The sequence below is a fragment of the Polypterus senegalus genome, chromosome 1 (assembly GCF_016835505.1).
Source record: "Polypterus senegalus isolate Bchr_013 chromosome 1, ASM1683550v1, whole genome shotgun sequence".
Taxonomy (NCBI): Eukaryota; Metazoa; Chordata; class Cladistia; order Polypteriformes; family Polypteridae; genus Polypterus; species Polypterus senegalus.
Genome location: NC_053154.1, coordinates 262713250 through 262857428, shown reverse-complemented (window position 1 = coordinate 262857428; position 144179 = coordinate 262713250). Strand labels below are relative to the sequence as shown.

Genomic DNA, 144179 nt, shown 5'->3' with positions numbered 1-144179 from the left:
CCACTGACCTCCCCTTCATTTACACACATGTATTCTGTCTTGTTCCTACTGACTTTCATTCCTCTCCTCTCTAGAGCATATCTCCACCTCTCTAGGGTCTCCTAGACCTGCTCCCTACTCTCGCTACAGATCACAAAGTCATCAGCAAACACCATAGTCCACGGGGACTCCTGCCTAATCTCGTCTGTCAACCTGTCCATCACCTTTGCAATTAAGAAAGGGCTCAGCACTGATCCCTTATATAACCCCACCTCCACATTGAATGCATATGTCACTCCTACCACAGACCTCACCACTGTCACACTTTGATTTTACATATCCTGTACCACGCTTACATACTTCTCTGCCACTCCTGAGTTCCTCATACAATACCACAACTCCTCTTGAGGCACCCTGTCGTTTGTTTTCTCCAGGTCCACAAAGACGCAATGCAACTCATTCTGTCATTCTCTGTATTTTTCCATCAACACTCTCAGAACAAACATTGCATCTATTGTGCTCTTTCTTGGCATGAAACCATACTGCTGCTCACTAATCATCACCTCCCTCCTTAACTCAGCTTCCACTACTTTTTCCTATAAGTTCATGCTGTGGCTCAGCAATTTTATCAATTTTATCCCCCTGTAGTTACTACCGCATCAAGAGGAGTCAGATGAGGTGGCTCGGGCATCTGATCAGGATGCCTCCTGGACGCCTCCCTGGTGAGGTGTTCCGGGCACGTCTAACCGGGAGGAGGCCCCGGGGAAGACCCAGGACACGCTGGAGGGACTATGTCTCCCGGCTGGCCTGGGAACGCCTTGAGATTCTCCCGGAAGAGCTGGAAGAAGTGGCTGGGGAGAGGGAAGTCTGGGCCTCTCTGCTTAAGCTGCTGCCCCCGCGACCCGACCTCGGATAAGCAGAAGAGGATGGATGGATGGATGGATAGTTACTACAGCTCTGCACATCCTCTTTATTCTTAAAAATCAGTACCAGTACAGTACACTTCTCCAGTCCTCGGGTATCCTCTCACTTTCCAAGATAACATTAAATCTGGTTAAAAACTACACTGCCATCTCTCCTAAACACCTTCATCCTTCCACAGGTATGTCATCTGGTCCAACTGCCTTTCCTTTCTTCATTGCTGCCCTTACTTCCTCCTTGCTAATCCACTGCACTTCCTGATTCACTATCGCCACATCATCCAATCTTCTCTTTCTCTCTCACTCTCATTCTCTTCATTCATCAGCTTCTCAAAGTACTCTTACTATCTTCTAAACACATCCTTCTCACTTGTGAGTACGCTTCCATCTTTATCCTTTATCACCCTAACCTGCTGCACATCTTTCCCAGCTCGGTCCCTCTGTCAAGCTAATCGGTACTGGTCCTTTTCTCCCTCCTTAGTGTCCAACCTCTCATACAACTCATCATATGCCTTTTCTTTAGCCTTCGCTTCCTCTTTCTTCACTTTACTCCTTATGTCCTTGTACTCTTGTCTGCTTTCAGCATCTCCCCGACTATCCCACTTCTTCTTCGCCAACCTCTTCCTCTATATACTCTCCTGCACTTCCTCATTCCAATATCAGGTTTCCTTTTCTTAGTGTCATTATGAACAATGCTGCACATCCTCTCTCTGACACACTAACAAAGAGGAGTTTCAGCCAATGAATTATTCAGCAGAAATGTATCAAGAAACACAACTGGCCTTTATGCCTCACTGGGACTGTGATAGCCAAGTCAGAACTTTTCCTTCTTTTTAATTTTCTTGCTTTATAGTCATTCCACTGTGTTTTCAAAACAAAGTTTGTATGTACTTTTATTAATTTGCTTACTTTCTAAAAGACTGATTCAGAATATTCAGCTTGTATCACAGGGTATTTAAGAGAAACAAGTATTGATGCCATTTTTTATTTAGAAGGAATAATGCATTTCGTTCTGGATTGTCCAGAAAATATATTAGCATTAATACTAACATTTTTAAACATACATTTAGAGTAAGAGACACTAAAGCAACCTGATTTGCCTATTTAGATCTTTCCTAAAAGAAATAGCATCTAAAGAGTGTGGCTTCTGTATTGTGTTGAGTGGCAAACATAATTAACAGTGTTACAAAGAGACAAGTCAATACATAAGCAGGTTTGTTAGATGAATAAAGATTTAAAGACGTTGTACTCAGTAAACAATTAGAAACTGAATTGTAATTAATTCCTAAAGAAAAGTAGCTTTCTTTCTTTCAGCCTTAATTTACCATGCAAATAAAGCTCAGACGGTGAGAGAACATGCAACTTGGTTAATAGGATGTCACAATAATGACCAAAATCCAAGATCACTAAACAACTTTATCATAATTGATAATAACAATTTCCAGTGCTGGTTGGTAAATGCTGGTATGTTTTGTCTGCTGCTGCCCACTTTGTTTTTCCTTCATGTCCCTGATTGTGACTTTTTGAGTTTTTCCTTTTTTCCTCCTGAACTTTTTGGAGGCCGACGATCGTTTGGAGATCTACCTGCAGTTGTTCCGTTGCCTTCATTAAGATCTCACTGTCCATCTTAGGGTTTACACAAGCCCTCGCTTGCTCATGACACTTTGTTCTGACCTGGCATACCGTGAGTAAATCTCAACTTACTTTCAGGTTTTGGCTAACATGTTTTTGAACCTTTGTGTCAGGGTGGCATGTTGAGGAGCAGGTGGCCATGTGAGGAGTGACGATTTTTTTTATTTTGATCCCCTGTTTTTCAGCTTATGGGCTGAGCATATGCATTTTCCTACAATGTATTCTGCTTCTGGATTTTCTCTCGGTGGATCAAGTGCAAGGGGAGGAGTAATTGACTTTGATAACCTTTGCTCACTTCAGTACTCACATATGATAAAGACCAAAGGCTGTGCATTGAAATGGTTTGAGTCCTACCTTAAAGGTAGATCTATGTCTGTTAACTGAGATAGGAACTTCTCTCAGCCAGTTCCTCTCACACAAGCCGTCCCACAAGGTTCTGTTATGGCTCCCCTTTTATTTTCTATTTTGCATCTTTCACAATCTTGATGTCGCGTATAATTGTTATGGTGATGATACGCAGCTATACCTCAAATTTAGTCGTGATATCACTTCATCTATAAAAAAGCTGTATATACACTTTGAGAATGTTTAATACTGAATGGCACAAAATTTCTTACAATTAAACGAAAATAAAACAGAGGTCATTATTTTTGATCCTACCACATCTGCAGTTGAAATCGGCACTCATTTAGGCTCCTTGGCAGCAATGATTCATAATGATGTCAGAAATCTTCGAGTCATCACAAAGTTTTGAAAATCAAATCTCCACGGTAGTAAAGTCCAGTTTTTACCAACAGAAGCAAACTTCTAAACTAAAATCCTTTCTTTCACAGAAGGACTTGGAAACAGTCATTCATGCCTTTATTACAACTCGACTAGATTAATGTAACTCCTTATATGTGGGACTTCCCGAATCCGCTCTGTCACACCTTCTGCTGGTTCAAAACACTGCAGCTCGATTTTTAATTGGGTCTAGAAAAAAGGATCATATGTCCCCCATTTTAGCCTCTCTCCACTGACTACCGGTGAGGTGTTGCATTGCTTTTAAAATCTTGTTTGTTTTTAAAGTCTTGCACGGTCTTGCTCCAAAACACATTTGTGACGTCCTTCACCCCTATGTGGCACCAAGAGCATTGAGGTTATTGGGACAACCACTCTTGTAGTTCCAAGATCTTGGCTAAAGTCAAGGGGAGACGGAGCTTTCTCGGTTGTTGTTCAGGTCTGCATCCTCTATCGAGGTTTTTAAAAGACTGCTTAAGACCTACTTGTTTTCTTCTGCCTTTCACTGTGTATGATGGCATTATGGTAGATGTTATAATTGGTTGTTTTATTAACCAGCTTTTTAATGATTGTTTGCATTGAGTTTATTTTAATACTTCTTTGTACAACGTAACCTATGTTGTTTAAAATGTGTTTTTATAAATAATCTAATCTAATAGTCATCATCATTTTGTGACATTCAAACACCACAAATTAACCAAGAAAAATAAATTTCAAATAAAAAAAACTTTACTATTTCCATTAAAATCATGAAAACACAATAAAAAACAGAAAATGAGCACAGTATGAAAGAAATAAGTAAAAGGATTATAAAAAGGTGAACATTTTTATTTTATTTGTGTAAGTTCTTTAAAAACCACAGTAGGATGTCTGAGCTTCTCTAGTCAGTGTCTTTGCCCAGGACCCCCTTATATAATGAACAAAGCTCTCTTATTCTGACATTATAATTTCATCACATAATGAACATTATCAAAGTAATGTGGTAAACAATTCCTCTAGAATTTGGAAGGCAGCTTGGTATCAGGTGCTAAATGAAATGTGGTGAGTTCCTAATAAATACATTTTAACAAAACAATTGATTCTTTGCATCTGCTTAACAGAAATTGGTTCTTGTCACCTAATCAACTGCTTAGGTCCATCATTAGAGCAGCTTGGAGTACCTTATGGCACCATGATAACGCTTGTCACAGAGGACATGAGTTGGCTGGCACCCTGGCCAGGATGGATGTTACCTTGCCCAGTCAGCAAGCCCTTATAATGGATAGATGGAGGGACACAGCTTTCCAGAGCCATGAGCCCCACCAGAGCATTAGTTGTCAGCATCCATCTGGTCGATCTCCCATGTGCACACCTGCTGGGCTGCAAAGGAGTTGTAGTCCTAAAGGGCATCCTGCTGGATTTCCTGGGAGCTGCAGGAAGGAGAATTACTTTTTGGAGGGGTTTTGCTTGACCCAGAAGCAGTGGCGTAGCCACTCGGGGTGGTGCTTCAGTTTGCAACCCTCCAAAATATGTTAACCTATTTAAATAAAAAATTAAAATGATGTATAGAGAAAAATTAAGATTCATTTGCATAGATTTATTCATATATAGAGAAACACTAATAATTTTTCACACATAATTATTTATAAGCATCAACTAGACAAGAATATAGTATAGACGCACTGATAAGCGGTGTTCTAATTATTAGTTTAATATAATTATGCTGCGAAAACCAGAACCAGTGTAGTGTGCAAGTGATAGGTGAGGGTGTTTTCTGAGTAGAGTAAGAACGCATTCGAATTGATAACGAAACAAAATTATAAATTGTAAATTAGTTGTTTATCTTCCTAGAAATTATTATCGGTGTAATGTTTGCTTATTTTTGTTATTGCCTCATAAATTTCGACTGCTGTGTCTGATGCCATCACAGAAGGACAGTCTGAAAATTATTTTTGAAGCATTTGTGGGTAAAAATCAGAGAATTTTACTTTTTTCATTCATGAATGATATTTTTCCGAATCCTGCTGCTTACACATGAATTGTACTGAGCCTTTTAGCTAATAATGCCGCCATGTCCACCCGCCCCTAGCTACACCACTGCCCAGAAGTGTTGTAGCACGGGAATAACTGCTGGGTCTGGCATAAAGGAAGCTACTCCGCTTCAGCCAGGAGAGTTGAATGCGGGTAGGAAGAGGACAAATCTCACCTGGGAGAAGAAAAAAGGAGTGCAATTGTGTTATACATGAAGCCTGTTGAAGGTATTTGCTTCATTTGAACTTGGACTTCTTTCTGCAGTTTAACTCTCTGTGGCACCCCCTACAGGTCACATGCTCTTATTCCTCCAGTTTAGCAAATAGATCATTGTTCTTGTGCATAACAACACTCTGATATGTGTAATTTGATCTTTCCTGTTTGTAGACAAAATTAACGTATCATTAATATAAATCAAATAGAGATCATGAAAATGCTGATTTCTTTCTTAAGTGAACACATAAAAATGATTCATGACTAAAAGGAAAATAAGCCAAAAGTTATACCTGTATTTCTGGCTATAGCTGTAGTCCAGACTCACAATTTAGACTTGCATATCGTAGTTAAGCAGGGTTAAAAACCACACAAGCTTTTTTACATATGTAACAATGTATGTATGTGTGTATGTGTGTATGTATGCATGTTCCAGCATCACTTCCGAACGGCTGGAGCAATTTTCATGAAACTTTGTACACGTTTCTCATTGGTCGACTAAAAATACTAGTAGGGTGAAATCAACCCTAACCCACCCTCTTCTGTGTAGGGTGGGGGGTGATCTTGCGGTCTTCAATGTATGTTATCATCCAGTTGACACTCAGAACGACCACCAGAGGGCGAACTGGAGGTGACTGCCAGCATTCTAATGTGTTTGTGCACCACGCGCGCCTGTTGCTTTTCAAATTAAATAGAGTTGGCCGGTTCCGAGCGCCAACTGGATGAAAACATACATACATACAAGACTGCAAAATAAGCACATTAGTGAGTCTTCATTGTTTGTTCATTTATTTTTATTTTTATAAAGTTGTGGTTTTTTATTATATTTTTCTCAAACAATTAAAAAAAAAAAAACACTTTATTTTACTCCCTGTCAACGCCGGGTATTTCGGCAAGTACTATATAAAAACATAACAAAAATTGTGATGACTTTTTTTTGGAGAAAAATGGCACGTACAAAATACAATTTATATTTTAGAAATAGATAATATTAATTGTAAAGGGAAGTTCTAAAGAGTAGTCAGTTAATATTCAAGAGATCCAAGTTAAAGAAAAATTCAAAGTTTGAGAAGTCTGTTGAAGTCATAAGCAGAAACCTGCACTAAAAGTATTTATTGTGGCAGTGCCGTTTAGCTTCCGCTACACTAGGTTTTTCCTTAAATAGATCGATAGATCTTTATTTGTCTCCAGGGAAATCTGTTTTTTTACAGAAGCTCTTCATAATGTTCATAATGGTGCTCAGTTTTGTTTTAATTCTCTCCTTTGCTAAGACATCTCACGTCATGTAATTAGCAATGTGTATTTTTGTTGTAAACAATATAATGGCACCCTAGGGAAAAAACACAAAATAATGTCACCAATTGAACAAAAGAAGTGGCACAAAAGCATCACTAATGATAAAAATGATCATTATTAAAAAGTAATACTGTAAATACACCACCAAATTACAGATCAAGCCAGTTCCTTACTTAAATGAAGAGTATCTTTGTACTTTAGGGAAAACAAAGACAAATGTATAGAGAAAGCTGGAACAAAGAAGATTATCTGAAACACAGCACTAAAAGGCTGAAGTACTCCAACTAACACACAGACAGGTAGAACAAGCCATTATCGAACTCATTAATCCGGCTATTGCAGCATTGAATGTTAATGGGGGTCAATTTGTATATTAACAGAGTAACATGTTTTAGTTTAATTTGAACATAAATCTAATTGCCATTCTGTTATTGTCAATTTTTGACACACACACTCTGTCTAATGCATTTTGGAGGGCAACTCTTCCTAAAATCTAAATAAATGAATTAACCTAATTTGTCTTATACAGCTAAAAGATAACCCGCTCAAAACCTTCTTCAGAGTAAGTCCTGCATTAGCAGTGATGAACCAATCATTCCAACAAAATGAAATCAACAGTGAAACTTTGCTCCACTGACACAGGAAGGAAGGTCACACACATTTTTTTGTTGACTTCAATTTATAAGCTTATTTACACTAAAATAGGTATGCTGATTCTGTAAAGTGCAGTTAGTTTTCTTCTATCACATCAGGTTTTTTCTCTAGCGCTTATTAGTGTGATTACTGTAGCGTGGATTTGTAAAGCTTATTCATTTACACACAAGACAATGTGGTCAGAGGTTGTGCTCTGCTCTACGTAGTGAATAAGCACAATCTATTTTTCTACTTACACACGTATTTCCTTTCTTTCAGATTATGTCCGACTCTGCTGTCTCTCGTTGTAAGTGCCTAAACAACCCTGATTCATTTTGTTATATCTGTGGCAGTTTCACCATTCCCAGTCAAAGGGCGAACATCAGCACATTTGTAGAGCAAGCCTATTTGGTATATTTCAAAGTTAAACTTGGAGATCAAGATAAGTCTTGGGCCCCTCATAAGGTCTGCAAATGGTGTGTTGAGGGTTTATGGATGTGGACAAAGGGAACACGTGATAAGATGCCATTTGGTATACCTATGGTTTGGCAAGAGCCAGGAGATCATTTCAGTGACTGTTACTTTTGTACAGTGAAAACTTCAGGATAGTCTACCTATACGCCCAGTGGCTCATTCAGATGAAATCCCAGTGCCGGTTTTCGTTACACTACCCTCTCTTGAAGAACATGATTATGGTGATGAACTAGGTGACAACAATGATGAAGAGTTTGAAATTGAAGAGGACTCTGTTCATAAGGGATTTGATCAGCAGGAGTTGAGTTATTTGGGACTATCGAAGAAGGCTTCAGAACTCCTAGCATCAAGACTGCATGAGAGAAACTTACTTGAAAAAGAAATGAAAGTATCGTATTTTTGAACCAGAGAAATTGCATTTCTGCTGTACTTTAGAACTGACTGTGGCTTTGTGTATTGAGATAACATACCCGGTTTAATGGAGGAATTGGGAATTCCAATCTATAACTCATCGATAGCTCAAAGCGGAGCATAAAGTGTGTCCTCCTTCACAATGGCAATACAGTCCCAATTGGCCATTCAGTTTCTCTTTGTGAAGAATATGCAGACATAAAAAGAGTCATTGAGTTGTTGCAACATCACCAACACAATTGGGTCATCTGTGTTGACCTTAAAATGGTATGCTTCCTTCTTGGTCAGCAACGTGGATACACCAAGTATCTGTTATCTGTGCATGTGGGACAGCAGAGCTCGTCAGAGGCATTGGGTGGAAAGGAATTGGCCTCCATGATCTGCCCTAAAACCAGGTGATCCAAACCTTTTACATGAGCCACTTGTTGATAGAAAGAATTTTATATTCCCACCTCTGCACATGAAACTGGGTCTGATGAAGCAGTTCGTTAAAGCTTTGCCTACAGAAGCAGACTGTTTCAGGTACCTCATTTTGGCATTTCCCAGCCCGTCATTTGAAAAAATAAAGGCCTGTGTGTTTGATGGCCCACAGATTCAGCAGCTCATCAAAGATGAATATTTCATCAGGACAATGTCAGAAGTCATAAAGAAGGATTGGTTATCATTCAAAACCATTGTCAAGGACTTTCTTGGAAACACACAAGCAAATAATTACACAGACATTGTCCAGAAACTCTTGGACAGCTACAAAATGCTTGGTTGCAATATGAGCATCAAGGTGCATTTTCTGCATAGCTATCTTTCTAACTTCTCGGAAAACCTCGTTGCTGTCAGTGATGAGCATGGTGAACGATTCCACCAAGATCCGAAGTTATGGAAGGACGGTATCAGGGTAGATGGGATGTACATATGATGGTGATTATTGTTGGAGCATCTGGCGGGATTGTCTTAACACTGAACACTCCAGGAAAAGCTATTAGCATACATTTTTACCTTAACAGCCTACCCGACTAATTTTCAAATGTTTTACTGTAAAAAAAAGTCATAGAGTAACAATAAATCCTTTGTATAAACAAAAGAAATTTAAATAAACAGTACATTCAAGTTATTTCATTATTTTTTCATTGTATGTAAAATTTTTATGTTTTTTAACAAAAATGGAGGGTAACCCGTGTCGTTAAAAACTAGATGTTATAGCAAAAAACTGGGGTCATTTCTGGATTCACCACCCAAAAATTAGTAAAAAAACAAGTGTAAGATCCAACTCAACAAAAAATGCGTTCCCCAGTGAATCCATCCCATCACACCATTCATATAGTTAGCAATTATTAATAAAGTGTTATTAAGGGATACCCCACTTGCACCACCACCTGTAGTACAGGCCAGTTGAGCAGTAGTGTAAACTAGATGTCAACGGTTAAGATTACACAACACAGTGACAGGCAACATTAGTGGAAAAAGTGGTGCTGGCAGGAAGTGCTGTCAAATGCTCACTTTCTATGCAAAATGGAGTAGCAAGTGCACTAAACCAAAAATGAAGTGCAATGTGACTTGGAAAACTAATGCTCAATGAAGCAGAGCATATAGTCAGATATCAAAGAATTACAATGCAATACATTTGTATTTAATGCTGAATTCACATAATCCAAAATATTCAAGAATAGCCTTTTGAATTTGTGATGAAACGTTTGGGCAAAAGTTGGCAGCATCATGCAGATTACCGTCAGTACACCCACTCATCTGATACATTTGTACTTAAAAAAAAAAACAACTCAAAACTTTATAGACATGGTGGACTTATGGAAATTCTCACCTCTAATGATGTTGCTATCAGTGCAGCTGACTAATTGACTCTTAGAAAGTAGCAGAAAGCGATAAAAAGATAATTGGAATTGACAGAAAAGACCGCCTTGTTGCCTCCAGCTTAACAAAATGGGGTATCAGTTGTGCTTCAGTAGTGGTGTGGTAGCCAGTCATACAGGAAATATTGTGCCTTTATAAATAAGAGTACATTCAACAAGATATAAAAGTTACTGTCTGTGTCTGTAGGGATTCCAGACCATTAGACTGCCCAGTCCCCTTTTATTTTTCATTATGTAAAGCACTTTGAGCTACTTTTTGTATGAAAATGTGCTATATAAATAAATGTTGTTGTTGTTGTTGTTGTAACAGAACTTCCTTATATAATTTTGGGTGTTTTCTTTTTGTAGTTTCGCACTGTTAACTTTAATTTTCCATATTTGTTTTACCCATTTCTCTGTCAAATCATTGCATTGCCATTATTTGTCGTTACTTTAATGGCCCTCTGTTAGATCTCTTATTTATGCTACTTTTGTTAATTAGCTGCTGTTTTCTCTTTGGCTGTTCCAAGTGTTTTGTGGGTAGTCCTCCAAGAGGTGGGGCCACCTGTCAATCACTGCCCTCTGCCCTATATACTGTATCCAGAGGGTCTCTCACAGTTCCTGGAGGTTCGTTTTGAATGTGCTTAGGGGATTTGGTGAGTTACTGTGGTTTCTTCAGATAATTTGAACCTGTGCTTTGTTTTTTTATGTGGACACTGTATTGGGACTTTACTCTATTGCTGGCAACTCCTTTATAACTTTGTGCTCTTCAGATCTTTATATGGTTACAGAGAATTTTGTGAAAATAAACTACATTCTATGTACATTGGGTATTTCCCCTTATATGAGGTAGAATCAAAAATTAAAGTCAAATTGCCCTTGAACTCCAGTAACTGTGAGCAGAAGAAAATAACAGTTTTATTATTTCTCCACATTGTCTCCCTACAGGTCAAGGCACTTCTTGTATTGTTCCACTAACTTCTTCATTTCCTGGGAAAAGAAACCATTTGACTGCTCCTGAATCCAGATCCGCACAGCTTCCTTAACCTCATCATCAAAGGTGAACCTTCAACCTGATTGAGCCTCTTTAAGTTGACCAAAGATGTGATAGTCGAATGTTGCAACAGTTGCATGGCCTCCACCATTGTGGCCGTTGCATGGGGACGTGCATTGTCATGGAGGAGCAAGTTTGTTTTTGACAACATTCATCTTCTTTAGCTGCAGATTGCATGTTTCAGTTCTTGCATTGGTTACTGATTGTCCATATTCCTGAAAATGTCCCAAAATAGAAGGTGATCATGATTTTCTTGGAGGAGGCCTGTTGTTTGAATTTCTTCTTTACTGGAGAAAATGGGTGTTTCCACTGCATGCTTTATCTCTTTGCTTTCTGACTTACAGTGATGGACCCATGTATCTCATGTCCAGTGACAATCTGCTCCAGAACACAACGTAATTCGTCAATCTTCTCTGATGAAAGCATTCGCCATGTCATTGTGGGTTTGTCTGCGCGATTTTGATATTGATTTGTTGATGTTGATTTCAGTACATTTCACTTCCTCTGCCCAAAGAAATCTCACCATGGCCTGTTGTTCTACAGTGGTTCACTCCTGTAGTGAAGCATACATATTCGTTTGAACTTGGTTTCAACTAGACAAATAGCAGAGTGGTGCAGTTTGCATGTTCATACTACCCATAAACCATAGTGAATATATTGTATTGCATTAGCTTTTCTCTGTTGCAGTTACCACATATTTTTAAATTTCCTTTACTTTTTAATTTATCCTCTGTGACAATTAAGAGTCCAAGACATTATGAAGGTTTGGGGCAGCCATCTGTATATTGTTTTTCCCAGCACACTCTCCATTTGGTAAGTTATAAGTGTTGTATTTGAGGAGCGGAGCCTGTACTGAGTCCTTCCTGACCCCCAAACGCACTCGCCCCCCACCCAAAACTTGGCCCCGGTACTTTCCTACCTGGTTATTTTCATGTCCGAGTCCCGGTTTCTTCTGGGACTTCATCCTGCCGACTACGCAACTGTGACAACTAAGAGTCCAAGACATCATAAAGGTTTGGGGCAGCCACCTGTATATTGCTTTTCCCAGCTGCAAAAGGGTTTTAAATCAGAAGCATGATGTGCATATCACAGAGTCCAAAACAGAACTGACTATAGAAACCCAAGATGGAGCTTTAAAGGTCTGGAGAGGAACTGACATCATCCAAATGGACGGAACCAGAAGTGACGTCATCAAAGGGGCCGGCTATAGGAGCAACGTCATCAAAGGGGCCGGCTCCGGAAGTGACGTCATCAAAGGGGCCGGCTTCAGAAGTGACATCTTCTGAGGCGCAGGAACCTTGCTGGATTTCCTGGGAAAGGTCTGTAGGGAACTGAGAAAGACAGTCAGCGCACTCCGCCTCCCCCTGGTCAGATGTTTTATTACACTTACTCAGACCCTTTAGCTGCCTTCTACTCGCACGTGTGTGACACCTCATATCTAGACATGGGTTTGACAGTAAATCCCTGCTTTGGGACTTCTTGTTCATAATAGATGCCATCACTTTGAAATGGAATTTTGCCAGGCATGCACTTGTACACTTTGCACTGTGCATGACATCAGCACATTTGCATTATAAATGACTATATAGCGTTTGAGTGTTGATTTAGTCATAGGAAGGACCCTAGAGAGATTAATGTGTAATCAAATTATTAAATTACTGTAGAGAAAGAATCCGGTTCAATGGCGTCTTAATGTATGGGCACTGGCTGCAGGCCCCAGGAGCACAGGGGTCCACAATGTTTCTGATGCCTTTGTATGTTTCTATCTTCAGGGGTCCCAGCGCACTACTTTTTCCCAGGGGCCTATGATGCTGATACGACGGCCCTGCTTCAGTTTGGAACTTTGCTAAGTTTTGACTTTAATTTTGCTTTTCTATGTAAAATTCAGAAGATATTATGATTACATTACTGAGTGTTTTACCTCTCACTGTTATGACAACCATTTTGTTTTGTCATCAGTGAAAGGGCTTCTTTTGATCTCTGCAAAGTGCTATACATGAGTTTGACAGGAATTGCATTCCGTCCAATTAGTTACAACTGACCAAGAGTTGGTAAAGAAATTGATGTGAAAAAGCAGGGGGGGATATTTCAGTGATCCAATTAACCGTAGAGTACTTCTAAAAACTAAGTTTGAACTAAGGCTGGGATCCCATGATGGAAAGATGGATTAAAGGGGGCAATAACCACTGGGATGCCTTATGATTCCCATCCTGATTGGGGTGCCCAAAGGTAACAGGAACCGACAAGAAAAGACGGCAGGAAGCAGTTCATCCACTACTGTAATAGGAAGCAGCATCTCTTATATAGAATCCCAGTTTGGACACCCGCGGGGCTGCATGGGAATTGGAGTCCACACATGCAACCCTGTATGGATCCCTGGCATTTTTATGACCCAAAAGTACTTCCAACTAGCCACATCATGTCACTGGAAGTACTCTTGGGTTCAGCATAAAAGTAATCCGCTTCCATAGCTCAAGGAATCAGACTTGGGCGGAAGGAAGGCAACACTCATCTTGGAGAAGCAATAGTGTGGGGAGTAAAGGGGGACGAGTAGAGTAGATAAGACAAGAGGCAACCTGTTTATTGTTATACGAGGTATTTGTGTAATAAAACCATGGACTGTTTTGTGTGTTGGTGTTTGGGGTGTGAGGCTCTGTGGTGTCCCCTAACCTTCACACCTGATAAATCTAACATATTTAACCATTTGGCTGCCTTTCGGGCTTGGAGATGGATCGGGAGTGTTCTATTCCAGGACGCAATACATGAAGCTCTAAATGTGACCAAGTTAAGCTGGCCATTGCTTCCTGTGGCCATTTGCCTAAAATAACGGATGCCGTTAAAAATCGTGAATGGAGCTGTGGGGAATTTAAGGAAACAATTAAGCATTTAGAATCAGGTGACTGAATAAAAATGAAGCCCCAAACAGTGGATTGCATCAGCAACATTAATTGGCTGCTAAGAGACAAAAGCTTGCAGCCATTGTGGCTGTCCATGTCCACGAGTGAGGACCCCAATATATCTATGTGGTGTTTGTCCACTTCTACTATAAAAGGCAACATCCTTTGTTGTGATTTATATATTATTATCAAAAATGCATTAAAAGAACTGTGGTAAGTCACAGACTTACAGAGTGGAAGATTTGATTCTGTCTTTAGTACATTTATCCTTTCTGATGTTCATAGTAAAAGATACAATTTGACTCGTACATTTCCTGCAAACCCTACAATTTTTGTTCCAGTTTGAATCTGATAATGCATGTGCCAGCCGTTCCTTTCACTATCAACATAATAAATGTGCTTCACCAGCTCCAATCTGAATGATTTCCAGTTGATATTTTTTACCTTTGAAATAATCAAATTGCTTATGCCTGAAAGTGTCCGTTAGCACAATGTTTAGAATCCTGCCAACTGCCATTATTTTGAATCTTTTTAAATATAAAAAAGAGGGTTTTGAGCTGGGATGTCTGATTTCTGTTATGTGCAATATTTCCTCCTCTGATATTTTTAGAATGGCAGTAAAGCCCCAGGAGCGACTATTGTGAAAGATAATACCTTCTTGTCAGTACTGTGGAGATTTTGCTTTGAAGTCAAATCCTCTTGTGAAATTCTATCATAAACTTTGATCTGCACTTTCGTCTTAAATTAGCAGCCAAAGAACTAATCACACTGGCAGAATGCTCAGCTATATATAAACTACTTTTCTTTCAAGTTAAATTGGTACTGAGCTTATATCTGAATCTTTGCCAGTATTATCTTTAAGGAGAATTTATTTCATAGATTTAAACCACACAAATCACTGATTTGTGCTTAGGCTGTCAAAATGCCCTCTTGTAATTAAAGAGCCATTAAATCCGTCCATCCATCCTTTCAAATATTTTATAAGCTGCTTGGCCCAGTTTGGGGTTTTGGGGAGCCGCTGCCTAGCCCAACGGCAAGGACACCAGGCAGACAAAAGTTGGCTTCTCATTCACACTGGGGCAATCCTGGCGCAGCAGAACTATTTACTCAGGGTCTATGGACTCTAGCCTGGAACTGATTGATGCCTCATATTGTAAATTAATTGTGGTTGACAAAAAGGCTTTTTAACACACCTGCTTGGAAATACGGAGGCAAAGTGTCAAGATGGTGATCAGGAAAGCAGCCCAGACTCAGCCTATCAGGTCCACATCCCATGCTTAGTTGCCATCTATGCGATTTTGCAGGTTCTCGCAGCATCTTTGTGGGTATTCCCACCACATACCTCAAGGCATGCCCTGCGGTGTGCTGGTGCCATGCCCAGGACTTGTTTCCTTCCTTGCGCCCTGTGGTGGCTGGGATTGGCTCCAACAGACCCCCGTGACCCTGTGTTAGGATATAGCGGTTTGGACAATGACTGACTGACTGACCTCAAGGCATGCTGTAGGTTGATTCATTTCCCTAAACGATCTCTGAGAGAATGCAAACCTGAATTGGATTACCGTATACACTCATGTTTAAGTTCACCCGGGGATAAGTCAGGGCTTGATTTTTAACTTATAATTTCCAGTATTTTATAATGTCGGTCATAGAAGTCGAATGTGGAAAACTCACACTATTGGTCCAAGAGATTATGATATGGTAACGCCCACCTGAGAGAGTAACCATGGAGCACACGGCCTTTTTATTTCTATGTATCGTGCCTACGTGACCACACGGTAATGCCCGAACTATTCTGAAACGACGTTTGCACTGTTCTGTGTTTTTTGTATCTCACACCCTCATACACCTTTATTGTAAGAGTATTTCTTATCTACGATGGAGCGTTCAATCAGAAGAAAATATGAAAGTGGTTTTAAATAAAAAATCGTTGAAGTAGCGAAAGAAATTGGTAACTGCACTGCTGTGACAAAATTCAATGTGTCTGAGAAAAAAAAAATAAAGTGTCACATTTTTTAACGGGCGTATAAGTCGGGGTATGATTTTATGACCGATTTTTCGCATTTCAAGACCCGACTTATACGCGAGTATATACGGTATTTGATATACATTATGTGTGTATATTGTAAAGATATAAGAAACAACTGGCATGGAGGTTTGGGGCAGGATTTGCTTTGCTAGGATGAGAGGCTGTTTAGATGGACAGATGCTGGTTGTTCCCGGGAATTATGTCTCTCCCCCCTCCAAACACACAATGGCAGCATCCCACTGGTGGTACTCCAATATGGATACCCACAGGGCAGGCTGGGAATTATAGTCCCATGGAACAGCCTTGTCAGAGGTCTTGGGTGCCTCCAGGGGGAACTGCAGGGAATCGTTATACCCTCCCTGAAGGGACAAGGAGGTGCTTCCAGTGTGCAATGCTGTGGCATCAGGACTACTCCCAGGTCTAGCATAAAAGAAGGCAAGCTTCTGCATGAGTAGTCAGAGGCGGGAGGAGAGTGGATGAGACTACGTGGGAGGTGAAGAAGGAGACAAGAGTATAAAGCGTAATATATGCATTAACAGTATTGTCTCTTTTCCCAGTAGCATTGAAAGATGTTGAAAGAGGATGCTAAGCTTAATGCAGCTTTAGGGTCCAATCTTGACACCACTGCCTGAAGAACCAACTCTGGACTGGGTGCAAGGTAACACATGGTCACAGAACAGGCCATTGCACAATCACCAACTAACTTAAAATGTACGGCTTTGGGATTTGGCTGGAAAAAAACAAATGACCAAATGGGAAACAACCATAATGTGAATTCCAGCTAGGCAGAGACTGAGTGCGGGATACAAAGTCCAAATTTGTGAGCTCTGAGGTCAAAGCGCTCTAAATGCCACACTTTGGATTAGTTAACTGCAAATCTGTACCATGACACGGAGAACAACATGGACTGAGAATTCCACACATCCAGACATCATATTTAATTTGTGAGGCACTGACTGCTCGCCTGACAAGATATAGAAAATGGGGAGATACAGTCAGACGAGTCTTCTTTCATTTTGCTCTTGGCAGTTGTGACACAAATTTAAGTGATGGTTTGGGTGCACACATTTCAAACAAATCAAAGCACACTGGTACTTAAAAGAGCTGACTGATTGAGCTTCTTCGTTGAACACCCACTGTTTTAATGCTCTCCACATTTCATTGGCCTCTCAGCCTCCAGATCTGAACTCCACTGCTACTTCTGAAAGAATAGAACAAAAACTGAGAGAACGGGCAAGGTGATTGACTTTCTTGTGGCACTGTATCAAACAATTCCAGATGTTGGCCAGTTTTAGGTGCCACTGCATACTGGTTGGTGTTGTAATCCCCCCCACCTTTAATAAATTAAAGGTGAATTGTGTGGTACAGCAGGGCAGGCAGCACAGAATAATAGGAAACCCAGTTTCAGTGATAACAAGGCAGAGCTGCAGGAAGCAGCTGTGAGATGAAGAGCGGCCACCTCCATGTCACGGCTGACTTCCATATGAGCTCATCTCCAGTGTTCATTCCCTTCCAATAACCATAAACAGCCATCACTTTACCACTTGATTAGTGGAGTGGTGGCACAGAGTGGCCAGTCGAGTAAGAGCACCACGCGTTAGCACTAAACAGAGTGGCTCTTATCCTTCATTTCAATATCACTTTATTCAAATATACTCCTGTGTACGGGGGAGCGCATCGCTATTAACTAGCCGGTGGTTAGCATTATGCAATCCACTTTTACAGCCATTCCTGAATTCATCAGAGTTGATGAACACAACAAACCTTTTAGCACAATGTTTTAACAACTTGGCATTAATAGCGTTTCAGACCTATTGAGAAGAAGATGCGTCAAGAATGAGCACCCATTCTTCTATGCAAGATTTCACAAAGTAGTTTGTGTTGTTTGGATTGTCCTAAGTGGACTTTTATAGTTTGATTTACACCACATATAATGTGATCAGTAAAATAAAAATCATTCATTGTAACAATACTGTTCTGTATAAAACCACTCCAAATCTGCAGATAATTGACAAATGAGTGTAGTCTGCAGAAGATTACAAGGGTGGCACAAATGAAGTTAGATTATTATCATATTTGTGTTAAATCTACACTTAAAAACACTACATTAAGGAATTGTTATTAGCACAAATAAATTCACATGGGATGGGTGAGCCAAATTTCCATTCATTCAGCAATAGACTGCAGCTCAACACAAGGGGCTCAGGGGCCCATAAACCACTGGGGGTTCAAGTCTGCCTTAGGGTTCTTGATATTCACACAGAAATCGGTGGGCAGATGCAGTGAACAAACCAAAAAGGAAACATTGAGGTCAGTGCCGCAGTCACAGCCCCAAACCGTTGATATTCCTTTTATATTTTTATACACAACACCATTTTGGGATGCCACCTGAATACAGTGGTGTGAAAAACTATTTGCCCCCTTCCTGATTTCTTATTCTTTTGCATGTTTGTCACACAAAATGTTTCTGATCATCAAACACATTTAACCATTAGTCAAATATAACACAAGTAAACACAAAATGCAGTTTTTAAAAGATGGTTTTTATTATTTAGGGAGAAAAAAAATCCAAACCTACATGGCCCTGTGTGAAAAAGTAATTGCCCCCTGATAACTGGTTGGACCACCCTTAGCAGCAATAACTGCAATCAAGCGTTTGCGATAACTTGCAATGAGTCTTTTACAGCGCTCTGGAGGAATTTTGGCCCACTCATCTTTGCAGAATTGTTGTAATTCAGCTTTATTTGAGGGTTTTCTAGCATGAACCGCCTTTTTAAGGTCATGCCATAGCATCTCAATTGGATTCAGGTCAGGACTTTGACTAGGCCACTCCAAAGTCTTCATTTTGTTTTTCTTCAGCCATTCAGAGGTGGATTTGCTGGTGTGTTTTGGGTCATTGTCCTGTTGCAGCACCCAAGATCGCTTCAGCTTGAGTTGACGAACAGATGGCTGGACATTCTCCTTCAGGATTTTTTGGTAGACAGTAGAATTCATGGTTCCATCTATCACAGCAAGCCTTCCAGGTCCTGAAGCAGCAAAACAACCCCAGACCATCACACTACCACCACCATATTTTACTGTTGGTATGATGTTCTTTTTCTGAAATGCTGTGTTCCTTTTCGCCAGATGTAACGGACATTTGCCTTCCAAAAGTTCAACTTTTGTCTCATCAGTCCACAAGGTATTTTCCCAAAAGTCTTGGCAATCATTGAGATGTTTCTTAGCAAAATTGAGACGAGCCCTAATGTTCTTTTTGCTTAACAGTGGTTTGCGTCTTTGAAATCTGCCATGCAGGCCGTTTTTGCCCAGTCTCTTTCTTATGGTGGAGTCGTGAACACTGACCTTAATTGAGGCAAGTGAGGCCTGCAGTTCTTTAGACGTTGTCCTGGGGTCTTTTGTGACCTCTCGGATGAGTCATCTCTGCGCTCTTGGGGTAATTTTGGTCGGCCGGCCACTCCTAGGGAAGGTTCACCACTGTTCCATGTTTTTGCCATTTGTGGATAATGGCTCTCACTGTGGTTCGCTGGAGTCCCAAAGCTTTAGAAATGGCTTTATAACCTTTACCAGACTGATAGATCTCAATTACTTCTGTTCTCATTTGTTCCTGAATTTCTTTGGATCTTGGCATGATGTCTAGCTTTTGAGGTGCTTTTGGTCTACTTCTCTGTGTCAGGCAGCTCCTATTTAAGTGATTTCTTGATTGAAACAGGTGTGGCAGTAATCAGGCCTGGGGGTGGCTACGGAAATTGAACTCAGGTGTGATACACCACAGTTAGGTTATTTTTTAACAAGGGGCAATTACTTTTCACACAGGGCCATGTAGGTTTGGATTTTTTTTCTCCCTAAATAATAAAAACCATCATTTAAAAACTGCATTTTGTGTTTACTTGTGTTATATTTGACTAATGGTTAAATTTGTTTGATGATCAGAAACATTTTGTGTGACAAACATGCAAAAGAATAAGAAATCAGGAAGGGGGCAAATAGTTTTTCACACCACTGTATATGGATTTCAAATGCATATTGCACTTTGAGTAGTTACTGAACCAAAACTTTCACTATGTAACATCATATGATTTTTTAAATCACTTTTCAAAAACAGTAAATTTGCATTTTCATGTTGGCTAATCATCCATTTTCGTACAGAAACAAGACAGGTTTTTGTTCGCTTTTGCCTTTTCAGCTACGAACGAGCACCATTTCTGTTTAGGGCCATTCTCTGTAAGAAGCTGGAAAGCCTACTGAACATATGGAAGAGACACGTGAAAATCCAGAATGTGCAGTGCTGCCGTCTTCCTGAAGCTGCTAACCGTTCCAATGTTACGATTCACTCGCTCAATTTGTGACATAAGGGCAGCGTGACACTGGAGAAACAGAACTGGAAGCTACCTACAGTGCTGTGAAAAAGCATTTGCCCAATTCCTGATCGACTGTATGAAAAGGTAACTACCCTGTTAGCTACTCACTCAAACCGATTATCAGACTCAATAGACTGAACACAACAAGACCTGCATGCAGCCAGCCTTGATGAATCGAAAGCTCACAGTATATGGACCCTTACCACATGAGGGAAGCAAGCACCACAAGATTTCTAGAAGGACGCTATGATTTGATCAGAGGAAATTCTAGAAGAGAAGAGGAAAAGGGTCATTGAAAATTACTAGTCAGTAAAGGGTTACAAAGTTATTTTTAAGGCTCTGGGACTCCAAAGCACCACAGCCACCTCTAAATGGAAGACTCGCTCAAGAAGCCACAGAGGATTCCAGAAGAACATGCAATAAAATGCAGGCCTTTTTAGCCTCAGCTATGGTCTATGTTCATGGATGCATGGGAGAGCTATAAGGTAGAATCTTCTGTTATCCAAAAGTAACATCGGGCCTTGTCTGTCATTGGCAAATAAACCCCTTGATTCTCCTCAAGTTGTATGGTATAATGTTCTATGGACAGAAAGACTCCAGAGTTGAACTCTTTGGACAACACAAATCCCACTTATGTCTGGTGTTTGACAACACGATCAACCCTACAATAAAACAGTGGCATGGTAGTGTAAGGGTATGGGAATGCTTTCCTGCCTCAGGACCTGGAAAACTTGCCATTACAGACAGAACCATGAATTCTGTACTTTACCGAATATTCTTAAGAAGACTGTCCAGTCATCTGTCTGTGACCTGTAGCTGAAGCATAATCGGGTTATGCAGCTGGACAAGGACTCAAAGCACAAAAACAAGTCAAAAATCTAATAGTTCAGAAGAAATAAAATGAAAGGTTTGGAGTACCCTAAAGGCATTTTCACACCTAATTCATTTGGAGCATTTTATTTTCAAAATCTGGAGTGATTGCCCCAATTGTTCAATTTGTTTAGGTAGATATGAACACTTCACTCAGCCGTACCAAGATTCTTTTTAGAAAGACTGGTCTCAGAGCAAGTGCCAAGTGAACCCTGGAGTGGTTTGTGTGGTCAAACATGGGACCAGTCTGCTGTATATACTCACATACTGTATAAGTTGGCTCTTGAAACCCGAAAAATTGATCATAAACTCAGACCCCAACTTATACACCCATTCAAAAATGCGAAACGTAATTTTTTTTTTGTTTCCTCCAATCCAGTTTGTCAGACGCATCGAATTTTGTTGCAGCAGTGCAGTTATCAATTTCTTTCACTACTTCAACGACGTTTAATTTAAAACCAGCTTCATATTCTCTTCTGATGGAACGCTCAATCGTGGAATAAGGGATGCTCTTACGATAAACGTGTATGAGGCTGGGAGATATAATAAAACACCAAACAGTGCAAACGTCACTTCGGAATAGTTTGGGTATTACCGTGTGGCCACGTAGGCACAAAAAAAAGACAGTGTGCTCCATGGTTCTTTCTCAGGTGGGTGTTAGCATATAATAATCTCTTGGACCAATAGCGTGAGTTTTCCGCATTTGACTTCTATGACCGACATAATAAAATACCGGAACTGATACGGTAAAATCAAGCCCCGACTTATCCGCGAGTATATACGGTAACTTTGGGAAATGCTGTGCATTGTGGAAAAAATTTGGGGTTGCCATGCTACACTACTCCTCCCAGTAATTAAGCAAGTACAGCAAAAAATAAATACTTAAATACATATAAAGAGCTTCTATAAAAAGCCAGATGTCCCCCGGGGACAAATAAAGTCCTATCTGTCTAATACAGCTTGCACAAGTACCAGCCAATCAGATTAATCCTAGCTTCAACTCAATTGTGATTGGGTCAATCAAAGCCATATACCAAGGTGGCAAGAGACAAATACCCTGTGTGACTGAAGATCAAATCTTATGCCAGAGTGATACATGCAAGTGGGGCGCCCTCCTCCTCAATATGGCACAATGTGAACACTGGAGGCATAGTAATTTGAATACTATGTAATACATTTTAACCGAAGATACCAAAGTGAACGTTATTAACAAATCTTTACAGGTCTAAAGACACTAAAGATGTTACTTGAGATAAACGCGACAGAAGTGACATTCATATAGTAGGCTAATCGAAAATAAATAAGCAACATCATTGAATGAAATGAAATTCGTCGGATACTCAAGTGGTTACACTACTGTTTGCCCCCACCACAGCTTGCCATCTTTTGTACAGCAGTCCAGATGAAACATCTTCTTTCTATAGCATCGAACTTGCTACTTCTAATTATCAAATAGACATTTGGTTCTTGCTAAACAAACTGCACAATTATTGTAGATGCAGCATTACGCAAGTACAACTTTTGCTGACAGTTAATGATTGTGTTTTCAGGAAAAATGTATTTCTATCCAAAAAAAGGAGTCTCTAACTTGCCAACAGGGTTTTAATTGTTTCTTCTGGTTCGCGTGAAAGGTTGTGATGTGAAACTACATGGATGATTGAGACAAAGTAATGAATCATCTTCTCAATTAGCACAAAGCAAACAAACGATGAGTGTGAAAACAGTCAAAGTCCTGACTTGAATCCAACGGAGATGCACCGGGACGACCTGAAATGAGAAGTTTGCACTTGCAAACCTAAAAATCTGTCGGGATTAAAGCAGTTCTATGAAGAAGGGTGGGCTAAAATTCCTCAACAGCGAAAAGACTAGAAGACGGACATCAAATAACAGAAGTGTTTAGTTGTGTTTATTGCAGGTAAGTATTGGGGGAAATTAAGGGACAGGGGGTTACTTTCTCATATGAATAAGAGGGGAGTTGGATACATTTCCTCCTTGAATAAAAAAAAAAGTAAAGATTTATTAACTTTCAATTTATTAAGTTCATTTCCGAAAATACTACAGATCATGTGCCTAATATTTGTTTCTGGATTTCTAACAAAAACGTTTAATTGGCTGTGAGAAAATAACCATTTCTCTTTGCTTTGCATGTTTAACACCCCAGCCTTGCAAATTTATGAAAATTTAATAAATAGAATGAAAACTTTGCACAGACGGTCTCTTTGTTAGTGCTCTGCGGCTTTTACGGAAATATACCTGTATCACCTCACATTCAAATAATTAGTAAAGAAAACATATTTAATACGAAATATTTAAAACTGAATTATTAGTTCTGAAGTCAGCTCTTCCTCCACTTTACAGACTTGAACCCCTTCTTCCTAAAAACTGTGCCAAGTATCAGATTTGCATTTCTTTTAGGGAGCTCCTAAACTTCACCTTACCTGATCTAACTCAATTGATTTCCTCCTTCAGTTTCCCAGCATTGCAGCTCATCCTAAAATCTTCATCTCTCAAGTCTTCAGTTCGGGGTTCATCTCTAGTGCCCCTCCAGCGGCTTCTCTTGACACGGAGTAACAATGTCTCTGTTTGAAAGGCCAAGTTCAAACCTAGAATAGAAACACTACAAACTATGACACCCGCACTTGTACTCAACTCAAGCATTTGTGAGGTAAACTTTGCACTTCGCCTAAAAGTCCTGTAGAAATACCACTTGCATCGCTTGCTTACAATGCAATTATTCTGTCCCACATTCTTAAGTGACTTTAGGATTTGTGCAAACTGCTAAGTTTGACATTTTAAAATGACATTTCTAAACTAAAACGATCTTTGTCCATGAAAGCATTTTCACATCATTTACAAAAGTATCTCTGTCCACATTTAAACACATATAAAAGTAACCATTCCACTACATTGGGTACGCATGCATTGGCGGAAAAAATCCTTGAAGGGAAGGGAACACTGCCGGTCATGGGATTTAGTGCAAAAGTGTAGCGTTTAAATTATTTGCCTCTTGCACATGTTTACAGCATTAAAACTGTAGAAAATGAGATTTAGATACATACAGTGCAGGAAAGCAACACAACAAGCACCATGGAAAGTAACTCTTCTCTGTCCACTAAGTTTGGAATGTGCATTTCTTCTGTGAAGGGTGTCCAATCAGTGATGAGATGTGATAAGCTGGATCCAATCAGGGAAGAGCTGCATAATAAGCACAAACCAATCAAGAGTGCAAGTCTGCATTTTCAAAAATTCATTTTCAGAGGCTGCATTTTCAGAGTGTACACTTCTGTAAAGTATTTTTAAAAGTCTCCCTTTTCGCTGGTTGAGGATGCCGGGGTAGTGTAAGTGAAAGGCAAAAACAGAGACTAGCATCTGCATTTCTAAGTGGAAATGTATTAGTGTGGATGGGGACTCAGTTGTATCCAATAATTCCCATCCTACTGAACAAACAAATCACATAAGGGGTGATGGCTCCAAGCTTGGATTACACTGCTTTCTTACTTCCCAAGGACTCTCCAGTGCATTCTGGGGAAACTTTGGGAACAAAGTTTATCTCAAAAAAAAAAAACCTGCCCATACTTGAGGTGATAGATAAGGCCAAAAGCACATCATGATCTACAAACAGCCGCACGTTTACACCCACCATTGTTTCCCTGTCCAGATATCCCACTTTAATGTTCCATGCCTATTCACAATAAATTCGATTGTGTGTGAAGAATTTGGACACAAGACTCAAACACATGTATAGCTGTCCTGGAACCCACACCGACACAAGATCAGGCTACGCCAGTGGTACAATATTTAGAATCTATAAAATGACTGATTAGTATACCGTACATCTCATAAACAAACTTCAGTACAATCAAAATCTTATTTTACAAGAATACACAACAATAAACTAAAAACATTTGGGTGAAAACAAAATGCAAAAGCAAACAGAAGTAAGAATCCTTGTGCAAATTAATAAAAGATTCAGTGTAAGCTCGGCAGGTAGGTGGTCTCAAGACATAAGCTAGCCTGCAGTGCTGAGGCGAGGGGCAGTGGACGGGTTCTCTTTACAAGCCTGATGGTAGAACAGCCTTGTTGTTCTCGCTGCTGTGCTCTTGTAGCATCTCCTTGATGGTAGCAGAATGAACAGTTCATGTTGTGGGTGGATTGTGTTCTGAGAACTCTGGTGTTATGGATGTACACTAACTAGTGCAGGGAGTGCTGTTCCAATGATAGTTTGCACTGATTTTACCACCTGCTGTAGACCCTTGCAGTCTTGTGCCATACAGTCCAAACCAGACTGTGATGGAGTAGGTGAGGATACCCTCAACTGTGCATCTGTAGAAGTTGCTGAGGATAGTCCTTGGCATACCAAACTTTCTTAGCCTTCTCAAAAAATACAAAAAATAGGTCTGTGACTTGGTAGGTCCAAATGAGATCCTCAGAGATGTTAATGCCAAGAAATTTGAATGTGGCCACTCTCTCCACCTCAGTCACTCCAATGTACAGTGGTGGCTGCTGGGCTCTCTTCTTCCGTTTGTCAATAATCATCTCTGTTGTTTTGCTGGCATTAAAGAGATTACTGTCATGACACTACTTCACAAGGCCAGCCACCTCTGTCCTGTATGCGGACTCGTCACCCCTAGAAATCAGACCAGTGACAGTGGTATCATCTGCAAATTGAATAATACTTGAGTTATGCTGGGAAGCAACACAGTCATGGGTAAAGAGTGGACTGGGAAGTGTCTGCGCTCTGCAGCTCACAAATGCCGGGATGGGGCAGACAGCTTTGAACAGCAACTTGAAATTGCAATGCGTCAGTCTGTTGCACCCGCATTATCTGTGCCAAGAAACTTGCCATCACAGAATGATGACAAGAAACTGGATGCATTAAAGCTGAAATGATGGCGTTTCACAGCAACGGCAAGCGCGGGCGTTGTTTAGAACAAGTGTATCTGATGACTGTGCTGCCTACTTCAGTGGAGGCAGAGCGTGCTTTCTCAGCAGCTGGCGTACTCTGCACGAAGTGCGCTCTCACCTGGACGACTGCACGCTGGACACGTTGTGCTTTGTACGCTCTTATTACAACAACTAACTACATCAGGGGTGCCATATACATATACACATATATATATATATACATATACATATACACACATATACATATACACATATATATACACATATACATATATATATATTGTCACACACGTGCAAGTAGGAGGCAGCTAAAGTGCTCGAGCGATTGTAATAAAACATCCGACCAGGGGGTGGCAGAGTGCGCGGACTGTCTTTCTCAGTTCCCTACAGACCTTTTTCCAGGAAATCCTGCAAGGTTCCGGTTCTCTGAAGACGACACTTCTGGTTCCGGCACCTTTGATGACATCAGTTCCTCTCAAGACCTTTAAAGTCTCCATCTTCGGCTACTATAGTCAGTTCTGTTTTGGACTCTGTGATATGCACATCGTGTATTTGATTCAAGAAAACCCTTTTGCAGCTGGGAAAAAACAATAGAAGGGTTGCTGCCCCAAACCTTTATAATGTCTTGGACTCATTTTATGACTATATATATATATATATATATATATATATATATATATATACACACACACACACACACACACACTATATATATATTATATTATTATATATATATATATATATATATATATATATACACACTAGCAGAATACCAGCTTGGAGAAGTAGTGTGTTAAAGAAGTTATGAAAAGAAAAGCAAACATTTTAAAAATAACGTAAGATGATTGTTAATGTAATTGTTTTGTCATTGATATGAGTGTTGTTGTCATATCTATCTATTTATATTATATATATATAGCAAAATACCTGCGATTGGGAGAAGTAAAAAGAAAAGGAAACATTTTAATAATAACGTAACATGATTGACAATGTAATTGTTTTGTCATTGTCATGAGGGCTATATATATATATATATATATATATATATATACACACACACACACAGACACATATAAACATATATATAAATATATATATATATATATACACACACATCTATACACATATATATAGTTATATATATATACAGTTATATATATATATATATATATATACATATACACACATACATATATATACATATACATATATATACACATACTGTATATATACACACACACATATATACATACTGTATATACATATATACATACTGTATATACACATATACATATCTACATATATACTGTATATACACATATATATAAAAATCTACATATATATATATATATTAGGGGTGGGACTCGATTAAAAAAATTAATCCAATTAATTAGAGGCTGTGTAAGAATGAATCTTGATTAATCGTATGTAATCGCACGTAAATTTGCCCCAAATCGCAAATGTTTTTTTTTTTATTTAAAAGCGGTTTTAGTGGGCGACAGAATCAAATAATAGACATGGACATGAATATTGTAAACTGAAGCTGTTTTAATTTCTGAAAAAAAAGCTTTTAAACTGCATTTGAATTCAAAACAGAAACAAAAATATCATCCCTGGTTAAAATTGGACAGACTTAAAAATAAAGTGGTAGTTTAAGTACTTTAAGTACATTTTCAGAATAGTATTGTCTTTAAATAATAATAACCAAAATTTCACCATAAAGTGCAGTTTTTCTTTTTAAAAAAATAAGTCAGAAACATAAAAGGTAATTTGACCAGCTTACTCTTTAAACTCTGAGTAACATTAGCCAAAATTATTTTGTACATTAGGCTAAAACAGTGTGATCATTGAACATTTTGTAATTAGATGTATTTAGAATTACTAACGGTCACGGAAGTCCAATGATCCCCAGTAAGAGCCACAAAGTCCGCTTTCTGTAATGCATCTAATTTTGCTTGCTTTTCAGTGTGCACAAAACCATGCTTTTATCAAGGCTTCTCGGAAGTCGAAATGATCAGTCGTAGGAACGCTTTATTCCGACACTAACATTTTTGTAGCTGTGATGTGTGCATCAGTGTAATGGATGTACCAGGAAATCATGCATTGACAAAAGTTCCCGTTTGCTTGGAATTGAAAGTGTAATTAAATGCGTTATTTTTTAGCGCGTTATGGAGTACATGCATCGAAGCTTCTCAACTGTGCTTGTGCTAAGAAAGGGAAAATTTTAAAAATAACGTAACATGATTCTGCGTTAACCTAATATTTTTCATACGTCCCAAACCAAGGAGATCGAAGGTAAAATGAATCGGGTAGCGCATACATAGTCAGTACATCCCTCTCGGAATCAACCTCGAATGTCGGCGTTAGAGCGAAGACTCTACAATTGCCCACAGCGTGTGGCTTGTCTATGCTAAAGTATGTATTGTAGATCGGGGTATATATATAGATTTATATATATATACCCGTGTACCGCAGTGGAGAAGTAGAAGTTATGAAAAAGAAAAGGGAATATTTTAAAAATAACGTAACATGATTGTCAATATACAGTAATTGTTTTGTGAGTGTTATTGAATGTTGCTGTCATCAAGGATTTGATAAGACGCGTCATATTTTTCTGCTGCCTTCTCAATTGTGTAATTCGGTTTTTGTTCAGCACTCTTTGGAACTGTTGCTTTTTGTCTGCGCATTGCGTCCAGTTCACGTGAGCAGCTTGGTGTTCTTGCATCGAAGGTTCCCAGCTGTACTGGTGCCATCTCGTGTAATGTCAGCTAAGACCCGGCACTTAAAAGTTTCTCGCAGTTTCAATGAGTTTGTGCCAAACACCACCCTGACCATCTCATCTTCCTCTGCATAAGCGCAGTCCTTCACCCGTGAATATTTACCGGCAGTGTTTGAATTGGATTGCTGCTGATGGACGGCCTTATACGGGCAGGCACTAAATTACAAACGCTAGTGGCAGCCTGTCTATGAACTTAATTTAATATAAACTTACGGTTCACGCCGTGCTTTGTTTCGGAGTAGCTGTACTTATGAATATGCTTGTATGCATCATTTGCTTCATAATGTTTTCTGCCTTCTCAATTGTGAAATGGCGTTTTGTGCTCATCGCTGTTTGGAGTTCTTCCTTGTTCTCTACGTACTTACGTAGGAGGCGTGATGATGTCACACGAAACTCCGCCCCCCGCGGCCATCTCCAACTCAAGACTCCATTACATTATATGGGGAAAAATAGCTTCCAGTTATGACCCTTATGCGTAGAATTTCGAAATGAAACCTGCCCAACTTTTGTAAGTAAGCTGTAAGGAATAAGCCTGCCAAATTTCAGCCTTCTACCTACGGGAAGTTGGAGAATTAGTGATGAGTCAGTGAGTGGCGAGTGAGTGAGGGCTTTGCCTTTTATTAGTATAGATATACACATATATATATATATATATATATATATATATATATATATACACACACACCATACATACATACATATACTGTATATATATATATATATATTATATATAGTATATATACACATTGCATCTGTGATTTCTCAGTTTTTTTTTATTTTTAATAAATTTGCAAAAACCTCAAGTAAACTTTTTTCACGTTGTCATTATGGGGTGTTGTGTGTAGAATTCTGAGGAAAAAAATGAATTTAATCCATTTTGGAATAAGGCTGTAACATAACAAAATGAGGAAAAAGTGATGCGCTGTGAATACTTTCCGGATGCACTGTAATTAAAACAAACCATGAAACTCAAACCGATTATGACAGCAGCAATCCAAGCTGTGAGATTTGAAACAAGATTACTGTTCACATGGCCAACTGTACGTTGCATGCTCAAGAGTAAGCTCAGCGCACAGCTTGGTCATATTACAACCGGAGGGCCGAACTCACAATGTGGTATACAAAGAGATCCTTAACAAATAATTATTGGTATATTTTCCCTTAGTTTAAAAAGGTTTTGTATGAAAAATTGGAAAAATCTGTGGGACAAATATGTTCGCCTTTGGAGGAAAATGTGATGCAAGACGAGCAATGAACCTGGAGGGCAAAAACTGTCTGCATGTTAATGGATCATTCGCTTTTCTTGTATGCTACAAAAGGCACCAACTAGAGTTCAGGTTTGTGCGAGCAGCTTGCTGCAACGTGAAAGTATAAACTGCTTTCGACGGCATTGACTTAATACAGAAGTACTGTATATATCAGCCTTTAAATGATACTAGACCTCTCAGCCTTCATAGATCTTTACACTGATAATGTATTTGCACCCTCTGATCAACTCTGCAATAAAATATGGAATTCTTTCAACGATTTCTCCTTTCTGCTACTTTTAATTTTTTAGGAACAAGTTAGGAACTTAGACATTATTTTTTCCTTTTACAAAATTTCCCTAATCCACAACCAATGCTCACCTAGTAAGGAGAAGAACATTGATAGCATTTCCAAACTTTATCAACTATTGCCACAGTGCCCACTGCTAGCCCATCTTTGGCAATTCCGGAAAACAGACCTCTCTATCAATATCTCAGGCAAGATTTTGAATTAAATAATTCACAACATAATAAGAGATACTATCTTAAACTAAAATATTGTATTTTTCCTTGCATGGAAATGTACAGATCATCTTTTATAAATATTATTCTAAAATACTCCTGCTGGGCTCCTGTCTGTGTCTCTGGTAAAATGGCTTTAATCAGTAAGAGGTTACAACACAACTACCAATTAACTGACTATTTTGGCAGAGGATGCGGGTTTTACTGTGATTACAAATATTGTTTTGGGAAAAAAATCGAACTGATTGCATTTCTGATTGAAAAGATCTCTACATTTTCTTTCACTAGAACATTTGTTTGACTGTTATAACATAATGTACATGTTTTTGAACAAAAAATGTTCATTTAATAAATATTTAAAAAGACAAAAGTAAGTACTTTATAAAATGTACACATTTGCAATACTGTATTGTGGAATGATTTCAAAGTGTGAATGGTTGGTCGCCATAAAAATTAAAAAGGAAAAAAAAAGGTTATGGTAAATATATACTTTATTTCAGAAGCAAGACTATTACAAATATTCCATTGAAAATATGTTCTGGTTGATAGGTTACATTTGGCAATCCATGGAGTATATCAAAACGCTTGGTAGAAATAACTGATTGCTTCCACACTACATACAGTGCAATACAGAAAGAGTACTAAGCAAGTCTAGAAAGACAGGAAAAAGACCTTGTAATGTCACAAACACAGCTTAGTGTGTCAAGATTTGTGTCATTAAAACAAAAAAACATGCAACTGTATTAACGACATATGTGCAGAGCGGCCAGCCAGGAAGGCTAAAAAGTTAGCATTTCCCCATTCAGTCTGCCGTGATTTACTTCTTCTAATCATTTCCACCGCATAGCTTCAGTAAGATCTTCCTGTAATCGCCAGAAGTGTCACCCTAAGCAAGGAAAAAAAAAAAGTTTTTTTTTTTTTATATTGAATTTATTAAACAAATGCACTCATCCAAAATATATAAACGTTTATGTATAAGCTACTCAATAGAAATATCAAGAGTTTGATGGCTTTAAGAAAAAACTTATTTTGCTAACATTTTGCAGAATGCTTGAATAGAATCTTAAAATTGACAAGGCTGTATTATATTCTTTGTAAGTTCATTGCCAGACTGAAGTTCATTTTTCCGCAGTGTGTTCTTTTTTTATTATTAGAAGTATTTCAACACCACCTTCACAGTCTAGGCAGTCACAGCACTGGGCACTCCCTTAACAATGCCTGTAAATTTCAATGCTTAGAAATCACTTTGCTTTTTCTAGCAGAGACAGTGACAGACATTTTAGGGATTGGGGTTTATGCAGCATGGGCTGAAAGACAAAGCTTGGAAATTAAGTAATCAAAACTCATTCAGTGAGTGAAGTGAAAGCTAAATGATGCCTGCAAAGAGGGCATGGTGACACAAATTGATCTCTGGATTATGGTCGACAAAATGTTAAAATTTAATTATAGTTTTTGTAACGATAACCTCAATGGCCTAAGAAGGTTTATAATGCTTTTACACTGCACATCACCTCCCTTTCAGTTTCTAAAGTGCTTTGCAGTTTTACAATGGCGAGATACACGGGCCATTCTAATCAAGAAAGGCTTAGAAGCTGAACAGTTTAACTTGTTTGTTTAAAACCTCTTCAATACTAAAGCTTTCTTTTCCGAGGTTTACATTCAGCACTGAGGCTGCAATAATAGTTAGCTCCTGGAATGATGAAAAAATGAATGGGAACTCTATACAAGTTTGTAAAGACAGACATTATAAAATCTCAAATGCACAAACTCAAACATGCTAAGACACTATAAATGGAATAAGGCTGTTGCTCACTCCACAAGTCTGGAGTGTCATCAAAAATTTCCATGATAATGAAACAAAATATGTTTTGCAATTGTGATGGCCATGTTTACAGTACTACCTACATTTAATTCATAGCTGACTAGAGTTTGTGATGTAACAGTGGATAAATGATAACTTAAGAACAGGTAATTCTCTGCTTTTTAAAATAAAAACAGTTGTATTTTACTCTCAGCCTCAATGACAAACTTGGGAATTCCTTCAGTTCATCCAGATTTACGCAGTGTGTAGTGGCGAAGGCAGAGGGCTTGAAATCCCAAGGGTGTTGGTTCAATCCTCCCTTTGCCTTACTGCACAGCTCTGAGCAAGTCACGTAACCTGCCTGTTCTTTAACCGTAAAAAACATTTGTAAATAGTTGTTGTGTGCCCTTTTCTTGTAAGTTGCTTTGAATAAACATACAGCCAAATATTTAACAAATGTAAGCATATCATTCATTTGTGCTCTGGGAGTTAGTTAAGTGATTTGAAAGAGTCAGTTAACATTTTCATTGATTAAATGATTTTCAAACATTCAGTAATATAAAGTAACTGTGATAATAGAATGCAGTTCTTTGAATTAGAAGATTCTATTAAATATATGATTTTTAACAGTAGTAGTTAAAAGCACAGCCCAAATGTGTCTGTAGTGTCTCAGTAGCTTTCAGACAGTAGAATCCACTTCAAGTGATGTAAAACTGGCATTGATTGATGCCCCATTAACCTAAGGGATGCACAAACCAGTGTTTCTTCATCCCTGTATCAAGCCAGATAAATGGGGAAGGTTTTATCAGGAAGGGCATCTGGTGTAAAATTTTGCCAGATCAATATACAGACAACAATACAGATTTCCATACTGGATTGGTCGAGGCTGGGTTTAACAATGGTAGCCACCAGTACTGTTAATTAACAGGTTGCTGGGGGAAACTGGGCTATTTCTGGCTGGAGGAGAAGAAAAGGGGGCAGGTTAGGAGAGTGTTGGCAGTATGACTAGTTCATCAAAGGCAGAGAGTTAGCCGATATGATGGAGAGAAGGAAGGTTGACATATTGTGCATGCAAAGAGACCAAATATAAGGGGAGTAAGGTCAGGTATTATTTGGTGGCAGGTTCAAATTGTTCTACCATGGTGTGGATGGGAGTAGAAATGTTAGGGGCTATCCTGAAGACCAGTATGTCAAGAGTGTTTTGGATATGAAAAGAATGTCAGACAGATTGCGGATTATGAAACTGGAAATTGAAGGTGTGATAATGCTATTGACGAATATGCCGCGCAAGTTTGGTGTGCGATGGATGAGAAAGAGAATTTCTAGAGTAAGTTGGACACCGTGGTGGAGAGAGTGTACCCAGAGGCGAGAGTGGTGATTGGAGCAGATTTCAATGGACATGCTGGTGAAGGGAACAGAGGGGATGAGAAGGTGATGGGTAGGTACGGTGTCAAGGAGAAGAATGAAGAAGGTCAGATGATAGTGGATTTTACAAAAAGGATGGGCATGGCTTTAATGAATACATATTTTAAGAAGAGGAAGGAATAGATTGATGTACAAGAGTGGAGGTAGATACACACGGGTGGATTATGTACTATGCAGAATGGTCAAAAATGAAGGAGATATACAGTTCACTCTACTTGAGATACTGTAACAAAAAACTGAGGTATAAGTGCGCCAACCCCCAACAAAATTGGTTTACTAGGAGCCAAATTGTTTCATGCAGATGGAAAGACAGACTGACAGATATGGCGACCACAGTAGGTGCTTTTTCATTATATGTGAACAAAACTAATAAAAATAAATATCTTTGAGCAAAAAAATAAATAAATAAAAAGCTGAAGCACAGGGGCTTCTTACAATTGGCCACAGTGGCTTTAACTATAAAATTCCTTCTGAATATTATGAAGAAAGTATTTTTATTTTACAAAAGAAATTTATGGAGGCATCATTTTCTTTCATGTATGCTTATGTCTGCCCTCAAATTAAACTGAGCTAACCAACAAATATATTGTATATAATAAATAAATATATATATATAAATTTTGCCCAGTAAGACAGAATTTTAAACATCATAGACACAGTTTTGTTTCCTCCATATGGACCTGCTGCTGAATGTATTAGCTGTGCACTCTATAAGGGGTACTGAACTGGCCTTCATCCTTAGCCATGCCTACAGTGCAAAAGCTGTGTAACTTAAAACTTTTAAAGAGATTTTAATAGAATGTTCCAGCCAAAAGTTAGAGTATGGGAGTAATTTCATATATGCAAAAGAGTGTAAGCAAACAGATTCTAATACCAACACCTAAATACTGTTTCTTTGGCACAGCTGGCAGGAATGGGCACAACCCAGGCTTGTAACAATAGCTTCCACTCAGTATGATATAATTATATCACTTGTCACGTGCCATACCATTTTCTAAGTGTGCTTAATCCTGAGCAGGATCACATGGGGACTATAGCCTAGCCCAGCATGCATAGGTCACAAGGCAGAAATCATCCCTAAAGAGGGTGCCAGTCCATTGCAGGGTGAACACATGCACACACATTCTAGGGCCAGTTTATCATTGCCAGTCCAGCGAACCTTCATGTCTTTGGTCTATGGAAAGAAACCAGAGCTCCTGGAGGAAACCCATGCAGACATAATGAGAACAAGCAAACTCCACACAGAGAGGACCTGGGACAAGGTCCCTGGTTTCCTTACATCAAGACAGTAGCGCTACCACTGCACCACCATGCCGCTCTTACTTATCAAGCCTAGAATGTAAATCATGGAATGTAAACCTCCAAAATGTGAATTATACAAGAAATTTACCTACGTTTAAGACTGCAATTTTAAAAATACAACTTACCGTAATGTCAGTGTACAAGGATTTTCCATACATTCTTTTGTATTCTTGTCTGATATCCAGCATGTCAACTTCAGAGCGAGAAACCATAATGCGAATCAGAGTTTTATCATCAGTTCCCAGTCCCTGGAAAACACATAACAACACTATTTTCAGTATTTACAGGATTATTAAAGCAACCTGAGACTGTTAGGAAGTGTCAAACACAGTCAAGAGGTGCAACCAGAGCAGGGCTTTGGGGACAGGTGGTGGTGGTGAGGTAATGTGCAAGGAGACAGCCGTAGGATCAAACATGTAATCTTCCTTCAGGACACAAAGGGATACAGATGATGAACTATGTGCCTAATGTGAAAAAATGTAATTGGAGGAATGGCTAGCTAACTAGAGAAGTTTGAGCCAAATAAACAATTACTGGGTGAGCTCAGGGAAGGCTGAAACCAGGCAAGGACTCTTTTAAACAAGCATTAAAGTGCAGGACAAGGCCCATGGTGTAGAAATGTGGGACAGTGTTGTGAATGAAAAAGCAGCCCTTAAACTCTAAGGAGTCTTGAGTAGGGATGGGAGATTAGACAAGGGCTTACTAGTGGTAGGAAACATGCCAGAGTCATGAGGTGAGTGGAGAGTGGTGTAGTGCTTGGGTATTTTAGGGATGGAGAAGTGTGGGCTTTAAAGGGAGGGAGAGATATTATACATATGAAGAAATCTAAGCAAACCTTTCCTTTTAACAAAAAATCTATGCCAATTAAATGAAATGACTTTAACCCATCAGCTAGTTGATTCTGCACTGTTAGATATTCAGACATGGTTGCTGCTTTTAGTGTGTAAAATGAAAGGAAAAAATATTTGTCACAGGTCGAGAATCTATATTAGATATACTAAACCTTTGTAATGACAAAAATCAAATATATAGTTCATGTCTCACAACTATGCTCTGTTTAAATATTTTTTTATAATCTATACTAATAAAAGGCAAAGCCCTCACTGACTGACTGACTCACTGACTGACTCATCACTAATTCTCCAACTTCCCGTGTAGGTAGAAGGCTGAAATTTGGCAGGCTCATTCCTTACAGCTTACTTACAAAAGTTAGACAGGTTTCATTTCGAAAATTCTATGCGTAACTGTCATAACTGGAACCTACTTACGTACATATTTATGGCCATTGCCTGCAGCTCGGTCGCCATGTGAGGCGGAGTTGCGTCCTTCATCGTCATAACCCCCCCACCACATAATTAAATGCCTGCCCATATAAGGGTGTCTGTCAGCAGCTATCCAATTGACACGCTGCCACAAAATATTTGCGAGTGAAGGACTGTGCTTATGCAAATGAAGGTGAGATGGTCAGGGATAGACAAGTGTTTGGCACAAACTCTGCAAAAGTGCGAGAGAAACTTTTAAGTGCCGGGTCTGAGCGAACATTAAATAAAGCCGTGGACATCGCGAGATCGCACGAGATAGCACAAGCACAGCTGAGACCCTTCGATGCATGTACTCCGAGCGGCTCATGTGAACTGCCTTTGCAGGACTGGGAAAGGTAAACCCGTGTATGCAGTGTGTGATGTCTCAGATAAAGAGGAAGACGAGCTGTTTACTAATGCAGTAGGAAAGGAACAACCTTCTGAATCTGAACAAACCTTTGTAGACATATCAATAGGAAAGCAAGGTGTAAAACTTAAGTTTAAATTAAGTTCATAGACACGCTACCGCTAAATTTTCGCAGGCAAATCCACAACTTAATACCGGGAATGCCAGTTACACATCTTAGATTTACGAGTGCCGATTTGGGTAGTGAACACTTCGATGAATGAAACCTGTTATCTTTACAATGGTTGACAAACACAGAATGTAACTTGAAAACAACACATCCTCCAAATACGAACCTGATTGAAAGAAATAATGATAATCAAATCCTTGATGACAGCAACACTCATAACAGTGACAAAACAATTATATTGACAATCATGTTACGTTATTTTTAAAATGTTTCCTTTTCTTTTTCATAACTTCTTTAACACACTACTTCTCCGCTGCGAAGCACGGGTATTTTGTTAGTATAATATATACTGGATTTATCCTGGGAGATTCTTTCCTTGGCTACTCCTGTTTCCTTGCACATCCCAAACACTTTCACATTAGGACCTCTAAACTGACCCCATATGAGTAAGTGTGAATGTGCTCAGTCTAATTCTGGCTTCTGAAAACACTGGGTTAGTCTTTAGCAACCATGTACTACAATAGACCAGTTGTAAATATTACTGAAAATGCATTACAACACATTATACTAGTGCATACAGTAGTAAGTGAAGATAAATGTTGTATGGACCTTGAGTAAACAAACTAAATGACCGGCATGCAAATACGTGTGTGTCTTTGTGTGTACCCACCTGTTTAACCCCATACCCTAAACATCTCACAGGTGCATCTCTACAGGGCAATGCTGGTTAAATGGCGGTGAATAAGGATAAAAATAAAAGCATGTCAAATGGTATAAGAACTAGCAAAAAATATAAACATGCATACATTGTCAATTTTCTATTTATATAAGGCTGCAATGTACATGGCAAGTACAAAATATCAGCATCTTTATAGAAGAATACATGCATATTTATTTATACTCATTACTAGGACGCCTGTGAACTTAAGATTGGCTAGCTGTTTATTTTTGCAAATTTCTTAAATTTCAATATATCTAAGATGTTTGTAAATAAATGGAATAATTTGCAAACTAGTTATAGAACAAGAGAAATCAAAGACTACCAGCAATATTTTGTTCCTTCTTTCCAACCACGTTTCACATCAATTGTAAGAATTTTATCTTCACTTCGAGTGGTCCTGCCATCCGGGTTGAGCCTCTTATGGGAGATTTTCATTTTTTTTGTACAACCACTGAAGATCTCCTCTAGTGTTACTTTAAGGTCGTGCACCACTGGTGGGTCCTGCTTCTTGGTGATGCTGTCCCAGCTGAGCCTTGGCCAAAGCCATGAGAAAAGCCTCCCATGCCCCCCATTCCAAAACTGGCAAAGGGGTCACTTGTGTCCATGTCATCGTCACCTGCACTGTGCCGGAAGAAACCATCAAGAGGGTTCTGGCCACCAAAAAACTCTGCAAACACTGCATGGGGGTCCCCGTGGAATGTGTAATTGAAGTTGGTGCCATTGGGACCTCCTCCTCCCATGCCACCCTTTAGCCCTTCTTCGCAGAACTTGTCATGCACCTCTCGCTTCTTCGGGTCGCTGAGGACATCGTACGCCTCTGCCACCTCTTTGAATTTCATCTTAATTTCTCTCAGTCTATTAACACTATTGTCTTTATTATTCAGATTATGGTTCAAGGTACATTTTTTAGGCATCCAAGAAAGGGGAGCTAAAAAAGTGCCAAGAAACTGCATGTTTTACCTGAGCTGGAAACTCATAACATCTGACCTTAGAAAGAACTTGATTCTGCATTATTAAATTGGCTATCTGTATTAGTATACATTGTTTATTGTAGATACGTACCTTCATGGACTTGTACAGTCTTTCAGCAAAGAAAGCCGGAGTGTTTTTTATACATTTCACTAGGAAAACATAAGGGAAAGTTTAGAATTGTATATTTTTTCATGGTTGTACGTGCATCAATTGGGGGAAAAAAAAAAAAAAAAGACAACAGATAATGAAATGCATTGAAATGAACTAACATTAATAAATATTTTGGTTTTACATAAGTAGTTTCTGTTAGCACAAAAAAAGAAAAAAAACCAACACTGTTCCAACATCGAAAACTTTAAATAAAAATAAATGTCAGAAAGAAAAAATACAATATTGTCTGTGAAAAGCACTCTGAAAGTATACTGTTACTCAAAGGTTTACCAGAATAGGACATCGATCTTAGTAGGTATATTGGTTTTATTTGAAACGAAACGGCAGATTTCAGATAAGACAAATGTGGTTTCTTCACAATTTGCTAATAAATAAATCATGCACACATCAAACAGAATGAATACAAATGATAATATACAAAACTGATTTTGAGTAAGGCTTCTGATTTTCAGAGACTTGTGTTCTAATTAAAATGCATACAAGTATGTGTAATTGCAAATTCAGTCCTGTTAGGAAATGTCCCTAATAAATGACACCAAAATAGTAAAAGTTAGAATCTGAATTAAGTAAGAGTATGGATATCTAAAGTCCCTATTGAAAAATATTTGTTTGCTTTCTCCATGCACCTGAAAAAATGGGAACTGACACAAATTTTACGTAAAGCAGGTGACTTCACAGACTTGCAGCCTGTGTCATATATGCAAATAACATTTGTGTGCAAAAAGTATGCAAACATCATTTTGTCAAGGTTAGAAATCCAATTTACAAATACTGAGTGACTTTGAAGAAGGACTAATTCACATATTTCACAACACATCCCTATACTTGAATAAACTGCGAATGACAGTTCACCAACCCTGACCTAGAGCATTCGTGAACTAGTAATAAGGGTCCTGAATACCAATTTTTAAGGAACTTGCAAAAATTGCATTATACATCAGAATTATTTATGTTAGGCTATGGAAATGTGTATTGTGGTCTTTGGCTGGCTTGTCATCCCGACCAATGCCCACAGGCTGCCAGATGGAGCCCTCCCTGCAGTATGGAGGGGCCCCGAAGACCAGCAGGGAGTCCTGTACAATGTAGTTTTTATACACGACCCTGCTGGATACCACAGGGGCCGCAAGAGGGAGCTGCAGGGAGGACCGAAGAATCATTCGTGCCCTATAACCCGGAAGTATGTCATAGGAAGAGCAACGTGCTTCCGGGGTTAGAAGAAGGACTTGTGCCTTATAAAAATACTGTGGGAGCTCCCAGAGAGTGAGCTGAGCTGGGTGGTAGGAGGGCAACACGTCTGGGAGTGGAGGATTGTATTTGTGATTGAGTATTATGATTTATATGAGTATTGTGGAGGAGAGGGATCTTTCATAGTGAGCACAATCATTTGTACAGGAAAATACTAAAATATTCCATTCTCATTAACAATTTTTAACAAAAAGAAAGATGACAGACAGATGGAGTTTTGCTGGTAGAGGGACATACTTGTGCTGGATAAAACTGTAAATAAGATAACAGGCCAGGTCACAAAAATGGAGGAAAACAAATGTTTGAAAGTAATGACGACAAAATCAATGGGCACTTAATAGGCAATTTATCAAATGAGTATTGAGATCTAGCTTCGTGCCTTGAGCATGGGAAAAGCACTAGTTTATAAATTAGTTAATCTTAAGCCATTTATATATAGTTATATATACAGTTGCAGAATACAAGCCAAACTGTCATATTGTATCTTAATATGTAATGCTTTTGTGTATTTCAAATACTATATCTGATGATCAGAAGCCCTATCTGTAAACAACACAACACACAGTGGGTCTGGGTGGTTCTGCACCCTATACATTTTGTGATTCAAATAAACAATACACACAACTGAAAAAGAATGCTTGCACTACAAGCAACTATTACCATAGACAGTAAAGTGGAATGCAATTGGAAAGAAAGAAAACACAGTAAAAATGACTTGTTAAATTATAACAAACATAAGATTCATAGCAATTCACTTATATAGAATAAAGAAAACCATACATTTCATTGTGTGTATTTAAAACCAACAAGTTCTTAATTATAACATTAGAAATGCTTTTTCTTTTAGCCCAAATAGAAATTCAGTACTGTTCTGTAAATTTAGATATTCAGAAATAAATCCTAACCACACAAATTATTTTTTAGAACTTTTAGCATTCGTACACACACCAACATATTAATACTGTGACATTTTCACATTTCCATTCATATTACATATACCACTATAATTATCTGTAAAGAAATTTCTTCCGGTATGAATGAATGTCAAATCAGTTTGTACTTTCTGGATCTCAGACAGCAGACATGTTTTGAATATAAGCACACGTCTGTACTGTTTTCATGTGTAGTTAATTCCTGCATCCTACCAGTCTAGTGTTCCATGTGCTTCCCCCAACCTCTCACTGAGTGTTTCAGAAAAACACTGTAGTGAAGTTAAAGATTCTAAGTGAGTGGCACTGTAATGAAACCTTCACCAAAGCTGTAATAAACTCATCTACAGGTAAAGTAAACAGGTATTTTGCATAGTTAACGTAGGTATTTTGCATCTTGGCTTAAATGCTATTTATTGATGGTTAAATTGACAAAAAATATGTCCCTGAAAATTATTTTATTCCTAACAAAATTAATATACGGTAGGTTGGATAGATCACTGCTTCAAATCACTCTTTATGTCAGTATTATGGACACACAAAAATCTCTCATGAGCATTAAGTGTTTTAAGAATGCTGTTGTTTTTGGTCCAAATTAGTTTGTGTCTTTGTAGCATCATCAGCAACAGTGATCATTGTGGCACTATTTATAGTATGGTAGTCTAATGGAAATCCAACCTTTTGTACATCATTTTATTACATTTGCTCCTGACATCTTCCAATAAATTTTATTTGTTTAGAAAAGAGACGAGGGAAGCATGTATAGAGGACAATAATCTAATCTAAAGAAGTGCAAACATACCATAAGTATAATCAAGTGTCTGAGAGACTTGTCAGCCTATATTTTGGTTCTTAAAGAGTCACACATATAAACTTGAAAGCAAACATATTTTTGAATAATGAACAAGGATATCAGATACATTTACAAGCTTTGGTTGTGGTATACATGTATTGAAACACACAAACATACACTATTTAAATCATGTTGAAATTACAGCAGAAAAATATTACATTTTTATCGTGTACATGATAGTGAATAGTTCACTTTATGTTTATTACATAACAGAAACTACAAAAATCTAAAATATCTTTCACTTTAGTATAACTGGTAAGAATAAAAAGGTATTCTTACCAATGGCAAGCATTCCTTTCTCCAGATTTCCAGACATTTCTCTGCAAATGCTTTTCTCTATGTCTCTTCCACACATTTGCTGATACTCATGAAAAACTTGACACATACAAAAAATATTAACAATTTAGTAATCTCCATTCCCTGTACATCTAAGTGACTAAATAACTTGATGTAAATTTCAGTCTACAAATGCACATTTAAGGAACACATTGAAATCAATTTTTGATCTCTTGACCAAAACATATCTACTTATTAACTAAACTTAAGTTTCTGTCAAATTGTGTGCTTATATTTGTTTTTTTCGAAAAATACTAATGTTAATCAAATAATTTTGAATTCTAATACGGACTTTTTGTTAAATGTTTTGAGATTGCTTATGTTATGAAATAGGAATATTCAATATTACATGTACAGCAACTAGAAAAATTAAAATGCACTTAAAGCATCTATTGTTTCAGTTAGTAAACTGCAATTCCAGAATCTACCTGCTCTCAAATGGGCTTTGCTCCTGGCACAGAGTATAGCATTAAATTTGGACTCGTCTGTTCCCACTTTGTTCTCTCCAGCAGCATACAGACCCTAAGGACACAAAATTTAAAAGCGTTTGAATCTTACATGTTAAACAGAAGATTATTCATTTGACCGCCATTAAAGTTTAAGTTAGCACAGTGAAGCTGATGTTCTTGTAATTCTTGCAAAAGACATCTTCCAACTTAACTTCATTAACATAACACTTTTGTGAGCACTGCCTGAGTAATCATGTAAAAATATTATTTTCAGAACATAACCATATAAACCAGCATTTGTTATACAGAGAAGCACAAAACAAATCTGTTTAAAGTATTTGTATTCATAAAGGGTTTCAATCTGAAGAGTGTGAAATGAAAAGTAGCAGAAGATAAATACCTTAAAGAAAATTAAAATGAAAAGAAAAACTATCATAATGGCTATAAAAAAATGCTTAAAAAACATAACTGGAGCTTTTTCTTATTTTAACATACATTGTTACCTTGACTTCAAATAAGTAAAACTTTAAAAAGGGAAATGTAGCTAAAGATATTAAAGATATTAAAAAACATTTCTGACCTGAGCATCTTGCTTGGCCAAACTTATATCCACATTCTGGCTTTCATCACGGTTACCCTGTTTTGTTTAAAAAAAAAAAAACAGAAAAAATGCAGTTTTAATATCTTGGCTGATATAAAATAAAAGAGCCTTGCAATGGGTATGCAGCAAAATCTCAAAAAATCTGCAAGCATTTTTTACTGCACTAAGATACACAGTCATTTATTTACAGGTTAGTGATTTACAGTATAACCCAAGCTTGGCAATGTATAAGTTGTGCATGGTAAAATCATTTAGTGGACTTATGTACAGGACAGTGAGAAGGCTGAGCACAGCCTCGCATGGGTTAGCTTATCTGCAGGTGTTCCCACCTCAAGTCATCACTATCTGGTGGAATCAGTTATTTCTCTGTACAGTTGAGACAACTTTTTAAATTAATGTATTGAGCTTAACAGTGGCACCCAACGCAACAATTGTAGTGTAACATGCCTTGACAATACCGCACATTTATCTATTAACAAAAAAAATTAACTTCATTAAAATAACATGTTTATATGTTAGGTATTCAACAAATTATCGATTGTGTGTCTATAAATTTGTCTGTATGGGACAGTCATTTTATTTTTCTTAGCACTGGATGTCATGATCCATAAATACAACATTAAATATTTACCTATACTGTAAAACAACTACACATTCATTTTCAAGTTTACTAGAGCATTTAAACAAGAATGTCACAACTCAATCTCTCTGGTTCATGAACTAGAATATGTAAATCTAAACTGCTGGGAAAATGTTATCACATATAAATTCCCATTACTTCAAACTACATAGCTTCAGCAGTACTCAAAATAATATAGATCATATCATTCATGCAGCAAACACTATACAAGTAAAAGGATAAGTGCTCTACACAGACTCTCACTCTAAACAAGCTTTATCAATATAATTAGCTTAAAATAATACAAAATACACCACATATTTAACAGAATAAAGAAGTAATTAAAAAGCAGTATTTTTAATTCTGGGCAGCTAGTTGATCTAGCTGCGGTGGGCTGGCGCCTTGCCCGGGGTTTGATTTCTGCCTTGAGCCCTGTGTTGGCTGGGATTGGCTCCAGCAGACCCCCCGTGACCCTGTAGTTAGGATATAGCGGGTTGGATAATGGATGGATGGATAGTTGATCTAGTTGGCATTATTGGCCAGTACCAATAATGTGCATGTTAGGTTAATATGATTGTAATTTTACCATATATTGTGATTATAATGTTATTTTTTGAAGTTGCAGAAATAAAGATGCTACAATTGTTGCTGGGAGTAACAAGGGTAGAGTGGATTGGGAATGAGTTTATTAGAGGGACAACACAGGTACATAAGTTTGGTGACCAAGTAAGAGAGGCTACATTGAGATGGTTTGGGCACGTGCAGAAGAGAGACGAGGGGTACATCAATAAAAGAATGCCGAGGATGGAACTGCCCGGCAAACGGAAAAGAGGAAGGCCAAAGAGGAGGTTTGTGGATGTGATGAGGCAGGACATGAAGGCAGTCGGAGTGGCAGAAAATGATGTAAAAGACAGGCATAGATGGAGATGGATGATCTGCTGAGGCGACCCCCAAATTGGTGCAGCCTAAAGAAGAAGCAATTTTAATGCCATTTAGATTTTCAGTTGATTGCTATTGAGGGAAAACAACTCTTGATTTGTTTTTGTTTTCTTCATACTTCAATGTTGGAATGGTATTGTGTAAGATTATACAACACACTGTTGTGACAGGTGGCAAATAACTCTACTTTTGCTTAAAATTTTATATTGTAATAATGCCAACATTTCAATGTAAACCAGTTCAATAGGTTTCTCAGTTTTAAAATTTAAATTACTAGATTAGCATGTTATTTACAATACAGAATGCTTTAGTGGAAAATTACATTTCTATATACAGTATATTACACATGTGCATATTTTAATGGAATCAAGTTAAAAAATAGTTTATATCAGAGCAGCCAGAGTCAAAAAAGGGAGGAAATCCTGCTTATCTCTCAGCATTCTGAAAAGAGCAAATAATCATCTTATGAAAAAGCAGTACTTAAAACAATTTGATAGTAAATAATGGCACAATAAAGCTTTCAGCAGGTCTACAAATGAAAGGTGCTATACAAAATTCAAATTGCCAGCTAAATGTCTGCATCATGATTTTGTTTTACTTTGCTTATTGCCTGTAAGAATAACAATTCATTGATAGAGGATATATACTAAACCCAAACTGACTGAAAAGTGGTCAGTGTTTTAAGACCAAAAAAAAAAAATCGAAACACTACCTGAGACAAAGAAACCAGTAGTCTTTCAAAATGCCCAGATGTGTCACTTCTAATTGCATCTTCCAGAGACTTTTTGTATTCTGAAAAAGACAAATATAAAAATACTGTCAGTTAAGAAAACCATTATAAAATTACAAAGTGGTGTCATTAACAGATAAATGTGCAATAATGTTTACTACTATTTTAGGTCAGTTACACAATTTGTCATGTCATGTCATTATCTAACCTGCTTAATCTAGACAAGGGTTGCTAGCATAGGGCATTAGGCAGAAACAAACCCTGGACACTGAGCCAGTCCATCACACTACAGAATGTATAATTAATAAGAAGAAATGAAAAATGGTGACAAAGGATTCCTTTTATAAATACAGATACACACACCCATTTCTTACTCACACTAAACCAATTTAAACTTGACAATCAACCTAACAGGCGAATTTCTGGGACATGGATGAACACCAGAGTACTACAACACCAAAAGGAAACATGCCAAATCCACATAAATTACAATCATACCTGAGATTTGATCCAAGCCTCCTGTAGATATGAGGCAAGCACTAGCCACTATTATTAAACAAGCACTTTCAAAACTCTTTTTAATGATCATGGCAGAAAATACAACACACACAGACACACTGAAACATATTGCCCTCTCCTTTCGTTTACATTTAATAACTGACACCGTACAAAAAATGACACATAAATTGTTGCGGAGAATTGGGGAAGCTTAAACCTGCCACTCAAAAAAAAAATATATGTACATATTATTAAATTATTTTATGATAGTTATTACATTTTTTCGCAAAGTGACGGCCTTCTGCGGTCAGTAATAACATTGTCTACACATGTGCTCTAACCACGTTGTGACACTATTGAGGGAGAGGGTTAAGCATATGCATAGCCTACAATCAAGTGTCAAGAACTGAACAAAAGTTTTAGACATACTGCATACTGTACATTTGATGCTGCATGTGCTGAGGAGTGAATTTCCATGCGGGCAGTTTAGGGAGCGTGAGATTATCACACCAGCACTGGTTATAAAATAAGAAATCATATATGGTGGATAATATCTGTCCTTTGCAGAGCATAGCACAATTGCACAGCTAATTAGAAAACAGTGACTTGTGTGCAATCCAGTAACTGAAAGCCCATTAATAAAACAGCACTTTAGTTTTCAGTTATTTGCTATTGATGTGTTGAAACAACAGCACTCCAGACAAAATTTCACCTCAAGGAGCCAGTGGCTCCTAAAAGAAAAAAAATTACAAGCCAATAGCTTCGATTTAGGTGCCAAATAATAAAATGCATAAAATATTAATCTTTCAATCTCTTTCCTTTCTAACCTCCATGTATGTTTGCCTAATTCTCTTCCTTCTCCTTTGCAATGCATCCTTCCCTCATGCATTTATGCACATCTTGATTTGGTTAAGTGAATATCATTATGTTTTTCAAACTATGTACAATCATTAAAAACCATGTATTTTACTGTGGCATGAAGTCTGTGTCACTGACCATCAGAGGGCAACCCAGTGTAATTTGGTGTTCTGTTACTCTTGTTTGAAATGAGCCAGCATTTGACCTAGGGCTCGCGATCAAACTGCTCAAGTAATGGGCCTTCTATGCTGATCCTGACTAAATCCTTCAAGGCTGAGAGATTGAGTGAGTATAGCACTTTCGATTTTATTCTGCTATGTGCGGAAAAGCTACATTCACATTGAGCTGCTGAAATAGGCACAACAAGCATGATCTCAATAAGATGTAGAATATTATGGAAAACTGACAATATTGCACATAAAGACTTCCCACAAATTGTTAAATCGTGTCTGAGAACTTGCCTTTAATCAGATTTTTTGACAACCTACATTCCGTTTGTACAGCCCTGACACCACATGCGTTCTCAAGAGGATTTCTCGATACCAGTTACTTAAAAAGTGTCAGTCTCATTTGCTCCAAAAGTGGTTAAATCATCTGGCCATGAATCATGACAGAAGACTGAGAAATAAATGATTGCAGACCCATTTGAGCTATCTTGCTGTATATTTATTACCTCTCATACCAGCTTTCCAGTTCCTTGACTGTAACCGCCACAGTTTTCCCAACATGCAAGTGAAGGTCATCTCCAAGGTTGGTGAGACTTGTGCCTCCGAGTTGGATATTCTGCTAGTATCAGTATTACTCACTGACTTTCCCCGCTTTTTAATTTTCAGTCTGTCTGAGACCTGTGTGTTATCCTGGGACACAACATTTTTTGTGCTAAGCAAGCGATTCTAGCTTAGTGTGCTGCAGAAACTCCTGCAACTCTCCACTCCTTAATGGTCTGTCTGACAAGCCCTTAATCATGAGAACACAACTGTTAATAGCTGATACAGCTTGAGGCAAAATTCTTCTTAAGTGTAACACTTAACTTTTAGATTTCCCCAAACAAGTCATGGAGAAAGTGACAAAATGCCACAAAAGGCAATCTCTCCAATGTGTAATCCTGAGAGCTCCCTTTAATGTCAGTGGTTTTTGAGCTTGCAGCCAGGTATTCCACTTGGTGATGCACAGCTGTACTGTGTGATCCGAGTGTGGAAAAACAGAAAGTGTCTAGTAAATGTGCGGCAACCAAACATCAATGAAGAATAAAACAGTTGGGCAGGGCAATATGGGCAAAAATATTTATCACGATATATATTTGAACATTTGCGATAACGATATAACTGGCGATATGATTGACGCGAGACAAAATACTTTACAACTCCACAACCTTATTAGTGCAAAAAAAAAAAACCCTTCAATTTTTTTTCACTTAAACAAACAGCGCTTTTTATGTGCATTAAAGCTATATAAAAATGTAACAGTGCAAATGAAAATTCCTTGCTGACAGTTTAAACAAAAGACATTTCCAGTGGAAATGGGCTGACATATCCTGAGCATAACCATGTATAATATCCACAAAACTTAAAGAGAGTTGCTTTGCAACATAAAACATAACATAAAATTCAAGCCTAGAGTGTCCATAGTCTCACTCAGTGTGTTGGTTATAGTCTCCACTATGCAGTCAATCATATTGCGGGTTGATACAAAACTAACTCTGACCTCTTTAGTGACCTGGCAAACATTTAATGTAAATAATTAATTGTTTTACATCTGAGATATCTGTGGCTTCATCACACAGAATACTTAAAAACTTTTCTGTGTGTATATTTTTCAGTATGTTAGATTTTATTTCTGATGCTATGACATCCAGCAGCTCTTGCATTATTCTTTCAGAGGTGTAATGTGCATTTTTACCAACATTAAGACTTTTGAGTGGGAAAGGGAGAGCCTGTTGGATATTCAATTCACACTTGCACTACAGCAGGTATGCATTCTCGACATTTCCACTTTATTCTCGCCGTTTATCTCGAGATTAAATTCGACATGTTGACTTTATTCTCGTAGTTTGTCATTAAAGTAGAACATCATAAACTAAACTTCATCTTAAAATGAATGTTTAATTTACTAGATTTTCTCAAACTCCCATCATAAATTATGTAGCAACATGTCGACTTTATTCTCATCATAAGTGTCAAGATTAAAGTGGAAATGTCGAGAATAAAGTCAACATCTCAACTTTATTCTCGACATATATTTTTTTTTCTTCACTTTGTCCGTATTTTTTTTCTTCACTGTGGCCCTAATACGCTTTCGTACAAAACCCTCAGCAATTCAGTGACAAAACTTTTGCTCAGGACGCAGTGTGTGATGCAAGGTTTCTGCACACTTTTTGCAATATGGATGCAGGTCCAAATATGAGCAAATATAAGAACGGCAGATGGGGTCACGTTAAACAGGAACCACAGTGAGTGCTACAAGGATTTTTGCACACAGAACACACCTAATGGTTAGACAACTGTATGTGTATATATTGGTTTGCTATATACTTTACAAGAAGAGAGCTGCCGTATGCTCAGCCGCACTATACAGACTGCGCTGACGCTGAGAACAGAGATATCACTTCCTGATGCCTTTTTTTCTGATATCTGACAGGCTGGTTTCACTAGACTTTTTTTTTATTGTATCAGACCTCCTCTTGCCCGCCCATCTCCACATCCTCTTTGCTTGTAAACTTCCGCTTAGCTCCCGTTATTAGCATGTACAGCCCCCTTTCGCCCGCCCTCCTCTCCATACTCCTTGCAACTGTATTAAGCGGCTACACCCCCGCTATTACCATGTACAGCCCGCTCTCGAAACCCCACCTCTCTATAGTCTTTGCTTGTGAACTCTGCTCTGCCTCGACACTAGTGATGTGCGATACTACAAGATTTAGTATCGATCCGATACCAAGTAAATACAGGGCCAGTATCTCCGATACCAATACCATTATCGATACTTTTTAATAATTAAGGTGGACGCATCATCAAATTGCTAAAGCTGAATTAATTTTTATTAACTTTTAAGTGTTTTGTGATTTTTTTATTAATTAGTTAAAACCCAGGACAGAATTTAGGCAAAGTAAATAAATACTTTATTATAAAACACAAGTAACACAAAATGTATTTTCTTAAATAAAGTGCACAAAATTAGAGAACCGCCTTTGAAAAAAATGAAAAATAAAACATAATTAGTGGGAATACAATAAAGTACAATAAAAAATACAATAAAGTGTAAACATGCTCAAAGAAATATCCCCCCACTCCCCTGTGCAGAACAGATTAAAGATTTTTGTTCAGGAACAGTATCATATTCACACTTTTTGATTTTATTGCACTTCGCCTGGTACTTATTAACTGTCCTGCCTTTGAAAAAATCCTCTCTGCTGGCACTGAGGTTGCAACCACTCCCAGGTGCTTCTTGGCAAGTTTGCTCAAAGAGGGGAATGTTGATGAATTTTTTTTCCACCAACATAGTGGATCCTGATCCCGAGGAATTGGCCTCTCTTCTGAGTACCTGCGCATTTCAATTAGGACTTCAGTGCCAGTTGTCCGATGCTGCTGAGATGCAAGGACTTCAGCGTTGAATTCTGTCCATATTCCACCTTTTGCTGCAGGTGGGGATGCAGCAGCCCCTGCAGATGAGCTTGAAGTAGTTGCAGGAGCTGGGGCAGAGCTGCTGGCAAAGCTTGAGCCTGGTGCAGATGAAGGTGCTGAGGTCTGACTCACTGACTGCATTTCGGTGACAAGTCGAGCTTTTACTGGTTCAACATTTGCAGAATCACGGAATCCCAGGTTTTTAAATCTAATGTCCAGGTAGGTGCTGACAGCAAGACCATAAAATGTTTCAATGGACTTGAAGCGACGGTGACACTGCACTGACAGCTCAGCAACTAGCTTGCTACCTTTGCACTCTGAAGTTGCAGTGGTTTTGTAAAGCAGTGACACCAGTGGAATCACCTTTGAAAGTGAAACATGTTTTTCAGTTGATATCTCCCTGGTTGCTTCCTCAAATGGTCTCAGTGCATTGATGGAGAGACGGATGACAGACCATTCTTGCTCACTTAAGCAAAGTGAGTTCTTTCCAAGGAGACAGAGAACAGTAGTCACTGCCTCCTTTTGCTCAGACAATCTCTCCCACATGTAGAATACAGAGTTCCACCTTGTCTCAACTGCTTGAATTAGTTTGTGTTCAGGGAACTTCTGCAGCTTCTGAATTTCTTTGAGCTTGTCTGCAGCTTTAGTGCTGTGGTGAAAGAAAGCAACAATAGCACTGGCTTTTTGCTGAATCTCAAACAAGCCAGGGTGAGCCTTGAAAGAGTCTTTCACCACAAAATTCAAAGTGTGTGCAAAACATGGGTAGTGTGCCCAACCTGCTTTGCGCACAGCAGCAACCATGTTGGCACAATTATCGGTTACAACAGCCAGAATCTTGTCTGTTATGCCCCATTCTTCCACGATTCTGGTTAACTGTGAACAAATATTGTCTGCAGTGTGTTGTCCAGGAACACAACACGTTTCTAACACATATGCCAGCATTTGCCAGTTTTCATCTATGATGTGGCATGAGACTGTTAAATATGCCTCTGTGGCTCTTGATGTCCACATGTCAGTTGTAAGCACAACGTTGTCCACACCACTTAATTCCTTTCTGACCTTAGAGCAGCATTCTTCATAAAGAGCTTTTAGTTCCCCCTCCATTAAAGATTTTCTACTTGGAATATTGTATCGCGGGTCAAGTGTCCTCACAAAATTTCTAAAGCCGTCATCTTCCACTATGGAAAGAGGTTGCAGGTCCTTCACTATCATTTCTGCAAGGCCCCTCGTAATATCCATTGCTCTTGGGGAATCAGCTAAGTGAAATAATAAAATAATTAAGTGTGTAGCACATCTTGTAGTTTAAGTATAGTACTCGTCACAGTTAGCACAAAAGGGTAATTATATTCAATCAAATCTGAGCTGTATTATATTCAGTATATTTGTTTCAATTCCAGTAAATGTATTCACTTTTATAACATGTGGCAATTGACATATGACTCAGGCACCGACACGAGTAGCAGCCTTTCCAGCAGCTCCGTGTATGACTTTATCTTTCTACCTTTTTTCTCTATTTTTCTCTATTTCACTGTTTACTGCTACCACTTTCTTTTATGTGGACTCATTCTCTGGACACTTTTTACTACTTTTGTGAATTTCCCCTTGGGATTAATAAAGTATCTCTCTATCTATGGGATAATACAAAAAACACATTAATTTTGATTCAGTAATCACAGAAAATATAATGAATTAAAACCGTGGTTCTGTTCACGGTGACTTTGAAAAATGGTCATTTAAACCCAAACTATTTACCTATTTGACCATGATGCTAGCACTAGCATCCATAATATAAAGGTCTTAGCATAATTTATACTTTGAGTTTTAGCCACTTGCACTTTGAAAATTTAAAATTAACTAATGCTGACGATGACTAAAATATTACTTTCACCACTATAATCTACCTGGATATTCTCTGCCAAATTGAAAGGCCTCTGCCAATGTCCGCTGCCTCGGGGTTGGGGGTTTGCTTCTGTCGGGACCAGTTTGTGTTGGATTTATCACCTCCTCTCTCCGTTTCTGTAGCTCTGCATTTTCTTTTGAATGATTTCTCATATGCTTGTATAAATTAGTTGTATTACCACTGTATTTGACAGACTTTTTACAAATAATACAACTTGCCGTTGATTGGTCTTCGCCTTGAAAATAAAGCCACACACCACTTCTCTTTCTCTCTGCCATAATTTCTTACGCTCTGTATTGTGTGTGTGCGTGCACGTGAGCCTGTTTGCTTGCCTGGCGCTGCTGAGTCACGTGACGGTACATCATCAAAACACAAGACAAAGGAGGAGCAAAGCCTGCTCCGCGCTGTGATAGACGTGAGAGCAGCAACGCTTACCTAGACAGCCGCAGTGCATTCAGGAGAGAAATTGAAATTAAACTAAACTATCGATGCCATTCAATGGTATTGATCAATATCAATACCAACATTATTATCGATATTATCGATACTTGGATCGATCCGCCCACCACTACTCGACACCCGCTATTAGTTGTAGCAGTATTTGCCTACCCGCCCGCTCGTCCCTTGCCATCTCTGCAGATCAGCGGTGCTGAACTAAATTAGCCGGGCGGAGTGCCCGGCTAAAAGACGCTAGGGAGAACACTGAACACTAATTAACTTACCTACTGCAATGTGCAGGCGATGTCCGAAGCATGAAAGTCTGGTCCAGTTGTTGAGTGCAACAGCTTTCACAACGTTGGCCCCGTTGTCGGTCGTCACACACACTTGTTTTTTTTACACGTAGTGTATTGTGAGGCTCATATAGGGGTCTGATGTTCGGCTTGACTACATGTCCGTGGTGGACGCAAAAAACTCCACCGAAGATAATGCATTTGACACCTCAGTACGGACCTCTTCATATAAAGCAGGCAAGGCGATTAGGTGACTTTAGAGAAGTATTTCTTGGTGGGCAGCTTGTAGCGTGGATCGAACTTTTTAAGCATCTTTGTGAAACCTTCTCTTTCCATGCTCTGAATGGGCATCATATCCCTGGCTAAACAATGCGTCACTGCATTAGTTAGTTCCCCCCAGCGTTTGCTACTTTTGTCACAAGGCGTGCAGCTATTAAAGCTACGCCGATTGTTAGTTGAGTCAGCTTCTTTGTTCTCACCACCACGCTAGCTGAAGCGGACGCCTCTTCACGTGCTTTAACAGCTTTGTTGTACTCCAACAAGTGCTTCTGCTTCAAATTATAAAAATAGGTTTGTGGTGTTTCCTCCCTTCGCCACGACGGCCCGCTTGCATGTTCTACAAAAAATTATGCTTTGTTGGGTATCTGACAGGCGAAAACCAAACTAGTTCCACACCACTGAAGTTGCACCATTTTTACAAACCAATTCTGGTTCATCTGTTTCATTCAACAATCCGCCGCCATGCTTTTTCCGCCATGTGCGTATGAAAACAAAGGCATTACGCATGTGCGTTTTACCCATATTCTATCGTGATATTTCATTTTCTTATCATTGCCTAACATTGTACCCGTATTACCGTGAAAGGTATAATATGGCCCAGCCCTATAAAACAGGACAAACTTTTATGCTATGGTAGTGTCAAAGGCTGGTCAGTGACCCAACGCAAATGTGCCACAATCTTAAAACACTGGTTTTAATGGCATTTTATTATTTTTTAATGGGTTGTGGGGTTATTTCTAGAACTATTGCTTGACAAAGCACCATTTCATTTTGGGACAGGTTCTTTGCATATGAAGCTGATTATTTGTACATCGAAAAACTTCCTAATGTGTAGAAAAAAAAAATCTTTAATGTATGATTGGCTAAATAGCAGGACACTAACATATGAAGAAATATGGCAACAGGTCCATTAAAAATCATAAGCCATTGGCATTTCACAAATCTGTTACCATCTATTCGTGGTTATTTACTGTATGCCTGCTACAGATCTAAATAAATAAATTCCTCTATAGCATCACGAAGAAAAGCCACGCAAAAAGTGCACTGGGATATATTCTGTGAAGATTACATTTTCACTCTCACACACGGAGCAGATGCATAGTCAAAACACATGCACTTACATCAATTGACAAGTCTAAATTAATGTACTGGCATCAAAACAGGACTGCCTTCTGCTGGACACCAGAGGCTACTGGGAGGGAGGGACTTTAGCTCCACACAAATATTTTGGAGCACAGCCACTTCAGAAAATGAAGCTAAAAAAAGAAGTTAGAATTCTATAACCAAATACTTCAAAAAATATTATGGTTATTTCATATATGTTTGACAGATGAAAATGTATGCAGCTAGAAAGGGTACATTTAACTGCAACAATGTACTGTACTTACTCCAGTCTTCAATAAAGTAGTCCATTCTTTCCTTCAAAATTAAACACTTCAGGAAATGTATGATTAAAATTGTGTTTTAAAGTGTATATATTGTAAATGTCATTTCATCATTAAAGGAGTATTAGAGCAGAAACCTTTAAGGTCTGATGAACTGTATATTATAAACTACAACAAGCAAATGCAATCAAAGTGTATTAGTCTAAACAAGTATTTTCTGGAAACATCATAAATTAATGGTCAGAAAGTTCTCAGTTCTGCGATTTCAAAACATCACAGTCCTGTGCTATATGATGAGTGATATATGTACATTCTTCCTGTAAATGCACAGCTTTTCTCCAAGTAAACCTGGTTCCAGCCACGTCCTTTAGAACATCCAGGCAACGTTGACTTGAAACATTAAATTGAGCCCACATGAATGAACATGCTTACTGGACAGAATCATTCCTTGTCTGTGTTGGCTTCTTTTTGAGATTAATACTGTCCTAACCCATTTAAGACAAAAAGGTTTGAAGAGACGATTGAATGAATATAGTAAACCTGACCTGCTTTGTAGGTCTTACTGATTTCATGGATTTCTTCATTGCTTCGAGAAGACAGAATTTCAATCAAGCACTCTTCATCTGTGCCAGCACCCTATAATGCAAAAGGTCCATTAAATGAAATTATAGGCATTCTAAAAGCAAACATATCCCAGGACTGGGCAACAAGCCTGGATGGGACATTAAAAATAGGCAGTTTTAATATCGTCTACCACTGACTGTCAGAGTTCTGTCACTGATAATTGCTGAACAGGGGAAAGTACAAATCTATATCTCTTTGAGTTTCTCTTAGTCTGGAGACTGTCAGAACAAAAATGTAATGTTACTTTAAAGTTGTGTATACTCAGTAATACATACAACACAGCTAACTATAGAACATAAATACACTGTGTTACATTATTCACTTCCACTACATGTATTTCTATTCACTACTGAGTTTAACCATCATGTTGCATAGGCAACATGTACAATTAAGGGGCTGTACAGGAAATTAACTTGATGGAAGAATGGGGGGGTGTGGGGGTGGTGAGTAAGATACCAGAAGTGTTTTATTGCTACTGTGTAATCTTATGCAAGACTCTTAAACACCTTCTTTTTTAATTTGCTTGAATAAATATTTTGTATATATTTGGAACATGGCACAAAACTAGAAAGAACAGAAAAAAGATACAGAGGTGTGGAGTTGTTTTGATTTGGGAAAATGGTTCAAGGGGTTCTTTAGAATAAGTGGGCAAAAATCAGAGAGAAGAGGTCCGATACTTCAATAAAATGTACTTATTCAATTATAACATTTAAATACATATAATGCAGTATAATGCAGTAGCGATAGATTATAGAAACAAGTATATGCTTTTAGTAATATCAAAAGACACAAACTTATGCTTACAGCAATATCAAAAGACACAAACTTGTGCTTATCAAAAGACCCAGAGCCATCATCTCTAGACCAGTAGATTGAGGGAGCCAGCATGTCAGTCTCGTCAGAGGATCAACTCGTTAGCCTAGTCAAAGGTACTGGGCGGTGTGCGCATTCCCCACGGTTCAGCTTGCAAAGAAACTGAGGGCGGAACCTTCCCTTATATACTAATTGAGTGTCCTTGCCCCAAAAGCGGCTTACGCGCAAGCAATGTATACAGAAGTTCAGTTTCAGTACACACCCTTCCACGGGACACGGTATTGTTTTTCTTCTACTTGGCCCTGACTGAAGCAAGTGCACGGTACTAGAAGACACAGTAATATGCTTACATGTGAAAAAAGCCTCTTGAAGTGAAAAATAACTCCTTACATAGCCTTGGCTGTATCTTTAGAACATTCCCGGCTGTTTTTTCCAAAACATTAGTCTTTGCAGCTGGCTTTGCGCTGGAGCGACCAACACCCATCTGCACTCCTGATTCCCTTCCTCTCTTTATTTCACCTTTGCTTTTTACAGAGAAAAATCCTTCCATTACAGGAGTGTCACCAATGAACGTGGAATTAAGAGAACAACTTGGTGTGCTGAAGGGAAACAGACAATTGTGACTTGGGCATGTGCTGCAAAGGGCAGGGACTGACTGGATAAAGAGTTACATTTGGATGGAGGTGGAGGGAATGAGTCACATTGAGAAGCCAAAGAGGATGTGGTTGGAGGTAGTGTTAGATGATGTGAAAGCAATAGATCTCATCCCAAGTATACCCAGGACCGTGGAGAGTGGCAGGAAAAATATGTTTGAACTAAGTAACTTAGGTAAATCTAGAAAATCGCCATTAAAACAATGGTGATTATAAATACAGCCAGGAAATAGCACCTGTTTAACAGGTCAGCAATAATATTGCTACAAAGGCCATTTTTTAAATTTTAGTCACATTTAAGTAATATTTTAAAATTAAAGCCTTAACAGTTAAGGAATCATTTATTAATTAAAAGAATCAATTAAACACGACAACACATATATTCTAGACATGTAAGGAGAACAAAAAAAGACACAGACATACTAGGAGCAAATAACAATATGCATACCTTAATAGCATCCTTGATTTCATGTACATCAAACATTATTGGAGTTTTCAACATAGCCAGGACAACTTTTTCGAAGTTCCCTGAAAGTTCAGATTTTAGGTCCTTGATTAAATCCTGGGGAAGAAAATTATAATTAATATCTATTTGCCAAGTACATCTCTGAAAGAGATGCAAATTGCATATTGGGTGTAGAAATGAGAAAAATTTTTCTAAGATTTCTAAACTGAAACAATATATCCTAGGCACTTCACAGGGGAATTAAACAACTCGTCTTTTTAACATTTTGTTCCCCTTTTAACTCCTGCAGACTCATACTTTAGAAAGATCTTTTTTTTTTTTATAAACAATTTACATAATTTTAAAAGAGATTTTTTCTCATGCCTTGATTCTCTCCCTGTATCTTTTTCCATCTGACAAATTTTCACCTGTTCCCAGTACTGTCACTTTAAATTCACTCTCCTAAAACCGGGGTCCTCAGTCCTGGAGGGCCGCAGTGGCTGCAAGTTTTTGTTCTAACCCGGTTGCTTAATTAGAAAGCAATTCTTGCCAATAATTTGATTTTATGGCATGTTAGTGCTTTAACTCTGCCATGTCAGGTAATTCTCATAGCCTAGATTTTCTTCCCCTTTCTAAGGACATCATCCAAATGATTTGAAGGCTAAAATGGATGAGTAATTCTCAGTCCTTCACTTTATTCTCTTCACTTTCCTTCCAAGTATTTAATTAAACCCAATAGTGCATGATAAATACACACTGGTGTAAATGAAAACAAGGTAAATGGAGAAATGCTGGTCTCTTTTGTCATTTGCATGTTACTGCTAATTAGGAGCAATTAAAAACCAAGAGTACAGCTGTTTAAGACTAAAATAAGCAATAAGGGTTCAAAATCTTAATGAGCGAGACAACTAAAGCGAAGCAGAAGTGTTACTTGGGCAATAAGTGCTTCTTATTAAGCAACTGGGTTGGGGAAAAAACCTGCAGCCACTGCGGCCCTCGAGGACCACGATTGAGGACCCCTGGCTAAAACTCTCAAAATTGTGAGATACTTCACTTCTACTTTCAGGCCCTTTTCTTTACAGTGCACTGTAAGCAAGGTATTGTCTCCTCTCAATCACATGAACCCATCCTCCTGTCACATGACTCCAGATAAGCAAGACTGAAATATAAAACTTGCATAGGAAATAAATTTGAATTTGATCCTGCACTGGCTTTCATATGTGCCTTCAAAATATTGCCATATTAATAAATATTTTTAGTACTCTGTTAAATGTAAGAGAAAAGACCTTCACAATAGTAACTTACAGATAAAAAGACTTTTTATAATTACATTTTTAAAATGTACTTTTCTGGACAGTAAACTGGAAGTGCAAAGTATATACAACAGTTGGCTGAAGGACCCATCTAACCCTATACTCTATTAAAGCATCCTCAATACTTTGTACTGTGTTGTGCAAAGATAAACAATATTTAATATACAGTAAGTACCATTATAATCTTTATAACTCATACTTTTATTACCTTCCTTCTACTGAAACGTGCCACTAAAAATTAATTTCTAAAACATACATGGCAGCTTCTATGCTAAATGAGGCATTGATTTCTCAAAAATAATGCACTTTTGGTTAAGAGAGAGAAAATCTGGAAAGGGCAACACCTACCAAAACCTCATAATGTTTCTTACTCAGAAGGCAGTTATAGCTATTTTGATCTCACCCACTAAACACGTGTTTACAGGGCAACAGACTTTCAGCACCCATTTTGGTAACATTGTTACTTTTAGATATAGTCTTTTCAACTATTAATTCCATTTTACCTTCCCATATGCTGTCTTGTAGGATAAAACTACTGGCACTCGTTGCTTGTTAGATCGACTGGAAAGAAGATCAATAATGGCTTGTTCATCAGTGCCTATAACACAGAATATTAAACAATACATCAAAATTATCCTTTAATAATGTCATGAAATATGAAATCAAAACAAGAGATTAATATTAATATGACATTACTCATACAGCAGTACAAAATTATTCAAAGAATACCGAGAAAATACACAAAAACATAACTTACCAAAACCCTTCATGGCTTTTCTAAGGACTTCAGCGTCTTTAAGGGGATCAGCTCCTGGAAAATCATGTATAGTTCCACGATTTACAGGCTATAAAGAAAAAAAGGAAACTTGATCAGCTGTTACACAAAAAGAATGATTTTTTTTATCCCACTTAATCCCACTTCAGTTCATTCCCATCACGTTCTCCTACTCCCACAACAGTTCTACACTGTTTCTGACTATATTCCCTTCTAAAAGGCACATGACTCGGGTACATAGCCCAAGTGAATTTTTAAAACAGAAGATTCTACAAGGGCTAATAAAAAGAAAACAATACTTCTACAGGTATTCACTGTTGTGCCTGTGTCTTTACAAGCTGCTATGTATATGCAACACAATGCCTGTAATAATTTGTTCATTCAACTCAGTTTTAAAAAATAAGATGCCACTACATCATTGACATGCACAGACTCTCTTTGTCTACTTAACAGACTACATATACTGTATTTTTCCATGAAACAGTACCGATTAGAATATTGATGATTGTTTCTTGAAAAGAAAATAAACTGTTTCCATCTATACTGACTGCTAACTTCTAACCATATTAATAAAGCTGCTCTGCAAAAAACCTGAATCACATCCTACAGGATTGCCGCAGGAATGCAGACCTCTACTTTACAGCAGCACCAAATTTAAAACATTATATATACAGTATCACCTGTTTCACCTATTGATCTGAAATTTGGTACACATATACTACGTGATGTCTACTATCCGCTTTCGGGGTGATGATTGACCTACAAGGTTATTCCTCTTTTTATTTTTATTTTATTGTAGAATCAACTCTCGGCAAGCAGCCACCTTCGCTGTCACTTCCCCTACCTCTTCATATCTTAAATCATTCTTGAGGCAGATTGAAGACTTCAGTGCCAGCTTAAGTGAAAAATTTTAAAAAGTGTATTAATTAATTGTAACACAAACGCTGACTTAATCAGTTTTAATGCGAAAAGATGCCGACGAAAGAAGAGAAGAAGCGGGCTGCTAGGGTAGAGAAACGAAGCACATAAACCACTCAGCAAACAAATGCTAAACTACAGAGAAAAAGAATGAAAAATATTTTTTTTCAAGACTGCACACAGTCCTACCAAAGAAGAAGAATGTGGAGGAAAATAAACATGGTTGCAATGGCGAATCGGATAGAGGAGGGGGAATGAGATGGAGAAAACCGAGACAGAAATTTTCTAAAGTATAGGAGCACTTCACTGAAAAAGAAATTGTTGCATGCAGATTATGCAAAGCGGAGCTTTGTTTTCAAAACAGCTTTGTTTCTGAAACAAGCATCTTGGAGCAGCCGCCCTCTCAAGAGGTAAGTTTTAGCGAGCATCTTTTAATGTTGAAGTTTGTACTATAATGCGTATATCAAGGTTTAGACAATGATAGTTAACCCTTAAACCGACACATACTTGGGGGTTAATGCACCCCTGGACACCAAATATTTTTTGGCTGAAAATTTGAAGTAAACGTCACAATTCACAAAGAATATGTGAAATTTTAATGGAACACATTTTTTTTTCCATGCAAAGAGCATCACAATTACTGCAACACTGATCATTTTACATACTGCAAATGAACTGTAAAAACTATTAAAAAAAAAACTACTGCAACAATCTATTATTATATGTTCAAGGTGCAACTGAAGTTATTGATGAAATTCAGTAAATCACCGAGCCAACTGTGATTGAACTGTCTGCACACAAACACACAGAGGTAAACCCTGATGATTGCAGGTTCATCTAGTGCAGCGACTCAATACCAGAGACAGTGCTGCTGCAGTTCTGCCGGGGCTGGCAGTGCTCCTCAGCTGGCGGCTCAATGAATGTACAGCACTGACTGATCAGCTCCAGTGTGCTGCCAAACTGCTCTGTGAAGCAAATATAGACAGTTGAGGGGTTTAATGAATGTACGTCGTTACTCCATTATTTTTTTATTTTGGCATAATATAGTACGTGATGTGATAAACTACAACACTTTTTCTTCAGAGTGTGAGGATGAGTAAAACATCTTTCTCTGTCTGCAAAATCATTCTTGTGTATCCCTGCTACCTCTACTCCCTCTGAGCATCTCTTCTCAGCAGCTAGGAACACTGTCTCAGAGAGCCAGCCTCACATCAGAGCATATCGAAATGCTCACATTCCTGCACTGCAATCAGGAATATATGCACTGAATTTTTAATAAACTGTACATTATTGTTTTATTTTATTTGTATTTAAGCTTTATTTAAACTTTTGGACTTTAAGACACACCAAAGTTAAATGCACTTTTTTTGTTTAAAGACTATGTGCACTTTAGTTTGTAATGTTTAATGTATTTCTTTTTTATTGTGATGGTCACACTAATATAAAACATGATTATTTTCAATGCATATGTTTCATTGGTTATTTTAATTTGATTGTTATTAATTTTAATTGTGTTAATGCAGAGACATCAGGGTGACATTCACAGGCGGACAGACATGAGCAGATGAGGTAAGACCTGCACTGGAGCCCAGAACAGGATGTGCAACCACAAGTAGCAGGGATTAAAATAGTCAGGCATGAAATAATCGTGACTAAATTGGGAAAAGAATTAAAGGAACACTTTTTAATCAGAGTATACCATAAAGTCAATGAAACTTATGGGATATTAATCTGGTCAGTTAAGTAGCAGAGGGGGTTGTTAATCAGTTTCAGCTGCTGTGGTGTTAATGAAATTAACAACAGATGCACTAGAGGGGCAACAATGAGATGACCCCCAAAACAGGAATGGTTTAACAGGTGGAGGCCACTGACATTTTTCCCTCCTCATCTTTTCTGACTGTTTCTTCACTAGTTTTGCATTTGGCTACAGTCAGTGTCACTACTGGTAGCACGAGGTGATACCTGGACCCTACAGAGGTTGCACAGGTAGTCCAACTTCTCCAGGATGGCACATCAATACGTGTCATTGCCAGAAGGTTTGCTGTGTCTCCCTGCACAGTCTCAAGGGCATGGAGGAGATTCTAGGAGACAAGCAGTTACTCTAGGAGAGCTGGAGAGGGCCATAGAAGGTCCATAACCCATCAGCAGGACCAGTATCTGCTCCTTTGGGCAAGGAGGAACAGGATGAGCACTGCCAGAGCTCTACAAAATGACCTCCAGCAGGCCACTGGTGTGAATGTCTCTGACCAAACAATCAGAAACAGACTTCATGAGGGTTGCCTGAGGGCCCAAATGTCTACTGCCCTGTGCTCACTGCACAGCACCGGGAGCTCAATTGGCATTTGCCATAGAATACCAGAATTGGCAGGTCCACCACTGGCGTCCTGTGCTTTTCACAGATGAGAGCAGGTTCACCCTGAGTATATGTGAAAGACGTGAAAGGGTCAGGAGAAGCTGTGGAGAATATTATGCTGCCTGTAACATCGTTTAGCATGACTGGTTTGGTGGTGGGTCAGTGATGATCTTGGAGGCATATCCATGGAGCGACTCACAGACCTCTACAGGCTAGACAACGGCATCTTGACTGCCATTAGGTATCAGGATGAAATCCTTGGACCCATTGTCAGACCCTACGCTGGTGCAGTAGGTCCTGGTTTCCTCCTAATGCACGACAATGCCCGGCCTCATGTGGCAAGAGTATGCAGGCAGTACCTGGAGGATGAAGGAATTGAAACAATTGAATGGCCTTCACGATCCCCTGACTTAAACCCAATAGAACATCTGTGGGACATTATGTTTCGGTCCATTAGGCGCCAGGTTGCTCCTCAGACTGTACAACAGCTCAGGGATGCCCTCATACAGATCTGGGAGGAAATGTCACAAGACACCATCCGTCGTCTCATTAGGAGCATGCCCGATGTTGTCAAGCATGCATACAAGCTCGTGGGGCCACACAAGATACTGAAAAGCATTTTGAGTAGCAGAAATTAAGTTTTGAAAAAATGGACTAGCCTGCCACATCTTCATTTCACTCTGATTTTAGGGTGTCTACACAATTGAGCCCTCTGTAGGCAGAAAACTTTTATTTCCATTAAAAGACTTGGCATCCTTTTGTTCCTAAGACATTGCCCTGTCGTTATTTGTATAGATATCCAACTTCATATTGAGATCTGATGTATCTAATGTGTTTCTTTAAAGTGTTCCTTTAATTTTTGTGAGCAGTGTATATGTATATATATATATATATATATATATATATATATATATATATATATATATATATATATATATATATATATATATATATATATATATATATATATATATATATATATATATATATACACACATATATATATATATATATATATATATATATGTATATGTATGTGTATATATATGTATATGTATGTGTATATATATGTATATGTATATATATGTATGTGTATATATATGTATGTGTACATTTTCAGAATGGTATTGTCTTTAAATAATAACCACCAAAATGTCAACGTAAAGTGCAGTTTTTCTTCTTAAAAAAATAAGGCAGAAACATAAAAGGTAATTTGACCAACTTAATCTTTAAACTCTGAGTAACCTTAGCCAAAATTATTTTGTACATTAGGCTAAAACAGTGTGATCATTGAACATTTTGTAATTACATGTAATTAGAATTACTAACGGTCACGGAAGTCCAATGATCCCCAGTAAGAGCCACAAAGTCCGCTTTCTGTAATTCATCTAATTTTGCTTGCTTTTCAGTGTGCACAAAACCATGCTTTTATCAAGGCTTCGCACAGGTAGTCGTTTGAAATGAAATTTTCCTCCGATCAGTCGTAGGAGGAACGTACTTTTATTCCAACTCTAACATTTTTGTAGCTGTGATGTGTGCATCAGTGTAATCGATGTACCAGGAAATCATGCATTGACAAAAGTTCCCCTTTGCTTGGAATTGAAAGTGTGATTAAATGCGTTATTTTTTTTAACGCGTTATGGAGTACATGCATCGAAGCTTCTCAGCTGTGCTTGTGCTAAGAAAAGGAAACATTTTAAAATAACGTAACATGATTCTGCGTTAACCGCATATTTTTTCATACGTCCCAAATCAAGGAGATGCGAGGGTAAAATGAATCGGGAAGTGCGCATACATACTCAAGTCATCCCATCTTGGGAATCGAACCTCGGATGTCGGCGCTAGAGGCGAAGCCTCTACAATTGTGCCACGCGGTGTGGCTTGTCTATTTGAGGGTATGTAGATCGGGATATATATATATATAGATATATATATAGAGATATATATATATATATATATATATATATATATATATATATATAGAGATATATATATATATATAGATATATATATATATATATATATATATATATATATATATATATATATATATAGAGATATATATATATATATATATATAGAGATATATATATATATATATATATTCGATTTCTGACTGCATTAATAAACAGCTCGTCTTCCTCTTTATCTGAGATGTGACACACTGCATGCACGGGTTTTTTTTTTTTTCACTGTCTTCCATTAGCAGGACATTGACTTTTTCCACCGTGTGCTTTGTTTCCGCAGTAGGTGCACTTATGAATATGCTTGTATGTATCAGACGCTTCATATTTTTTTGCTGCCTTCTAAATTGTGTAATTCGTTTTTTGTTCAGCACTCTTTGGAACTGTTGCTTTTTGTCTGTGCACTGCGTCAGTTCACGTGAGCTGCTTGGTGTTCTTGTATCGAAGGTTCCCAGCTGTGCTGGTGCCATCTCGTGTGATGTCCACGGCTGTATGTAATGTTAGCTAAGACCCGGTGCTTAAAAGTTTCTCTCGCAGTTTCGCTGAGTTTGTGCCAAACACCACCCTGACCATCTCATCTTCCTCTGCATAAGCAGAGTCCTTCACCCGTGAATATTTAGCGGCAGTGTTTCTATTGGATTGCCGCTGACGGACGGCCTTATATGGGCAGGCAATAAATTACAAACGCCAGCAGCAGCCTGTCTATGAACTTAAAGTTTAGGTTTTCACCGTGCTTTGTTTCCGAAGTAGCAGCACTCATGAATATGGTTGTATATGTCAGTCGCTCGCTTCTTATTGTTTCGCTGCCTTCTCAATTATATAATGCATGTTTTCTTCAGCGCTTTTTTGAGGTCTTCCTGGTTTTCTACGCACTGCGTTGCTAGTCAGGTCACGTGATTATGTGGGCGGCGTGATGATGTCACATGAAACTCCGCCCCCCACGGCTTTCGAGCTCAACTCCATTACAGAAAATGGAGAAACTTACCTTCCAGTTATGACCATTACGCGTAGAATTCCGAAATGAAACCTGCCCAACTTTTGTAAGTAAGCTGTAAGGAATGAGCCTGCCAAATTTGAGCCTTCTACCCACACGGGAACTTGGAGAATTATTGATGAGTATGTGAGTCAGTCAGTCAGTGAAGGCTTTGCCTTTTATTAGTATAGATAAACTATAAAAGACATTAAACATCAACTTCTAAAACACATAGATAGTAGCTGCTGATTAATTTTGTCAAACGCACAAATATCATCTTCATCGTGTAGCTTTATTGATAGCTGGATAAAACTATATTTGTCCTCAGGCTGAAATTGTTTTTTTTTTTTTATAGAACCACAATAAATAAATAACCAACATGTAATGCTTAAGAGGCTGCAAGGTCACAGTCTGAACAAACTTGATGCAACCAGGTTTTTGACAATTTCCATCTCCAGGCTGGCACCACACTTTAGTAAATGGCATCTCTCACATCATAGGCCAACCTACACACAGGGCAATCCTAATTGGGATGTTGTCTAGGTGAAATGAAACATGACAAAAAGAGATAATCAACGCTGTTGTCTGAAGGACTCCACACTGGGCAAGATTATCCTATTATAAATATCAACACTGGTGACAAAATCCAACCATTTGTTATCCAAGTTCCTTGGCTGACAGTGTGACTCCAGGCAATACAAGTCATGTTTTACCAATGTAAGTGTCTCAACCACATACAAAAGAACTGACAAAACGCAGTCTGAATATATTCTAAATTTAGTGCTGTGGCTCAGATATCTCTATTGTCAAAACCTATTAGTACATGCCATTACAAATGAAGCCAGACCCATATGGCACATCACTTCATCATAAGGAATTAGAAGTTACAGTGGATATGAGGTAGATAAAAGACTCTAAAGCAATACAAATTGAAATGGGTGTCAGTGATCTAGCCCAAGTTCTGTATTTTCATCTTTATCCAAGTGACATGAAGACTCACCACAAAGCATGGTCTTAAAACAGAAAAAAAAAAAAAATCATAGAACTGTAAACAGGTATTTTGGATAAATATAAAATCAAAGTAATAAGTGGATTTGGATACAAAACTATATTATTCTCAAAACATTTATTTTCATATGTGAAAATGTGATTATTATTGAGCTAAAACAAATTTACACAAAAAAGAGGGTCAATAATAGTACCTGTCACAAGTTATTTTACAGAGTCTGAAATCCAAAAACTATGAGTTAGCAGTATTGTCAAAAATCCACCACCTTTCTTGAGCCATTTAAAAAAAAAAAAAAATCTGCTTCTTTTTTATTCACTACCAAAATCCATGGAGCAGGACATGTCTTCTTGCTACCCTATCTTCTTGTTTTTTATGAAATCACCAATCACTCTGGCAAATATTTTTAAAGAGGTAGACCATATTATTGAACACACTTTATATACAGGTTCATACACAAAAGGTAACACCTAGGTTAATCCATAGAGCAAAAAAAAAAAAAAAAATCTAGTAAACTGGATCACTTGGTATACTGCCCGAGCCTACCAAGAACACTGATATAAAAAACTAGTGTTGACTGGCAAAATTCTTTCAGTAATTTCATTTGAGGTATACATGAGATGACCATAATGAGAACTCATACCAGATATATAACACTGATCCATGTGTGCGGCAACCAGCACCACATGGCTAATTTGCATGGATAATCCTCAAAGCATCCAGCTATGATCTCAAAGCAAGTCTTTAAGAAGCCTTCCCTCCTCAGAAAATAGAGAAGACACTATGAAATAATTACAAGATTTATTACCATTTACAGGGCATTTCTTTCTTCTTCATGCAAGAAGAAAGTGTGAAGCACCTGCACAGATGCCTGGGAAAAAAAAGCTATGCCGTGAGCCAATAGAATGAGCCAATCCCACTCTGCTGCTTTGTGGCAAGGCCAATGTGTGCCCCAAGAATGGAACTCTATGAGCATAATGATCTGTTTTAGTTATTTATTTCTAACTTGTGGCCATTTGTTGTATTTTGTTTGTGGCCTTCACTCCATCTGTGTCTTTTGTTTTTTGAGGCATTGTGGGGAAGCAATTAGCACTGCTACCTCTCAGATCAGTTCACATTTTTAGCCACAATAGTCAACCCAGCATAGCTGACAGATGCCCACCTAGCCCTCAGGGACACTTAAGAGACCACTGCACTTTTATAATCCACTCAAAACTACAGTACTTCAGTTCCTCCTTTCAAAATTGAGTTTGATGTATATTGCAGATTTAAACAAAGTTCCCAACCATCTGCGTTATTTTGCCGAACTCACAGTGAAGTTAACTCCATATGGTTTGCTCATTACTAATAAACACCAATATTAAGTCCTGTAGTGGAAGAACCAAGCAGACAGTTTACAAGGAAGAAGATGTTCTGTGTACACAAATCAGATATGGGAAATTAAACAGAAAATGACATGCAAAAATTACAAAGAAGTAAGTACAAAGTGTGCTGTGAAAAAAAAGAACTCTGTTAATATCAGTGGAAAGAAAAAAAATTAAAAAAAAAAAAAAGGAATTGCAGCTATCTACTGGAATTATACATATAAAAGATTGATCTCTGTGGTTTCCTATTATCACCAATTTCATTGTCCTGTATTGTATGAGGAATACTTTTAAGTGTATCCAGTTTTCTTTGAAAGCTTTATCACAGCAGTCTGAAATCTGCTGTTTATAAAATATAAAGTTTTATATTTTACTTTGGATAAACAAATGGCCCTATGACCTTAAAGGATAAGTTTTGTGTTTTGCAAGTCAAAATTATTTCCTTACAACCATGCTATATATTAATTTGCCACATGATATTATGCTCTAATGTAAAGCATTTTTTTTAAAATACCAAGCCTGTTTGGTACCTTTTGCCTCTATTTTCAAGTATAAGGAGTTCAAACATGAAAATAAAAGCCTTATACTTTCTGAAAACATCTTTTTCAAGCTGACAGTACTGAAGAGTATTAATCTGCGACTTGAGATTGCATATTGTAAAAGAGCATATTCATGTTGTTTTAGCAAGGAAGAAGAGCAAAAAGCAAAATATTTTTGTGAGCTTCAATCATTTTAAAAGGAGACTGGCCATGTACTTCACCTCATTATTTGTCTTCATTTGCATTAAAGAAGAGCGCAGTGCCTTTCAATGTATATTTTTCTTCTCAAAAATCATCATCAGGCAATATCTTTGCCAAAATATATATATATATATATATATATATATATATATATATATATATATATATATGATATATATATATATATATATATATATATATATATATATATATATGTGGTAAAGTGATATATAGCATGATTGTGAAGAAATACCTTTGACTTGAAATATGGCAATCTTATTGTTTAAGATAGTTAAGATTTACTGTATATTAAAAAAAATATTAACAAAAAAAACTTTGCAACATTCAATTTTAATTAAGAAATTTGCTAGGATAAAAAAAAAAACAAACAACAATATGCACTGAAGTTTAACTGATATAAAGTACCTTTAAAGGTGCTACAGTTGGCGCTGGATAGGAGGGCATTGATGGATTTGTTGCAGGAGCTCCTGGGTAACCAGGTACTGGTTGTTGGCCTGCAGGTGGCATTGGCTGACCAGGAGCTGGACCTCCTGGATACCCTCCTGCTTGAGGCATGTTTCCACCAGGCTGTGGATATCCTCCAAAAGGCTGCTGGCCAGGTGGTGGGGCTCCAAAACCTGAAGGCTGAGGAGCAGGATAACCAGCAGTTCCCTGATTAAACATTGAAGGGTTTGGATTGATTCCACCAAATGAAGCAGATATCTGATCAGCCTGCAACAGAAATAAATAAATAAAATATACATTTAAAAACATATAAAACAAATAAATATACTGTACCCATTATTGCTTAAAGAGATCATCTAAAAAAGGGGGTGGGGGCAATGCTACAAGGATTATTCCCATTCTCTTACGCAAATCATAATTAATATGACCAATTCAAGATACACTTGGAAAACTTACAATATTAAAAATACTGCATACAGCATATATGCTTGACATTTTCAGTATATTTTTGTATAGTTCTCTTCACAGACTAATGAGTGCACTAGGCTGGGACATACATGCAAACACAAACATTACAAATTACTAAGTACAAATGAGTACATGTAATGACACAAATTTGTTTAAACAGACAGTAAAATAAAGGAGTCTGAAACTGATTAACATATATCAAAGCCCAACAGTATCTGTCCAATGATTAGTTTTTGAAACGAAAAATATTTTTCAAAAAAGTTCAAAATAATCACTTTTCGTTTACCAAATTTGACTGCTATCAATTCTCATTTGTTTTAAAAGCATAGACAGCTTTAAATTGGAAAAATATATTTACCTATTAAAATAAGACTGCTGTTAAAGAAAACAATGATCCCAAACTGAAAGTATGGTTCTCCACACAGCACATTCCAAGCCTTGGCATTTCATAAAGCATCTTGTGCTTAGTATTTGCAATGATGGCATCTAGTGCTCTCACAGCCATGTTTGTCTATGTTTCCTTGCTACTGTTTGGCAATGTTATTTAAATTAATCAAAGGGAGAGAAGAGATAAATAAGTAAAATAAGCATTCTCTTGTAAACTTACATTTAACAGTTATACAAGAAAAAAATACTTCACTACACTGCTCTAGTAGTTGAAATACAAGATATGCTTGACAAAGTCATAAATAAGATAATTAAGACTAAAATGTGGGAATGTGCATTTGTATGTGTGTTTGCTGATAAATACACAAAAGTCACTTTTAAAAGCAAAAGACTAAAATATGAGACAAAAGACACAATTCTCCATGCAAGGTAATTTGAATGAGAAAAAAAATGCACCCACTGGAAAAAAATACAGCAAGTGCTTTTGGTAGTGACAGGGTACTGGTGTTTTGTTATCTGAACAGTAGTTTGCTAGATAAGTATGGCTATAAGTATAAGTACATACTCAGCCTTCTGTGAACAAACAAGAAATCAAACAAATGTTGTTTGAATACACATCCAAGTTTTCCTCTGCTTGCCCACAAGTAAATAACTACAAACATGTAGATATCTGGTTCCCCAAAGAGAAGTTTCCAGCTCCAATAGTTCACAAGTGACAACAGGTTGCCACAATGTAGGTGGTTAAGGCCTTGTTCACACGGGCGTTAAAATCGAGCGGTTTTTTTTGTGTTCCTAGCGTCCGGTGAGCGCGGATCAAGCGCCGAGTGTTTTCTACACGTAGGAGTCAATGAGAGTGTTCACACGGGCTTTGGTGACGTGCGTTTGTCCGGCAGCGCGTTTATACGGCATCAAAAAAACGTTGCACGCAGCTTTTTCTTGGCGTTCAAAACCCAACGAACGCAAGGAAACCGCTTCTAGTTCGTTTTCTGCGCATTTATTTAACGCTTCGGAGGACCGGATATATATAAGTTTACATGTTGTATATGAAAAAATATTAATTTTATTGTCTCGTGTAATTTGTAAACCATGAACCTATTAATTTATGTTCTAATATAATATTTTATAACGATTATGTAGGGGGGGCATTTCAGTGCATAACACCAGTGTAAGCGCACACTCGACTGCTGTTTCCTTACCTCAAAGTGACAAGTAGTCTCTCTTCAGGGCTAACACCAAGTCGCATATTGGTTGATCGGCGTGCAATGTGGCATTGCACCAGCTGCAGCAGACAATCAAAAGTGGAAACTGACATCCAACAGTAATTAAAAAACTTGCGCGGAAATTTTCGCATTTCTTCATGAAAAAGTGATGCGCTGTGAATACTTTCCGGATGCACTGTAAATTGTATAATTGTAAAAAGATTGTTACTGAGTCTCGACTGGAAATCAAATCATTGATGTTTCTGATAGCTGCTCCACACATTATTTTAAGTACTCTCAGTATTCGGTGGTTTTCAAACTACTTCCATCAACTTACTCAAAATTTCTAAATAGTACGAACTAATGCAGTCTGCTACAGACACTGCACAGCAAAACAACACAGCATTATTCACTTATTTTGAATGGCTGCCTCAGTATACTATAGCAAAGAAAACTTGCCTTATTCTCTTATTAGTTTTTATTTTACCAATTCAGAGTTAGTTTGAAAATAGTTTGATAAAAATGACATTTTTATCATTTCAACATCAAGTGACTCCGTGAGAACCCTAACTACAAAGAGGACTATTTCATTTATGTTAGGTAGAATGCCCAGAAGGGACTGGGTGGTCCCGTGGCCTGGAACCCCTGCAGATTTTTTTTTTTTTCCTCCGGCCATCTGGAGTTTTTTTTTTGTTTGTTTTTTCTGTCCACCCTGGCCATCAGACCTTACTCCTTTTCTATGTAACTAATGTTTTATTTTAATTTATTTTGTCTTTTATTTTTCTTTTCTTCGTTATGTAAAGCACTTTGAGCTACTTTTTGTATGAAAATGTGCTATATAAATAAATGTTGTTATTTAAAAACCATCATGTCATCTAATTCAATCCACACAACTGGCAGTAGGGTGCTAATACATTTCTGCCAAGATGATTTCAGATGGCAGGTCACTAGGGTATTTAATAAAGGGGCCAGAACAAGAAACGTTTGTCAAAAATTAGCAGGGTCAAAGCTATTAGAAAAGTTCTAAACCAAAACATCAAATCCAATAAGTAAACCAGAAACTCTTAGTTGTAGGCAGTACCAAAAAATTGTGATGTGTCCTAGCACTTAAATACTGTGATGTCAGTCAACACAAGTCCCGGGGGACGTCTCTTGAAAACTGATTGTCACGTCATGGCAATGGGACAGAAATATGCTCACCCCCATAAGAAAACATAATGTTGTCATGGTATTTCCAAAACATGATTTTAAAATAAAACTCCCAAACTCAAATTGTACATAGAAAATTAAAGCAAAAATGAAATCTCCATATTTCAAAACCAAAATAAACAAAAAAAACCTAACAAAAAATGCAGTGTTATTTATTAAAAAAAAAAAAAACCAACCACAAATCACATATCCCAACAAATGCAAGGCATCAAGAGTTCCTGTTGGACTAGTTATTTTGTCAGTACCAAGAGGTCCATAGCTATTTTACATATATACAATTACAGTTACATTTCTAGTAAGAGATATCAGCTGAAACTGAATTATAATTTCAGATAATTACTTTTCTCAAGCATTTAATTCAAAACGAATTAAAGCTATTTCAAATATCTGAATTTTTTTTTTGACTAGTCAAAATGTAAATACATGAAAGTGATTTAAAAGAAATTCTACAGCCTTTTAAAATATATTTTGAAGAATTTTACCCATCCAGTGTTGAATCTACAAGCAGCAGACAGGGGCACACATTTTCATGGCTCTTCTCCAGCTGGAGAAATGTGTCCCTTCCAGTGGAAAGGACCAAAGGGCACAATGGAGAAAAAAAGTGAGAAGAGACTTCCTGACGTCTTTTTAAATAGGAAAAGCTCAATTTTAGCTGTCCAATGTTCATTCTGTAAACAGAAGAGCATTTTAAGGACAAGGCTCTGCTGTGGAAAAGACTATCCCCTTACAGTGGATGGGATGAAGAGGTTTGTTAAATACAAAGTTGATATAGTAGGCTGTCTACAGTCTTTCTAAACACTTTTTAAAACAATTTTAGCTATACAGTGTTTGTTGTGCAAGCAGCTTACAGGGGCAAACATTTCTACAGCAAAGGCACAGTTGTGATGTGGAGTTTCTGGTGGAAGAGATGGAGGGGTATAGTGGATATGAAAGTGTCACGTAAGACTGCCTGACAGGCTTATTAAAGAGATTGTGCACCATTTTAACAACTTAGTGTTCATTTTGCAATGGGGCATAGCAGATAAAGATTATCATTGAATGTTTTCTACAAGTTTTTTTTTTTTGTAAATATACTAGGGCGTTTTGCCCCGTGTTCGCTTCGCTCACCATCCCCCTTCACCCCTGGCCAGCGCTACATGCCAGCCACTTCGTGCCTCTGGCACTCGTGTTGTGAAGAGGGAGGCTGAACACATCCCAAGGAGACGCGGTTGCTCCTCTGAAACACCCTCTTAAAAGGGGATACAATGGGAAACAAATACAGTTTTTTAATTTTTTTTTTTTTACCTCCTCTTTGCTCGATCAGCTGCTAGCTTGCTGCTGCTGTGGCCGTGCCGTGTGATCTGCCTCTCATGCGGTGCTTCAAACATTTAAAAGCCTGTACAGCAGCTGTCATTTTATCTCACTGCCTTGTCTCTCTTCTTCCCCAGACATCCTCAGAAGATTTTCTATTCTTTTAATTGAGAGACGTAACTGTCCCCTCCAACTACACACAGAGCTCGATTCACTCCTGAAAGAGACTTATGTTTGTTTAATGTGTTTCAATAACTTTTCTGTCTCTAAAATCTCCTGTGCAACTCTGTGACCTAAGCGTAACAGCATATGTGGATTTCACTTTCACCAAACAACAAATCTTTTAATTCTCACGGATACACCTCTTCATTGGGAAGAAACAGCACTTTTTCCTGATGGCAACACGAATTAGATGATCTACATGTCTCCGAATTAAAGTTTAAATCTGAACAATATATTCAATCTCTTTTCGCTGTTCCATTATTTCACCAAGTAATAATTTCCGTTTGTTTGCACTAATGCGATCTTTACTATTATTTTTTTGAGACTTTCAATGTCTCGTACTTTCATTATCTCTAACCTGCTCTGCATGTGTACTGCACCAACGTTTTTGAATTTTATACAACGTCATCTACCCTTTTATTTCAGGCCCCCGGGCATGGTTAAATCTCTTAACACAAAGTCTTGTCTCGCAGGACATGAAAGTGTCTCTCTGAGAAAATCACGTCTCATCTCCCAAGATTTTTTTACTATAATAGAGAGATTTGATCAGTTTTAATATGCCATTTTCAACTGTGCATGTAATGTATGGGAAAATGAGTTGTACAGGGTAATGACACCTGCTGTGAAAATGAGATCTTTTCCTAATTTAAAGGGGTGGTCACGACAGGCAAGGGATTTTTTTTTTTGATAGAACTTGAATTATTTCATCCACATGGTTTTATTCACACATATGACAGAGGTGAAATTTGAGTTCCACGGCAAAGCCTTTCCCATGGAAATGTTTTTTTTCCCGTTTTTCCCCCAGAAAAAAGGTACCTGAGCAAATGTTTAAGAGCAAGGCACCAGGTATGGTGCAAAAGTGGATTAGAACATTTATTTTAATGTTTTCACTTTTAAATATCTGTTTACATAGTTATTTGTGGCCAAGTAATTTTTATAATTATCACAATTACAAAGTTATTACAATATACAAAGTTTACTGTCTGCCATCAATCAAAGAGCACTCCATTAAAATGAAAATAACATAAAATGCAGATTTCATGACATCGCTGTGTGTGATGAAACAGTGGGCAGATTGCTGAGCATGCATGTTTACGGACAGACAGGCTGGCATTCTGCATGGTACATGCATTAAATCAAAAGAAAAAAGGCATGCAAAGATACACTAAATCACTGAATTCCACAGGGCACAGATATCTTCATAACAAGTGTTCCACTTGATGGGCAAATGTATTTCAAATGTTTTGCATGCAACCAGCAACCAAACGTTTTGATTACCTGTTGCATCATATTCCTCCAATTGTTTATTTTTCTGGCACAAGCGTAACCAGTCTCTCCTTGAAACTCACCATTTGGGATACACAGCTGCTGCATCAGTGGTGTCATGTAGCTAAAAAAAAGTTTTGCATGTGGGTCTCGAAGACTGATGTCAGTTTCGCCATGTGCACGTCAAGTATCAACCAGCCTTTAGTGGAACATGGCTCATTATTTTCCAATGGGGAATCTAATCTGGCCCTATGCTGACACATATGTTAATAGTACATCTGCTAAACAATTAAAAAAAAATACCTGTTACAATATAATTAGTTTAAAGTTTCAATGATTTAGTTCGCTACTGGTGAACTATGCAGAAGTGATAATCACCAAAGCCTATTTTTGGTCGAATTTGTGACCATTTTAGTTGCAGTCTGGAGCCCTGATGCCTATACAGTATGTGCCACAAACATTCTTTCAGTCTGGATCAGCTGTGACAACTGCACTAGTTGCCACCTTGATCATTTGTTATTTTTGTTTATTCACGGAAGATAACACCTACAAAATGTAATATGGTATGTCTATATGTTATTTTACCAGTGATACATTCTTTTCTTTCAGATACACAAGATGACATTTAAGGTTCATAAATTGCCTGCCCTGGCATAAATATCTGTCAGTCAATCATTTTCTAACCATGCCTAGTCATGAACAGAGCCAGCCTAGGGCACAAGGCAGGAAGAAATCTTGGACAGGACACCAGTAAATCTCAGTTCGAACACACACACACACACATATCCCAGCCACAAACTAGGGCCAATTTAGTATCTCTAATCCATCTAACTTGTATGTCTTTGGACTGTAGGAAGAAACCGGAGCACCTGAAGGAAACCCACAGAAACTCAGGGAGAACATGCACACTCCATACAGGAAGAAGCCGGGACGCTACCACTGCACATGACACCCGTGTAAATATCTAGCAAAGGGTAAATATGCAACTCTGCATCTGAAGGTAGCAAATACAGCCTGTGAACTAAAAAATTATGTTACTTCAGTGCAATTGTGAGTGATAAAGGTAGCAACTGTCAGGTATATTTAGCAGAATAAATAAGATGGTATTTATATATCCTATTTGAAGAAATAATGTGGTTTCCTTTGTCCCAATGATTGTTACTAAAATGATTTTCTCTAGTTAATCAGATTTGTATCACTAAAAGAACAACTGTCAGACAGCTACATGAGTGTAAGTGGGTTACTTAACAAAATTATTGTCTTGAACTACACTAATGTCCCAGAGCGCTTCATACACAAAATTAGTGCTGCTATGGAACAATATTGTCTGTGTTTTATGTAGTGAACAACCAACCATTTTCTCAGTTTTGCTAGTGAAACACTCACACACAACATGTATTGATGATATTGGGAGGAATCCTCCTCCTCAGGAGAATATGGTGCAGGTGCTATCAGGATTAATCTACTCCACACTGTACAGAGCATTGCAGCACAACTTGGCGGGACAGGAAAGGACAGTAAGTTCTACTTATCCATTTTCTGAACCCACTTATCCAGAGCAGGGTCAGGGGGAAGGAGACAATTACCTGATTAAGAAAATTTGACTAGACTAACTGTTAGTGTCAATTACATATAATAATCAAGACAACCCTCAAAAAGGTCCCTAAATTTCTAATTGTCAAAATGAAAGTACAGATCTCCAGTTTTGATTTTCAGCAGTCAAAATATAAATTTAGATATTGTGAATAGAGTTAGTACAAATAAAACAAGTATTAAAAGTATTGCGGCTTCAAAGATGCAATACTTTGGTAATGTTAACTATAAAACAGACGGCTTAACCATTCAAATGTTTACCTCCTGCATTATGCATTTCTTACAGAAAACTAGTACAAATGTATCAGGAATAGTATTTTTATGCTACATGTGTTCAATGTTAAAATGTGTCCATTTTTATATCCAGCGTTTAGTTTTGACAATCAGGTTACTTCCCCTGATAATGTTATTTGTTTAATAGCACTGAGAAAAGACAAATACATTCACACCTATTCACATATGTGAAAGGCTTAATGTCTTTCCAGTAACATAGCAAGATGTACAGTGTTTATGTTAAAATCCAGCTGCTTATATTGCAGCACACAGTTAAAAATGAAAAGACTACATCTTAAGTTCTGAAAAGAAAAAGGGACATCATACAGAACAAAATTTTACTTTCTTATTTCAGATTCTTGCTTACCATCCCCGAGATGTAGGAAGAGCTGAAGGCAGGATTTGACAAATTATCAAGTCCAATTGTAGAAGGATTAGGAAATCCACTACCCCATGGAGAACTACCACCTAGACAGCAAATAATAATAAAATGTCATCATATTAGATATGGGATATTTTGGTGCCGTTTAAAAGTTTTACTAGAATATACTGTCTTAATGAGCTTTGCATATAACATTTTATATTTTAATAGTAAAAAAGACAAAATTTAAAATTGAACAGTTTAATTTCAATAAGAATACACACTATATAGCTAATTTGTCTGTAGGAAAAAATATTTTTTTCTAAATAAAACAATATAGTTCATGAATATTATTATGATATATACAAGCTCATATTATTATTACTTCATTTTCTTCAAAGATATTCTATTCTTGTTATACTTTCCCAAGAGGTACATGCTTTTTTTTCCTTCCTACTAAAATAAATCTTACATTGGTACCCACTGTGCTGTGAGTATTAGGGCTACTGCCCTCTAATGACTGATGTCACATTACGTGATTTCTAGCTGCTACGTAAGCCAGACTGTTAAACCATGTACAACTAGTTTAGCTGCAATTTTTGCCCCCTTTTTTCCCTATTCTGTTGTGGTACCTAAAACATAAGGCATCAGACCGATGAGCTTCTCTTCTGTTTCTTATTCCTCATCACTGGATTATATGCATTGCACTTCCTGTTGAGCATTCATTGGTTTTTAACTCTTATACAGAGAGTCCTGCCATACAACTAAAGACAAAATCAAACACGTTTGTGCAAGTAGTGGCCTAGTTCGAATGAGTTTCTCAGTATGTCACACTAGGCAACTAAATTCCATAGAAGTGAGCCTTCAGCTTGCTAATATTGTGTAAATTAAAGGCTACGACTCAAAAATCCTGCGAAAAGTAGTCTAATGCAACAAGGTCTTTAGGAGGCAAAGTGTTGTTGGATTTTAAATCCAACAGCATTTATAATCTTGAATTCACAATCCCATACCTTTTTTTATTTATTTTTTTTACTGAAATCACATCCTCCAAGAATGTTTGTCTGTGGTAAAGTCTCACTTATAAGCTTCAATCTAATTTAGCACACCATTACAACTAGTCTACCCAAAAAAACTGTGACTAGCTCAATGTTTCTACTTACGTCTGAAGATACTCAACATGCATTCATGCAAAGATGCAAAAATACAAGTTATGTTCTGCACTTGATCAAAATCAATCATAATATTAGAGGAAGTGTCACCAATAAGAGCAGGTTAAACTCTGCATACCCCAACATCTTATTAGGTTGTCTGGCTAAATGACAAATTTTCTGCTCAGGAAAACACTTTGGAGAACATGGACCACAAAGAAGCCAGATCTACTTAAAAATGTAAAACTCAGAAGTTGTCAATTTAACTAACATGTATGAGTTACCAAAGCAGAAGTGCAAGATCAAATTGCATAAATGACACAGCAAACTGTGCAAACCAAGAAAGGTCTAAAATGCCAGAAAGTCAAAGCAATAACAGGCTTGAACCTCTCTTACCTTCAGTACCCGACATGAACATCTGCGTATAGAAACCATATACTGAAATGAGACATTATGCTGTTTGATAAGTTTTGAAGAAAAAAAAAAGTTTTTGCTGAATAAAAAATATCACCAAATCAATTACTTCCTGGCAAAACTGCTCTTAATGATTAGAAGCTGCTTACTTCTTTTACTGAAGCTAATCTTGGCACACCATTATGATGCATGCTCCTTTTAAACTGTGCAAAATGAAGATGAAGGAACAGCATTCAAAGAACTACAGTAAAAGTAACAGGCACAATTAATGCATTCAAAAGCTAAGACTAGTGCATGGTTTTGGCACTTCCTGACAAAATACACTTCCTGACATACTATCACTTTGGTCAGGATTTAGTGGAGTGTTTAAAATTCCTGTTATGCACACTCTTTGTAGAATCTTCATCATAAAAACCTCTATTTCTACCTTCTAACTGCTACTAACCTTTCTAATTATTCTCCTCTTGCCCAGAAATCTAAATTTAGAAGGACAAACAAATCACAGACAATTCTGGCACTCAATCATTTTTAGCATCTTCAAAAATGGTTCTGAATTAGTTTTACCAGATGTCCCATATTTCCTGGGGCAGATACATATCTATTGCCCGATTTTGGTGTCCCAATTAATTGTTTAAAACGTATCATCTGTCTCCTATTTTAAATATGAATTGCTTCTCATTTCATCAACAGAGTAGTATGCTAGTCATAGTACAAAGTACGAGGGAGTGTAGATCTTTCAATGCATATTCTGTATTAGGGCTTGGTATTGGCACGGATATCCCTAATCAATTCAATTCCAATTCACAATGACGATTCGATTCAATATTGATTTTATCTTGAGTGAAATAGTGTGCTCTGATATATTTGAAGTGGTTGCCATTTTAGAAATTACCTAACTATGCATACAGGACATTAGTATAATGCAACAAATTTCAGTAACACTTTATATGAAGGTTGTCTATATAGTGACTTAATTAACTATGTATAAGCATGGAATGACATTTAAGAAGAAATACTTTATTACCAATGAACAGTTAACATCAGTATTTAGAAGATGTAGAACAAAATACTGCTCTTTAAAAAATAAATAAATGCATACATAAATAAACATTTTCGCAGCACTGCACGATAATTTAATTAACATATGTATCGCCACATTAAAGTCCACATATATTATGGGGATGCTCCTTGATTTAATATAATGCAATGGCATCTTCTTTATAAAACATCTATATCAGCTTACAAATAGTATAAAATAGTCAAATATTGCTTGTTAAATAATAAGTATTTTATTAACTAACCTATTAGCGTGTTATGAATCTCCATGTAGATACATTTCAACATAACTGTTAGCCAAATTTTTTCCCCTGATGGACATTTAAAATAATCCTGATTTAGTCGAAATTAAAGAAACAGCGGGAAGACTCCTGCCTTTCTATAATTCTAAAAGATAAACATACAATATCTTCAGTTGCTCATGTATAGCAGTCGTATTAATCAGTTTTTGAAAATGTGTCTTTACACTTCCTCTTCAGACAAAAAAAAAAAAGTTTTAAATTGAGGCTCTAGAGCTGATGTTTGTTGACAGTGGTATTGGATAAATGAAACATAAAAGACAAAGAACCGGCCATCATGATTAACAATGCCACTACAATGATTTGTGTGGTGCAGCTTATGGAGATACTCGCATTGGCTGCTTTGCACACATGGTCAAATTGGTATTGTGTAGTCTTTACTCATTTGGATGCTAACTGAGATTACGTTTATGGTAGGGGTGTAATGATTCTGCAAATCCACGGCTTGGTTCAGACTTTGATTTTCAATCCACGGTTCAGTTCATACCTCTTTTTATTAAGGAAATAAACAAAAAATAATTGGGTTCTTATTAAGTCAATAACAATTACAAACACTAAAGACAACACCAAAGAACATGGTAGATTAAATTAACTTCAAATAAATTAACTATGTAAACAAAAAATAAATAATTAACAATTGTCTTAAGACCAATCTATATAAACAAAAATAAATTAAAAAATAAAAACCCAGTCTGAAATAGAGAGGTTGATGCCTTCAGTTTACTACACATTTCTGTGAAAATGCTTCAATTAAGTTTTATGTTTTTCTTCAAGAACACCATCATGTCCACATTCTCAGGCGAGAGGGTTACTTCTCTGTGCTGTGACAAAGTCCCCTGCACTAGACAGAACCCTCTTACCAGGAACATATGTTGCTGGATAGGGCAGAAATTTAAAACGTGGGTCAAGCAAGTAAAGTGCTAACATGAATAAACTGAACAACTGTTGACCAGTCGGGGTGTCTGTTGTTGAAATCAGAGACAATGGCAAATTTGTCATCTTTCACAACTGCTGAATCAGAGTCACTCCGTTTCATAGACGCCAGGATTGTTTGTTTCAGTGGCATTATCAATTAAACTGTTTGCAGCTGTTCAGTGCTCAGCAGAGTTGCCACCGTTTTCAGTGGTTTGAGAGAATGAACTATGTCCTCAGCTATTTTTACATCTTCATCAGAGACAGTAACAATGTCCTTAATGTTCCTCTTAATACTGCTGTCTGTAAGCGCAGCCTACTGTTTAAGGTAGTGCTCAAACATATCAATAAGCTTGTGTGAAGGAAGCTGGAGCATCTTGTTTTTCCTTTAGCACTGATACAGCATGGTGCTACGATGGAAAAAAGTGACCACTTTTCTCATTCCATGTAAAAGCCAGGCTATCTGTTTAATACCCAATCCCTTCTGTTATGTCAGGTTAACTGTATGTGCAAAACATAAAATGTGTGGTTGAAATCCAGCCGCTTCAACCGCATTCACAATGCTCTTGAATTTTTCTGTTGTCACAGGAATGATGGTGTTTGGTCTTTCAATTTTCCATTAGTATATCTGACAGGCTGTGTGACTTTAATATAATATATTTAATATAAATATAGTTTTTGAAATTACTGAGTTGCAGTACAGTAGTGTGCCATGATTGTAATGAAGCTCTGTCTTGCACTGGAGGTCCACACATTTGTAGTTAAAGCAATAATTTTTTGACATTGCTCAAATTCTCCACCAGTTAAGCTTTTCACTTTGTTATAAAGTTTAGGGCAACACATTTTGACTGAAATGTTGTCAGCTTGGCATTTTTGGGTTTTTTTTGTAACTTCTTTTTTATTTTTGCATTGGCTACCTCATGTATTCAACGTTGTTGCAGCTATGCACTGCACAGAAAATTGTTTGGGGAACGGTAATCAAGAGAATCATACTCTAGTATAGATTTCTGGACAAGCCCTGCTTATGAAACTTCACAGATTTCAAAGTTTGATTGACATTTCTGACAAGGGGGATAGAACCTGATACAATACCGGTCTTGATCACCCTACCATTATAGAGGAAACACATTTTTTGCATATTTTCATGGTTTTTCAAGTTTTGCAATTACATCCCAAAAGCATAGCACAAGTCCTTCGGGCCTTAAGCCCAAGCATGCAGTCAGTGATGTGGCTTTGAGAGAACATAAAGGTGTTTAAATAAACTTCGAGCCGGTGTATTGCATAAAAATGTGAGGCTACTAAAGCATTTTTTTAACACAATTCTAGGGAATGACCTTTATTTCAATTTGGGCTCAAAAGTAATTGGACAAATTAAATAACTGGAAATAAAATGTTCTGTACATTTCTAATACTTGGTTGAAAACCCTTTGCTGGCAATGACAGCCTGAAACAGCCTCTTGAACTCATGGAGATCACCAGATGCTGGGTTTCCTCCTTTTAATGCTCTGCCAGGCCTTTACTGCAGCAGCTTTCAGTTGCTGTTTGTTTGTGGGTCTTTCTGTCCGAAGTTTAGTCTTTAACAAGTGAAATGCATACTCAATTGGGTTAAGATCAGGTGACTGACTTGGCTATTCAAGAATTTTCCACTTCTTTGCTTTGATAAAGTCCTGGGTTGCTTTGGCTGTATGTTTTGGGTCATTGTCCATCTGTATCATGAAACGCTGCCCAATCAATTTGACTGCATTTAGCTGGATTTGAGCAGACAGTATGTCTCTGAACACCTCAGAATTCATTCGGCTGCTTCTGTCCTGTGCCACATCATCAATAAACACTAGTGTCCCAGTGCCACTGGCAGCCATGCACGCCAAGCATCACACTGCCTCCAACGTGTTTTACAGATGATGTGGTATGCTTTGGATAATGAGCTGTTCCACGCCTTCTCCATACTTTTTTCTTGCCATCATTCTGGTATAGGGTGATCTTGATTTCATCTGTCCAAAGAATGTTTTTCCAGAACTGTGCTGGCTTTTTAGATGTTCTTTAGCAAAGTCCAATCTAGCCTTTCTATTCTTGAGGCTTATAAGTGGCTTGCACCTTGCAGTGCACACACTGTATTTACTTTCATGCAGTCCTCTTTTTATGGTAGACTTGGATATTGATACGCCTACCCCTTGGAGAGTGTTGTTCACTTGGTTGGCTGTTGTGAAGGGGTTTCTCTTCACCATGGAAATGATTCTGTGATCATCCACCACTGTTGTTTCCGTGGACGTCCAGGTCTTTTTGCATTGTCGAGTTTACCAGTGCTTGCTTTCTTTCTCAGGGTGTACCAAACTGTAGATTTTGGCACTCGTACTATTGTAGCAATTTCTCAGAAGGGTTTTTCTGTTTTCGCAGCTTAAGGATGGCTTCTTTCACCTGCATGGAGAGCTCCTTTGACCGCATGTCGTCTGTTCACAGCAAAATCTTCCACATGCAAGCACCACACCTCAAATCAACTCCAGGCCTTTTATCTGCTTAATTGATAATGACATAACGACGGACTTGCCCACACCTGCCCATGAAATAGCCTTTGAGTCAATTGTCCAATTACTTTTGAGCCCCTGAAATGAAGGGATTGTGTTAACAAAATGCTTTAGTTGCCTCACATTTTTATGCAATCTTTTTGTTCAACCTACTGAATTAAAGCTGAAAGTCTGCACTTCAACTGCATCGGAGTTGTTTCTTTTAAAATTCATTGTAGTAATGTACAGAACCAAAATTAGAAAAAAGTTGTCTCTGTCCAAATATTTATGGACCTAACTGTATTTCCCACAGGTTCAATGTATTAGCATTCTCAACATCAACTTTTGCATTGTTTCCTAGGAATGCAATCCCTGCAAAAGTTAAGGATTGACTATTTACAAAATATAGCACTTGCCTTAACTTTGAAAAGAATAATAATTTCATGATTTGCATGTGTTATACTATTAATTGTGAAATAAGAGATGAATTCTGCAACATAATGATAGCTGAACAAGCTGCAGCTTAAGCAGTGGGAGGTGTCGCAGTTTCAAGACCGTTAACGTTGGAATCGAGATTTCAGTCTCGGTTTGGGAACCATTACGCACCTAGTTTATGGGTGAGGTCAGGGTAAATGATTTCTCAAATTTGTTATGTTACAACAATACTTAACTTGTGATCTGCAACGATTACATATAGCTTTGATTTTATTTTATGGTTTTAATCCGTAGAAAGTCCACACATCTGGTTTAAGTGGCAAAGACGCTGATTTCAGTTAAGGGAGGACTACCAGTTTATGTAGTCCTACCTGTAGCCAGACCCTTCCCATTCTATGTGATGTGAAGTGCTTTTTCTGTAGAAAGCCTTAAACTGGTAACACCTACTGGATCAGATGCCAAAAATGGAGATAAGCAAAAATGTACATATAGTATTTGAGCAGGACAGGGATTCATAGGATCAATCTTGAGACTTGCAGAGTCGAAATCGAATTGTTTGATCAATTTTTAAACAATTACTAATCGGAAAATCAAATGAAAACAGTTAGGATGCCACCCCAGGCCAGGACTTGGAGCAGGCACAACTTATGCAAGCGTAGGACTGTTTATTTATAATTCAGGACCATGAATAAAATATGATCTGAATTGTATATGGAGGCAATGTCAAAGTGGTTAGTTAGACAGCATTGTGTGGTGGAGTGATACAAAATATCTATCAACTTAATATACAGAGTATGTCTTTATTTTTAAGCTAGACATATCAATTGTAATTTTAGTGTTTTATGAGGGATGTTTTATTTCATTGATGAGGACAGCGGTTCTTTGATGTTTACCTAACCAAACTTCCCAGTCTTTAGGACTGACTTAGGATGAGGAATTTGTGGTGAGGGTGATGTAGCTTCAGACCAGCTTGGCAAGGGTGCCTGTAAAACATACTAGCTGGCAAGCTTCATCTAAACAAATGGTATCCACTAGTGAAAGGCAGTTGTGAAAAGGCATTGTGTGTTTTTTCTCTCTCTCTCTCTCTCATACATTGAGGAGCACAACTCGGCAGCCATATTGAGACATATGCCTATCCTGTACAACTCTGACTAGAAATGATGACTTGATCAGAGACATTTAGGTCTCTATAAGTCTGTGTGCCAACTTGAAACTATATACTGTATACAGTGATCCCTCGCTATATCGCACTTCAACTTTCGCGGCTTCACTCCATCGCGGATTTTAAATGTAAGCATATCTAAATATATATCACGGATTTTTCGTTGGTTCGCAGATTTCTGCGGACAATGGGTCTTTTAATTTATGGTACACGCTTCCTCAGTTTGTTTGCCCAGTTGATTTCATACAAGGGACGCTATTGGCAGATGGCTTAGAAGCTACCCAATCAGAGCATGTATTATGTATTAAATAGAACTCCTCAATGATATACGATGTGCTTCCCGCGCGGTGCTTGATTGTTTGCTTTTCTCAGTCTCTCTCACTCTCTCTGCCTGACGGAGGGGATGCGAGTAGAGGAGCTGTTTGCACAGAGGCTATTTGCCTAGAGGATACGGACGCTCCTCTAAAAAATGACGCTTTATCACAGTGCTTCGGCATACTTAAAAGCCCAAAAGCACGTATTAATTTTTTGATTGTTTGCTTTCTCTCGCACGCGCGCTCTCTCTCTCTCTGACATTCTCTGCTCCTGACACGCATTCCTCTGAAGAGAAGATGTGTTTGCATTCTTTTAATTGTGAGAAAGAACTGTCATCTCTGTCTTGTCATGGAGCACAGTTTAAACTTTTGACTAAAGGGTGTTATTTCATGTCTAGAGGGCTCTAACAATGTTAACAGTGTGGGAGAGTTTATAAGGGCTTAAAATATATAAAAATAACTACACAAACATATGGTTTCTACTTTGCGGATTTTTACCTATTGTGGGGGGTTCTGGAACGCAACCCCTGCGATCGAGGAGGGATTACTATATAGCATTTATCAGGTTGTATGGTTGCCAATATTCACATGTACTTTGCTTTATTATTATTTTATGAATAATGTGTAACTTCACTCCTGCTTGTCCTTTTACTCTATCCCGAGGTTTCTTCCATTTTTCCCTACAAGGTTTTTATTGGGAGTTTTTCCTTGTCTTCTCAGAGAGTCAAGGCTGGGGGGCTGTCAAAAGGCAGGGCCTGTTAAAGCCCATTGCGGCACTTCCTGAGTGATTTTGGGCTATACAAAAATAAACTGTATTGTATTGTATGTAATTGCCCGAGGTTACGAGTAAAGTGGCGAGAAGTGCTAAAGTATAATACCTTATAAACAGAGGCATTCTGATAACGTCTACACAATGAAGAGTACAAAACAGGAAAGTGGAGTCAAATGGCACTGTATCAAGACCAAACATAATGTAATATAGAAATATGCCCACTGCAAGTAAACAAGCAATAAAGGATCTTATTATAGAAATGGGTTTGTTTGGTTTTATTCTTCAGATTTGTTGTGTGTGTGCGCAGTGTAAACATGTTTGTATACAGCACTGCAAAACCATGACTTCTCCAAACCCTGTTCCCCAAAAACCCAACCCATTCCCCAGAGGTGCCATCCCCTATTCTATCAAGGATAATCTGACTGCCTGTTTTAAAGATACTCCCTCAGTGGTGACCTTAATCTTTCCATCTTGGTGTCAAAGTATTTTGATTCTATTTGGGAAAATGAAAAGACTGAAAAAAGATGTAAACCAAACAAATAAGTGCTGAAGCAGCTAAACAGTGTCCAGTGTCAAGTCATCCACCAATTGCTTCCTAGGTTTATCTTTTGTACTATACTAGTATTGCTATCACAAATTAATGTGTACTTAAAGCTCTTAGTTAAACAGGGATTGCTAAGTTAGTATAGTGTGTGAGATGTGGCGGCTTGTCATCCCGGCCAATACCCCCAGGCCACCAGATGGAGCCCTCCCTGCAGTATGGAGGTGCCCCGAAGACCAGCAGGGAGTAATGGGACATGTAGTTTTTATACAATACCCTGCTGGATACCACAGGGGCCGCAAGAGGGATCTGCAGGGAGGACCGAAGACTACTTTGTGCCCTTTAACCCGGAAGTTCGTCAAAGGAAGAGCGATGGGCTTCCGGGGTGAAAAAATGGACTTGTACCTGACCCGGAAGGGATTGAGAGTCACATGGACTGGGGATTGGAACACTTCCGGGTCAGGGAATATAAAAGGACTATGGGAGTTCCCAGACGGCGAGCTGAGCTGGGTGGAAGGGTGGCAACGTGTCTGGGAGTTGGAGGATTGTTTATTGTGTATTACTGGTTTATGAGAATAGTGGAGGAGAGGGTGCTTTGTGCACTGTGGCGATTAAATAAAGTCAACAATTGGACTTTTACTTGGTGTCTGGAGTCGTGGACAGGGGTTCAAGGGAGTGATAGCACCCCCTATCTGTCACAAGTGTTACAAGTTAAAAAGTGTTACCTCACCCTGGCATAAAGAATTCCAGTACTGCTAAAGCCCAGACACAGTTGGCACCCCACCAGCAAATCAGATAACAGATAAGGATTGTGTCCTAACATCTACAGCAACATCTAACATGCCAATACTCATTTGGATCAGCCAGCAGGGCCTATTACAGTACTAAATGGTTTGTTAATGAAAGTATAAAATTATTACTTGTAATTGATTTGTGTTGTTGTTGTGGTTGCCAGTGTAGCTTCGAGACTGCACTGTAAGTAGAAGAACTTTTCGATAGTGCATTTCCCAAAACTGAACCGGTCTCATCGATGGAGACAACAGTCCATGCTGAATACAACACATTTCATTTATACCACTATTAACAAGGAAATAAATCTGTAACACTGACTCTTAATCTCTAGGCAGAATACAGGACGCATTTCCGTACATGGAAGGCTGGAGGACTTCTAAAGAAACAACATACAGTAGCCCTGTTATTTTTTTAAGAGAGTAACAAATACAATAAATGGCACAATTTAGTTAGCCAACTATTATATAATTATTCATTACAAGAACACTGGTAGGAAAAACTTTATATACTTTAAATCTACCTCTTTTTTTATTTAATTTTTTTCAGGAAAAACAAACAAACAATCTACTGTATTTGAAATGTCCTTACCTGGTGGAGGTACAGGTGGATAACCACCAGACTGTGGAGGGAATCCTCCTGGCTGCGGAGGGTAGCCACCAGACTGTGAAGGAAATCCTCCTGGCTGCGGAGGGTAGCCACCAGACTGTGGAGGGTAACTGCCTGGTTGAGGTGGGAAGCCACCAGCCTGTGGGTAGCCACCAGCTTGGGGAGGGTAGCCACCAGCTTGGGGAGGGTAGCCACCAGCCTGGGGAGGGTAGCCTGGATAACTCATTTTTTACAGCTGCAACATAAAAAAAATTAAAATTGAAAGACAAAGAAAAACATTTATCTCTCCATTTCATCGGCAGTAGTAAGCATTTTTCTAATTAATTCTTGTGCTATCGATTCACCAATCAGTAACTAGAGGGTGTGTTAGAGCCCACCCTCTCAACTTTGACGAGTGAAAGTGACAGTTTTATTTCAAGTTGTATTTCATGATGGTTTGGAGGAATGTTACGGACAAAATTAAATAAATAAATAAATAAGCAACAAAAACATATTTCGTGACACATTTATTTATTTATGCTCTCATTTCAAGACACATTTATTTATTTATTTATGCTCACATTTCACAGTACTTTTATTTATTTGCACTTTTATTTATTTATTTAATTTTGTCCGAAATATTCCTCCATACATGAGCGGGCAGTACATACTGAACGAGAATTCAGCAGACTAGCATGACGGAGGGAGCTGAATTGACGTCCTTCTCCTCTCCTCCCGTTCCACACTCCGCGCTGTGCTCCCCCATCCCTCCGCCTGGCAAGAGAAGGCACGATTGCAGTCCGCCAGTTTTCAGTCACGGACGATTGTGTGGTGGTTCGTTCCGTGCATTGTTACAATGTTGCTTTTCTTGCCAATTTATTACATTACCGATTTTTCAAATGTTAATTTTTCTCCCTGTGCTTAAAAATCATTAAAAAACCAGCCTGATTATGCGGCCTATGTACGCCGCGGGTTGGCTAGTATTAACAAATACATTAAAACTTTATTATTTATCTTAAATACTGTGACAATGTAGTAAGGGCAGTATAATAAAAAAAAAATTCTTTTTGAACATGGTTTATATTTATTTCACATGCAAATATATAGAAATTGTTAATTGTTAATTTACTTAATCTGCTCTCAGTCAGAAATTTCAGTCTTTTTTTGTTTGTTCATCTAGAAAGTGGCAGAAGATCTACTGTATATTCCACACATGCACATCAGCGTGAAGGAAGAAGGGGGAGATGTGACAAGTTGTATTTTTCTATTAAAAAAAAGGCCTGTATACTTGGTAAAATTTAACTTTTAACTATTTTATAATTAATACTCTATACTCTTAATAATCTAGGTGGGCTAGATGTTACCATACAATGGTTCATTGACGTCTCCTATTGAGAAAGAGAGAGAGAGCAAGGAAGATTGAGAGAAGAATAAGTATAAATACAGTTAGTCCATAAGCTACCTTAATGGACTTTTCGATACTCACCAGCAAGATGGTTATCAGACTGCCAATCCCTGCCAATGTCTTGCAAATAAATTTTATCACTATTAAAATTCTTTACTTGAATAAAGAGAATGTAATCTCTAAGTCTGCTCACTTGTAAGCAGGAGAACAGCAGGAATGGTTGATTCTGTTTTAAAGCACAAGTCTCCTCTTAAGTTCGACAAAAACATGAAGCGTTTAGGTATTCTCCATATATTATCTTGGGATACTGGAATTAGTGCTGGGCGGTATACCGGTTCATACTGAAAACCGTTTTTTATTTTTGTTATGATATGGATTTTTCTTATACCGCAACACCGGTTTAAATTGCCTAAACAACGTTCGGAACGTGGCGCAGCAGGAAACTGTTTAAGGGGGGACCTTTTTCACTGCTACACCGCTAACCTGTAGCAGACGATAAAGTTGAACATGATGACAGAGAAGAACTTTTGCCGAAAAAAATTAGTCACATCCGTTGCCTGGAGATAATTTGGTTTTAAAAGGTCGAATTTGGACCATTATGCTCAAATCTGTGAATATTGTTTCTATACTACTGGATAATACTGCAAGCCAAGTTGTACGTGTTTAATTTTTTTTCAATACTGTGTAATGTACCTGGGTACTGTGTAATAGTGTGATGACATGTTGACTTTATTCTCGTAATTTGTCATTAAAGTAGAACATTGTAAATTAATCTTCATCTTAAAATGAATATTTAATTACTAGATTTTCTCAAACCCGTCATAAGTTATGTAGCACATTAAATGCTTTGTGTTAAGTGTTCCCCAAGCCATATAAATTTTCATGATGAAATGCATTAAAGCATGTATTAATCATGTGGGGGCACGGTGGCGTGGAGGTTGCCCTGCTCAGGTGTACCCTGCCTTAAATTTGCATGTTTTTCTGGTGGGTTTACTCGGCATGTTTCAGTTTCCTTTCAAAGTCATGTAGGATGTGGGGTTTTGTTATGCTATATTAACCCTGCTAGAGTATGTATTGTTCGTATTCACCCTGCGATGTGCTGGCACCCCGTACAGGATTTCCTCCTGCCTCGCACACAATGCTTGCTGAGATGGGCGCAACCCTGAATGGATGGCATAATTAAACATGTATAATGAAGATTTTTTTTTTAAAGTTCTGAACATTCCATGGTCTAAGTTTTTAGCTAGTTTTAATTTCACAAAGACGTTTATCGTGTGGTGATTGGTTATGTGAAGAAAGAAAAAGGAAGTATGGGAACTGGGGGTTTGGTATGTCAGACAGAAACAGCATGCATGAAATAAAGAAAGCCTGCTCAGAAGAACATCCATTGAATTTTGTGTTCGTGTCTCCGACCACTAGATCACGAACCCAAAATGTACACAATATTTAACTTAAACCTGTGCGATACCCATTCATAAATCCAGTTTTTTGGAAGCTCATCACACCTGCCATAAAGTTCTCTACACTGAACGTACATCTGGGAACCTCTTACTGCGAAGGAGCAGCACTACCGCCACTCATTTTAACTGCTCTTCCACAATCCCCATTATTCTATAGTGTTGATCCCAAGTATTTAAACTCATTCACCTTCGCCAACTCTACTCCCTGCATCCTCACCATTCCACTGACCTCCCTCTCATTTACACACATGTATTCTGTCTTCTTCCTACTGACCTACATTACTCTCCTAAGGAGTGGTACTTCTCTACAATTCCCGACTTCTTCATACAATACCAGAGCTCCTCTCGAGCCACCCTGTCATATGCTTTCTCCAGGTCCACAAAGATGCAATGCAACTCCTTCTGGCATTCTCTATACTTCTCCAACAATATCCTCAGAGCAAACATAGCACACTTCTCCACTCTTTGGACATCCTTTCACTTTCCAAGATTACATTAAACAATCTGGTTAAAAACTCCACTGCCATCTCTCCTAAACACCCCCATGTTTCCACAGGTATGTCATCTGAAGCAACGGCCTTTCTATTTTTCATCCACTTCATAGCTGTCCTTACCTTCCTCTTTGCTAATCTGTTGTACTTCCTGATTCACTATATCCACATCATCCAACCTCTCTCTCTCTCTCTCTCATTCTCTTCATTCATCAGCCTCTCAAAGTACTCTTTCCATCTGCTCAACATACACTCCTCGCTTGTGAGTATGTTTCCATCTATATCCCCCTAACCTGCTGCACATCTTTCCCAGCTCGGTCCCTCTGTCTAGCCAATCAGTACAGGTCCAGAATTTTCTCCCTCCTTAGAAAGATTACACATTAAATATACAAAATTATTTAAGCTGCAAATTGCTCATCTCTGTGTCTTACAAATAATTTAAAGGTCATAAATCACTGAAACTCAAACATAATGACAGTTATTTAGCACTTAACACACTGCCCATTGCACATTTTAAACCGCACATTTATGAAATGCTAATTAAATATATGTATCTCATATTGTACAAATTTTCCAAAACGTACGCTAAAGATACATTTTCTGAAAATAAGATCAAGGTTTTGAATTGTTTTACAGTAAAAAAAAAACAAGTTTAAGCTGTCTGATGTACTAACAAAATTGAAGAGAGATCTGTTGATAATGAAAAATTGATTGTAGCTCAGCAGCTATCTTTTCATTGCATTTCTTGTATAATTTCAGGCACCACAGTTTGAGAAAATTTGTTTCTCAAGGGCAGTATGTATCTGGTGTCAAGGGTTTGAATGAATCTTATAAATCCATGTAGTGGTTATATAGTTATGGGGACCTTCCTTTTGTATAAAAGTATGTATTAGCACTCATTACAATGTTCCAACTGCATGGATCTTTTGTAAATGGAGTGGAATTAGCAAATGCTTGCATTAAAGACTACTTTTTTAGGAAATCATTTCAGCCATTACCGCGATTGTCAATTTCTGTTTTTGCCATGCATTACTTATAATCCACAACACAGTTGTATTTCAAGCGATGAAACAAATTTTTTTGTGTTATGTTTAGTTAGAGCAATGATTTTTTGACTGAGCTTACATTTGATGTCCCTTTGTTCAGCATTCTATTGGCTGAAGACAAAATACAACCAAATAATCAACACTGCAACTTTTGTAGATACTAATTTGTCTTCATTTGTATCAGGCTTGTCCTTACCTGGCTTAGGTTCAGCATCAATACTTAAGCTTTCTCATGTCCAGCATGCTGTTTTTGTTAGGTTAAGAATGAAGACAGACAAGGGAAAGAATGTGACCTAAAATTACAGCTGTCTCTAGATGCTGAAGATTTTTAAGGGGACAGTGCATGAAAACACACAGTAAGAAAATAGCCTTTTTCAAACATAGTTCCGTGGTAAAAGTACATTTTTGATATACTGACCAGCCCTACAAATTCCTGTAATCTCACACTGAAATTCAAAATCTCACAATTCAACTTAATAAAAAGGGAAATCCTGCTGTTATTTTAGGACCTTTATGATAAAAAGTCGAGGCTTTAACTATATTATTATTTTTATATAATAAAAATGCATCATTTATTTAGGATTTGCAGGTGTGATGATGTGACCAACACGCTGCAAGTTTGGCATTTTACAGTTGAATTAATGATAGTAAAATTAACTGCTATTCAATAAGAAACACAATACAAATCCCAAATTACTGGGAAAAAAAACAAAACATTGCATCCATCCATGCAGGCAGTTCCTGGATGATGAAGGAATTGATTCCATTGACTGGCCTCATGCTTACCTGACCTAATTCCAATAAAATCCTCTGGGACATGACGTTTCGGTCCATCCAAGTTCCACCTCAGACAGTCCTGGAGCTCAGTGATGCCCTGGTCCAGATCTAGGAGGAGATCCCCCAGGACATCATCCATTATCTCATTAGGGGCATGCTCTGCCATTGTCAGGCAAGCACGTGGGGGCCCTACAAACTAAGGAGTATGATTTGGAGATGCTGCAATGAAATTTCGACAAAATCGATTAGCGTGCCGCATAATTTTGTCACTTTGATTTTTGGGGTGCCTTTGACTTCAGCCCTCTGTAGGTTGATAATTTTCATTTCCATCAAACGATGTGGCACCCTTTCATTCCTAACACATTACCCAGTCTGTATCAGTATAGATATCCAACATGATTTTTTCCCCACTGAGATCTGATGCATTTTCAAAGTGTTACTTTAATTTTTTAGCAGTTTATATACAGTATATACACTGTGTGCACAATTATTAGGCAAGTGAGTATTTTGACCATATCATCATTTTTAATGCGTATATTCCAACTCCAAGCTGTATTAACTTGAATGCTTATTGGATTTAAGCACGTCAGGTGATGTGTATTTGTGTAATGAGGGAAGGTGTGGCCTAAGGAGATCAACATCCTATATCAAGGTGTGCAGAATTATTAGGCAGCTAGTTTTCCTCAGGCAAAATGGGCCAAAAAAGAGATTTAACTGACTCTGAAAAGTCAAAAATTGTAAAAAGTCTTTCAGAGGGATAGAGCACTTTTGGAATTGCTAAGATATTGGTGTGTGATCACAGAACCATCAAACATTTTGTTGCAAATAGTCAACAGGGTCGCAAGAAACGTGTTGAGAACAAAAGACGCAAATTAGCTGCCAAAGATTAGAGAAGACTCAAACGTGAAGCTACCGGGAACCCATTATCCTCCAGTACTTTCATATTCCAGAGCTGCAACCTACCTGGAGTACCCAGAAGTACAAGGTGTTCAGTGCTCAAAGACATGGCCAAGGTAAGGAGGGCTGAAACCCAACCACCACTGAACAAGAAACATAAGTTGAAACGTCAAAACTGGGCCAAGAAATATCTGAAGACAGATTTTTTCAAAGGTTTTATGGACCGATGAGATGAGAGTGACTCTTGATGGACCAGATGGATGGACCTGTGGATCAGTAATGGGCACAGAGCTCCACTCCAACGTGGAGGTGGGGTACTGGTATGAGCTGGTATTTTTAAAGATGAGCTAGTTGGACCTTTTTGCATTGAAGATGAACTCAAAATTAACTCCCAAACCTACTGCCAGTTTTTCGAAGACACTTTCTTCAAACAGTGATACAGGAAGAAGACCATGATTTTTATGCAGGCCAATGCTCCATCACTTTCATCGAAGTTCTCCACTGCGTGACCAGCCAGTAAAGGCCTTAAAGATGAAGGAATAATGACATGGCCCCCCTTCCTCATCTGACCTAAACCCTATCGAGAACTTGTGGGCACTTCTTAAACACTAGATTTACGGGGGAGAAAACAATACACCTCTCTGAAGAGTGTCTGGGAGGCTGTAGTCACTGCTCCACAAAAAGCTGATCGTCAACAGATCAAGAAACTGGCAGACTCCATGAATGGAAAGGCTTATGACTGTTATTGGAAAGAAGGGTGGCTATATTGGTCATTGATTGATTGATTTATTTTTTTTTTAAATGTCAGAGATGTTTATTTGTAAATTTTGAGGTGTTTGTTTATTATTCTCACTATAACAGATGAAAATAAACAAGTGAGATGGGAAAATTTTCATTTTTCCTTTAGTTGCATAATAAATCTGCACACTAATAGTTGCCTAATAATTGTGCGCACATATGTATTCCCCTGATGATGTTCACACTCACATTTCCGTTGTGAAACATTCAGGTTTCAGGTTTATTAACATTTTGGATTGACTGATAGCACTGTGTTTGTTCCATATTAAAATTAATCCTCAAAAATACAACTTGCCTAATAATTCTGCACTCCCTGTAGTCAGCAAATTGGTACATCCATGCTTGGACCAGCTGTAGCTTATCCTGCCATTTATCAGTAAGAGATAGATGCTGCAATGATTATTGCCACTGACAACCCCAAAATGATCAGATTAAGAAAGGAAGACTTAGCCTTTGCTGGATAATATATAAATGAAGAGAGGAAAAGTCTAGAAGTAGGAAAATGAGTGGAAGCAAGGGAAAAGTAATAGAGCACGTGGAAGTAAGAAAATCAGACACCTCAGACCAAAATCTAAACAAGGGTCAGTCCCAAAATCTATGCATAAATGTACGTGGGTTGCTCAAGGAGCAAAAGTGACAATTTGGGTCAGATAAAAATCCCCAAGAATATTGTTTATGGGGGTAACATATAATCAGTGGACAACTATAAATTGAATTTGTTCATTATTATGATTCTTCAAAACCAATGACATATTTTTAAGAAATAAATTCTATGAAATTGAAGGAGTGTCAGAGAAAATTCTGAGCCACACTGACTTTATTGATAATGGGCAGCAAATATGATGCCTTACAATGCACTGCATATAACATAGACATTAGTTTGTGACCAGGAGACAGAGTAAGTGAGAAATTATACAAACAATGGGAAGCAAGGGCAGCAGCGACTGGAAGCACACAAGATACGTTAAACTTTTCAGTAAGGTACTTTTTGGACTGACAACATTCCCATTGCTTGTAACTGGACCATAGCAACTAGATGTACACGCAGATGCGCACACAAATATTTGTCCTTTTATTAAAGTAGATAATATATACAATATCTCCTACATACCAGTCTTCAAGTTATAAACAGGCATGTCCAAAAAAATAAGAATTATTTAAATAAATGAAAAACTAAAAAATGCAGCGTAACGTTTAATTTTGTGGAAGTGCACAAATTAGTTTGCATGTCTGGTGATAGGTGGAGGGCAAAACCCACGCTATTATTGTTTACATTCTCTGTCACATGTGTGCATCCTCTACAAGTGGTTGTGCTTTTGGTTGTATCTTTCTCTGTTTATGTTGAGTTAACATGCTTTATTTCAAGCCAAAGATGTCTGGAAATAAGTGTGCTCAATAACATGTCGACACAGTTGGAAACTCATTAAGGGTAAGTTCTTCTTCACTCAGAGGATCACATTAACATGCCATACAAAACCAAGCAGTGTGGTGGAGTACAGGAGCAAAAGGCCCTTCAGTCGGATCTCACAAACAGTTTGTTCTCATCGACTTGTCCTAATTCACTCTAATGTATGATCGTCAGATATGAGCAACCCATTGAAGTACTGTGGGCTTAGCAAGAGCTTTTACTTTGATATACTCAAACTGGAGTTAGTGCCGGAAGTAGTTTTCTTGTGATTTTTTTTTTTGTCCTCGCTTCAAAACCTTCCATGAATCTTCGCCGTAGGTATCAATATTAAGTATTATGGGCAATAGGTGTTGAGTGATGATAACATCCAATTGCTCACTGTGTGTGTTCCGGACAGAAGTGAATTTAAAGACAATCGTGGGGACTCATTCACTAGCGGTAGGTGGGTCTACTGTACCAAGATCAGCTGATGGAAAACAATGACAGTAAAAAATAACTTTCAGTTGGTTTTATTAAAATGCACTAGAAATCTTTAACAAAAATATTAACTTTAAAAAGCACTTTCTTGTGCACTGTACAGTACTAATATATTTTTAATAGGACTTGAGAAGAGGTGGGTTAGGTCTCCAAACGTAGGCTACCTGATAGCGTAACAACAAAAAATGAACTTTCTGTTGTTTATTGTTAAAATACACAGGAAATCTGTAACAAAATACTAATATTAACATTTAAAAGCATTTTCCTATGTAAAAATAGTAAATAATAATAGAACACCAATACATCTGTATGCTATAAGTCTTTTTAAAATAGTCATCTTGCCCTTTAAATTTTAACTGCTAATTAAGAAGTGTTTGAAGAATTGCTCAATAAACTGAATTATGTAACCCCAATCCTCATAGACGAGGTTTAAACGAACAACTGTGACACAAGGAATGGGTACGCACAGAGCCAGTATTTTAAGTAATACCATTTTAGATTAAAATGCTGTAAAGGAGCAGTAATCTGACATATAATTGTATAGCATTTTAATTATTCCAAAAATAGGCTGTTAAAAGTAAAAGAATAAAGGTATTTACATCCACAAAACTGCTGCTTACTGGATGTTTTCTGCACTATTCTGAGTAACTAAAGTGAACTTAACTAAACTGAAAGTATTAATAAAAATATTTACAGTATGAAACACAGCACAAAGCAAATGTACGAAAGAACAACCTATGCATGAAAAATCAACCCTTATTATTAGGGGAAGGGTCAGAAGAATAAAAGGGGGTAATGTCATGCAATAGTACACTTATTTTTCAATATAAAATCTTATTTTGAATCTCATTGTCCATATATTTGTATAATTATACTTCTTTGTCACTTTAAAATAAGAATAAATAAGTTCCTGCCCACCAATACCACTTATAAAAAGAACAAGGAACAGCTTCCAACTACATTTCAAATAATATCTTATAATTCTTTTAGAACTTTGCTTTAAAATCAATTATTTAAGCAAAACAAAATCTAAATAGACCTTGAATATCCCTATAAAATGAGCCAATAGAACAATCATAAAATAATTAGGAATCACTGACATATGAGATGTTGAACTTTAAATGTTTAATTGATGTTTGGCAAATGGAGGACTTGCTGTAATATACTGTAGAAGCAATCTTGTTTCAAATGCTATTCCAACTTCAGTTAAGACACTATTTTCAGCTGCAGTCACCTCAATATGCTCTATAATCATGAGCTGCAAAAACCACAAAAGGATTGCATGTTAAAAACATTACCTAACAAACCCTTTAAAATTACAATAAGATGTGCCACATTTACATTGCAGAAGGCAGTACACAAGTGTTGATGAAATGGTATCCTTTTCTGAGTTGATCTGTGTCTTTAGTTGTCCCCTAATTCACTACTATTATTATACTTTGGTAAAGCAAAAGTGTGATAACTGGTGGATGTTAAGATTCAACAATACACCATAATTTTTTTTTACTGAAAAAAGAATAAATACAAGAAACCTTCAAACAAAGTGACCTTAAGATTAAAAATCATCCCTACCAAGTTTATTATAATTAATGAAAACTAAAATCAAAACTGAAACTATTATTAAAAAAAAATGTAAACTGAAATAAAATAACTAACAAAACCTAAATGATAAACTTAAACTAAATGAAATTATTAAAGTAGTTGGAAAGACTAACTGAAATAAAATAATAATTTACTAAAAATAATTTTAGTTTTCATTTTTGAATGAATATTCTTGCTGTTAGTTTTTAACCCTTATAACTTTTAACTCTAAAAAAGAAGTCATCCACCATGAGCCACCCGCACATGTTCATCCAGTTAACAGCAGCTGGTGATGGATAGCGGGTGTTCACACAGCATTTGCAGCAACAGAGCAAGCTGAATACGCGTGTAAAGTGGGTGGAATAGAAAGTGATTTACGTGCCTCCTTTCTTTGCACTTGTTGTATATCAAGATGCAATTCAAACGCCTGAAAACGGAATGTGCTGGTCAACAAAAACTTTACCATATGGACAGAAAAATCATAAGTGAGTAACATTTCAGTTTATTTCTCAGTTGCCTGCTTTTTGCTGCCAGTAGTTCACCTGCCACTTTGCACATGAAGTATACAAAGTATAGAGAAATTATAGTAATCATGAAAAAAATTTGACCTCAAGATTTGATGAACCTTGACGTTTTAGACCTCCCAGACTGCGAAAATACCGTTTTTTGGAATTCTGTCTGTGTGTGTGTGTGTGTATATATATATATAAACATGATAACTCAAAAACGCAACTAGACAGATGGATGAAATTAGGCATGTGGTTGTTACACCAAAATTGTAGATCTGTGTTAACTTTTGGGCAAATCCATTCACCAGAAGTGGTACTTTACTTGAACACATACAACTGCAGTCTGATTTATTCAACTTTAATTTTAAAATAATTGTTCAATATATTATTAATGTGTTTTGATTTCTTGCTGATGGTTCTTTAACGTACATAATATAATCATTGTCTTGCGGTTTACTCCTCAAATATCCATCCCCATATCTGAGTACACGAGAAAGTCTAGGGGAAACTATTACCGAATTTTGAAAATAAAATTGCACTGATTGAGAGACTTAAAAAAGTCATCATACAAGATCAGCATATTGTTGCTGACCAATCACTTTAACAACGAAGCAATACAAACCTTGTAAAATTCCTGAGTTAGCAATGTCGCCACTGAACTTCACGTCAAGTGATGAAAAGCGAAACATACTAATGTGTTTTTGCATTTATGCTATATTTATTAATTTATCTTTTCATATTTACAGCTCAAAATACCGGATATTGTGAAAATAATCCAGTAGCAGAATTACAGTGCATCTGGAAAGTATTCACAGTGCATCACGTTTTCCACATTTTGTTATGTTACAGCCTTATTCCAAAATAGATTAAATTCATTTTTTTCCACAGAATTCTACACACAACACCCCATAATGACAACGTTAAAAAGGTTTACTTGAGGTTTTTGCAAATTTATTAAAAATAAAAAAATTGAGAAAGCACATGCACATAAGTTTTCACAGCCTTTGCCATGAAGCTCAAAATTGAGCTCAGGTGCATCCTGTTTCCCCTGATCATCCTTGAGATGTTTCTGCAGCTTAATTGCAGTCCATCTGTGGTAAATTCAGTTGATTGGACATGGCACACACCTGTCTATATAAGGTCTCACAGTTGACAGTTCATGTCAGAGCACAAACTAAGCATGAAGTCAAAGGAATTGTCTGTAGACCTCAGAGACAGGATTGTCTCGAGGCACAAATCTGGGGAAGGTTACAGAAAAATTTCTGCTGCTTTGAAGGTCCCAAATGAGCACAGTGACCTCCATCATCCGTAAGTGGAAGAAGTTCGAAACCACCAGGACTCTTCCTAGAGCTGGCTGGCCATCTAAACTGAGCGATCAGGGGAGAGTCAGGGAGGTGACCAAGAACCCGATGGTCACTCTGTCAGAGCTCCAGAGGTCATCTGTGGAGAGAGGAGAACCTTCCAGAAGGACAACCATCTCTGCAGCAATCCACCAATCGGGCCTGTATGGTAGAGTGGCCAGAAGGAAGCCACTCCTTAGTAAAAGGCACATGGCAGCTCACCTGGAGTTTGCCAAAAGGCACCTGAAGGACTCTCAGACCATGAGAAACAAAATTCTCTGGTCTGATGAGACAAAGATTGAACTCTTTGGTGTGAATGTCAGGCGTCACGTTTGGAGGAAACCAGGCACGGCTCATCACCAGGGGCCTCATGTATAACGCCGTGCGTAGAACTCGCACTATAACATGGCGTAAGCACAAAAGCCGAAATGTATTTACGCACAGAAAAATCCAGATGCAGGAATCTGTGCGCATCTAACTTCCACGCTTCTTCCGCTACATACATCCCGATCAGCGTAAAACTAACGCCGGCACGCCATTATGTAACGCCCCAAATCCTCCCAGAATTACGCCTATTTGAATATGCAAATTAATATAAATCGCCCTTAAGCGCAGCCTTCTGTGAAAAGACAATGGGAAAAGCACGGGAAAATATAAGAATTTCAGCGAATACCAAGTGGAGGCAAATGAAAAACATACTATTTGTTCAAATAAACCGTGGTATAATCAACAAAAGGAAGTTGATCGAGTGACATAGTGTGTTGGAGAAACTTGAAAGCTCACATTCACAAATCGTACAGTGCCGGAAATAAAAAAGAAGTCACATATCAAAGTCGCGTGAAAAGCCGAGTTGTAAGCCTTCTGTCTGAGTGTCATATGAAAGCTTATTAGGGAACAGAGAAAAAAGGCACACAGTGAGGAAAAAGCACGAAATGTCAACTTCAATCTCGACATTTCCACTTTAATCACGTAGTTTATTTTGTCATTAAAGTAGAACATCATAAACTTCATCTTAAAATCGTTTAATTAACCAGTTTCTCAAATCACATCGTAATTAAAGTAGCACGTTAAATGCTTTGTTTTGTATTTGATCTTCTATGTGCTCTGTGTGTGTGAATCACTACTTGCTTTTAAACCGCTCTCTTCCTCCAACTGGACACAGAATCAATTACATTCGTAATATTACAGTTCTCTGAATAACTAAATTACTGAGATGTATACGTGATATCATTTTCATGATGATAGGAGTTAAAGCACGTTATTAAACATGTGTTTCACTTGATGAAATAATTTATTGCAGCAGTACAATCAGGGGCAGCGCTAGGCTTTTGGTGGCACTGGGCAGAGGAAGAATCGGTGGCTCCTTCGCCCGCCCATCAGTAAGGTAGCTTATGCACAGTGGATGGCTACGACCGTTGCGGATAGTGCATAGCCGCCTCGTGCTCATGACACAAGTATTTAACTTTTGCCGAAATTTGTCGCTGTGTTTTTAGCTGTGTTGTTATTTTCTTTCTGTTTTATATTCAATATATATTGGCGTAGCCGTCACTACAGTCAGTGCTTTTCTTTCCCAAGTAACCGATCGCCATACAATCAGCTCTGTAATAGACGTTAAGCCATCTGTAAGCTTAGCGCCCGATTCTTCAAAACATTTAAAGAACATTGAAATATCTTCGTAGTACATGTTTAATTATTCTATCCTTAATGACACTCCCAGTGAAGAATATAGATTATTTAAATGAAGTTAAAGTTTTATCTGTATAATTTAATAAACATATTTTGCTGAATTTCACCTTATAAATGATATCGTTTCTGTACCGCGAGGTCCGTACAGGAAAGGCTTTAAAACATTTTGCAGTGGCTGAGACAGCGTGTCCTTGAAGCTGTATACCGATAATTCCCTTTCCGATCAGCTGCTGCTGTGATTCACACTCAGATACAGTGATATAAATACTCTGAGTGGTGCAGTGAGAGAAATATTGAAAAAGATGATCCGCTGTGGCAACTCCTAACAAGAGGAGCTGAAAAAAGAAGAAGAAGAAGTAGTGAGAGTAACAACGCTAAAGCAGTTATGGTATTTGGAATACTATGGCTGTTCCCTCTACCTTTATATTGTTACAAGTTAATTACAATCAGATGCATTACACTAATAAACAATATGCGGTTAGTTTTGGTGTATTTATAAAGCCGCGTCAGGAAAATAAGGTGTAACCACACAGGAACAGTAGCACTGCTTTGACGCTGGGTGCCGCCAGTCTGCAAAACCGAGCGGAGAACTTGCGTACGACAAGGTATGAGGTACCGTGGAAAAGTGCGTGGCTTTACGCCAAGTGTAGGTTTTATACATCGCGATTTGAACATGGAAAAGGTCTTACGCAACGTTTCTGTGCGTACGCACCGTTTATACATGAGGCCCCAGGCCAATACCATCCCTACAGTGAAGCATGGTGGTGGCAGCATCATGCTGTGGGGATGTTTTTCAGTGGCAGGAACTGGGAGACTAGTCAGGATAAAGGGAAAGATGACTGCAGCAATGTACAGACACATCCTGGATGAAAACCTGCTCCAGGGCACTCTTGACCTCAGACTGGGGTGACGGTTCATCTTTCAGCAGGACAACGACTCTAAGCACACAGCCAAGATATCAAAGGAGTGGCTTCAGGACAACTCTGTGAATGTCCTTGAGTGGCCCAGCCAGAGCCCAGACTTGAATTTGATTGAACATCTCTGGAGAGATATCAAAATGGCTGTGCACCGACGCTTCCCATCCGATGCAGGTTTAGATAATGTATATATTGTTCTTAATCTCAGATGTTGTCTCTGTTGTTTTGTGTCTGTCCATACTCTTATTACCTGCTCTTACTTTGCTCATTAAGGGTTTTCTGTTCTTATAGTGGGCTATCACTGCCCCTAACCTTCACACTACATGCTTGTTTTTCTTTCTTGCCCTCAATACAGCTAGGTGGGGTCTGCACAATGATTCAAGCCTAAGTGACCTGTTCTTCCTAAGCCTCCATGATTTTCATCATCACACCTGTCAGAACACAGTAGAATCTTTTTTCTGATTTTTTGTATCTTCTCAGGTTCAAAATTATGTCTATAAATTGTTTGTGCCTGAGACGGAATCAGAGATCAATATGGCTGGTAGACAATAACAAAGCCCAGCATTTGAGATTTTTGAATGCAATATTGAAGGCATTCATTACAAGCACATTGTCGTTGGAGCAGGATATGTTGTGTGCTGTAGACATTTACAGAAAATAAAACTCAATAAAAAGAAAAAAAAAAGGTGCCAACAGGCAGTGCAGATTTAGCAGAAATGATATAGAAAATATTTTAATAATTATAAAATTTTGTAAAATTGTTCATATTCAGTATCTGGTTTTGATTATGCTTGGTTTTATCAAAAAAAAAAACAAAGCCAAATATTAAACTGTGTTGTTTAGTGTAGTAAGCTTCCACTAACATTAAACTCATATTATATCCAAACCCGTTAAGTGTACAGTTTTGTTTCATTTTGACAAAAAAACTAAACTCCATAGTAGCTCTTTAGCCGTAGCATAATTACTAAAACTAAAACTAATATATACTCAGCAAAAAAAGAAACATTCCTTTTTCAGGACTGTGTATTTCAACAATAATGTTTTAAAAATCCAAATAACTTTACAGATCTTCATTGTAAAGGGTTTAAACAATGTTTTCCATGCATGTTCAATTAACCATAATCAATTAATTAACATGCACCTGTGGAATGGTCGTTAAGACCTTAACAGCTTACAGAAAGTAGGCATTTAAGGTCACAGTTCTAAAAACGCAGGACACTAAAGAGACTTGTCTACCGACTGTGAAAAACACCCAAAGAAAGATGCCCAGGGTCCCTGCTCATCTGCGTGAACGTGCATTAGGCATGCTGCAGGGAGGCATGAGGACTGCTGATGTGGCTAGGGCAATAAAATGCCATGTCTGCACTGTGAGACGCCTAAGACAGCGCTACAGGGAGACAGGAAGGACAGCTGATCATCCTCGCAGTGGAAGAGCCCGGATCTCAATCCCATTGAGCATGTCTGGGACCTGTTGGATCGCAGGGTGAGGGCTAGGCCATTCCCCAGAAATGTCCAGGAACTTGCAGGTGCCTTGGTGGAAGAGTGGGGTAACATCTCACAGCAAGAACTGACAAATCTGGTCCAGTCCATGAGGAGGAGATGCACTGCAGTACTTCAAGCAGCTGGTGGCCACACCAGATACTGACTGGTACTTTTGATTTTGAGCCTCCCTTCATTCAGGGACACATTGTGAAACATTTTTAGTTTATGTCTTATGGTGTTGACTCTTTTAGTGTTCATACAAATATTTACACATTAAGTTTACTGAAAGTAAAAACAGTTGAAAGTCAGAGGACGTTTCTTTTTTTGCTGAGTATATATATAAAAATAAAATAGAAATGTCTTTGTAAAATAAAAACTAAATTAAAACTAAAAATATATGATGAAGGAAAACTTAAACTAAACTGATTTTCCAAGTAAGGTCAGAAAAAATATAAAAATAAAAACTAATATGAAAAGGCAAAACTATAATAACCTTGATCCCTACAGTACATTACTAGACTCAACAAGTGTTTGTTTATGTTAAATATCTTAAAAACAGGTATTGCTTCCAAGAGCCTCTACCTCATCATAAGACATGCTTTAAAGCTTTCTACTGAACTACACTACAGGTCAAAAGTTTTAGAACTTTTTGTTTTATTTTCATTTCTTATGGAAATGCATGCAATTTAATGTTATAATGTTTCAGGAAATCAAGGAATAGAACAAAAACAATGGCAAATAAAAATATGTCACGGAATCATCAAGTGCAGAAAGTTTTACTCAAACTGTTGATTCATCAAAAGTAGCCAGCTTTTGCGAATATAACAGCCAAACACACGTGACAATTTTTTTATAAGGGAAATCAAACATTGGTCAAAAAGATCTTCCCAACACTTGCAAAACTTTCTACAAATGTGTTGCACTTGTAGGTTGCTTTTGTTTCACCCTTCAGTCCAGCTCATCCCAACATGGTTTAAGTCTGGGGACTGTGCTTGCCATTCCATATTTTGAGATGTACCTTCTTGTTCTTTTTTTTTAACATAGTTCTGACATAGCCTGGAGGTATGTTTTGGGTCATTGTCTTGCTGTAGGATGAACCCCTGACCTAAGTAAACAGAAACAAGAAGGTATTGTGTGGTGCTGTAAAATCCTGTGGAAACCCTTTTGATTCAGAAAGCCAATCCACTCTGTGCAAGTCACCAATTCTGCCTCCAGCAAAAGAACCCCAGACCACCATGCTTCCTTCATGATAGTTGGTGTCACACACTGAGGTACCCGTTCTTTCACCAGCTCAACATTGTACAAACACCCTGTGTGATGAACTGAAGATTTCAATTTTGATTCATGGGCCATAAGACTTTCTTCTAGTCTGTTGTAGTCCAGAGCCTGTATTTCATTGCCCAGGCAAGCATCATTTTATTATTCTGTTCTTTAAGGAATGGCTTTCTTATTGTCACTCCGACAGTCAAACCTGCAGCACAAAGTCTCCTCTTCACAATAAAATCTGAGTTTTTTTTTTTATACCACTCTTAAGCAGTGCTTGAAACTGGTGTGCTGTTTAGCACCAATGCACAAACTGTCTTCTGATTGGGTTGTGACTTTGGGTCTGCCAGATCTCATTCTATAAGAGTTTAAGTTTCAAACTGTCTTTGGATTGTGTAGGACACTGTTGTCACTGATATTTTGAATTTTTTTTGCAATTTCTCTTAATGAAAGGCATACACTTCTAAGTATAATAATGTTCTGTCTGATTTCATTCGTTAATTGCCGTTTTCTTGCAATTATCACTGGAATTTACAACTTTCGACAAGGTAATATTGTCCAAGTAGTACTTCAAAGGGTGTAGTAACACAGACTGTTCCAACTCTACTTTAAGACAGACAGAGGGCTTTTAAATAATCAACAGAAGCTGGGACACTTGTGTAAATTGTTTGCTTTAACTTGCAAGGCTTAATTTACTTTCATTGCTGCAGAACATTCGTAGCTTATAAACTTTTAGTTATTCCCAGAAGAAGGTCCATTTATAATATTCTGAAATTTCCTATTTTTATCCATTTTTGCTAACCTCAAATTTAGATTGAAACATCTGGCTGTTTACAGCTTACCTTTTCATCATTTTAAGTCATGCACTGCATTTCAACTGACTAAATTTGAAGAAAAACTAGGAAAACTAAGGTATTTTAAAACTTTTGACCATAGTGTATCTAAACAAATTATGTCGTACTAGGATGTTGTACATGCATGCAGGTTAGCCTTTAATTAAACAAATTATGAAAATTACAGTTACATTTTAAAACTTCAACCACATCTATATATATAAAATTCTTTTCGCGTTTGAAACGGAAATTAAGTATGACCACAGAACATATTATAATGCACTCACGTTTAAAATGGAAATTACGTATGACCACAACAGTCAGGTTACACAGAGAAAGTGAGACAGAAGCAGACTGAGAGAGAAGTGAGACAGAAGCAGATTGAGAGAGAAGGCTCGCAGGCTTGCTGATCAACGAATACAAACGAATAAAACAATCACAATTGACGGCCTCACCAACACCCGAACAATGTGCTTACGTATGACCACAGGTTTCAGGTTACACAGAGAAAGTCAGACAGAAGCAGATCGAGAGAGAAGGCTAGCAGGCTCGCTACACCAGTCAGGTTACATAAAGAAAGTGATACAGAGGCAGATCGAGAGAGAAGGCTCGCAGGCTTGCTAATCAACGCTTACGACAATCACAATTGAGGGCCTCACAAACGCCCAAACAACATGCTGAACAGAATTGAATTTGACGAATGCAGTATTTACAGGCTACCATGTCAAACAGGCATCAGGGTCTGTATATGGAGGGATTCAATTATAACATTGAATGAGATTATTTCCTACATCCAAAAGTTACAATAGGAGAAATGGACATCATGTGTGAGTACTGCCAAGCACAGAGGGTTAAATTTGAATCACGTGGGATGTGTTGTTCAGATGGCATTAATGTCATTGCCTCATGAGAGCCACAAATTTTTCCTTTCCACTCAGTGAGCGAAGCCACTGGGTAATCTGCTAATATTAAATATTTTCAGCAAATGGATTAATTGATAATGAATATCAAAAATTCTTTCCTACTGCTTTATACTGCAGTTTTAAAACTTCACATAAGCTATGGAATGTAGAAAACCACACTATGTCCCAAATAATAACTGTACAGTGATCCCTCGCTATATCGCGCTTCGACTTTCGCGGCTTCACTCCATCGCGGATTTTAAATGTAAGCATATCTAAATATATATCACTGATTTTTCGCTGGTTCACGGATTTCTGCGGACAATGGGTCTTTCAATTTATGGTACATGCTTCCTCAGTTTGTTTGCCCAGTTGATTTCATACAAGGGACGCTATTGGTGTATGGCTGAGAAGCTACCCAATCACAGCACGTATTACGTATTAACTAAAACTCCTCAATGATATATGATATGCTTCCCGCGCGGTGCTTCGCACACTTCAAAGCTCTAACAGCCCGTATTGATTTTTGATTGTTTTCTTTTCTCTGTCTCTCTAACTCTCTCTGACATTCTGTGCTCCTGACGGAGGGGGTGTGAGCAGAGGGGCTGTTTGCACATTGGCTGTTTGCTTAGAAGATACCTACACGCCTGTAAAAAATGCTGAAAGACTACCTTCACATTGATCCCTTCATTGCAGCCGCTTTATCGCGGTGCTTCCCATACTTAAAAGCCCAACAGCCCTATTGATTTTTGCTTGTTTATTTTTCTCTCTCTCTGACATTCTCTGCTCCTGACACGCGCACTCCTTTGAAGAGGAAGATATGTTTGCATTCTTTAAATTGTGAAAAAGAACTGTCATCTCCGTCTTGTCATGGAGCACAGTTTAAACTTTTGACTAAAGGGTGTTATTTCATGTCTAGAGGGCTCTAATAATGTTAAACGTATTTAGAAGGTCGTAAACTGGTTTTCTATGCTCTAACTGGGAAAATACTAGATTTATAAATAAAGGATCCTACTTTGTGGAAATTCATTTATGTGTCTGGAGCAGATTAACCGTGATAAACGAGGGTTTACTGTATAACTGCGGAGAATATTTATAAACAGTGTGTGAGAGTTTCGAAGGGCTGAAAATATATAAAAATAACCATACAAACATATGGTTTCTACTTTGCAGATTTTCACCTATCGCGGGGTGTTCTGGAACGCAACCCCCATGATCAAGGAGGGATTACTGTATACTATTTGGATTTAAGCATATGCTTACTTTCATTATTTCTTCACACAAGAAATTTAAAATAAAAAAAAATGTCCAGACCTAAAGTATAAAGTATTTGTAACCTACAAGACTGGTTCAATTTGCATGTTTGACACACTGTACAGCCCTGATAAAGTCATTCAACTTGCTTCTTCAATTAAAAATAATCCTTTATATATCACTAACTCTACTTAATTCAGCTCAGCGTCATGAATACCAAGGTCCATCTTGGGATCACCAAGCAAAAGAAAGGATTCAACCCTGGATGAATATCATTTGCAAATACTGTAAGCCAGTGGTTATCAACCTGTGAGGTGGGCCTAAAATGTTAGGGGGGGGTTGCACGCGATTAAAACTGTTATGAAATCTCTGGTCACAAATACTTAAAGGTTGGGAAAACACTGCTGTAAGCAAACGTATGCATGTATGTTGTTTATATATTATATATATATATATATAAAAACCTGGATCAACCTATGGTATGACAATTTGATTACATCTGAAACACAAAATATATTGCAAATAAAATTGCAGCAGATGATAGTGACTGCTAACATTGCTTGCCATTAAAAACTGACATTTGTGCTGCAAGCAATGTATTAGTCACAGTGCTGTAAAAAACAGCACAAGTCTCAATTCAGCATAACAGATACTATGATACAGAAACAATCGTCAGAAGTGACCATCTAGTAGATATTAAAGGAACAGGCTTTTTGCATTTATATCATTTGACTGTCAAATACAAACTGGGCTAGACAATACTGCTGGGAACATTGCAAATACAAATAAAGCTCTATTCTTTGATAGAATAGTAATTTCACCAACAAATAAACATCAGTAACTACTTTATATGTCACTGACTTTGGCCCTGAATGCGTAAGAGTGGAGTGTATGTTTCCCCAAGAGGGACTGAAACCCAATCCAGAGCTGAATCCTGTTTGAACTTGATGCTACAGGGGTCTTGTCACATTTTTCTACAAAAGAAGTAGTCATATGCTTCCATTTTTCATTCTTTAATTCAAGACTGGAGCACACTTACACAAATTAAGGTTTTACCCTTTGCTTTTGTTTTCAGTACCATATATACAGGTCCTTCTCAAAAAATTAGCATATTGTGATAAAGTTCATTATTTTCTGTAATGTACTGATAAACATTAGACTTTCATATATTTTAGATTCATTACACACAACTGAAGTAGTTCAAGCCTTTTATTGTTTTAATATTGATGATTTTGGCATACAGCTCATGAAAACCCAAAATTCCTATCTCAAAAAATTAGCATATCATGAAAAGGTTCTCTAAACGAGCTATTAACCTAATCATCTGAATCAACTAATTAACTCTAAACACCTGCAAAAGATTCCTGAGGCTTTTAAAAACTCCCAGCCTGTTTCATTACTCAAAACCGCAATCATGGTTAAGACTGCCGACCTGACTGCTGTCCAGAAGGCCATCATTGACACCCTCAAGCAAGAGGGCAAGACACAGAAAGAAATTTCTGAACGAATAGGCTGTTCCCAGAGTGTTCCATCAAGGCACTTCAGTGGGAAGTCTGTGGGAAGGAAAAAGTGTGGCAGAAAACGCTGCACAATGAGAAGAGGTGACCGGACCCTGAGGAAGATTGTGGAGAAGGACCGATTCCAGACCTTGGGGGACCTGCGGAAGCAGTGGACCGAGTCTGGAGTAGAAACATCCAGAGCCACCGTGTACAGGCGTGTGCAGGAAATGGGCTACAGGTGCCGTGATTCCCAGGTCAAACCACTTTTGAACCAGAAACAGCGGCAGAAGCGCCTGACCTGGGCTACAGAGAAGCAGCACTGGACTGTTGCTCAGTGGTCCAAAGTACTTTTTTCGGATGAAAGCACATTTTGCATGTCATTCGGAAATCAAGGTGCCAGAGTCTGGAGGAAGACTGGGGAGAGGGAAACAACAACAACAACAACATTTATTTATATAGCACATTTTCATACAAACAGTAGCTCAAAGTGCTTTACATATTAAAGAATAGAAAAATGAAAGACATAATTATAAAAAATAAATCAACATTAACATCGAATAAGAGTAAGGTTCAATGGCCAGGGGACAGAAAAACAAAAACTCCAGACGGCTGGAGAAAAATAAAATCTGTAGGGATTCCAGACCATGAGACCGCCCAGTCCCTCTGGGCATTCTACCTAACATAAATGAAACAGTCCTCTTTGGATTTAGGGTTCTCACGGAAGGGCTTGATGATGATGATGGTCACGTAGACTTCTTCCTTTTAATCCGTCCATCATTGTTGGAGCATCATGAAGCTTTGAGTAGGTGGAGGTGGCGCAGGCCACCACCACAAAGAAACCGGAAAAAGAAACAGAAAAGAGAGTAGGGGTCAGTACCGATTTTAGAGCCACCATGAATAGTTGTTATGATGAATTGAACATACAGAGTATCAGGATTAAGTTAAATTACGATTAAAATGAAGTTATAAAAGGCCATGTTAAAGTAATGTGTTTTCAGCAGTGTTTTAAAGTGCTCTACTGTATCAGCCTGGCGAATTCCTATTGGCAGGCTATTCCAGATTTTAGGTGCATAACAGCAGAAGGCCGCCTCACCACTTCTTTTAAGTTTTGTTCTTGGAATTCTAAGGAGACACTCATTTGAGGATCTGAGGTTACGATTTGGAATATAAGGTGTCAGACATTCCGATATATAAGATGGGGCGAGATTATTTAAGGCTTTATAAACCATAAGCAGAATTTTAAAGTCAATTCTGAATGACACAGGTAACCAGTGTAGTGACATCAAAACTGGAGAAATGTGTTCTGATTTTCTTTTCCTAGTTAGGATTCTAGCAGCTGCATTCTGCACTAGTTGCAAACGATTTATATCTTTTTTGGGTAGTCCTGAGAGGAGTGCGTTACAGTAATCTAGTCGACTGAAAACAAACGCGTGAACTAATTTCTCAGCATCTTTCAGTGATATAAGAGGTCTAACTTTACTTATGTTTCTTAAGTGAAAAATGCTGTCCTAATGATCTGATTAATATGTGATTTAAAATTCAGATTACAGTCAACAATCACCCCTAAGCTTTTTACCTCCGTCTTGACTTTTAATCCTAATGTATCCAGTTTATTTCTAATAGCCTCATTGTATCCATTATTGCTGATCACTAAAATTTCAGTTTTCTCTTTATTTAACTTGAGAAAATTACTATTCATCCATTCTGAGATACTAGTCAGACATTGTGTTAGTGAATCAATAGAATCAGGGTCATCAGGTGCTATTGATAAGTACAGCTGTGTGTCATCAGCATAGCTGTGGTAGCTCACGTTGTGCCCTGAGATAATCTGACCTAACGGAAGCATGTAGATTGAGAATAACAGCGGACCCAGGATAGAGCCTTGTGGAACACCATATTGGATATCATGTGTCTTCGAGTTGTAATTCCCACAACTAACAAAATATTTTCTCCCTGTCAGGTAGGATTCAAACCAATTTAAGACACTGCCAGAGAGGCCCACCCATTGACTAAGGCGATTTCTAAGAATGTTGTGATCAATGGTGTCAAATGCAGCACTCAGATCTAAGAGGATGAGAACAGATAAATGGCCTCTGTCTGCATTTACCCGCAAGTCATTTACTACTTTAACGAGTGCAGTTTCTGTGCTGTGATTTGTTCTAAAACCTGACTGAAATTTATCAAGAATAGCATGTTTATTTAGGTGGTCATTTAACTGCATAATGACTGCCTTCTCTAGAACTTTACTTAAGAAGGGCAGGTTAGAGATGGGTCTAAAATTTTCAAGAGCGAGGGTCAAGATTATGTTTCTTAAGTAGGGGTTTAACTACAGCAGTCTTAAGACAGTCTGGGAAGACCCCAGTATCTAGTGACGAATTTACTATGTCAAGAACATTATCAATTAGCACGCCTGATACTTCTTTGAAAAACCTTGTTGGTATCGGGTCAAGGACGAGGTGGAGGGTTTTAATTGAGATATTATTTTTGTAAATCAGGTAAATCTATCCTAGTGAAAGAGTTTAATTTGTTTATAACAGGATGTTGGGGTTTAGGGGATCCTTAGTGTTGGGGAGATATACTATGTTATTTCTAATATCATTAATTTTTGATTGAAAATACAGCGACAGCCTCACAGGTTTCACTGGAAGCACTTAGGAGGCATTCCTTTGAGCTACCTGGGTTTAGTAGGTGATCAATTGTTGAAAATAAGACTCTAGGATTACTAGCATTGTTATTTATAATATTAGAGAAATAGCAGCGTCTCTCAAGACGGACAGTGTTATTGTATTCTGTTATTTTGACTTTTAATATTTCGTGGTGGATAGTAAGTTTAGTCTTCCTCCATTGACGCTCAGCTCTACGGCATGTTCTCTTTAAATCAGACACTCTTTGGGTCTTCCATGGTATAACAATGCTAGAAGATTTTTTCACTGTCTTTTCAGGTGCAACTATGTCAACAGCAGCTCTCACTTTAGAATTAAATCTTTCCACCTTACTATTTACATTGTCCTCGCTATTATAGCTGGCACTATAAACGGACTGATTGCTTAAAATGTTTGTAAGTTTTAAAGCTGCTGCGAATCAAAGAAGCGTTTTTAACAATATGCTTCTCATGAGTGTTTTTATCATTATTTCTATATTAAAAGTAGAAGAAAATGGTCTGATAGACCAATATCAATGATCTGTTTTATATCAACTTTCAGTCCTTTAGTAATCACTAAGTCTAATGTATGACCTGCTTTATGTGTAGGCTGATTTATGAGTTGTCTCAAATCAAAAGAATCCAGGAGGTTCATAAATTCTTTTACTTTTAGATCACACTGATTATCTATATGAAAATTAAAGTCGCCAACTATTAGGAGTGTGTCATAATTAGTAATTAAAATTGACATTAAGTCAGAGAATTCCTCAAAAAACGACGCGTTATATTTAGGAGGTCTATACACGGATAGTATTAGAACTTGAGAATCTCCATGAATAACAACGGCGAGATACTCAAAGGACTTGAACTTACCAAAACTGACATCTTTACATTTTAATCGCTCGAGTAAATGTTAGCCAATCCGCCCCTTTTCCCTGGCGGTTTGAATGAGTAAAACTGTAATCCGGAGGCAGATTCGATTAAAACTGACGCGCATCTGAATTCAGCCATGTTTCATTTAGTGCAATAAGATCTATTTTTATCACTAATAAGATCGTTGATAAAAACGTTTTGTTAGTTAAAGCTCTGACATTTAATAGTGCCATATTTAATGTTTCGAGGTGCAGAGATGAGTACTATGTGCGTATTGTTATTTGGAATAGGAACTAAATTATTATTATTAGCGCTCTGTGTATATTTTTGTTTAATCTGTGATCTGTTTTATAGTTTTAATACATTGTTCCTCTAAAATAGTGATTTTAATTAGATTATTGGAGTTTATGCCGTATTTCCTAGGTTTTCTACGTGCATTGAGATTGCTTATTACAGTATTAATGGTGTGAACTTTAACGGAAGACTCTATTAAACATTCATCATGTCCTGGCACAGCAGTATTATTTCGGAAGGAGTTAAGAGCAGAGATAGATAGTCAAGAAAAACGAATTACCTTCGATATGTTTTCGGAGAGGACCCGGCGCCGAAACTGTTCGGATGCAGGCCATCACGCTTGAAGAGACGCGGCCTTTCCAAAAAGAGATTCCAATTGTTGATGAAGCCGACATCCTTCTTCTTGCAGAAACCCTGTAGCCAGTTGTTCAACCCTAGCAGACGACTGTAGTACTCGTTGGATCGTCCTGACGAGAGGTAGTGGACCCGAGACGAAGATCTTTGCCGATGGGGTCCTCTCCTTCGTGTCTCTAATCAGAGCTGCGAAGTCAGCCTTCAGGATTTGCCAAAATGCCAAAATGCCTGAAGTCCAGTGTCAAGTACCCACAGTCAGTGATGGTCTGGGGTGCCATGTCAGCTGATGGTGTTGGTCCACTGTGTTTTATCAAGGGCAGGGTCAATGCAGCTAGCTATCAGGAGATTTTGGAGCACTTCATGCTTCCATCTGCTGAAAAGCTTTATGGAGATGAAGATTTCATTTTTCAGCACGACCTGGCACCTGCTCACAGTGCCAAAACCACTGGCAAATGCTTTACTGACCATGGTATTACTGTGCTCAATTGGCCTGCCAACTCTCCTGACCTGAACCTCATAGAGAATCTGTGGGATATTGTGAAGAGAAAGTTGAGAGACACAAGACCCAACACTCTGGATGAGCTTAAGGCCGCTATCGAAGCATCCTGGGCCTCCATAATACCTCAGCAGTGCCACAGGCTGATTGCCTCCATGCCACGCCGCATTGAAGCAGTCATTTCTGCAAAAGGATTCCCGACCAAGTATTGAGTGCATAACTGAACATAATTATTTGAAGGTTGACTTTTTTTGTATTAAAAACACTTTTCTTTTATTGGTCGGATGAAATATGCTAATTTTTTGAGATAGGAATTTTGGGTTTTCATGAGCTGTATGCCAAAATCATCAATATTAAAACAATAAAAGGCTTGAACTACTTCAGTTGTGTGTAATGAATCTAAAATATATGAAAGTAATTTTTATCAGTACATTACAGAAAATAATGAACTTTATCACAATATGTACAGTATATCTCATACAGCAGCATTTTAAGTTAGGTTTTGCTGCTGTTTTACAGCTGTGGCAAGCGGCTGGGGGTGGTACCCACCCAAGATGCCCAGAAGGACCGGAAGAGGGATTACGCCTCCTCCAGACCACGAGGGGAATACCACCCTGGTGTCTTTGGGGACCACTGGAACAGAGCTTAGAAGCTCAACCCTATAGGGGCCCATGGTCACCACCAGGGGGCGCCTCAATGCCTGAGGAACCCAGGCCCTCAGCACTTTCGCCACACCCGGAAGAGCTGGGGGGATGAAGACCAGGGACATCTGGAGTGCTTCAGAGTGCGCAGCCAGTACCTCCGCCACACTTGGGATTGCCGGTGGAAGCTAACCGGGAGGCACCTGGAGCACATCCGGGTGTGTATAAAAGGGGCCGCCTCCCTCCATTCGATGGCTGGAGTCGGGTGGAAGTGGACAGAGCTCAGAGGAGAGGAGTGGAGGCGGTCCAAAGACAGAGAGAGGCATTGTGAAGAGGCCTGGACTTTGGGGGTGATTGGTGCTGCAGCACTGGGTTTGTGTGGGTTTCACCTTTGTAAATATTGTAAATAAACGTGTGTGGTGCTTCAATAACCATGTCTACCTGTCTGTGTCCAAGCTGTATCCCACAAAGCATTATTTCTTTTTAACTGGAATTCACAGAATTTTCTACTTATTTTTAAATGGTATGTTTATCTATACTAATAAAAGGCAAAGCCCTCACTGACTGACTGACTCACTCACTCACTCACTCACTGACTCATCACTAATCCTCCAACTTCTCGTGTAGGTAGACGGCTGAAATTTGGCAGGCTCATTCCTTACAGCTTAAGTTGGGCAGGTTTCATTTCGAAATTCTACGCGGAATGGTCATAACTGGAACCTATTTTTTCATCCATATACTGTAATAGACTGCAGCTCGATGGCCATGGGAGGCGGAGTTGCGTGTAGTGTCATCACGCCTCCCACGTAATCGAGTGCCTGCCCATATAAGGTAAATATTCGCGGGTGAAGGACTGTGCTTAGCATATTCATAAGTAAAAATATCTGAATCACAAACGGATGTTAATTATATTTTGTCCATGAATATTTATTAAATAATTCCAAATAGTCTGTCCGCTTCCTTTCATAGCTTTCCCGATGGTTGTGCTGCTTCCAGGCATGTATTTTCATATTAAAGCATTTAACCAATCACATTTCAGCCATCATTTGTTGCCAGGCAGAGAGGACTTTACAATCCATTGTGCAGACACTCTAACACAGAATAAATGTCGATTAACCTGTTTCTTCAACCAATCAGATTTTGAGTTAGTGTCAGTACTGCCATCTAGCAGGCGTACAGCGACATCACCGTATTCAGACCCATTGATTGGATAGAAGTCGCAGGTTCGATTTTCAGCATTAGCTTTGATGGCGATAGAAAGGGACTTTTTGATGGAACTGAGGCGCACGGATAATCCGTAAGACAGAGTGATTGAACTGTTTTTGAGGAAAGAGAGGAGGATGGATTTTGTTTACAAATAATCCGAATTTTTGGTGAGTAAAATGTTGCGATTCTATCTGCTATGCAGCGGCTCTTTATACTGTACTTCTGCATATTAAGATGGTTTTTATAACCATAAATTAGTTTTTGAGGGGCGGGTTGATTCACACGGAGCAGTACTGAAGGCCTAGGTGTGAGATACGCGGTCCGCCAATGGACCAGATGATACGTAAATTTAATCAACATTACAACCCGAAAATAAAAACTGTAGAGAGGCCTATGATTAAATGAACGGTAAAAAAGTAAGAGTGAAGCAACGGTGACTTATTGAGGCAGGCAGGCCAGAGCACAATAGCACGGGGCTCGACGTAGTGCGCGTTAAGTCCATCTAAAATGCGCGCTCAGATTCGAAAAAATATATCTTTTCAAGCTCTATTTGGATATAAGTAGGTTCTATTTAGTCGACAGAAATATCTTTGGTTGGAATGTAAGTTGAATTTAGTCTTTACATTTCTATGGTGAAGAAAAATGTATGCAATGATGACTAAATTTAACTTACATTCCTACCAAAGATATTTCCGTCGACTAAATAAAAATGACTTATATTTAAAATTTAAATAGAACTTGAACAGCTACGATAGTTCATAATGCCCACGCAACACTACGCGCACGTAAGAGCGGAAGTCATCCATTTTAACAAGCAGCGTATTGCACTGATACCAAATAGCCTGCCCATTTAATTATTTAGGAATGGATGGATAAATTAAGAATTTGTACAAATAATGTTTTTCTGTTTTCTTCCTCGATGGATTCTGGCACGCCCAGCAACAGCTGCTCGCACCCCGAAGGGTGTAGTGTAATGTTTTATATATATATATTGTGAACCTTGCCCAGGACACAGACAGGCAGACACGTTAATGTCACCCACAAACATATGTTTATTTTCCATTTCTTCTTTACAATTCAGCTCACTAATCCCCAATACCCCTCAGTCCAGGCCACTCCAATGCCTTCTCTTTCTTCTTCTCTCTCTCTCTTTTTTCTTCTTACTGCCTCCTCCCTTCTCCAGACATTGCCACTCTTTCAGCCGACTCTTGTCAATGACTGGAGGGAGGCGGCTCCTTAAATAGGAACCCGGATGGGCTCCAGCTGCTTCCCAGCAATCAGTCGTAGCCACACCCAATGTGGCGGAAGTGCCGGCTGCATATGCATATTATATATATATATATATATATATATATATATATATATATATATATATATATATATATATATATATATATATATATATATATATATACACACACACACACACACACATACATACATACATATACATACACTAATAAAAGGCAAAGCCCTGACTAACTAACTGACTGACTCATCACTATTTCTCCAACTTCCCGTGTAGGTAGAAGGCTGAAATTTGGCAGGCTCATTCCTTACAGCTTACTTACAAAAGTTGGGCAGGTTTCATTTCGAAATTCTACGCGTAATGGTCAGAACTGGAAGCTATTTTTCTCCATATACTGTAATGGAGTTGAGCTGGATGGCCGTGCGGGGCGGAGTTTCGTGTGACATCATCACGCCTCCCACATAATCACGTGAACGGACTATCAACGCAGTACGTAGAAAACCAGGAAGAGCTCCAAAAAGAGCTGAAGAAAACATGCATTATATAATTGAGAAGGCAGCGAAACAATAAGAAGCGAGCGACTGACATTTACAACCATATTCATTAGTGCTGCTACTTCGGAAACAAAGCATGGTGTAAACTTAAAGTTTAAAATAAGTTCATAGACAGGCTGCCGCTGGTGTTTGTCATGCCCACGGGTAATGCAGGATACAACTTTAATGAGAGGACTCAGGATATAAACGAGAGTTTTGATCACTTTGTAACTAAGTTAAAATTGCAGGTGAAGGGCTGTGCTTATGCAAATTCGAGACTGTGTTTGTGGGGATTGACAGTTAAAGGCGGATGGGGAGTCACGTCATCATCTCTCCTCCCATTCACCTCATTTCGCTCTGAGCTGAGCTCCACGGCTAAAGCCATCTTCCGAAGCAACTTCGTCACACTGCCACCAAATACTCACAGAAAAATCCACAAGTTAATACACATCCTGTCTCTAGAGTTTCTCCAAACTCAATGTATTCCTCGCGTCCCCTTTATACCCTCTGATCTCCCATTTCAATTCAGATGCCTCCAATTTCCAGTTAGGCTCTGCTGCGCGATGACAAGTAATAACTCTCAGAGACAGACCCTACAAAACGATGCCATTGATTTCAGGCAACATTGCCTTACTCCTGGACAACTATAATTGCATTCTCAAAAGTGAGCTCGAGCAGCTTCGTCATATTACAACCGGAGTGCAGCCAGAAACTTTTAAGTGCTGGGTCTTACTTAACATTAAATTAAGCCGTGGACATCGCAACATCACACAAGAGAGCAGCTCTCGTGAACTTACTGAACACAGTACGAGTGATCACTTCCATGCATCAAACCTGTTCAAAAAACGCATTACACAATTGACAAGGTGATGGCTTTATATGGCGTTCGTTTATAAAGCAGCAGAGAGGCTGTGTGAAGGCAGCTACACAAAAAAACAGCAGAGCGCCACACTCTGAATGTATTCCTGGCATCACCGTTATACCCACTGATCTCCCCTGATAGTGTATTAAAGAAGCAATGAAAAAGAAAAGGAAACTAGAATAACGAAACATGATTGTCAATGTAACTGTTTTGTCACTGTTATAGAAAAAAAGAAAAAAAAAAGATGAAATGGTTTAATTTCAGGTGTCTACTTGTTGAAGCTCATCAAGAGAATGCCAAGAGTGTGCAAAGCAGTAATCAGAGCAAAGGATGGCTATTTTGAAGAAACTAGAATATAAAACATGTTTTCAGTTATTTCACCTTTTTTTTGTTAAGTACATAACTCCACATGTGTTCATTCATAGTTTTGATGCCTTCAGTGAGAATCTACCAATGTAAATGGTCATGAAAATAAAGAAAACACATTGAATGAGGAGGTGTGTCCAAACTTTTGGCCTGTACTGTGTATATATATATATGGTAAGGAAAGTATTGAGACCCCCTTCAATTTTTCACAAATTGCTCAATTGCATTTAAGTCAGGGCTCTGACTGGGCCATTCAAGAACAGTCAGAGTTGTTGTGAAGCCACTCCATTACTTTAGCTGTGTGCTTAGGGTCATTGTCTTGTTGGAAGGTAAACTTTCGGCCCAGTTTGAGGTCCTTAGCACTCAGGAGAAGGTTTTTGTCCAGGATATCCCTGTACTTGGCCGCATTCATCTTTCCCTCGATTACAACCAGTCGTCCTGTCCCTGCAGCTGAAAAACACCCCCACAGCATGATGCCGCCACCGCCATGCTTCACTGTGGGGACTGTATTGGACAAGTGATGAGCAGTGCCTGGTTGTTTCCACACATACCGCTTAGAATTAAGGCCAAAAAGCTCTATCTTGGTCTCATCAGACCAGAGAATCTTATTTCTCACCATTTCAGAGTCCTTCAGGTGTCTTTTAGCAAACTCCATCCGGGCTGTCATGTGTCTTGTACTGAGGAGAGGCTTCTGACAGGCCACTCTGCCATAAAGCCCTGACTGGTGGAGGGCTGCAGTGATGGTTGACTTTCTACAACTTTCTCCCATCTCCTGACTGCATCTCTGGAGCTCAGCCAAAGTGATCTTTGGGTTCTTCTTTACCTCTCTCACCAAGGCTCTTCTCCTCCAGTAGCTCAGCTTGGCCGGACGGCCAGCTCTAGGAAGGGTTCTGGTCGTCCCAAACATCTTCCATGTAAGTATTGTGGAGACCACTGTGCTCTTGGGAACCTTAAATGTAGCACAATTTTTTTTGTAACCTTGGACAGATCTGTGCCTTGCCACAATTCTGTCTCTGAGCTCTTCAGGCAGTTCCTTTGACCTCATGATTCTCATTTGCTCTGACATACATTGCGAGCTGTAAGGTCTTATAGACAGGTGTGTGTCTTTCCTAATCAAGTCCAATCAGTATAATCAAACACAGCTAGACTCAAATGAAGGTGATCTCAAGGATGATCAGAAGAAATGGAAAGCACTTGAGCTAAATATATGAGTGTCACAGCCAAGGGTCTGAATACTTAGGACCATGTGATATTTCAGTTTTTCTTTTTAAATAAATCTGCAACAATTTCAAAAATTATATTTTTTGTCTGTCAATATGGGGTGGTGTGTGTACATTAATGATGAAAAAAATTAATTTAAATGATTTTAGAAAATGGCTGCAATTTAACAAAGAGTGAAAAATTGAAGGGGTCTGAATACTTTCCATTACTGTGTGTGTATATATATATATATATATATATATATATATATATATGTATATATATATATATATATATACACACACACATATACATATATACACACACATTGCGGGAAATAAGTATTTCATCCCTGCTGAATTTTTAAGTTTGCTCACTTAAAGAAATGAACAGTCTCTAATTTTTATGGTAGTTTCATTTTAATGGAGAGAGACAGAATACCCACCAAAAATCCAGAAAAAACACATTACATGAAAGTTATAAATTGATTTGCATATTATTGAGAGAAATAAGTATTTGATCCCCTACAACCTTGCCAGAATTCTGGCTCCCACAGATTGGCTGTTTGCTCATGTGGCACACAGATTACAATCAATCAATCAATTACAGGCACTCTTGATCTCAACTCGTTATGTGTATAATGCACACCTGTCCACAGAATCAATTTCTTCCATTCCAACCTCTCCATCACCATGGGCAAGACCAAAGAGCTGTCAAAGGACATCAGGGAAAAGATTGTAGACCTGCACAGGGCTGGAATGGGCTACAAAACCATCAGCAAAAAGCTTGGTGAGAAAGTAATAAATCTTGGTGAGATTATTCAGAAATGGAAGAAATATAAAATAACCATCAGTCGCCCTCCGTGTGGATCTGCATGCAAGATCTTGCCTCAGGAGGTGAGGATGATTATGAGAAAGGTGAGGGATCAGTCCAAAACTGCACGGGAGGAGCTTGTTAATGATCTGAAGGCAGATGGGACCACAGTCGCCAAGAACATTATTGGTAAAACACTAAGCCGTAACAGATTGACATCTTGCAGTGTCCGCAAGTTCCCCCTGCTCAAGAAGACACATGTTCAGGCCTAGATATTCCCTGGGAAACATAAAAAAGGACCTGATGTATGATGGTCATTTTTGACAGGCGTCCGGTCTCTCATTGTTAATATACTTCAAACAAAACATTCCCATTACAGTTTCCAAATGTAATTTTCTAAAATTGTTTACCAATATAAAATTTAAAATCAGCCCTACAGATCGTTTATTTCCCTTAATTTCTCTGTTTTGATTTCCATTCCTACAGATGTTTCCAATAATGCCTGTTAATGCAGTAATATATGATGCAATATGTAATTCATTAGCGATGTCCGTCGAATTTGGATTCCCTCGCTTTTCACACCTATGGCATCGAAACAGAAATGAACAAAAAATCATCGTCGACCCTTTCGATATTGAAGTGGGTGCTTAAATCGGATAAACTCATATTACATTCAATCAATAACTGTTTATTTTCTCTCTCAAACTATAAAACCACTTAACAAAGGTTTTACCTAAGCAGCACGAACTGCAAAGAAACAGCTAACATTAAAACCACTCATCGTCACAGAAAACATTTTGTATAGCAACTGGTACGGCAGGGCAGTATAATATTCAAATAATGTACAAGTACACAATGGCGCCGCGTCTACCTTAATGATCGTTAAAAGTTTTGCCTCCTAGCATAACAACTTAAAAGAACCACAAAGGCATGACGCAACAGTCCCGAAGTCTTTTAGGCTGGATTTATGAAGTCACTACGGTCCCTAGTGAGCTATTACAAGACACAATGTTACATAAACACAGGGTTCCGTATCTTTTTGCATAAATCCCATCCTTATCCAAATAGTGATCTCAACGGCAAAAATTTGCTTATAAGAAGACATGTGAACATGGAGCGGGCATGGAGTATATAGATGAAAAGAAAAATTGTAAATTGTAAAACTACTAGCACTAGGTTAAATTCATCTTTCTGCTCCCGTGACTTCTGGGACTTCTCCTTAATTTCGGAGGCGAGAGAGGGTGGGTGTGTGTAACTCGCAAACGGACCGCTGCGACTACCATAAAAAAAGCACATACTGCAGCAAAGGCTAGAGCCTCAAATAGTTCGATGTTTTAAGAGAAGTAAATGTTATGTTTATGATTCGCTATTTCACAACATAAGTAAGAAAAAAAAATAAACCAAGCAGCTCCTTACCTTCTTCCTCGAGTCGTAAGGAAATGTCAGCAGCAGCTTACGCACACGGAAATTTCGTTCCTGCCTCTAGGTGTGCAATTGGATTGGTCGGTTTCTACAACCAAGTTGGTGTGCAAAAACAGAAACGCCCACTGGTAACGCCCTCTTCCCAATAGAATCGTTTGTTTCTTGCTTCTCTCTCCCAAAAGGAGACTGTTGGCTTACAGACGGTCTATTCTAAGTTTAGAGTGCTCCCTAACTCCGGCTATTCGTGTTTTATTCCCGTCACAACCAATGTGGCTGTAGCTTGGGTGGTGCTGGCACACATTCCAAGCGGTGAATTTTCGTCGCCTCAGTTTTTCTAAGTTTATTTATATATACAAATAAACAAAATTACGATTTTCCGTTAAGGCGTAACCGTATTCACGGCGGTGTAATGTTTAGCACTCATCTGATGTCTGTACGTATTCTTGTGTATACGTGGTCTTCTCCCACATTACAACGACCTACCTGTTATGCTGTACAAGCAAATATGGGAGTGTGTGCGTGATAGGTCCGGCTGAACAGGGAATGATTCCGGTACTACGCCTGATGCGACTTGGGGATTTCCCCGCCCTAAACTGGAGTAAGTGAATTCATAAAATGGATGGCTATATAGATGTGCATTATAATAGTATTAAAGTAAAGCCTTATCCATCCATTCTGAACGGCAATTAATTATATGATCTTTACATGAGGGTTATCTTTTTTGATTAACTCTACTTCAGCCCAACCCCTAAAGAATTTTTGAAAATGCAGTTCAAAGGTTACTAACGTTACAGCGGATGAGGGTTAGTCGAAGAAATACAATCTTACACAGATGCGTACACTTCTGGGACGGGCGTGTAATTAGCAAAAAACGTTTATGTTGCCCAATCTGTACTCGAACTCGTAACCCATTCCTGTCTGCGCAGAGCATACGTCTCAATCTTGTTTCCAGCAACACTTTTTTTAGTTACTGTAGTAGTTTGTTTTTTTTTTGTCCTGGAACTCCTCATTTCTTATCATAAACTTGCTGCAGACTAATGAAAAAACAAGCAGGTTGGGAATCCAAAAAGTAAGTCCGTTCAAATCAGTGTGACAAAGTATATTCCTTTAGAAACGTTATTTGGCCGCAAATAAGAATGCTTCAGGAATGAAAACCTGCAGTTCCAGCCTCCAACATGGTGTAAAATGGGAATATTCCTTACAAGTAAGCTTGTTTTCTCCCTTCTTTCCAGTACTTCCACCACATATTTGGATGTGGGAAGAAACTTGGTGAGATTTGTATCATCTCTAAATTAGCACCTATACAAGAGTGTGCCCAGTGATAGTCAGACAGGTCCTTCAGAACTTTTTCTAGCTTACACTGGATGTTGCCAGTGTAGGCTTTGACCCCCAGTAACTCTGAACTGGATTAAATAGTAGAAATGGATTGCATTTTAATTGATCAGCACAGCCTACACTGTTATTTGAACAGCTTTGTATAATCTAAATATTTACGTGAATTATTTTTTTTTCTTACTATGAAAACTTTTAATGTGTTTGAGGTACAATAATTATTTATTTTAGAAAGCGTTAAGGTGGGGGATTCATGGCGTGAGCGTTGTAGGGCCTCAGTAGCTGAGGTTTGTCATACAAACCAATTAGTTAAGTATTATTCAGGGAGGAAATTAATTACTTAGATGACTTGTCCTGCCTTCATTTTCACATTTCAGAAGTTACAACTAATGTGTAGTTTATCTTATAGGAAAAGTAAAGAAAATGTAGAAGTACTGCTCTTTAGTCATGTTTTTTTTACCTAACAAGTAAAATAGGAGTTCTTTCCATGTAAATTAGAAAAATGTCAGACTTTTAGCAAAATGTCAGCAAATAAGCAACAAAATGTGGAGAATGAAGAAACTTATGTGCACTAAAATATGTGAAATCAATAAAACTTTCTGAATTTTATTGTGAACCTTTGGTAGCTGATCTACTTAAAAGGAAAGTTCTATTATCAGCCAGGTGGCAGGCTTGAAAAGAGAAAGGGGTTTGAAGGAAAGTAATATTTTGCCAGCTGTTACTAAAAACATTATTATAATTATTATATATTTTGGTTACAGAGATACACAGTAATATATATTATATATAGGTAAAGCACCTCATGAAATCAGAGAGCCATATGTAAAGTACTTCAGGCATATTTCTCAAAAAGAATTGCTGACAATAAAAATAACCAATTAGTGCTAATCAGAAGTTTACTCAACCTATGTTAGAAGGCATATCTTTTGAGAAATGAAAAGAATTTGCAGAGTTTTAAAAAAAAATAAAATTACAGATATCCAAGGCTATATTGTGACATCTTCTACTGCATCTAGCTCTAACAGTGATTCCTCTTCCATGTTGGATTCTGTTAATGAGATTGGTGTGGACTGTTTGGAAAAAGTAGTTGCACACTTTAAACCATCCACAAGTTATCCAGACCTCTTTCCCACTAAACTATTTCAACAAACTTTTCAATTATTTGTAGAATGGACCTAACTGTAACCCTAACCCTTTGATCACTAGCTCACCTACCAGCGACCGAAGCAGTCTGGTTTTACCCCTAAGAAGTCTACCATCAACCGCATCCTGGCACTGAGGGTTCTCGTGGAGTGCAAGCGTGAATATCAGCAGAGTTTCTTTGCAGCCTTTGTTGATTTTCATAAAGCGTTCAACTCAGTTGGTCGATCTGCCCTGTGGGACATCCTGAAAATCTGCAGAATCCCCTCAAGGTTGCTGGTTATCATGGCCGGCCTGTACACTGGCACTGTGAATGATGCACAGAGCGGAGGCAGAACCTATGCATTTTTCCCAGTTGATTCTGGTGTTCATCATGTGTGTGTGTTCTTGCTCCTTGTACATTATAGCACTGAGACCATATTGTTGAAGGTAGTTAATAATCTCAGGCTCAATATAGATTGAAATAAGATAGCAATTTTAATTTTATTAGATTTAAGTGCTGCTTTTGACACTATTGAACATCCTGTTACACTGCCTTCAATCAACAGGGTTTTACTGGTACTGTCCTAAACCAGTTTAAGACATAATAGTATATAGCAGTAAGAAGCTTTCAGGTTAAACTAGGTGAATTTTTATCATCATCATTACAAGTTGACTGAGGAATAGCTCATGGCAGTGTCCTTGGTCCATTGACTTGCTCTCTTTATGTGATTCCTTTTGACAACATTTTTAGAAAATATGCTGTAGACTTCCATTGTTACACTAATGGTACACAGTTGTATAAAGCAGGAAAAACTGATAATCTTCATATAACAATCTTTGTGCATGTTATCTGCAATAAATGCATGGATTCATGGAAAGGCCAATAAAGAAATAACAGAGATGATTATTATAAAGCTGCCGGCAATGCCGGAACATTGCTATAGTCAGATCATTTTTATCACAAAAAGATGCTGAGAAGTTGATGCAAGTCATCCTGATTACTGCCGTTCTGTTTTTACTGGCCCGCCAAATAGCATTATTAACAAAGTTTAGATTGTTCAAAATGCTGTAGCTAGAACACTTATAAAAGCAAAAAAAAATCATATCATGTTACACCATTTTTGTGTGAAGTTCATTGGCTGCCTGTATCTTTTAGAATAGATTTTTAAATTCTTTTAATCTATTACGAAGTACAGTACTTAATGGTGTACCATCTTCCTACATCAGAGATTTTTAAACTATTTACACTCAAACTCATTCACTAAGATCCCTCAATTCTAAGGTTCTCCACATACACAGAGTTAACAAGAAATATAGTGGGGAGGCAACATTAAGTCACTATACACCAAAACTGTGGAATACACTACCAGTAGCAATTACAGAATCCAAATCACTTCCTTGTTTTAAAAAGCAATTAAAAACATCTCTTTTTACCCTGGCTTTTTAGTTAAAATTTTAATTATTTCTATTTGTTTTATTTAATGGGGGGTGGGGTGCTGTATAGGTTTATTACTTTAGTCTCTCTTAGTTTACTTTATATAAATGTCTTTAAATGTATCTGTAATTGCCTATTGTGTATGCTAGATACAGTGGGATGCAAAAGTTTGGGCAACCTTGTTAATAGTCATCATTTTCCTGGTTGTTACGATAAAAAATGTCAGTTAAATATATCATATAGGGGACACACACAGTGATATTTGAGAAGTGAAATGAAGTTTATTGGATTTACAGAAAGTGTGCAATAATTGTTCAAACAAAATCAGGCAGGTGCATAAATTTGGGCACCATTGTCATTTTATTGATTCCAAAACTTTTAGAACTAATTATTGGAACTCAAATTGGCTTGGTAAGCTCAGTGACCCCTGACCTACATACACAGGTGAATCCTATAATGAGAAAGAGTATTTAAAGGGGTCAATTGTAAGTTTCCCTCCTCCTTTAATTTTCTCTGAAGAGTAGCAACATGGGGGTCACAAAACAACTCTCAAATGACCTGAAGACAAAGATTGTTCACCATCATGGTTTAGGGAAGGATACAGAAAGCTGTCCCAGAGATTTAAGCTGTCTGTTTCCACAGTTAGGAACATATTGAGGAAATGGAAGACCACAGGCTCAGTTCAAGTTAAGGCTCAAGTGGCAGACCAAGAAAGATTTCGGATAGACAGAAGCGAATGGTGAGAACAGTCAGAGTCAACCCACAGACCAGCACCAAAGACCTACAACATCATCTTGCAGCAGATGGAGTCACTGTGCATCGTTCAACCATTCGAAGCACTTTACACAAGGAGATGCTGTATGCGAGAGTGATGCAGAGGAAGCCTTTTCTCCGCCAACAGCACAAACAGAGCCCTTGAGGTATGCTCAAGCACATTTGGACAAGCCAGCTTCATTTTGGAATAAAGTGCTGTGGACTGATGAAACTAAAATTGAGTTATTTGGGCATAACAAGGGGCGTTATGCATGGAGGAAAAAGAACACAGCATTCCAAGAAAAACACCTGCTACCTACAGTAAAATATGGTGGTGGTTCCATCATGCTGTGGGGTGGTGTGGCTAGTGCAGGGACTGGGAATCTTGTCAAAGTTGAGGGACACATGGATTCCACTCAGTATCAGCAGATTCTGGAGACCAATGTCCAGGAATCAGTGACAAAGCTGAAGCTGCGCTGGATCTTTCAACAAGACAACGACCCGAAACACTGCTCAAAATCCACTAAGGCATTCATGCAGAGGAATAAGTACAACATTCTGGAATGGCCATCTCAGTCCCCAGACCTGAATATAATTGAAAATCTGTGGTGTGAGTTAAAGAGAGCTGTCCATGCTCGGAAGCCATCAAACCTGAATGAACTAGAGATGTTTTGTAAAGAGGAATGGTCCAAAATACCTTCAACCACAATCCAGACTCTCATTGGAACCTACAGGAAGCGTTTAGAGGCTGTAATTTCTGCAAAAGGCGGATCTACTAAATATTGATTTAATTTCTTTTTTGTGGTGCCCAAATTTATGCACCTGCCTGATTTTGTTTGAACAATTATTTTACACTTTCTGTAAATCCAATAAACTTAATTTCACTTCTCAAATATCACTGTGTGTGTCTCCTATATGATATACTAGCAGAATACCCGCGCTTCGCAGCGGAGAAGTAGTGTGTTAAAGAAGTTATGAAAAAGAAAAGGGAACATTTTAAAAATAACGTAACATGATTGTCAATATACAGTAATTGTTTTGTGAGTGTTATTGAGTGTTGCTGTCATCAAGGATTTGGTTATCATTATTTCTTTCAATCAGGTTCGTATTTGTACGATGTGTTGTGTTCAAGTTACATTCCGTGTTTGTCAATCATTGTAAAGATAAGATAAGAGGTTTCATTCATCGATTTGTTTCTTACTGCATCAATAAACAGCTCGTCTTCTTCTTTATCTGAGACCTGACACACTGCATGCACGGGTTTTTTACACTGTCTTCCTTTAGCGGGACATTGACTTTTTCCACCGTGTGCTTTGTTTCCGCAGTAGCTGCACTTATGAATATGCTTGTATGTATCAGACGCTTCATATTTTTTTGCTACCTTCTCAATTGTGTAATTCGGTTTTTGTTCAGCACTCTTTGGAACTGTTGCTTTTTGTCTGTGCACTGCGTCAGTTCACGTGAGCCGCTTGGTGTTCATGCATCGAAGGTTCCCAGCTGTGCTGGTGCCATCTAGTGCGATGTCCATGGCTGTATGTAATGTTAGCGAAGACCCGGCACTTAAAAGTTTCTCTCACAGTTTCAATGAGTTTGTGCCAAACACCACCCTGACCATGTCATCTTCCTCTGCATAAGCACAGTCCTTCACCGGTGAATATTAAGCGGCAGTGTTTCTATTGGATTGCCACTGACGGATGACCTTATATGGGCAGGCACTAAATTACAAACGCCAGCGGCAGCCTGTCTATGAACTTAATTTAAACTTTAGATTTACACCGTGCTTTGTTTCCGAAGTAGCAGCACTCATGAATATGGTTGTATATGTCAGTCGCTCGCTTCTTATTGTTTCGCTGCCTTCTCAATTATATAATGCATGTTTTCTTCAGCGCTTTTTAGAGCTCTTCCTGGTTTTCTACGTACTGCGTTGATAGTCAGTTCACGTGGTTACGTGAGAGGCGTAATGATATCACACGAAACTCCACCCCCCACGGCCATCCAGCTCAACTCCATTACAGTATATGGAGATAAATAGCTTCCAGTTATGACCATTACGTGTACAATTTCGAACCTGCCCAACTTTTCTAAGTAAGCTGTAAGGAATGAGCCTGCCAAATTTCAGCCTTCTACCTACACGGGAACTTGGAGAATTAGTGATGAGTCAGTGAGTGAGTGAGTGAGGGCTTTGCCTTTTATTAGTATAGATTTAACTGACATTTTTTATCATAACAACCAACAATTTATACAGGAAAATAATGACTATTAACAAGGTTGCCCAAACTTTTGCATCCCACTGTAGATAGATACTTTCTTAATCCCAAGGGAAAATTCACATAATCCAGCAGCAGCATACTGATACAAAAAACAATAGTAAATTAAAGAGTAGTAAAAATGCAGGTAAAAACAGACAATAACTTTGAACAATGTTAACGTTTAACCCCGGGTGGAATTGAAGAGTTGCATAGTGTGAGGGAGTTTGTCACTTTTTACAGCTCTGAATTTTACAGGATGTCCCAACGGGTTTAGTAGGCAGAACCTACGAGGAGAATAACCTGAGGCAGACCCAGGACACACTGGAGAGATTATATCTCTTGACTGGTATCTGGGATTTTTTCTGGGTATAAAAAGGAAGTTGCCAGGGACAGGACAGTCTTGTCTATTCAGCTGACCATGCAATTCTGAGCGACAAGTGTAATATTTTTCATTCTTAAACAAAATTAATTTTCCAGAGTTTGCCAGAAATAAAAGTGCATGCAATTGTCTTTATGACCTTGTATGATGCTTCAGGCATGACGGGCTTATCAAAGAGCACATAGGTAGTAAGTGCTACCTAGCTCTGCTCTGGTTTCTTCTTTTGCATGCTGCCTTCCTGTGATGCTACACATCTTTCTGTGCTGTTACATTAAACTAAGTACATAGCAGTCACATGATGGGAAGGTAGTGGGGCAGCCATATTGGATTTTTTTTCATCTTATTTTTATGATTTAGTGTTAAATATTTGAATTTTACTTTTTGCCTGTGATTATTGGATTTGTAATTATGTGTTGATACCTTTGCCTGGTTCTTTTCCCTTTTTTGATTATCTACTTGTATCTGTCAATGCCCATACATAATGAATAGTACACTTACATAGTTAAATTTTCATTCTTTTGAAACTTGACATCTTGCCGATGCCACTAGAGTTCTGCATCTTACACATCATTCTGGTGTACTCCATAGCGAGAAGCAGATTTGGAGTGTAAGCATGCCTTATGTACTTAGTATGAGAGTGACACTTCCCCTGAGGTGCTTCAGTTTTAATGATTTAAATTCAAGTATGAATCATCAAGAAAACAGATAATGAACCTTACTTTTTATATTATTTAAAAACACTTTTCATTAAAAACCATTTAAGTTTATATGTGAACATGACTAGATAACCATAGTCCTGGAGGGCAGTTGGTTTTCTTTCCCATAATCCATGCATTTTTCCAACCTTCTAATTGATATTAGGCTCATTCAAAAGCAGGACCCATCTTCGCAGTATCAGAATCAAGGTAGGAACGCACCATTGGAGAGGGTGGCACTCCATCACTGGGCATATTTAGAAACTCATCTTCACACTGGAAACTGAATGAGCTGTCTTTGTCTCCACCTTAAACAGCCATTCATCTCAGGCACCCCTTTTAAAAACTAGTTAAAACTATGAATTTGTGTTAAATGTAGTTCACCTGAAGATTCATTTTAAAACAGTGTGAGAAAAATGCTCATGGATAACAGGGCTGTCATATTAATCATTTTTATGTAGCTTTCAGTTAATTCAAAATGGTGCTACAAGAATTATTATATGAACCAGAAAACACAAGCACGTAATAACTCCAGTTCTGAAGTCCTTACTCTGTTTCTAAGTTAAGCTTCAAAATCCTCCTTTTAGCATGCAATGTCTTAAAAGGCCAAGGCCCCCTTTACTTGATGAACTTATCCATACTTATAAACCAGAGCACACAGAGATTTCAAGATGTCCATTTAAGATGCCAAAGATTAATAAAATAATGGTGGGAGGTGGTGCTTTAAGTTACCTGGCCCCAAAGATGTGGAATGATCTGCCTGCTTATATAAGAGATGCCCATCAGTCTCAGCCTTTAAATACAGGCTGAAGGCTTACTCCTTTAGTCTAGTAGGCACTGACTAGAGATACTGATTAGCTGTGCATACTGCATTTCTATTTGTTAGTTATTTGTACAGAAATATAAGTAATCCAATATTTTAAACTGCTACTAACCCCCCATTATTTGGTTTCTCTTCTTGGTATCTGGATGTGGCACTTGGTGCCTTTGCTCTGTTGCCAGACTTCTTTCCTGCGTATGGAAAAGCCATCTCAGATAAAGGAGCATTGGAATCATTGGATGGAAACATTCTCTCAAAAGATTGGACAGCTCACCAATAAAATTGCCCAGGAGATAGGGTAGGCGGCTAGTTGATTGTGGTCTTCAAGAGTGTGACTGACTTTTGACTTTCTCTTTTACAATTTTGATCTCCCCTGTTGTCAACTGGCCATAGTTCATCAATTAAATAATGGACAGATACTTTTGGCTTCCATTTATGTTTAATCAGTTTCTGCCTTATTCTCTGTATGTTTTAGCACATCTGTATTTATATGTGTAATAGTTCTATATTTAGTAATCCATATAATCTACAGTATACTGTACTTGTATTTTAACTGGCAATTGTTCTCAGCACTCCTAAGAGTACAAGATGTAATTGTAACTGTAGTATTACACTCATAACTACCAGCTTCTTAGGCTTGCACATGACCTTGCCCATTACAATCATAACAGGAAAAACTGAAGTCAGCCCTTTTAGAATGTCCGCTAGATAAAACCAAGGATGAGTCAGAGTTTCAAATAGAAAAAAAAAAATAAGCAACGCATTGAAGCCTGATTTTACTATGCATTCATGCATACTTATTAAATTTTTATTATGGTTACTGAATGAATAAAACAGTAACCAATATGAAAATACTTCAAAAGTACAACACTTACATTATTAATAACAGGTTTTTACACTCTTGTGCCTAGAAGCCTTAATTCAAATTGCTAACATTTATTTTAGTAAGAATTCATTCTAAAACAAGGGCAATTCAATTATTTATAAGGTGGTTAGTATCCTGCAACATCCTCACCTCTGTCCACAGAAGCAGCTATTTCATTGTGAGGAGTCATAAAGAAACCAAAGGGTGTACATGGTACCCCTAAGAAACTGTTATGAAAGCTCCTATGCAAAGAAAATAGTGTGTGAAGAGTGTTAAGGGGATTGTTCCATTGGTCAGGACCTTTAAAAGAATATTTGGGCTTTATGGTGCAGAGACACCAAGGGCCGTCATAAAATAGTGTGACCTGGAAGCATTAAATGGTCAATTAAGATGCTAAAAGTGATTTTGGAGAGAATCCCAAAAATAATTCTGATATGGGTTTTAAAACAATTGCTAGAATAACTCAAAGCTGAAAGAAAGAGGAAGACGGCTATGTGGCAGGGAGGCAGCTAGCCAGGCATTGAGCAATGAAGACTGAAAAGAGGATGATAAAAGATCCTGGGAGATAGGAGACTGAGAGCAGTGAAAAGAATGTCAGATAAGAGTTACACACATATTTAGGTAGGCTTTTATGGGGCTGGTAGGTGTCTGTTTTGGTCTTTTCCTCATTGTTCAAATAAAGAAGTGCTTTGAATTGATGTACGGTATCTACTTGGGTCCATGAGTCCTGGTTGGATTCAAGTGGCTGGAATAGGCCAGAGCCAGTAATGATGCATATGATTTTTTTAAACACATCATCAGTTTAATGGTCATTTGTTGTTTTTATAAATGTTAACTAATTGTCCCCCAAATCCTTTCCCCCCACTCCCCACAGTCCTAGGCTTTGTTTCAATTGAGACCATATTTGTCAAATCATCCAATACTACCTGCAACCACGTCTTTTTTGACCTTCACTATGGGCTTCATCCCCTCCATCTCCAATTTGGTGAAACTGGGTTTAAAATAATGTCACCACCCCTCATAAAAGAGAACTGAAGGAAATTGGCATCAGGAAGGGCATTACACCTTAACAAAGGTATGCTTCAACAAAACCCCTTGATGATATTTTTAATGTGTGTCAATAAGAAATAATAAAAAAAAATTATACTAATCTCATCTAGAGCTGCTTTTGGAAGTAATGGATGTAGTAATTCCATTTTTAGTAGAAGTACTGGAATACTAGTGTACAGTGACATATATATTTTTGTGCTCTGCTGCTAAGACATTCTATAAACTAATTCTCAAACTCATACATTGTGATTACAAGTAGTATAAAAAAGGGTTTCATTTTTGTTGAAATGTACAGCTTGCAGGTTTAATCCTGTTTTCCAACTCAAATTCTTGAATTATGTTAAGAATTCCTTGTTGAACTTTGACTACTATTGCATAATCATCTCATTTAGCATTTTACATTGTCATTTTTGAAACATTAAGAATTCTTATGATGTCTTAATCTGTGTCAAACAAGCATATGATCCTTTAAACTGTAGACAGATCTTCATTTGTCCACTGGGGGAAATTTGGATTTTTAGAAAAGTTCATTAAATACATAAAAACACACATCATGGCCTGAACACACACCAGAATGACTAAAAAGAAAGAAAATGTCTGACTTGGCTGTCACAGTCAAAGTGAGGTATTTTGCAGTTATATTGCTGTTACTTTAAAGGAGCCCCAGTATTGTTTCTTAACACACTTCTGCTGAATGGTTTGTTGGCTACAAGTCCTCAGTGTTAGTGTGTCAGAGAGAGGATGTGCAGAATTGTTCATAATGGCATTCAGTTTTATTTCAATTGTCTTCTATGCTATTACCTCCAACGGGTTCAAAGTTAACTTGCTCTTTTAATTAGCATGTTGATTCAGTGGGCCTCTCTTGAAGTGACATTAGCAGCCCAGCACACCACAGCATAAAAATTACCATCACAGAGTTGTAGAAGATGTGAAAGATGTTACTACCCGTATTAAAGGAATGTATTCTCCTTTAAAAAAAGAGTTTGCTCTGCCCTTTCTTCCACAGTCCCACTGTGCAGTGAGACCAGTCTAGTCTGTTATTGATATGGACCCCCAAGTACTTCTAGGAGTGGATCAACCTCTATATCCACTTCCTGAATAGTGAACAGACAATAGAGGCTTTCTGGTGCGGTGAAAATCAATAACCAATTCCTTATTTTTGCCGATGTTAAGTTGCAGACAATTCTTTCTGCACCATGTGGATAATACTTCATCCATCCATTATCCAGCCCGCTATATCCTAACTACAGGCTCACAGGGGTCTGCTGGAGCCAACACAGGCAGGAAACAAACCCCAGGCAGGGCGCCAGCCCACTGCAGGGCACACACACCCACACACCAAGCACACACTGGGGACAATTTAGGATCGCCAATGCACCTAATCTGCATGTCTTTGGACTGTGGGAGGAAACCGGAGTACCCGGAGGAAACCCACGCAGACACGGGGAGAACATGCAAACTCCACGTGCCGCCCCATGTGGATAATACTGAATTAGAAATTGGCACAATACAGAAAACCTGTAAAAAAATATTTTCACTGTAACATTGATATTATCCCTTGGACATAAAATGATTAGCAATTCAGCTTTGTCTGGGATGCCTTAGGAATGTATTGTAGAAAAATATTGTTCTAGTTTTGTGTCAGCATTCTAGGGACTTTACTTATTATCCTGTTGTTTTAGGAAAAATGCAAAAGCTGAATATGTTCCAGGTATAAATTATTGAAAATTCATCTGCACATCTGAAGTGTTTAACTATGATCTTCATGAACAAAGATGCTATGTAAATCCTTTTGTGTTTGTGCTAAAATTAATTTGAAATTCTTCTCAATTTCTGCAAAGCTTTAGTCTAATGCTGTAATTGTCTTAAATCCAACCTGACCGGCTTTATCAAAACCTTCAAAATATACAGAAACAATATTATTATATTAAACAGAATATTGTCATGCCATTTTTACAGTTACATTGTAAAAATAGCAACTATACAATTTATGTGTTTAAAACTGAAGCCTAGGCCAGTGCTATTGGATGTTAGATATACCTGTACAGTAGAACATGTTCCTGGATGGAGTGCCAATGCACTCATTTGGAAATGCCATTTGACCTGGCACACACTTCTTTGGGACCTTCAGAAAGAAATGTTTAGTAGCTTTGTAGATATGCTCTTTATAAGAAAATATTTGTGCTGAAGAAGATCTTTTTATTTAGCACATCATAGTTATGTTTGTGAAGAATTATCAATGTGTGATTTTGTTTTTGCATTCCATTAATACTTTTTTGTTGTTCTGTTTCCTTTTTTCTACAGTTAGTGATTTTGCTCCAAGACAACATAATCACTTATTTTGTCTACGGAAACAACAACTGATTGGCAATTAGGTTTTTTTGAGTACTGTGGTCAATTTGGCCCCAGTTATTTGAGAGTCCTATATAGACACCTGCTGCCCCCGCCTCAGTGACTGAGGTGACAGTTGCACTGCAACAACTTTCTTTGGCTCCCCCATCTATGCTCTTCTTATTTATGTAACCCATTAGGTTTTGAAATTTTCGAGTATTTAACTTTTGTTCTGATTTAGGAATTTGGATTTCTTGTCCAAAGTTTTGGTTCTAATTGATTTGATTAATGTTGATGTTGTCCATTCTGTTTAATTTAGTATTCTTTTCTTTTCTGATTCTTAGTAGTTTCTTTTTAGGTTTTGGTGTTCTCTTTTTTATTTTGTTCCATTTAGTATTTCATTCTTCATGTAATTAACTTATTAATAGAATTTACATTTTTTACAATTTTCCTTCTTTTTGAATTAGTAATTTACATTTTGTTATTTTGGTTTTTGTTTTTCCTGTAAATTTCATTTAACAAAATAAAATTTAAATATAAAACTTTACAGTAGAAAGGTGTTTTGGCCTATCTTTGGACATACTGTATTCATAACACTTATGTGCTGATAAACATGTCTTTTTAGTACAAAATTTGCAAGACTGACACTTTGACTTGTGGTAACTCAATAGAACTATAGTCATGCAAATGGGACTCTGGCAAACTGGCTGATGCATAAAGTGTTAAATGATTTTTCAAGACCAAAGAGAAGAAGAAATGCTCAAGGAAAGGTAAATATATTTTTAAGTTAAGCCGAGACAGTAAAGTCAGAAAAGGAGTTTATATAAAATAAAAGTTAAGTCAAAAGTGTCCCTGCCAAATGAATTCCTGTGTCACTGTCAGAGAGGAACCGGAAGTTGCATAAGGCTGCCACCTAACAACTGAAAACACAGATATTAAGTTAAGACGGAGGTAAAGAATTTAGGCGTAACTATTGATTCTGACCTGAATTTTAAATTTCATATTAATCAGGACTAGGACAGCATTTTTTGACTTAAGAAATATAGCAAAAGTTAGACCTCTTATAGCATTGCAAGATGCTGAGAAATTAGTTCACGCTTTTGTTTTCAGTCGACTAGATTACTGTAACGCACTCCTCTCAGGACTACCAAAAAAAGACATTAATCGATTGCAACGAGTGCAGAATGCAGCTACTAGAATCTTAACTCAAAACCAAGGGAAAAAACAAGGTTAACAAGGAAAGCATAACTGGGTGCTTATGTTGTTTTCTACCAAGTTAGCCAATCATAGTGCCACTCATCAGGACAAAGTCTAAGAAACCCTCTACTACATTGAGGTAAGAAACATGTCTGTTTGGTCTTACCAATGATGATTAGTATAATGCACTAGTAGACGGACCACAGATTAGCTCATTGGTTGGACAAGAATAAAAAAAAAACAACACAGTATGTTAAGAAAATCATCACTTTACTATATGACAAAAAACATAACAAACTGCTTAATCCAGTTTAGCCTATCCTGGAAGCACTGGGTATAAGGCAGGATCAAGGCCTGCTCACGCACATATCCAAACTCACCATATAGCCTAACCTGCTTGTCTTTTGGGGTGTGGGATTGAAAACAGGACAAACCTGAGTAAAACTCACATAGACACACTGACAATGAGCAGATTATTCAGAGAAAACATCCATTAGGCAGCAGTACCAAACACAGTATAACCCACTGTAAGTTTGCAAAATTGCATCTGGATAATTAAGTAGTGAAATTGTAAGGAAAAAATGAATGTTTACAATCATACTTTCTGCCTTGACTTGTTAGAGATTTGGTTTTTTTTGTTTGTTTTTTTTTTGCTTTTTCTTCTTTGTGGTCACCAGTAACATTCTTAAATAGCTTGAAATATTAGTCATATAACTGAAACATAGAAGTCAGTCTGACAGAAACCATAATAGACTGCTTTCCTTCGAGGTGAGGTGTGGTGGGGAGTTTGTGAGACAGTAGAAAAAATTGGGTGGCACCACATACACTAATGACCAAGCTGTCCAAACAGGTCACTTGACCCGAAAGTAGACCAGGCTCCCTTTAGTTGAGTATTGGGATAAGAACACTGATTTAGTGCACCCTTAAAAGAATACTCTACCCAAAAATATTTTTTATATATGTTACTCGGCACGCATAGTTTAAATTTAAGGTGAAGAAAAATGTTTAATCTCATGTTTTCATGCAAAACGGAGATAAAAAAGTTTAAGCGGTGATCAATGCTGGACAACAGCAAACAATATCAAAACATCCATGAAAAAAATCTTGTAAGTGTATTCCATTTCAGTTAATAAGAGCATTTTCCAAGTTTGTCTTATTTAACAGTATTTTAGTAAAAATACAGTGTTTAGGATGCTATGAGCATATGACAGGATTACTTCAAATAGACTTCATGATCTTCCATTCAGTATCATCACTGAGAAACTCATAGGGAAGCTGAGTCTGTTCAGCTAACACACTTAATAATAATAATCATAGTCATAATACATTTTATTTATCTAGCACCTTTCCCATGCTCAAAGCGCTTATGCTTATCTATGCTGCTGGATTCTGGGCTTTCAGAGAGACCCCAGACAGTCCTCGTTGGAAACACCATCTCCAGCACTTTTACACTAAGCACTGGCACCCCACCAGGGATGAATGTTTAGCGCACTTCTATTCACTCTTCTGGCTCATGACTGTTGTATACAGCTCTAACACCATCATTAAGTTTGCTGATGACACAACGATAGTAGTAGGAGAAAAGTCATCTTACAGAATGAAGATATAACGATCGGCAGGTGCAAGTTATCGCAAACGCTTGATTGCAGTTATTGCTGCTAAGGGTGGCCCAACCAGCTATTAGGTTCAGGGGGCAATTACTTTTTCACACAGGGCCATGTAGGTTTGGATTTTTTTTCTCCCTAAATAATAAAAACAATCATTTAAAAACTGCATTTTGTGTTTACGTGTGTTATATTTGACTAATGGTTAAATGTGTTTGATGATCAGAAACATTTTGTGTGACAAACATGCAAAAGAATAAGAAATCAGGAAGGGGGCAAATAGTTTTTCACACCACTGTATAAAAAGTATAAAATTTTGTTTGGCACATTCCTTTAATTCTCTGAGGCAAACAATCACATTTCACTGCTGCTCATGAATGATGAGGAAGTCAAACAACTTAAATGAATTGAGACCAGTTTCAATTATTTTATAAAGAACCATTTCAAGTATATTTTTTGCTTCTCAACAATCCTATGATGTATGACTATAAAGTGGTGAAGAAAAGTCAGCTGAAAAATCAGAAGAATTGGGTAGTAAACTTTCATTTGTCAAAGGTACTTGTAGCTTCAATTGTGAGATTCACAAAACTGTATAACACAGTCTTACCCAGACATGTTGCATTACTTTACAATCCTGGCCTTTAATGCCATTTTTACAGCCATCTCTTACAAGGAAGGAACAGAGTCAGTTTACTTAAGCAGGCCTGAGCTGATTGTGACCGAGGCCCATAAATTTAAATGTCACTTGTGAAAAATCAGTGGCATGCTGTTTATTTCCACAGTGGATTAAGAAATACACCCAAGCCTGTGAAAGCTTGAACTATAAAGCTGGTTCCTATAGGAGTGTTATGCATTGAACTTACAGGTATCCTTTAATCATTAGCTCATGCCTGTCCCATGGTACATTTTCTTTAAGAAAAGTGAAATCTTCCTTGTATTATGTTAGAAATTTAGTCACATATTTCAAATACATATTATAGCCACACTCCTTTGACATTTGAATTATACTCATGTATCCCTTTGAAAAGGATTGTGTGATGTTGTGCTTTGTGAAAGGTCCAATAAAAAATAAAAGTTGTTTTTTGAGTGGCTAGAAGGCACAGTAGTACAGGGGTTAATGCTGGTGCGTCAACGCTCCAGGGTCCTTGATTCTCCTTGTTCTCCATATTATTAAGAAGAGTTTGTCAGAACTGGGATTGCAGTCAATCCAGTGTGGTACTATAAGAGGCCCTAGCAATATATACACTGGCAATTGCTGTGTAAGTCACCACACTGGTACAAGTAATTGGGCATGACCAAGGAGTTCCTTACCCTGCAGTTACTGTATGCAGAGTTCTACAAAAGGGACTATGGATTGAAAAATGATTGATTAAATCATTTATTTTTTCTATGCCACAAATAAATTTAAAATGGTAGTGTTCTTTGCATGAATACATTGGCCAAATGAGTCCATGATATTTCATAATTTATTAAACTGTAAGTGTTAAGCAAAACTAATTAAATGTAGCCAGTGCCATATCAAGGAATCTTCCTTTTTTAAGGGGACTCACAAAAAATGAGGACAGTGAAGTCATCATTATCCAGTCATCTCTTTGAAGCCACTGTAAAATTAGCACATGTTCCCAACCTCTCTCTATCTCTGATTGCACAACTTACAGCGTAGAAGGCCCTGTAAGAAGGCCATCATCTTCACTTTTCAAATGCAAGCTGTTTAAAGCCAGCCTTTCTGGGGTTATTACCCCTTTTTTCCAAATGGTAGTCCGTATAGCTATAGTTATCCACCAGAGGTCAATCTTACCCTAATCAGGCCAATTTAAAATCACATTCAAAATTATCTACAAGCCTGTATTGACAAGCTCTCTGGCGTATAGACGTTGCACACAATTAATCAACAAGATCTCTGCTCCTTATTGGCATATCCTGAGGTCTATTGTAGTAGCAATAGGTTTGTGGTAGACAGGATTATTTTTCAACTACAGTATTATATTTTTATTTTCGGTTATGATTTTTCATATGTTTTTTGTTTCTTACGGCTATTATTGTTGAAATCATTGCCACAGCTTTTCTTATGACCTGACAATGATGTGACATCTGACATTATCATACCGCCACTATCATAAAAGATGGCAGCACACTTCAGCCAAAATAACATACAAAAGTTCTGATTGTGGTACTTCATTACAGTTAGGAAAAGGATTCTATAGTTAATTTTTCAGACCTTTTTCCTGACTTTTGTCAAGTACATTTTTAGAGTCTCTGAGTTGTTTAATTTTATATCTAAGAGGGACTTTAAAATGTTTCCACACTTTTTTAAAAATTATATTTATTAAAACTTTTAAAAACAAATTACATCACGGTGCTCCGGTTTCCTCCCACAATCCAAAGACATGCAGGTTAGGTGCATTGACGATCCTAAATTGTCCCTAGTGTGTGCTTGGTGTGTGGATGTGTGTGCCCTGCAGTGGGCTGGCGCCCTGCCCGGGGTTTGTTTCCTGCCTTGTGCCCTGTGTTGGCTGGGATTGGCTCCAGCGGACCCCTGTGACCCTGTAGTTAGGATATAGCGGGTTGGATAATGGATGGATGGAGGTGAATGACATCAGTTTTCTACATAGTCCCCTTCCTTTGCGATGCAATTTTCCCAGTGTTGTATCAACTTTTTAATGCCCTCTTGCCCTTACCGTTTCCAATGAAAATACAAAAGCGCAGAAACTTTTTGAATGTCCCTCGCATATGTCAGAGTTCTTTAGCAATTTGTGAAATGACTCCTTCCTTGCTTGCTTTATGACCACTCCCCTGTCTGCCCATGAAAAGAAAGCCTGTCATCTCCTGGCCTTTTTCCTAACAAATTACTAATCATGTTATGCTAGCAGGACTAACAACAATATTTTTTTTTTGTGTAGGACCAGGAAACAACACGTAGTCAGAAAGATCGAAAGATCAACAAATCAAGCATCACAATAGAAACCAATCAAAAAAATAGCAAGCCAAGGGTCAACACGAAAACAGATTATTGAGTTATCAGTTTAGGGAATAACTACATTCAACAACAAGGGTTTTGTATGCGCAAACTCAGATGAGGAAGTGTTTGAAAAGATGACGTTTATAGCTGTTGCATCAAAATTGGGGTACAGCCTTCAAAGAAATGCCCCTAAGAAGTCCCCTGGTCAAGAGAACAAAATTCCTTGGTGTGCACCTGGCAGCTGACTTTACTTGGTCAATTGACAGCATTTCCATAGCCAAGAAGATGCCACAGCACCTCCACTTCAGTGACTAAGGAAGCCAAGACGTCCTTCTCTTAAATGGCATCTTCAATGGTTTAAAATATTTTACAACACAAATAAACGATGATACAATCAAATAACCTCAGAATTAGATTCCTAACCTTGAAACCCTCTGAAATGTGTTTAAGAACAAAAATAATCTGCTCTGCCTCATGTTTTATTTTTGTGACTTTGATTCTAGTTCAACCCTAATAATGTGAAGAAATATGTATAAAACATTCTATGACCCGATTCTGCTAAGTACCCAACTGTTCTTATGTCCATTCCAAGAGACTTTTACAATCACTGCCACTGGCAGAGTACACCTGTGGGTCATTCTGTTCCACGTAATTGAAAATGAGAAATGAATATAAAGCACAGGAAATGTTATTAGGTGAGCTAGAAGTCATTAACACAAAGCTAATTCAATATACAAAAGGGCAAAACAACATTAGAGAGAAGCATTCAGGAAGAAGTCAAAAACAAAAAGAGAAATCCTAAAACTGTTTTGAGTCTTACCGTGGAAATCTCAGCAATGAGGCCTTGCCTCAAAATCAGTCCCCAGGCTGAAGTGAGTCCTAGAATACAAAATGACTAAAAGTAGACTTGAGCCTTCAGTACATGGGCACAGACAAAGGGAACTAACATTTATGCCAAAATAGAGAAAATAAAATGTCAATTCTAAAATAAATAATCACACGCAAAAGTACTGTGATATATATACTGCTCAAAAGAATTAAAGGAACACTTTTTGAATCAGAGTATAGCATAAAGTCAATGAAACTTATGGGATATTAATCTGGTCAGTTAAGTAGCAGAGGGGGTTGTTAATCAGTTTCAGCTGCTGTGGTGTTAATGAAAATAACAACAGATGCACTAGAGGGGCAACAATGAGATGACCCCCAAAACAGGAATGGTTTAACAGGTGGAGGCCACTGACATTTTTCCCTCCTCATCTTTTCTGACTGTTTCTTCACTAGTTTTGCATTTGGCTACAGTCAGTGTCACTACTAGTAGCATGAGGCGATACCTGGACCCTACAGAGGTTGCACAGGTAGTCCAACTTCTCCAGGATGGCACATCAATACGTGTCATTCCCAGAAGGTTTGCTGTGTCTCCCTGCACAGTCTCAAGGGCATGGAGGAGATTCTAGGAGACAAGCAGTTACTCTAGGAGAGCTGGAGAGGGCCATAGAAGGTCCATAACCCATCAGCAGGACCAGTATCTGCTCCTTTGGGCAAGGAGGAACAGGATGAGCACTGCCAGAGCCCTACAAAATGACCTCCAGCAGGCCACTGGTGTGAATGTCTCTGACCAAACAACCAGAAAGACTTCATGAGGGTGACCCAAGGGCCCCATGTCCTCTAATGGGCCCTGAGCTCACTGCCCAGCAGCATGCAGCTCGATTGGCATTCGCCATAGAATACCAGAATTGGCAGATGCACCACTGGTGCCCTGTGCT

General features: G+C 38.0%; 1 protein-coding gene, 1 long non-coding RNA gene and 1 pseudogene across 4 annotated transcripts; 1 reads left to right on the top strand and 2 right to left on the bottom strand.

The window, feature by feature from the left end:
• Positions 1-31320: 31320 nt before the first annotated feature.
• On the bottom strand, positions 31321-123949 carry anxa11a (annexin A11a). 2 transcript variants are annotated; one of them, XM_039772981.1, is made up of 16 exons: positions 123620-123949; positions 88654-88906; positions 79264-79305; positions 77726-77826; positions 69413-69718; positions 59651-59738; positions 59397-59491; positions 57584-57697; positions 55591-55681; positions 45760-45839; positions 43469-43525; positions 42868-42961; positions 42383-42478; positions 38996-39054; positions 35501-35623; positions 31321-31733 (listed from the first exon to the last, which is right to left on the bottom strand). In XM_039772981.1, the coding sequence occupies exons 2-16, from the start codon at positions 88895-88897 to the stop codon at positions 31674-31676; spliced, it is 1650 nt and encodes a 549-aa protein (XP_039628915.1). In that variant the 5' UTR covers positions 88898-88906; positions 123620-123949; the 3' UTR covers positions 31321-31673. The 2 variants fall into 2 exon arrangements, with proteins under 2 accessions (XP_039628915.1, XP_039628925.1); XM_039772991.1 differs by lacking the exon at positions 79264-79305.
• LOC120541409 lies at positions 37490-38980 on the bottom strand (annotated as a pseudogene).
• LOC120541415 lies at positions 123946-136877 on the top strand. Of its 2 annotated transcripts, XR_005635998.1 has the most exons (4): positions 123946-124223; positions 132593-132708; positions 134150-134350; positions 136630-136877. It is a non-coding gene; the product is annotated as an uncharacterized LOC120541415 (long non-coding RNA). The 2 variants fall into 2 exon arrangements; XR_005635997.1 differs by lacking the exon at positions 123946-124223 and having other exon boundaries at positions 132213-132708; positions 136630-136875.
• The last annotated feature ends 7302 nt before the right edge of the window (positions 136878-144179 follow it).

What these genes read in the sequence shown, in the direction of transcription:
- anxa11a (XM_039772981.1), bottom strand. Translation starts at nt 88,897, where the DNA reads ATGAGTTATCCAGGCTACCCTCCCCAGGCTGGTGGCTACCCTCCCCAA. An exon ending in CAACTGTAGCACCTTTAAAG is followed by an intron (nt 59,739 to 69,412) that starts GTACTTTATATC and finishes TTTTCTTTATAG; the next exon opens with CCTGTAAATCGTGGAACTAT. An exon ending in CAAAGCCCATTTGAGAGCAG is followed by an intron (nt 42,479 to 42,867) that starts GTAGATTCTGGA and finishes GTATGTGTCAAG; the next exon opens with TTTTTCATGAGTATCAGCAA.